General features: G+C 41.0%; 5 protein-coding genes and 3 long non-coding RNA genes across 15 annotated transcripts; 3 read left to right on the top strand and 5 right to left on the bottom strand.

Annotated features, from left to right (window-relative positions):
* Positions 1-9215: 9215 nt before the first annotated feature.
* LOC5510519 lies at positions 9216-22407 on the bottom strand. 4 transcript variants are annotated; one of them, XM_048728579.1, is made up of 20 exons: positions 22317-22407; positions 21347-21427; positions 20783-20978; positions 18023-18129; positions 17566-17724; positions 17078-17181; positions 16550-16745; positions 16266-16409; positions 15828-15998; positions 15248-15418; positions 14666-14836; positions 14084-14254; positions 13484-13657; positions 13227-13334; positions 12675-12877; positions 12258-12420; positions 10993-11555; positions 10721-10861; positions 10104-10203; positions 9216-9839 (listed from the first exon to the last, which is right to left on the bottom strand). In XM_048728579.1, exons 2-20 carry the CDS (start codon positions 21405-21407, stop codon positions 9289-9291), a joined length of 3654 nt encoding a protein of 1217 aa, XP_048584536.1. In that variant the 5' UTR covers positions 21408-21427; positions 22317-22407; the 3' UTR covers positions 9216-9288. The 4 variants fall into 4 exon arrangements, with proteins under 4 accessions (XP_048584536.1, XP_048584537.1, XP_048584538.1 ...); XM_048728580.1 differs by lacking the exon at positions 14084-14254; XM_048728581.1 differs by lacking the exons at positions 14084-14254; positions 14666-14836.
* Positions 22408-51179: 28772 nt separating this feature from the next.
* LOC125567952 lies at positions 51180-51920 on the top strand. Its single transcript, XR_007311926.1, has 2 exons — positions 51180-51358; positions 51553-51920. It is a non-coding gene; the product is annotated as an uncharacterized LOC125567952 (long non-coding RNA).
* Positions 51921-53503: 1583 nt separating this feature from the next.
* Positions 53504-61655, bottom strand: LOC125568002. Its single transcript, XR_007311991.1, has 2 exons — positions 61474-61655; positions 53504-53857 (listed from the first exon to the last, which is right to left on the bottom strand). It is a non-coding gene; the product is annotated as an uncharacterized LOC125568002 (long non-coding RNA).
* On the bottom strand, positions 54523-57106 carry LOC5510531 (melanocyte-stimulating hormone receptor). Its single transcript, XM_032379729.2, has 2 exons — positions 56635-57106; positions 54523-56574 (listed from the first exon to the last, which is right to left on the bottom strand). Exon 2 carries the CDS (start codon positions 55932-55934, stop codon positions 54846-54848), a length of 1089 nt encoding a protein of 362 aa, XP_032235620.2. The 5' UTR covers positions 55935-56574; positions 56635-57106; the 3' UTR covers positions 54523-54845.
* Positions 60342-74736, top strand: LOC5510518 (arylsulfatase B). 2 transcript variants are annotated; one of them, XM_048729230.1, is made up of 10 exons: positions 60342-60839; positions 61076-61178; positions 62437-62596; positions 69738-69850; positions 71408-71557; positions 71918-72088; positions 72289-72461; positions 72633-72911; positions 73041-73267; positions 73829-74030. In XM_048729230.1, exons 1-10 carry the CDS (start codon positions 60832-60834, stop codon positions 73834-73836), a joined length of 1392 nt encoding a protein of 463 aa, XP_048585187.1. In that variant the 5' UTR covers positions 60342-60831; the 3' UTR covers positions 73837-74030. The 2 variants fall into 2 exon arrangements, with proteins under 2 accessions (XP_048585187.1, XP_048585186.1); XM_048729229.1 differs by having other exon boundaries at positions 60345-60839; positions 73797-74736.
* LOC5510526 (proton-coupled folate transporter) lies at positions 74689-110148 on the bottom strand. Its single transcript, XM_001630929.3, has 7 exons — positions 109940-110148; positions 108793-109018; positions 107811-108123; positions 76819-77364; positions 75873-75956; positions 75593-75752; positions 74689-75217 (listed from the first exon to the last, which is right to left on the bottom strand). Exons 2-7 carry the CDS (start codon positions 109006-109008, stop codon positions 75037-75039), a joined length of 1500 nt encoding a protein of 499 aa, XP_001630979.3. The 5' UTR covers positions 109009-109018; positions 109940-110148; the 3' UTR covers positions 74689-75036.
* Positions 110149-110545: 397 nt separating this feature from the next.
* LOC5510527 (putative ammonium transporter 1) lies at positions 110546-130255 on the bottom strand. 4 transcript variants are annotated; one of them, XM_048729179.1, is made up of 10 exons: positions 130222-130255; positions 121777-121866; positions 121008-121238; positions 119980-120086; positions 117673-117804; positions 117065-117194; positions 116704-116807; positions 116355-116493; positions 112249-112470; positions 110546-111583 (listed from the first exon to the last, which is right to left on the bottom strand). In XM_048729179.1, the coding sequence occupies exons 1-10, from the start codon at positions 130238-130240 to the stop codon at positions 111366-111368; spliced, it is 1392 nt and encodes a 463-aa protein (XP_048585136.1). In that variant the 5' UTR covers positions 130241-130255; the 3' UTR covers positions 110546-111365. The 4 variants fall into 4 exon arrangements, with proteins under 4 accessions (XP_048585136.1, XP_048585133.1, XP_048585134.1 ...); XM_048729176.1 differs by lacking the exon at positions 130222-130255 and adding an exon at positions 126237-126483; XM_048729177.1 differs by lacking the exons at positions 121777-121866; positions 130222-130255 and adding an exon at positions 121719-121738.
* Positions 111454-112559, top strand: LOC116617226. The gene is made up of 2 exons (XR_004295679.2): positions 111454-111592; positions 112270-112559. It is a non-coding gene; the product is annotated as an uncharacterized LOC116617226 (long non-coding RNA).
* Positions 130256-132137: the final 1882 nt, after the last annotated feature.

The following is a 132137-nucleotide window of genomic DNA, read 5'->3' as shown; positions in this document are numbered from 1 at the left end:
TAACGGAAAGCTTGCTCTTGCTAAACGGATCGTTCGCGCTCACGTAACGGAAAGCATGCTCTTGCTAAACGGAAAGTTCGCGCTCACGTAACGGAAAGCATGCTCTTGCTGAACGGAAAATTCGCGCTCACGTAACGGAAAGCATGTTCTTGCTAAACGGAAAGTTCGCACTCGCGTAACGGAAAGCATGCTCTTGCTAAAGGGATAGTTCGCGCTCACGTAACGGAAAGCTTGCTCTTGCTAAACGGCTAGTTCGCGCTCGCGTAACGGAAAGCATGCTTTTGCTAAACGGATAGTTCGCGCTCGCGTAACGAAAAGCTTGCTCTTGCTAAACGGATCGTTCGCGAGCGCGTAACGGAAAGCATGCTCTTGCTAAACGGATAGTTCGCGCTCGCGTAACGGAAAGCATGCTCTTGCTAAACGGATAGTTCGCGCTCACGTAACGAAGAGCTTGCTCTTGCTAAAGGGATAGTTCGCGAGCGAGTAACGGAAAGCTTGCTCTTGCTTAACGGAAAGTTCGCGCTCGCGTAACGGAAAGCTTGGTCTTGCTGAACGGATAGTTCGCGAGCGCGTAACGGAGAGCTTGCTCTTGCTAAAGGGATAGTTCGCGCTCGCGTAACGGAAAGCTTGCTCTTGCTAAACGGAAAGTTCGCGCTCACGTAACGGAAACTTCGCACTCGCGAAACGGATTAAAACTGTATGCAAATGAAGCCATGTTTGGTTTTCTCGTGAACCGTCACCTATTATTACCCTGCCAACCAGGTCTACATGGAGGCGTATGCATCTATCTTAATAACAAGATCAAATATCAGGTTCTGGAAGACCTCTGTAACAAACGACAGGGACGAGATGTGGGGACGGTACCGGGTTTACTTAGTGGCTGTTACAAACGCTGTTACTGTGGCTGTTACTTTACACAAATAATTTTAAGAAGATCAAAGCAAATCAAAACAGAAATGCAATGTTATTAAGTATATTATTATTATTTAACAAGATAATTTCTCATCGGCAACAAGAAAACACAAGTTCCGCACAATAATTCAAATTCATTGTAAGATAATGTTAAATTAAATGACGTTTCCGTTATATTTCTTATACTTGTCAAGTTTTTTGCTTCAAAATAAATGTGAAAATTGTCACCAAAACAAAACGTTTTCTGACCTAAGCTTCACATTGTGAACACAACTTTTGTTTCTGCCCATTGTCATTGATTCATCACAAACTTCCACCGTGTCTCTCGCTGGAGTTTGGTCTTTGTAGGGGTTATGGATTGGGATGGGTACAAAACCCTAGTGTTAGTGGTAAATAAAGCTGGCTCCGCTTTTAGGCAGTGCCTAAATCTATATACTACAGAATCAGATTGATCTTATAGATGTGAGTTAGGAGTGAGTGAGGGGGGACTTTGAATTTTCATAGACACCGAAACACGTTTCGCGTAGATTAATAATTGCTAATTATCAATCCACGTCGGGATCACTTCGCGTAGATGAATAATTAGCAATTATTAGTAAACGTCGGACGGGGTTCGCGTAAATAAATGATTAGCAATTGCTAACCTGCTTCTGGCGTAGATGAATAATTAGCAATTAACCTACGCAAAACACACTCCGCGTAGATAAATAATTAGCAATGGTTAGCAATCATTAATCTACGGCATGTCTGGGGCCTTTCATAGAAACGAGTGGGAACCTTGCAATTAGACCCCCGTCTGTCCTCTAGTATATATATATATATATATACGTACGTAAGTGCGGAAAAGATTACTGCAGGTGGCTAAAGGTCGGCCATGCAAACACGTGTGGCCAGAGGTGCATGGACACCTACTGCAAGGTGCACCTCCAAAGGCTCCGTAAGGGCAGCCCCCTCCCCGTGCCGTGCAGGATCTGCGGCATAGGGACGCAGTCGGAGACGTGGTTGTGCCGCCCCTGCGGAGCGAATCGCTTCCCAGTGTTTGCCCGCAAACGCACATGACGCCTGCCGTTCCGGCAAGCGTCGGCGGCGACGTGCAAAGCTTCCGACTCCAAAAAATATGTGACACTCAGGTGGTTCTAGACAACGAGATAACGCATCATCGACAGGTGCGGAAAAAGTATAAGCGCGCCTTTGCCGTTACCCATGCTGTGTCTGTGGCATCCGGCATCGCTGCAGGGGCGCTTTCCAGCGCCGGGGTAGGGGTCTCTTTGAGTGGCATAGGGGTTCTGGTCGGCGGTCCGCTGGCAGGGGTCGCTGGGCTGGTCGGTGTCGTGGGCGCAGGCGTAGGGGTAGTCTCTAGGGGTCTTACGAGCAAGGTGGCTAAACACGAAGACACGATGGTTTTAGCGGAGAGTAAGAAAAACTCGATCAGCGAGCTGGTTTCTAAGGCTCTGCAAGACGGGCATATCACAGACGAAGAGTTTCGGCTAATACTTCGGGAACAAGAGAGATACTACGCGCTCAAGGCCACTATCAGAGCTCGACACGGCCTCGCATCGCGTGAGAAAAAAAGCAGGAAAGGGCCCTCCCTGGAGACACGCGAAAAGATGAAAAAGAGGCTGCGAGAAATTCGCGAGGAGTTCGGGAGCGAGGTGTTCGAGTAAAACTCTTTTGAATTTACGGCCGAAAAACGGTTATTCCGCGCTCCGTAGGTTGGCGGTCCAATCCACGTTCCACGTTTTCACCCTTAGCACAAGGTGATTAGATTACCGGCTTGTTTATGTTTTGATGAGCACGCTGTTTTTGCTCTCTTACTGTCCTTTCGGGACTCCCGAAGAATATCGCAAAGCTCTTTCACCCAAGAGGGGGTTAGGAGGTCGTATATAGTGTATGCTACGAAATGCGACAACACTATCATGTTTGAGTGGTTTTATTCTACATACAGAACGTTCTCGAAACGTTTAGATTGCGATTACGCAAGGTCACGAGATGACTTCGGCGCCGTAATGTCTACGGAATGTTTGCCCATGTGACAGACCGGTGTTTTTCTACCTAAAACGGGCCATTACGTCAGCGAATTCACTGCTGCAACCAGCGGTTTCGCCGTTCAAAGTCGAGCAATGCCTATCTTTTCACCATGGACGAGTTTGAGAACGCTATAGACGACATTGTTCGCCGAAGCAACAGTGAGTACGACGAAGAATTACTCGTCCCAGCGCCTTCACGTCATGGAATGGGCAGTCTCTACTCGAAAGAATCATCGGAGAGGCCGCGAAACGTTCAGTTTCAGTTTATTTGCTCGGTAAAGATAGGTTGCTAAATACCAAGATTATAAATATACATATATATGTATCAATTCAGTATGAATAGGAAATATTTGTTTGCAAATAGAATTTTTATGCTTTATTTCGAGCACTGTTTAGTAGCATGTATGTTATGTAATATTATTTGTGGTCGCGTGTCAGCACCATGTCTGTTGTTAGGAGGACAAAGAGGGGGTCAATTAATTGTGCATTATCTCATACACGTGACCGTTTAGCAAGGATCGCTTGGCTTCTGTAACTCGTTGAGAACAGAAGTGTTTTTTGACCCACCACCTCCCCTTTTTCTCCTCCTCACACTATCAGATTTTAGAGTTGTCAAGTTGGTTGTGTTTTGTTGCCCTCACCTTTACTGGGCTAAGATAATTGAAAAATATTGTAGATATAAAGTGAAAAAATAATGATATTAAATACGGCTTTGGGCGTGGCCCATGGCCCATTAACTCCATACAATGGTGTGGTCTACATTGATCGGGGTTGGGCCCAGTAAACTAGCTTCAGGAAAAGCAGCATTTTACCTTTTAATTGCGAGAGAGAAAAGCATAAATGATATTAAATAAATAACATGATGTGAACTGAAAAAAAAAGTACATAGGTCTAGGGAATTAATGCCTTAAAGGAAGCAACACTTTTTGCATTCACTGTGTAGCTTGGCAAAGTGTTCCACTGTGGAACAGTGCGTGGAAAAAACGAAAACTTATAAATATCGGTTCTGGGGGACAGAACATCTAGTTTTTGGTCATGATTCCTTCTAGTTATGGTTGTAGAAAATGAAGCTCCCAATGAAACATAATCTTCTGCCTTAATGGCAACTAAATTATTTACAATTTTGTACATTAATGCTAATCTAGCGATTTTCCTATCATTGGAGAGTTCCCTCCATTGCAACTTGGCCAACATCTCAGTGACACTGCTGAGTCTAGAGTAGTCTCTGAGAGTAAAACGTGCTGCACGCCTTTGGATCATTTCAAGTTTGTTTGTGTTCTTACTGGTGTGAGGGTCCCACACGCTAGCAGAATAATTTATCATAGGTTTTACGATAGCAATATACGCGCGCGCCTTGACATCGCTGGAACAATTGTGTAGGTTCCTACGTAGGATATTTAAAGTGCGGGAAGCCTTCAGGGAGACTCTGTCTACATGACAGTTCCAGCGTAGGTCGTTTGAGAGGGTTACTCCAAGATATGGGTGGGAGTCTTTTGCCTCCAGGCGGGTTCCATATAAGAAATAATCAGCAGGGGCTGGTGAATTCTTCTTCCTTGAGATATGCAAGACACAACATTTGGAGGGACTGAAGTTTAGTTTCCATGCACGAGACCAGTCTGCGAGGTGGTTTAAATCCGACTGTAGGGATGCGCAAGACTCCGAAAAGATGAGTTGGAAATAAAGCGCACAGTCATCAGCAAAAAGGCGGATGTTACCAGTTATGCCTTCAGGGAAGTCATTTATAAACAAAAGAAACAGCAGTGGCCCAACAACAGACCCTTGGGGAACACCGGATGTGACGTCACATGATGGGGATATTTCACCGTCTACTAGCACTGCCTGGGTTCTGTTCGAGAGAAGGTCCTTAAGCCAGAGATAAACTTGACCATCAATCCTGTAATGTTGGAGTTTAACCAGGAGTCTCTCGTGTGAAACGGAGTCGAAGGCCTTAGAAAAGTCTAGTAGAATGAGGTCAGTGTCAAGTTTTTTGTCGAAAGCCTGTGCCAGATCATTAATAGTTACAAGTAACTGGGTCTCACAGAATAATCTTTCACGAAAACCATGTTGAAAAGGTGAGAGCAGGTGGTGTCGGGATAGGTGGTCCATAATGTGCTTTGAAACAATGTGCTCAAGGAGTTTACAGGAGATACAAGTCAGGGATATAGGCCTATAATTTCCCGGAATCTCGCGTGAGTCCTTCTTATAGATTGGGGTTACAAAGGCATGCCTCCAGTCATCTGGGATGTCTCCCGTGTCCAGAGACTGTTGAAAAATCTCCCGTAAGACAACAGAAACCTCAGTTGGTGCTAGTTTCAGGATCCGTTCAGATACTTTGTCTGGCCCACATGCCTTATTTGGTTTCAACTTATCAATAAGCTTGATAACACCGTTAACAGTCACAGTTATATTCCCAAGGGGAGTGATGTTATCCTTGGGAGGTAGATTTGGAGAAGCATTATCTGGTGAATCCCTACAAAACACAGACTTGAAGTAGTAGTTAAGAGCTTCTGCCTTGGCCTTAGATTCTGAGACGATAACGTTGTTGACTTTCATTGCAGGGATACCAACACTATCTTGGCGTTTGGACTTGATGTAGTTCCAAAACCTTTTTGGCTTAGTATGGATGTTCTCGTCTAGCAGCCCAGATACATAGTTATTTCTTGTCTTGTTTATAGCCTGGGTTGTGACCTTCCTGTGTTTACGGTATGCTGACCAAGCCTGTGGTGTATTGACTTTCTTTGCAAGTTTGAAGAGGCGCTGCTTCTTCCGTGTAAGGCGCCTCAAGGTTCTGTCAAACCATGGATTTTTTTGCTGGGGCTTTACCAATTTTACAGGATAGTGCTTTCTGGCCAGGGCCAGAATTGTGGTCTTGAACACCTGCCAATTCTGTTGAACAGTACGATGGGAGCAATCCTGTAAAAAGGATGCAGAAAACGTTTTCATATCCCGAGTAAAATCTAGTAAGTTGCCCTTGTTAAAGTCAAAGACTTTTCTTTCCTGAGAATAACCATGGTTGACAAACCGATTTATGCAAGCAGCAACCTGTTCGTGATCACTAATACCAGTTAGAACTTTAATGTCAGATAGTAAGTCAGGCTTTGAGGAAAAAAACAGATCCAGAGTGTTAGCAGAAGTGGGGCCATATCTTGTAGGCTCATGGACCAATTGCTCAAGATGGAAATCATGAGCAATATCAAGTAAACGCCTGCAGAGGTTTGCAGCTTTTGCACCAGGGGGGACACTAGACGTGGCCCAGTCTATAGATGGTAAATTGAAGTACCCGGTGAGGATAACATGACGGTTTCCAGCTAATTTCGTGACTTTGCTCAGAGAATTATCCAGGGCATCAAGGGAAATCATGCCTAAGGACTCTTGACGATAATAAGAGCCGAGTAGGATTGTTTCTTTGTCCAGGAGCACATACGATTTCGCAGTCCGAGTCAAGATCAGGGCGTGGTATTGAGACCAAGTTGTTTTTAACCGCAATCAGGACTCCACCTTTGTGAGAAGGACGATCTTTACGATAGACAAGAAAATCCTGAGGCAGAATCTCGCAGCTGTTTACTTGCGGGTTAAGGTGTGTTTCAGTTGCAAGTAAGATGTCAATATTTTCCTCTCCTAAGATACAGGAAAGCTCTGCAGATTTTGATCTTGCTCCCTCAATGTTGGAAACGAGAATCTTCGGTAAAAAGCCTTTTTTGGTCTGACTGCCAATAGGACACATGACAGAAGACCTAGACAGGGTCTCCAGTGATGGAGGACAAGTTGGTCTTGACTCGCCTTGGAGTGGTGACGAAGTCCCAAGTGGCGTAGGGAAAGAAATCCCTGGGTAATCAAGAGACGAATCGGAGAGTGGATCAAACGAGTTACTGCTTGATAGGAACGATGATGACGTAAACAGCGAAGACGAGAAGTTTGAAATCCCACAAGTGCAACATATCCATGACGTGTAGGAGTTGTTTAGTCCATGGTTGAGCTCGACTGACCCACTGATAAGCAGCAAAAAAAAGGACTCAAGGCTTGCCAGAGATGGTAGTGTTTGCCCAGACGACACCTTCGGTTGTTTATCCAACTCTCCAGGAGGATATGGAGACCAGAGGCTCAACGACACAGCCAAGAAAAACAGAACTGTGGGAGCCATGAAATTCATGGCCGCCATCTTGGAAATCCTCTGACCGTTGACTTGGTAGCTTCAACCGAGGTAGAGATAAGTAGGCTCCCAGCCATCAATATTAGGAGTCTTAAGGAGGTATGTGGCTAGGTTTCGCAAAAACCCTTCCGTAAAACCCCATAAGACGTCCGAGAAAGCCCTACATTTGAAGCTTTTATGCGAGCTCGCGGGATTGCTAAGACGCCTCGCATATGGCCTCTCTAATCACAGGGATATACTTCGGTGCGCAGTATCTGAAAAGCTTCTGATGAAACACTTAGAGTGCATAGTCATTATCCTGCACACAGACACAGAGGAATCGGCTTTCTGGCAATCGTATTCTCGGCTTCGTGCCTCGATGACTACCTTAACCTCGGCTTCTAGCTTTGTAGGTTTTCAGTAGCTATATAGGCCCCACGGTCTGACGCTACATGGATCTCGGCTTAGGTAGCTTTGGAGGCCCCCATATTCTAAAGGTGTCGTGGCGGAGACATTCACTCGTGTTTGTCTGGTGGGTTCAATGCCCACACACCTTACATTGCCTCACACTTTGCTCGTGTTTTTTGTGCTCATTGGTTTTGTCCCAACCGTGGAACATCTTTGCGATCCCTTGAGTCATTGCGGGCTTAGCGACTTCGTGCCACGCTTGGCACGATTCTGCGATCCCTTGAGCCATTGCGGGCTTAGCGATTTCGTGCCAAGCTTGGAACGGTTCTGCGATCCCTTGAGCCATTGCGGGCTTAGCGATTTCGTGCCACGCTTGGAACGGTTCTGCGATCCCTTGAGCCATTGCGGGCTTAGCGATTTCGTGCCAAACTTGGCACGATTTTGCGATCCCTTGAGCCATTGAGGACTTAGCAATTTCGTGCCAAGCTTTAAAGGGTTCTGCGATCCCTTGAGCCATTGCGGGCTTAGCGACTTCGTGTCACGCTTGGCACGATTTTGCGATCACTTGAGTCACTGCGGGCTTAGCGATTTCGTGCCGAGCTTGGAACGATTTTGCGATCCCTTGAGCCTCTAGTGCCGTCCACATCTGTACTTTTTGTGTGCTAGGTGTGCTGATGAGCCCTGATATTTGGCGAAACGGCGTTGCTTGGGATCACTGTGTTTGTAAATAAAGGCGTTTTGCGTTTATTGTGCTTGTGTCTTGTGCCTTGGTTCCCACATGCTACCGTGCGAAGCGCTGGGGGGGGGGGGGGGAGCCACCCTGTCATCATCTTAGGCTCCCCCCTTGGCGCGCTCTTGCCCGACCTTTCTACCCGAACCACACCCGACGCAGGTTAGCAATTGCTAATCATTTATTTACGCGAACCCCGGCCTACGTAGATTAATAATTGCTAATTATTCATCTACGCGAAGTGGTCCCGACGTAGATTGATAATTAGCAATTATTTATCTACGCGAAACGCGTTTCGGTGTCTATGAAAATCCAAAGTCCCCCCCTACGTGACATATTCTCTTGATTTATTTTTTACATTATGAGTTTCAAAATCAATTCAGTAAATAAGAGTTATGTTTATCACCGGGTGAAATAACCGATAAGACGCGTGATAGAATAGATCTGGTATTTCTAATGGTTTTATGGATCCAAGCGCAACGAGCGTTTTGGTTTGATTTAATACTTTGGCAAAACAAGTACTTATAGCGAAAATGTTGAGGTTGTTTTAGTTTTAGTGCGGCTTAGCGATAAGATTGTGTTTGTTACTATAGTGCTTAGCGATAAGATTGTGTTTGTCACCAGTGCTTAGCGATAAGATTGTGTTTGTCACCAGTGCTTAGCGATAAGATTGTGTTTGTTGATTGTGTTTGTTACCAGTGCTTAGCGATTAGATTGTGTTTGTTACCAGTGTTTAGCGATAAGATTATGTTTGTTACCAGTGCTTAGCGATAAGATTGTGTTTGTTAACAGTGCTAGCGATAAGACTGTGTTTGTTACCAGTGCTTAGCGAAATGATTGAGATTATTATTAGTGCTTAACGATAAGATTGAATTGTTACCAGTGCTTTGCGATAACATTGAATTGTTACCAGTGCTTAGCGATAAGATTGATTTTGTTGACAGTGCGTAGCGATAAGTTTGTTACCGTGTAAATCTAACAGTAACCAATAAAATTATTCCACAAATCATTTTTGTCATAATTTCTTTATTGGGTCAAATCAATTTCGTTCATTTTCTATCCTTCAATACAATACACTGTGGCTAATAGACAATCAAATTGGAGACCAAGCTGGTCTGGACTCCTCTTGACCTTCCCTTAGCAGTGATGTACAGGGTTACAGGGGTTCCCACGGGCACGGAGCTATGGGCTTCGAGGTACACTGCAATATAACTATACCTATTCTTAGTAACCGTCCGTGACTTTGCAGAGAGCTTACTGATCCTCACACCAGTAGTAGGCGCCATACTGGCTGTGATCTCGAAGGTGTTTGTTGGGCCATTGTTGTGTAGCACAAAGCGATGATTGGCTTCCATTCCTTTCTTGATGGTCAGGAGATCACTCTTGATCTGTGAGCGCAGAAACGCCTCCCCAGCAGTGAAAGTTTCGCGGGAAAGTCTCTGGAATTCGTTACTGTCGTGGGTACGTCCAGTAAGGATGAACTTGAAGGGAGAGTCAGGAGGGTCGAAGGTGATCTTGTAGTCTTTCATGGCCAGGTCAGTTTCGCCACCGGAATGGACGATCTTCAACTTGAGGGAAGACTCGTCGACTCTAGATATTTGAGGAATGATAATCTTGGCGTTGGCCTTCTCTCCTGCAAATATTTTAAAGCGCGTCATTTTAGCTGCTTGTAGTCTTGAGTTTAAACCTCAAAGACTCAGTGGACAACGTAAGAAATAACTAATGTCGTTGGCATAATCAAGCCATCACCTAATTTGTTTATACAATTTATGATTTTGTTGTTGTTGTTTTCGCATCTTGTAAGGTCTTCGGGTTTGTCGCCAAGAACTGGATAGAATCCATAACCGACTATCCATTACTCACGGCGGTGCATTACGTTTCTAATGTGCTACCATACCTTTGAGGGGATGTTTTAGTGAAACAACGAACTTTGCCGGTAGGATGAGCTTAGTGAATTCAACATCGAACTGGTTGTTGGCGATAGAGCTGGACTTCACCTGAGATTACAAAAGTAATGACTATCATCAAAAGTAATCTTAATCATAATAGGTCATCATCACCATCATAAAAGGTGATCATTATCATAAAAGATAATGATTACCATAAAAGGTAATCATTATCATAAAAGGTAATATGATTATCATAAAAGGTCATCATTATCATAAAAGATAATGATTATCATAAAAGGTAATCGTTATTATTATTATTATAAAAGTGGAGATTCGCTGGACAGTGACAGAGTGAGGTAATAACTAAAAAATAATGGCATAGATGAAGAGTCCACTATCCAGTAAGCAAAAATGATAGTATTTAAGTTCCAAGCACTCCAAGTTTAAAACCCAGATACATTTAAATAATGCACCATCTTGAAACTAAGGAACGCAAGCCTCTCTAGTAAACCCAAGCCGAGCTCAGCAAGAAACTCAAAGAAGAGGGATACTATCCATGACGCGACCACTGGAACCAAATCCTTTTCAAAATGCGAGTAATTGTTATCGTATAAGCTAGCTGTACCTGGAAGGCAAAGTTCCGCACAAATCCTGGAACCACGATCTGCCACTTGCCGACCTTGGGTTTCTCGATAAACCACAGCAGACCTCCATTCATTGTCATCGTGTAACTGACCTGCTTGTTGCTTGGATCACGTAGACTCACCTAATTTATTCACATAATGCATTCATATGACTTGATAAAGCTGATAAAATTATTTTTTTAGAATTAAATTATCATGTCACCCGAACTTCTTTGCAATCAGCCATGGCTTCCTCATCTTGACCTTAACCTACCCTGTCTGCATAGAGCGTAGCTGAGATATAGACCGTCAACTTATCAACGCTTTCATCTACGTGGAACGTCTTGACAGAGTCCGCGGCACGTCGTACCATCTCCAGAAGATCACGCCGACCTTTAAACGCCGAGCTTCCACCGGCAGCGATAATCGTTGAACCGTCAAGATCAGACCTCACGATCTTATCAGCGCTGGCTATTGCCGCTGCATTGTTAAAGAAGAGACCAATCCCACCGGTATCTTCGATGATAGACTTGTAGTCCGCGTTTTTACCGGGATTACCACATCCTTTGGTACTGAAGAAGAAGTTGACGGGGATCATGTAGTCCAGGGCTAATCCGATGGAGGTGTCGCGGTTGTACTCGCCCTTGGCTTTGGGTGGAGCATCCGTGAAGACATACATAGGTGATCCCACCTCGGGCTGACCAGTCCTGATTGCGTCGACAATACCGTTGAAGGTGAGCTCGTTGCAGTCCCCACCACCATATGCCCGAAGAGCATTGATTTGGCTTTCGAACTGCGATCTCTTAGAATGATCAAACTTGCTGACCGGTCCACTTCCTATAGAATCGTCAAAATTTTGTAGCTTTGTAAAAAGTTCTTTGTTGTGTTTGTAAGCAGTGCATGTTAAAATAATTCGAGTTCATGGAATTCAAATTATCAATGTAATTCAAAGCTGAATCGTTTCTGTCCTTGACGGACAGCACTGGTAATCAAGAAAGGTGTCATTCTTCTACGTTTTTGTCAATTGACCAAAAAACTGGCTTGCACAGGCCCGTACCCAGGGCACCCCCCCAACAACGGCCAAAGGTCCACTTTCGGTCCTGAATAGACGTGCTATTTGTAGACAAAACTATAAAGCATAAGCTAGATCACTCTGGTATGTAGCCAAATCCGACAAAAATAAAAATTCGGTGGAGATTCTGTAAAGGCATAAAAAGATCCTTCTTTGTTCTTTCAGGGGTGGTCAGATTTTTATCTGAGAAATTACCCCTTCCCCCCCCCGGAAAAATAAGGTCCACTTTTTCGGATTCCCCCCCCCCCCCCCAAAAAAAAAATCCTGGGTACGGGCCTGCTTGCATGACGAATGTTTAGAGTCGGAAGGAAATTTGAGGCAAGTGAGATTCGCAGTCTTTTAATAAGGGCAGAGATTGTGACTGGGAAAATGAGGTTTGAGGAGGTTTCCGTACTACAGAAGTTGTGCGCAAGGTTGTTGTACTCAAATAATAGTGTCTAGATGTGACTTCTGCCCGATCGGCTCACCTGGATCACTATAAGGGGACAAGATGTAGTCGACCTTTCCTTTGCGATCGTAGCCAGCGATGGCCTTAACAATAGCTTTGGCTGCGTTAATCTCATCCTTCATGCTACCGGTAGTATCGATGGTGAAGATGAGAGAAACGTCGCCATTCACGGCAAGGAAATCCTGAAAAAGATGAAAGGAAAGAAGGAAGCATATAAAAGGAGAAAAATGTGAATAAAAAAATACAAAATGCAGGGAAGATAAATGGAGTTAATGGTAGGACGTGATTATGGAAGGAATGTCGAATAAAGAGTGGTAAATAGATGACAAAAGTAATGACAGATCTTACAAGTTTGGTATCACTAATACTATGTCCGCGTTTTGTGCGATCCATTGATTACTTAAACTAGCTTTGGATTCCAATCGTTTGCACCAACCTTGAAGTCGTCGTCGCCAAGGTTCTTCTTGATGTCATCGATGATCTTATCTGATTTGCCATGACAGTCGTCTTGCTTCTGAAGGATGAAGCCCAACATCATCCTCGCGTATTCGCGTCCCTTGTGCTTTGCGGCTTTTACTAAGCGCTCCATCATTTCTTCCTCTGTGACCTTCACGTTCTTGGGAATTTCATTGTCCATTGCTATGTTGTACGTAAAAAGCAGTAAGCCTACATTGTTCTTGTTGCATATCTAGTGTTTGATGCCCCTTCCTCCACATGCCCTTTTCTCTAAAAATTACTACACGATGTTCATATAATTGTAATCGTATAAAAAATGCCAAAAAAGTGGGAGCGTTCATTAATCCTTCGGATGATTTTGGGAAGGCTGTTGCGATAATTTTGAATGAACTTGATAAATGACGTGAAAATGTTTTTAGATGGTATTATCGAAATTTCTTTACTTCCATCCAAAAGTGGCCAAAACAAAAGTGTAGCAGATTTAGATGCCTAAAGCGTCAAGGTTATTGAAGGACTCCAGGCATTTGCTCACCCTTGACGACTTGAATGACGGCAGAAATCAGTCTGTTGTTGATGGTGGCGTCTCCTTTAGGGAGGGCCTCGACCACCTTGTTGACGATGTCCTCAGGGCTGCAAGGCTCTGTTATAGTAGAAAATGAAAAATGCATTTTGGCGTTAATCGGCTTTTTGCTTTGCGTTCCCGAGGGTAAAGAAATACAATTACCGTTACGTTATAAGTTAAAGTCCAAGAGTTCGCGTATAATATGCGAATGCCTGTGCTCTACTTACTAGGTGGACACTTGTCTGTGTTACAATCTTTCTCCTCTTTAGCATCCCCCACGCAGTCCTTCCCCCCGTTAGAAGGGGATGGGTTTGTACATGTGCGAGTTCGTTCTTGTTTCCCTCCGCCGCATGTCTTTGTGCACTTGGTCCATTCCGAGAATTCACTCCATCCTCCATTCACTGTAAGAAAAAAAAGGTGGAAAAAAGTTTATGCAAACTCGAAGTCGTGAGAGATTGTGAAAATGTTACTGTCGTTTGCATTAGTACTTAAAAGTATGTGCACAAGTATGCTTTACGGGCACAACATGTATTTGAAGGTTTGGCCCTTTTGTGGAGGAAAATATTATTGTGAGACAGGCTTTCGCTCTCGACAAAATTTTAAAGAAACGACTAAACAGACTAACGTAATAATATGAAAATTTAAAAAAAATGCGAAATACCATACGATATAGAATATCACATCAGCATTATAGCCCTTTAGACTAAAGTCTGTCTTTAGACTTAAGCTAAAAACTCAATTTGATGCCAACAAAAGTGTCCGCTATCTTGAAAATACCTGGGCATGGTATACAGAATTCAAAATACAGGTAAAATAAAGTCTCTCACCTGGGCATGGCGCTTTCCCGCACTCCCTTGTCTGCTTGGCAATTCCAACGCAGTCTTTACCGCCACTTGAGGGTTTGGGGTTGGTGCATGTGCGAGTTCGTGTCCGAGTTCCGCCACCGCAACTCTTGGTACACGAAGACCAGGACGAGTAGTCACTCCAGCCGCCGTTAACTAAACAAAATAGTCTGAGTCAGTTACCTCGAATGGTTACACACTTGCGGGGTGAAATTTCACAGTTTCGCATTTTTATATACCACAGTGTGAATCTGTTGTAATTAAATCATCTATTGAATTACCGACGGCAAAATTAAACAAAAACAGGAGGAGGATGGAAATAAAGGTCAACATAACTATATTAAAATCTTCTAGACAATTTCTTCGAAGTTTAAAGGTGAAATAATTGATAATAAGTGGACCGTAGCGGCAAATGAATCGCCATCCCAGCATTGCCAAAAAAAACCTGTACTTCATAGAAACCATTACTAACAATTCACCCCGTTTATCCCTTTGACTGGCGCATGAACACATCACATGAATAAACGTATACATAATTCAAAATACAGGTAAAATAAAGTCTCTCACCTGGGCATGGCGCTTTCCCACACTCCCTAGTCTGCTTGTCATCTCCCACGCAGTCTTTACCGCCACTTGAGGGTTTGGGGTTGGTGCATGTGCGAGTTCGTGTCCGAGTTCCGCCACCGCAACTCTTGGTACACGAAGACCAGGACGAGTAGTCACTCCAGCCGCCGTTAACTAAACAAAATAGTCTGAGTCAGTTACCTCGAATGGTTACACACTTGCGGGGTGAAATTTCACAGTTTCGCATTTTTATATACCACAGTGTGAATCTGTTGTAATTAAATCATCTATTGAATTACCGACGGCAAAATTAAACAAAAACAGGAGGAGGATGGAAATAAAGGTCAACATAACTATATTAAAATCTTCTAGACAATTTCTTCGAAGTTTAAAGGTCAAATAATTGATAATAAGTGGACCGTAGCGGCAAATGAATCGCCATCCCAGCATTGCCAAAAAAAACCTGTACTTCATAGAAACCATTACTAACAATTCACCCCGTTTATCCTTTTGACTGGCGCATGAACACATCACATGAATAAACGTATACATAATTCAAAATACAGGTAAAATAAAGTCTCTCACCTGGGCATGGCGCTTTCCCGCACTCCCTAGTCTGCTTGTCATCTCCCACGCAGTCTTTACCGCCACTTGAGGGTTTGGGGTTGGTGCATGTGCGAGTTCGTGTCTGAGTTCCGCCACCGCAACTCTTGGTACACGAAGACCAGGACGAGTAGTCACTCCAGCCGCCGTTAACTATACAAAATAGTCTGAGTCAGTTACCTCGAGTGGTTACACACTTGCGGGGTGAAATTTCACAGTTTCGCATTTTAATATACCACGGTGTGAATCTGTTGTAATTAAATCATGTATTGAAATACTGACGGCAAAATTAACAAAAAAAGAGGAGGCTGGAAATAAAGGTCAACATAATTATAATAAAATCTTCTAGACAATTTCTTCGTTGTTTAAAGGTCAAATAATTGATAATAAGTGGACCGTAGCGGCAAATGAATCTCCATCCCAGCATTGCCAAAAAAAACCTGTACTTCATAGAAACCATTACTAACAATTCACCCCGTATATCCCTTTGACTGGCGCATGAACACATCACATGAATAAACGTATACAGAATTCAAAATACAGGTAAAATAAAGTCTCTCACCTGGGCATGGCGCTTTCCCGCACTCCCTTGTCTGCTTGTCATCTCCCACGCAGTCTTTACCGCCACTTGAGGGTTTGGGGTTGGTGCATGTGCGAGTTCGTGTCCGAGTTCCGCCACCGCAACTCTTGGTACACAAAGACCAGGACGAGTAGTCACTCCAGCCGCCGTCAACTGATAACAAATAGTATTTGTTAGCATACGGAGAGCATTTACTCAAGAAATGTTATTCAATGGGATTAACAAAAGAAGCTCATTTTCTTTGTAAAAACAGAAATATTAAATCCGGCCGTTGACATAGAGTGAGAAGTTGCCCTAGCAGTTGTCTCTAAACGAAAAGGTATCTTTTAGAATTAGGAACGTCCTTTTGTTGAGCCATTCGACCAGATTAAAAAGCCATTGATTCGGTTTCCGTATTAATGAAGATCCAGTTAAAGTTACCTGCGCAAGGGTCGGTGTTACACGCCGCTTTCTTTAGCACAGACTTCCTCGTACCGTCGCTACATGAAGCATCACCTGTGGCCAGCTCCGACTCATACTTCTGCTTCTCGCCGCCCCCGCACGTCTTAGTACATAAGCTCCACTCTGTGGGAACGTTTTGATTTAGGTCTGGAAGTACTAATTCTCTTTTATTGTAATTGAGACTAGAGTAATTTTAAGATAGTGGCCTTTAATAGCCTAGTTTTGAATCTCACTGCGCCCATAGCTGACTAGACGTATGGTACCTTGCTTGAACATGTAAACATAGTTGGACCACGTTCTGCCCACTCCCAGTCCACTCGGATCAGTGATACAGTTGCCTTTACAGCCGTGCTTGTTGTATTTGGCATTGAGGTCTCCCGCCCAACATTCTTTATCATCCTGGACTCCAAAGTAGAACAAGCCTGCTGCCTTTGCCTTTGTCTTGCACTGGTTAAAAACCTGAACAAAGATAAAAAAGTAAGGATATCGCTATACATCAGCATATACTTAATTCTTATTCTTGGTCCCGTGGGAGGGAAGGGGAAGGTTACCTATTCAAATTCATTTATATTTTAAGTTACTACGTTACTAGAGGGAATATATCCTTAGTTAGTTTATATAGTATTGTATGGTATAGTATGGTTATATAGAAATTCTCAATGAATTTGAATATATTAACAAAATTAAAAAGGAGACACCATTGTTAAACAAAAAAGTTCATTTCCAGAAGCATCCACGAGCTAGCTCCATGAGTCTCTGCATTTTTGAGTCTGTTCACCATCGTCTCACACCTCTTCAAAGTTTTTTTTCTCTGCAACGAAGGGTCCAACGTTTCCCAGATACTTGGGAAGTCCACGGTCGAAGGAGTCCTCGTAACATCCAAGAGTTTCGTAGTCTGAAAAAATAAAAGCCAATGTAAGACCTTGATATGATAACACTACACCAAGACACATCTTCAAACAACGGTGACAGTAGTTAAAGACATGGATGCAACAATGTGTAGTTGTGAGGTTTCAACTTCTAAAATACAGATTTTTGCATTACTGCAATAATATTCTGCGAGATCTCGTTAAAAGTCTTTAACTTATAAAACGATCTTTGACCTTGATTTCTGAAGCTTTCTGACTTTAATAAATTAATATTAACGGGAATTACATCCCGTATTTTTTTATTGGTCAGCGCCTTGCGGAAAAAAAGTTGCATGATTTGTAGTCTTTCAGTGCTGGCCAATGAATCTGCTTCAAGTCTTTTGATTGACGGGTGAAGGGGCGATGATTACCTCTCTCTCCGCATGACTTAGCCGCGCTGCATTTCCTTGTCTTGTCGCTTCTTTTTACCAGAACGTTATAGAAGGGGCATTTTGGTCCCTTGTCTTGTGATAAAACAAGCTTGTACTGCACGCCATCTCCACAGACCTTCGCGCTGCAATCCGTCCAATCTGATAGAGAAGAAAGTAAACACGGGGGGAAACACCTCATCATATGCAGCACACCCCCCTTCTCCCTCCCAATATTTTCAATGACCAGTTGTTTGACTATTACGGGGTTTGGCTGTGCCCCAAGAATTCTTTTAAAATTTCGAGATCTGCTACGGCTCTGCCCCTTGGGTCTACCACTAGAACATGCATAAAGATTAACCACAATGTTTCTGTTTAGTATTCGTTTGCCTCTAAGCACTAGTCATGTTAAAGCCGTTCTTACGCATACAGAATTTTGTCTTATGAGATGGTGGCGTACCTTTCTTTACTCGGTAAATGAAGTTTGACCAATTTGTTCCAGCGCCAAACTTGCCATCGCTACGACGCTCGCAGTTATCGTTACATCCCTGAGTATTGTAAGTTTCCCTGGAATAATAAGTGTCTTTTTATAAAACACGCATCAGTTTTTGGCGGCAAAAATCATCAAAATGAAATGAAATGATTGTCCTTTGTTAACCACGCATCATAGACAGAAAATACTGAACCTACTATCTTAACAAGGTTAATTGGAATGATACACACCAGAAAATATAGGAACAGTTATTTACAAATCTTCTCGTATTAAAGCTTTTGTTATATACTACTTATTAACCGAGCTCGAGGTCCGTACTGAGAAATCTCAGCCCGCGGGCTTTTTGCAAAGACCGAGGCCGCACTCAGTACGGACCGAGCAAACGAGGTTAATAAGTTATTTATTATATGTTTTTTTAAATATGAACGAGAAGGAAAACTTATGCTGTTGAAGTGAAAGAAGGAACCCTTTCTGGATTTAAAAGCCACGAGTGCTCAACTCCAAAGTTCGAAATAACGAGTCGATTTGTAAAATGACCATCAAAAATTGCTTTTTACGCCGATTTTACCGACCTTTACATGAAAACATCATTTCTTTTATGTTATTTCATTTAGATTAGTTGTCTTTACGAAAAATCATCCCCAAACTCTCTGTCGACCTGTGTTATGAAAATTCCCGCCATAACGATTTTGCAACGCGCGCGACAATTTCAAGTTTGCTGAAATTTTATTTGCGATAAAAAAGGTAGCAAATCGTTTCTTTATACGGGGAATAAAGGCAAATCACTCGAGGAATTTACCTGCATAACATATCTTCATTCAAGAGTAGTATTTTAGTGAATATATCTTACCGTGTGTGGAGGATTCAAGTGAAAGAAAACATCTTTACGATAAATCCGAGTGGAGAGGGACGATCAATTGGGACTAAATTATTTCACAAAATTGTTGGTAAAAATTCAAAGGATTTTTTTATTTGTTCATTTCTCTTGTTTATCTCTCCAACACACCTGTCAACCTCCGAAAATCTCAAGGCTTGAGAAATTTTTATGGGGAGGGGTGGGGTAAATTCATTTTTTGGAGGGGAGGGGTGGGTTTAACCTTGCAGGCGTTTGCCGTATAGAAAGCTCTCGTGAACAAATCCACTTATAGATCTCACGAGGGTGTTATGCACTAGTCAATTGCAACCCCCACCCCCATGGTCCCGGGGAAGGGTGGGGTATTAGACTTTGACCCTGTACAAAACAGAGAAAAGCCCCCACCCCCTCGAGACAAAACTGCAGTCAAATGCCCCTACCCCTCGGGACGCAAACTATTGGCAACTAACAGACAACAAGTCATCTGAAATAAGCCTTAATCTTTCAAAGCCAGTACATTTCGGAGAGTATATTTGTACTAATAACTATGAAGATAACAGCTACCAAAACAATTGAAAAATAAATAATCTTCATCTGGCGTTAGTTATCATTCATATTCGTACGCTGATATATGGAATTGCTTGCTACAGAAGAAAAAGAGTCTCAAACCAGAAACTGACATGACTTTTGCAAAGTACATTTGAGATGTTATTCATTTGTCCCCAAGCCCCCATGGTTGGGACAAGTCTTAGAGTCAAAAACTGTTTAATCCCCCACCCCTTCGGGACAAATTCTTGTTCAAAAGTGCTCTAAACCCCCACGTCAACCCAACACTTCCCCGGGACCATGGGGGTGGGGGTTTTAAATGATTAGTGCATTAGATAAATTGCGCTACGCAAGGGTATTGCTGTTTCAAATATTTTAATATAAAATAGGCTAAATGACTATTTTCTATGGAATATTCTTTCGGAAGCGATAAAAATCGCTAAAAAGCGGGAGATTTGGCGCTCAACGCGGTAGAGCGGGAGAAGGGGTAAAAAATCTTGAGACTCCCGCCTAATGCGGGAGAGTTGACAGGTGTGCTCCAAGGAAACGTTAAAAACACTTCATATCGCTTGAGGTTTTTTTTCACTGTGTTTTTACTTTTCTGCTCCTGGACAACTTTCTCTAATTCTACCTGACTGTTGCTGAAACTTCCGTCCCTCGTACTTGCAACATGAGTGTATTGTTGTTTTGTCTTCATTGTCCTCTTCTGGATAGTAAAACTCACTATCTGAATGATTTTCTTCGGTCATAATAAATTGTATCGATATTTGGTATAATTTTTCTTTGTCAGACTTTGATTTGAGAGTTGAAAATTGTTAGAATAATTTTATTTTGGTCGCCCGAGCACTCGGTGTCACTCTCAACTCACAAAAATATTTATTCATAATGCCCGGTCATTGTCGTAGGATTTTGCCCGCTTTCCAGCCAATCAGAGCGCGCGTATGATCGTTGCCATATGATAATGCATTTTATTAACAGTTGATTTTGATTTGATACGTCAATAAATCTAATAAATTTATCGAATGTGCTACGGCGCTACTCAATTTTTTTTGCCAAAAAATCATCAGCCTCTCTTTTATAAATATATTTGCTGCCGCCGCCTCCTATGACCCTGGTTAAATCAAACCATCACCTGCAGTTATTCGAGTTCGGAAAATCCTTTCTTCCACTATGGCCCTGGTTAATTAAGTCAGACAGAGTCTGCCGTCTCCCGAGCTTAACAAGTCCTTTCTTACTCTATGGCCCTGGGTAAATCGGACATTGGGTGCCGCTTAGCCGATCTCAACAAGTCCTTTCTTACTCTATGGCCCTGGGTAAATCGGACATACCTGCCGTTAGGTGACCCCCAGCACTCCTTCATGTTCTGCAGGCCAAAGTAGGTATAGCCGAGTTTCTCAGCCTCCACGCGGCACTGTTCAAACATGTTCTGGAAGTTGGGGTTTTTCTTGTCGTACTTGATTTTCTTGAAAAAGTTTGGCATCGTGCGTGACCACGAGTCCTTGTAGCAGCCAAGCGCTTCCCATTCTATTCACAAGACGTGTCAGTTAATAGTTAAAGCTCAAGGTGATTATCGTTGAAAATACTATATAGCAATATGCTAACGTCAAGGAGCCATCCCACCATTTCACTACCCTTTAGTGTGTCTTATTGATCTGGAAGTTCATGACCTAAAAGAAACATCATTTGTGAATTGACTATTTAAAAGCAGTTGCAATAAGCTTAGAAAGCGGCCAAAAACTCCGATTAAGGGTTATCATTTGTAGACAGGCAGGAAACATGAAGACAACTCTACACAAGTAGGGTTAGGCGATGCTAATATAATAGAGGTTCCTTGCTCCACTAGGAAAACACAAGTAGAGTTAGACGAAGCTAATGGCGATATTAAAACATACCAAGTGCCCGGGTACAATGGACAGCAAGCAAGAGAGCCAGCGGTATCAATTTCATTGCCATGGTGATGAGATGAGCAGGTTCTGTGAAAAAAAAAAAAGAATAAAACAACCTCAGGTCCTCGAATTGTGTCTTGTACTTATTCAATAAGCTGTGATGCCTTTTTTGTAAGCAAAAGCTGACTGTACAGGGTATTCCAAAGGTTCTTTATATTTCTTCAAAGTCATAGAAATCTTGCTTGATTGGTTATGTAAATTTTATACTTTTACCCTTTTCTCGACTCGATTTTTGGCGACATATGGGCGTGTGGTAGAAGCATTTTGGAGCTAACGTATGTAGACCTACAATCTTTTGTAGAGGAAAAAACGAGTGAAGTCTGATTTTTTTTTGATTGGTAGATCTCTCAGTCTTTGATGGTCACTAAAATGATATGTTTTGAGTTGTTTTTATTTGCCAAACACGATTCGAATTGATTGAATATCTTTTTCACAACTTGATTTTATAATCGCAGTAGAACAAATGGTCAGGCTTTTTTTTTAGTCCCGTCGAGATCTTTACATGCTTTTGACTCAACTATTTCAAACTCTTTCTTAAAAGGTTGTCTTTACTGTTGAAAGTCCAGGTAAACATAGTGATCCTTGTAAATGGATGTAGGTATAGCGGAACCTTATCTGGCCGAGTTAGGTTAATCTAGTGTGATCCTTGTGAATGGATGTAGGTATAGCGGAACCTTATCTGGCCGAGTAAGGTAAACCTAGTGTGATCCTTGTGAATGGATGTAGGTATAGCGGAACATTATCTGGCCGAGTAAGGTAAACCTAGTGTGATCCTTGTGAATCGATGTAGGTATAGCGGAACATTATCTGACCGAGTAAGGTAAACCTAGTGTGATCCTTGTGAATCGATGTAGGTATAGCGGAACATTATCTGACCGAATAAGGTGTGCACAATCGAACAAGAGCACGTACTTACCCGTATTTGTCTTGCTTGTCCCACCTTTGACCACCAGCAAGTGACTGGCTCTCTTTTATGCACTGCCAAGACAAGTTTTGAAGCACAAACGAATGATTGGTTAAACAAAACTTAATTGCTTTATTTAAAAGCAAACAAAAGCTAAACAGCAATTTAGCCTATCTAATTAAATTGCAATATTGGGAATGTCATACATAGACAAACATAGAAATTAGACAACTGAAAGCTTCTATCCTGCTTGTATACTTCGGACCCTCGGTCTGCGTCTTCAAAACAACCGCCATTAAACAATAACAGTTTGGTGTCCAAGTCTTGATCATAAACGTGCCATAACACAAGCGAGGTGTAAGTGAAATGATGTATAAGATAGGCCATATGCATCATAAACATAACTCTATGCTTACTCCCTTTGAGAGTTTTGGATAACTTTTGGTTGCCATGGTGCAGGAGAGTAAATGTATCTTGTAGAAACTTTTAGTGTCCTTGCTTTTAATCACAACTTGCTATAACGCAAGTGGGGTGTATACGAAATAATGCCTAAAAGGAGACCTTAGGGATCATACAAATTTCTCTCCGTTGACTCACTTTTGAAAGTTTTAGATAGCGTTTGGTGCCAAGGTGCAAAAAAGGATTATACAAAATTCTCCCCGTTAATTCTCTTTGAAGGCTTTAGATAACTACTGGTCGCCATGGTACGATGGGAGCACCCACAATTTACGCGATGGACGAAAGAAATGCGATACTACTAAATTGGCAAATATGGAGTTTCTTCAATGCAAAATGTGGAACCTTAAGAGCCCACGTGTAAGAGCCTAGGTTTTTTTTAAGTAAGCCTTAATAGGTTCTTATATAAATAGTATTTAGTGCAAAATTAGTCGAACTATGTTCCTTATTAGGTTCTTAACACTTTTTCAAGAGGGGAAGTTAAGATTTTAAATGATATGGTATTTTATGTCCATTAACACTTTCTTAGAAGCATCTGCACACTACTGTCAAACCTATGCTATAACCTTAACTATAATTCTAATAAACCTTGCTAAAAATATATTAACACAGTCTTTTCACATGATAATGGTTTTATAATTATTGCTATAAATTGTACACAAAAAATTCCCATCCTTTGTTTTGTGAACATTTTTTAAGAGCAACAATGGTTTTGTCCTATCATGGAGCTCATTCATTTCGAAAAAAGCACACTAAAACCAAACCATTTTGCTTGTTACTTAGCTCATTGTTTTGCTTCTTTTTAGAAGTATGCTAAGATTGCTCAATTCACAAATAGGGTGATGATTTTTAGACAAAACAGCGATTCCAAAAAGGCTTACGCCTACACGGCATAAGGAAATGGGAAATTGTCCTTAGTCCCAACTAATTGCTCGCATGTGTCAGATTGTTATGGCATTATTTAATTCGCATTTCTGTGCAGCTAAACGTTGCCGGGTAAACGAATGTCTTATGGCATTATTTGAGTCGCATTTCTGTGCAGCTAAACGTTGCCGGGTAAACGAATGTCTTATGGCATTATTTAATTCGCATTTCTGTGCAGCTAAACGTTGCCGGGTAAACGAATGTCTTGTTGATGAGGTGGCTGAAAGAGGATCTTCAAGTATAACATGAAGCGTATTTGCAAAGTAATCTTAGTATTATCCTTTTCTGAAAAAAAAATCAAATAATTACGTCGGACCAATCTCTCTGTACTATGAATTTGCTTCTGCTTTTAGGGATTTAGTAACTGACAACAATGATTTACTACAGCTTTAGTGGCGGTGGAAAGGGAGTGGTGGCCGTGTCCCCAGATCAACCAGATCTTGCTCCCAACACATTGGTATTAGTGTCGACCTATTTGGTAGACATTTTATTACGTGCAAAAGGATTATACAAATTCCTCTCCATTTAATCTTTGTTGAAAGGGTTACATAACGTTTTTTTTGCCAAGGTACAAAAGGGATTATACAAATTCCTCTCCGATGATTCCTTTTTAAGGCTTAGATAACTTTTGTTCTACGATAGGGCATCCCAATTTACGCGATAAACGAAAGATATGTGATACTCTAAACTACTAAATTGCCAAATTGTGGAATCTGTTCAAGTCAAAATGTGGAAGAGTGTTATTAGCTTAGATCAATATCTAATAAGTCTTGATGTCTGTCATAACTAGACACGTTCAATTATAGCAATCCCAGGGGACCATAGTGCTTTTGTCATTCCATCTTCTCGGCCAAACCGGCCAAAAATGTGTCGGTAAATATTCGCTCATGTGAACAAGGATTTCGTGGTGAAAAACATGTTTGGTTGTCAAATGAATATTAATTTTTAGAGGTAATGTTTATCGGAAATGAGATTTATAGTGTCAGAGTCATGTGTCGGAACCGCAAAATGTTTAGAGTGTGACGGAAGGTTACCCTGGTACCAGAGCCTCGAACGTCTCTCTATTAACCTCGCTGGCCACTAAATAGAGAGACGTTCGAGGCTCTGGAACCAGGGTATCTGAAGGTCGAAAGTTTGGTTGATCTGAGCAAAGCTATGCTATGTTTATGCTGTTTCCCTTTCAGTAGCAATTTAAAGTTGTGTATTTGTTTTGTACTTTGTTTATGGGTTTAACGCCGGGCAATGTAATAAATAGAAGTATTGAATTGGAATTTAGTATTTTCAAGTCAAGTTAGTTGTTTAAAAATCGAGTCGCTGTTAACCCTTAATTATGCTTCAAGAATTGCAAGTATTTCTTCTGCTTTCTCTTTGTCCATTACCGCAATTCCTTGGGGTTGATTTCGGGGACTCCTCGGTAACGTTTCGGGTCCCAGGATCAGTTGGGGTACTTTTGGAGATCATTTTGGGTCCTGGGATGATTTCGGGTCCTGTACAGACCTCTCCGACGATAAGTTCGAAGTTTTGAATTCAACCAGCTCGACTCCCAAGGGAAATGCCTTCAATAATAATGTTTTTTTTCCATGCGCACAGATGATGAACTATCTTCATGAATCATGTCGTTTGTTGGAGTCTCGGCGATTTAAATAGACTAGATAGTTCTAGATTTAAGAACGCTTTCCAACTGAAATAAATCGTTAAGTTTTCTACTCGTGGAAACCGCACTTTGGACCTAATATTCACTAATGCCTAGCGCACACTAGTGACATAACGACTAAGGCGCGCGCACTCTGTTGAGCCCGATAAAACGACATGGACATAATGACATAAAACAAAAAACAAAATATTTTTTTCTCTTATGTCGTTATGTCCATGTCGTTATGTCCATGTCGTTATGTCCATGTCGTTATGTCCATGTCGTTATGTCCATGTCGTTATGTCACTAGTGTGCACCAGGCATTACATGAAAGAGTACTATAACGAACCTGTCAAGCTCCTGTCAATACATACTTCGGTTGTGTCTCTTATTTAACTTCGTATAGAAGATCTGGAATCAAGTCGAATTCTGCGGGAATTGTGTTCCGGAGTAAAAATATATGTACAATGTGGAAGTTATGCTTTACTGCGCATGCGTAGTGAGAGATCGTTTATCGAGTTATACAATAAAAAATAAATAAAACCATTAGTTACGAACTCATTTATAAAAGTGGGAAATTGATAAGGGTTGAGAATCGAAACAGTTATAACGTCGCGGTTATCCTGATTATACGAGTTTGTTCGTTTCCATCAAATAGCATCCCACATGGTTGTTTACAGCAATTATATTTCATATGAATATTCGCTCGCAAGCACGTAGCTGATAAGAAGATAGTAGGCCACGACACAGGATACCCACGCTAGCAAATAAGCACATGACGAGACATATTCTGAAAAGTGAAGGGGTGGTATGGGGTTCACAAGAAACAATTTTGACACTAGGGGTGGGGTGGAACTTGACCCGCGCGCGTTTGTGACCGAGCACATCAGTGTCCAAAAGTCATTTGGGAAGCAAATCCAGCCGGCAGCCAGCCAGCCACTATTCCTGACGACTTAGAAGCTATTTAGCGCATGCGCAAATAGCTTTAAAAATGGCTATCGGCCAGAGAAAATAGTTTCGGATGTTTTGCCACATATCGAATGTAAGTGTCTCCTGGCATAGGTCTACGAGATAAAGTATTTCGTTTGTTGTATTTTCCTCGCGAATTTCGACGGGATTTTTAGAGTGCTACCGAAAATTGCGCCTCCAACCTTGTTTCTTTTCTTAGTATGGTGCTATATATTTCGCGAAGATAACCACTACCCCCAAATCGTTATTAGACAAAAATTTGACAATAACAAGACATGTTCTTAGTTTATTTTATTGGCAAATTTCACAAAATATCGCTACTTAATTCCACTCGTTTTACCTCTAAGAACAACCGATTCCAGCTAGCTTCAAAACCGTTGCCTGGGATACCTGTGGCTATAGCGAAGGCAACAACAATCAGCTGGATATCCAAGAAAATACGCGGAATCAACATCTTCATTCGGACCAAAAGCCGCTACATCGCCTAAAAGCGATTCTGCGAGGTATATAAAGACTGTATTCTCCCCGCTCAATCTTCTTGTTCTCACCTTCATCTCTTCCAATCGATGCAGCCTTTATTCCTAAACTTTTCAGAAAGTGAATCTGATCCCTTTAAAAGCTGTTCAAAGGCGAAATGACCACGAAAATCTGGGAGGTGGAAAAACCCAAGCTCCTGTCGTTGCTTGCGAGTTTGGTAAGAACGAGCGGGAAAAAAACATGAAAAAAAACTAGTGGCTAGCGACAAAAAAATATTTGCCGACCACCGACATTATATTATTTCCGGTATTTTTACTCTTTACTTCCCTCGTCAATCTACTTTAACTGTTTAATTCGGCCATTTCAGAATCTGCACTATATATTTTCTGTTGCATCAAACTTTTCAGTCAATTATTAATCCATAATAAATTCATTACCAATAAGCCGTTAATTACTAATCAATCTTAAATAATGTTTAATCTTGTTTAAACATGAAATTTGGTATAAGAGCGAATACTAGCTTAGGTTAACCGTTTACCGACGAAGACCGATAATTCTTACCGACTACCACCAAATTAAGGAAATTTTAACTGACTACCGACATGCAGACCCCCCATCCAGACCCTGTCCATAGAGTCATTGAGGGCATATTTCCTTTCTTGGATAGTGATGCTACCATCAACGGTCTTGAAGCCGAGCTACCTGTCTATTTAGCAGCTGCTCTCAATGTACAATGAAGGGCAGAAAGTTTAATGGTGGCACAGGCAGGAGGAGCGACTTCCTTGTTGGGCTACAGCGGTAAAGAAAGTCCTACTCTTACAGCCTTCTTCTGCAGCCACAGAAAGGGTATTCCCAACCTTGAAAGCTTCATTTAATGAACAGCAAGATTGTGCTCTCGTAGACACAAGATGGCGGCGACTGTGGCGAACACGGCCATGATTGGATACGGTAACAGCACGTGGATACGGACCTGTGGAAAGTAACAATCTGGTTATGATGAATTTGCTGTTATGTTATCGTCTAAGACCATTTTCATCGGCGTACAACAAATAAAGAAAATGAATGGCAAAGGCTTATGGATATTGCTGTGACTTGGTATTCGTATAAACGAGTTAAGTCTTACCAGCCACACGACAAAAGGTGTCACCACTGCGCCGACTCGGGCAAATGCTGATGATGTTCCCATGGCAACATTCCTTTCGATAGAGCAAATGTAAAGCACCACTTGTCATTTTGCAGTCTGTATGAACAGTTAAATATGTAAGTAAACACCTGCTTGTTGCCACGTTGCAAGTGTTAATGGCGAATTTTTGAAAGATGACTGACCTGTGCTTATTGTCTTAATTATTAAAAGCGTCAGAGGGAACGTCCTAGATGCCGCACATTCTTGTCGTTCATCTCCAACCACAGGTAACCCGATTAGAAGGCATTGGACTAGACTGAACACAGGTAACCCGATAAGAAGGCCTGGGACTAGACTGAACACAGGTAACCCGATAAGAAGGCCTGAGACTAGACTGAACACAGGTAACCCGATAAAAAGGCCTGGGACTAGGCTAAACACAGGTAACCCGATAAGAAGGCCTAGAACTAGGCTAAACACAGGTAACCCGATAAGAAGGCCTGAGACTAGACTGATCACAGGTAACCCGATAAAAAGGCCTGGGACTAGGCTAAACACAGGTAACCCGATAAGAAGGCCTAGAACTAGGTTGAACACAGGCAACCCGATAAAAAGGCCTGAGACTAGACTGATCACAGGTAACCCGATAAGAAAGCCTGGGACAAGGCTAAACACAGGTAACACAATAAGAACGCCTGGAACTAGGTTGAACACAGGTAACCCGATAAGAAGGCCTGGAACTAGGTTGAACACAGGTAACCCGATAAGAAGGCCTGGGACTCACAAGTTCTTATGTTTGCTACGTACTCACAAGTTCTTAGATTTGCTACGTACTCAAAAGTTCTTAGATTTGCTACGTACTCACCGCACTACTGTAAGAACGAGTTTAGCTGAATAAACAAAAACCACGTCATATACGACATATTTATGAAAAAACTCACATATGTCATACACGACATGTTTAATATATAGATTTAGGCACTGCCTAAAAGCGGAGCCAGCATTGAACACCTTATTTGTTGACTGATTGAGGTAATTTTTGGGGATCTAGGATCCTGCTCTTTACTGAGATTTATTTATTTATTGTACCAACCAAATGGATCCAGGCCTTATTCAATAATATAAATTATGCAGTACATCAAAGTTAACAAACACAATTCCTGGTGTGAATGTGGCTGTCAAAGTTGTCAAGAGTCTAATGGTAAATTCTTATGTCCCATCATAGAAGTTCCATTATGAATATTTTTTTAAAATCAAAACAATACTCCGACAAGCTTTGCCCTTGTGCAGAATATGTCATGGATGTAACAGCATTCCAAAGATTTGAAATAATATATTTAGACTATTAAGATGCCATACTGTAATTTTTATGTATTGATTTAGTGGCGATTCTCTCCTTTATTGGACCGAATATTCAGAAAAATGTCTGGAAATTAAAATCCAAAAATATATCTCCTTTCATGCATTACATATTGGTGCACCCCACTTTACCATATAGTGGGCTTGTTGTTGGTGGCCTACTCCAAAATGAATGCAATGAAGAAAAAACAAATTGATTTTGGAAGCAAATCCTAAAAAAAACATCTAAGGCATCACTGACAGTGCTAAAATGCTAACTTCTAATTTCAAACCAAACCCTTTCATTGATCTATGTTTGGGGAAGAGAGGAAGCAAAGAATATCAATTGACTAAAAAAATAGTCGACGGGAGAGGAGATATAAAGGGAATTGACTCAACTTGAAAGGTTTGTTGAAAAAAATATAACAGTTATGAAAATAATTTGATTGAGCATTTCTTGACATTTCCCCTTTCCATTATCTTAACCCTTTCACCACCACAGGCCTCTAAAGAAGCCATGTCTATGCTATCTAAGCTATGTGAACAGAATTCTATTATTGAAAAAGAACAAGGTTGTTGCTAGTGTTATAAAGTTTAGTATCTTACCCTAAAAAACCCTTCCCCTTAATAAAAGTTTCATTAATGTACATTTGTAAAGCTACATTCTGACAAGCTTTGTCCTTGCGAAGAACAAGTAATGGATGAAACAGGATTTCAAAGATAGAATATAGTGTTAGACACAATTTTAGATAAGATGCAAAACTGAAGTTTTAATGTACTATTTTATGTGGCGATTTTCCATCCCCATGGGAATTAATATCTACAAATATACATCCAGTAATGCATTATATTTTTGTGTTTTTAGAAACCCTGGATCCAACCATTCCAATGAAATAAATCTAAACCTTTAAAATAAATGTAATGGAAAAGAGACTTGGAAAGGAAATCCTAAAAAGAAGATATAAGTGAAAATACTAAAAGAAAATTTCTAATTTAAAAATCAAATCTGTTCATTAATTTATTTTTGGTGTAGAGGGAAAATAGCAAAGAGCATCAATTGCATAAAAATAGTCAACAGGGAGAAGGAAAAGGAAGAAATATGACCTTTCTTTAAATGTTTGAAAATAAAATATAATAACAATAATGTGATAATTATATTCAGTACTTTCCTCAAATATCCTCTTTCCCATTCTCTTTAGGTTGATGGAAAACTGTTTTCGTTACAGATTTATTATTTAAAAAGCAAAAGTTTGTTTTTAGTTGAGTGTGCACCTATTGAGTGTGTACTGCTGAAACACATAGTAATGCCCTAGTCATTTGAGCCCCCTCCCTTATGGTCCTGGGGAGGTCAGGGGTTAATGTGGGGTTTTAGATTACTTTTTAACCAGAATATATAAAGAGGGGTGGTGGTATTGACTGTTTTTTACTCTTAACTTGGAAACAGGCTTTTGTTAAAGTCTAATCCCCCCACCCTTTCCTGGGACCATGTGTGTGGGGGTATCAAATGACTAGTGAATAAGAACTCCCTACTGTTATCTTTCAAGACATGGTTTTCAATTCTCATGTCTTCCAGTCTTTAGCATTCATCTTGGCCCTCATGTAGTCCCTGGTTCATAACTGCTTCATAAAAGAGTGACTTTCTTTCAAAACAATATTTTCATCAAGACATTTATAATCTGACTAATTTCCACAACTATTTGAAAAAAAATAACACATGAGATGAAAGATGCAGACAATAACAACAATACATATTAGCAATAGGGGTTGAATTTTGTCTTGTAAGTCTCTTGTAAGTTGAAAAAGTTGGTGTATCTTCTAAGGATATGTAACTTCTTAGTACTAAAAGCACAGGATATAAGTCAAGAACGGTATTCTTACCAGTATATGAAAAATGCAACACGATATTGCTTAGCCTTTATGAAATATTTCAACAGAATCAAGAATAAAGTTAGAACAAAGAATGTCAAAACAAAAGGTGTTTTGCTCGCCATTACGAGTGAGGGCTGGCTGGCTGGCTGGCTGGCTGGCTGGCTGGCTGGCTGGCTGGCTGGCTGGCGACATGTTTATGAAAAACTTTGCCATGACTATCCGACCAGTGAGAAACCCTGAGAATGTCATACCACCATCGATTGTTCTAATTCAAGGTAATTGCATGATAACGTCATCGCGTGGCTAAGCATCATAAAAGGGGCGTAGCCAGCATTTTTCTTTGAGGAGGGAGGGGGGGGGGGAAAGTGTTTTCTCAAAAACATTTATTTCCAACTTAGACGTAGCAACTAGGACCCTCTCTGGCTACGCCTTTGCGTTATAAGAAAAGGTCTTCGTTATCTACCGGACCCTGTCCACCAAAATAGCTCCAGCTCCGAGCCACACACAGTGAATGCAGTTACACCACACTAACAAAGCAATATTTTGCTGAGCCTCGACATGTTCTTAGCTTGTTCTTCAAATTTGGTGAAACACCGGGCTAATCGTTCTTATAAAAAGGTTCTAATAATTAAAATTCTTATTAAATGGTTCATATAAAAAATTCCTTATAAAATAAGATTGCCTAGAAGCTAAATATCTTGACTGATACCTCACCTGTGTCAGCGGTATCCCTAAAACTGCACATGTGGATGAAATTGAGGCGATGATCAATCCGCCAATAAGCGTTCGCCTACGGCCCAATCTAAAGCGGCACCGAAAAAGGCAATATCACCGGTACAATATTCAGGCATTGATGGGTTTGTGTAAGTGTCGCAGAATTTATCAAAATGCAAAAGACTCATCACTTTCACTAGACTTCAAGAGGTCGCCGCTGTGTCGACCGTTTCACTTCTATTTTGTAGAGAGAGAAACAAGAGAAGTGAAATGTTCACCTCCATCGCTTGGCCAATGAGAGGGCAGCTCCAAGATACTGACGAGGAAAAAGGCAAGGTAGCGATTCCCGCCAAAACTCCCCGCACTGAATGACACGCCGTAGTTCACCATAGAAACCACTGCCCTGAAATGATGATAAAAAATCAGTTCAATTGAATTTATTTCATCGTTTGCTTGAGTACCACCAGCAGCTCACTGTGAAGGGAGTGTAAAATTGGCTAGACACTCAGCTACGACATGAATATTTTTTTAAGGAATGAAATAGTGGTCGAAATCATTAGTATTGCTGAAAATAATAACATGGTTCTTATATTTGGGGTTACGTAACTGATAATTTAGGCAAAGTATAACCCCTGACTAACCCTGCTCATGGTGTATTGCAATGACAGCCATATTTGACAATGCAGTATTACTTTTTCATGTAATCGTGTATTTCTGATGTTATTTCTATAAAAGAGCCAAATGTTTGATAAATATTTTAATATTTTAAGTTTTATTACATATTTTGAAGAAGCTGGTTCTTGTATTTTGGGGTATTCAAATCCAAATTTTCGGCCAAAATAGGTCCTTACACTTTTCTTTACTGTATTTTGTTCCCAACTTGATAACCTTAATTTGTTGCTCAAGTCCTCTTGCGGTTTTGGGACGCATTAGCATAAAGGGGGATGGGGGTGGTCAATAGCAAGTCCTCAGACTTACCATAGAATCCAGCAGGCCAATGTTCGCTGGCACACAATGAGGATGCGGAATAAGTCCCGTATGTCGCCACTTGCTGTTTAGCAGTAGGTTGTGTCAATTCCTCTTGAGGCATATCTTTACCGTTTTTCTTTACCGTTGGATTTTGCTACTGCATTCAGTAACAGCGGTGGCTTCAGCACATTTCCCGCTCACAACAAGCCTCCGGGTAGACTCCGGTATCCACCTGCAGGTGTTATTATTATTATCCTTCGATGAAAGCGGTAAGAATGTTATTCTACCCAGCATAGGTAACCTGCAGTAGACTTTCCGGGACAGCTCGCTATTGTGAACATTCCATTGTTCCAGGGCCGTACCACGGGGTGGGGCACTGGAAGCAGCCCCCCCCCCCCAATATTTTCAAAAATTATAAGGAAATGACCAGTAGGGGCGTGGCTTTGCCCCCCAATATTTTCTTAATGTTTCTGTATTGTGCCCCCCCCAATATTTTCTTATTGTTTCTGTATTGTGCCCCCCCCCAATATTTTCTTAATGTTTCTGTATTGTGCCCCCCCAATATTTTCTTAATGTTTCTGTATTGTGCCCCCCCAATATTTTCTTAATGTTTCTGTATCGTGCACCCCCAATATTTTCTTAATGTTTCTGTATTGTGCCCCCCCCCCCCCCCCCCCCAATATTTTCTTAATGTTTCTGTATTGTGCCCCAATCTTACGTGGCCTGCTATGGCGCTGTGTTAGGGGAAAAAGTCTGTAGTTTACTAGTACCAATTAAAAGTCTTAAAACTCATTACGGGCTGCATACCTCATTATCCTATTGTGAAATTTAGATTCGTATAAGCATAAAGCGTTCGTGCATAGTTTGAATCTTACTACCAAAACCCAAAATTCCTGGCACCGATGACGCGATAGACAAAGTCCGCCAGTCCCTGAAGAGATATCCAAACAGCGCGAGCGTCATCAGACTGAGTGTGAAGAAACACCATAGACTCGTACTAGAATAGTGGCGCGGTGACGGACCCCTAAATACTCCGTCAGTAGGATGAACATGACGAGGGGAGAGCGTCTCTTCATGAACTACACAGTGTTGCATAAGCAGCCAGGCGTACAAAGCTTTAACTACACAGTGTTGCTTAAGCAGTCGGCGTACAAACACAGTGTTGCATAATAAGCAGTCAGGCGCACTAAACCTTTAACTACAAGAGAGTACTTTTTTTGCGTACACTCTGCCCTTGGAGATGACAAACAAAAATAAAGATATGAAAGCTACAACGGCATTGTCAGTGATATCATGTCTTTAATAACCCTAATAAGATCCGGTTTCTGATTGATGGAAGCAGGGGTTGCCTAGTGTGTTAACACGTCGGCTGACTGAGTTTCCTTCCGAGCTCATTCCTTGATTCGAATTGTGTCACAAGTGCGTTGAAGTCATTCTCTTGTGTTTCCAGTCTTCTCGGATAACTTGTCCGACAACAGGCCCCCAAATAGCACGCCAATAAGATAGCCGGCAAAGACCACACTTTTGGACAGGCTTGCGAGACTGGATCTGCCACAGACGGGATCCAAATATTGAAATAAAGAAAATGGCAAACGATGGTGCTGAAAAGGTATGCGTACCAACGACATTTGCAATGAGCTTCACGGATTTCGAACATTTGATCATGGGCGGTAGGATAATCCTAGTCTATAAACTATCTTTATTTGAAAATTTGAATTTCAATCAGAACGTTTATTTGTGTGTGTGCATCCTTTAAAATGATCCCAATTTACCCTCCGACTTCTAAAGAACCCTCACAAATCCTCTAAACAGCCACAAACCCCGTTATTCACATTTAATTCAATGCGCCGTGTAGTGACCCGCGCATGCTTCATGCTAGCGACTTAGTTTGTTGGTAGAACGCGAAGCACCAGTTTAATTAGTTAATCCAGCCGAAGTGCGTGCCTTATAAAAGTACAGGGAAGGTCAAAGCCTGTGAAATCCGTCAAATCCCTAGTTAGAAGTTGACAGCCGCTCACTATAAAATGTGAAATCACACAATTTTTCTGCGTAACATGTACCACTTTATTTAAGTGGGACACCTAGAAGGAGATATGGATGATAAAACCACCTCCTAGAAGGATATATGAATGATAAACCCACCTCCTAGAAGGAGATATGGATGATAAACCCACCTCTTAAAATGAGATATGGATAATAAACCCACCTCCTAGAATGAGATATGGATGATAAACCCAATTCCTATAAGGAGATATGGATGATAAACCCACCTCCTACAAGGAGATATGGATGATAAACCCACCTCCTAGAATGAGATATGAATAATAAACCCATCTCCTAGAAGGAGATATGGATGATAAACCCACCTCCTAGAATGAATGGTAAACCCACCTCCTAGAAGGAGATATGGATGATAAACCCACCTCCTAGAATGAATGGTAAACCCACCTCCTAGAAGGAGATATGGATGATAAACCCACCTCATAGAAGGGTAAATGGATGATAAGCACACCTCCTAAAAGGAGATATGGATGAAAAACGCACCTCCTTTAAGGAGATATGGATGATAAACCAACATCCTAAAAGGGGATATGGATGATAAACCCACCTCCTAGAATGAGATATGGATGATAAACCCACCTCCTAAAAGGGGATATGAATGATAAACCCACCTCCTAGAAGGGGATATGGATGATAAACCCACCTTCGAAACAATAGAGTTAAACTCAGTGGTATCAAACTCCCAATCATTGCGTGAAAGATGACATCGTAGCTCGTAGCTTGCGTGACCAGGGAGAATATTCCCCACGTTATACACCGTACTGTTCGTCACGCATCTCCAGGCGGGCTCAGCGGCAAGGAAGGTCATCACCATAGCCTGGAAGCCGTCACCGAAAATCTTCATGAACGCCATGATTACCATCAGACGGAGCTGGTAAAGGGCCGAAGCTACCGATACGCTCCAGGAGCTGATCGACTGTGAGAGCCATGTGACTACTGGAGAAAACAAATAGTACTACGAGCCAAGGCTCAATACTGCGGGCACTTCCGTGGACCTGTCTCAGGTCTGTACCCAGGATTTTTCTTGGGAGGTGCGAAATCCGAAAAGAGGACCTAACTTTTACCGGGAGGGGTGGTGTTGGTAGTGTGAGTTTTCTGGTAAAAATCTGACCACTCCCAAAGAGATTTTTTATCGGATTTGGCTACAAAGTGATCTAGAAAGCCTTTTTTTTTACTAATTCGCTTATGATACCAGAAGTGGACTTTCCGCTGTTGTGGGAGGGGTGCGAACGCACCCCCTGCACCCCCTGCACCCTTATCTCTCGGTTTCCTGAGGATTTTTAGTGACCTGGCGAAAGCGAAGCGAATTTAATTTAAAACTCATTATCACACAGTGACCTTATTACTCTGTTGTTAAGCTTAGATGATTTTCATGATACTCCGCGAAAGTGACTGAGAGCGCATCTTTTTACCAACACCCCATACCAATCAATGGCCCATTCAATCATTCCTTGGTACATAACATGCCATGATATCCCTTCCATGATACAGAAAGGGCATCTACGACCTCTATTCCATGTGACTAAAATATGTCAGGATTTTCAAGATATTTGCAAATTAGTAATGCTCTTGAAAACTCGGTTTAAATAAGACTCGTGGACAAATTTACGACAGTTTGTAACACACACAAAAAAAGAAAATAGGCTCACATCGTTAAATGATGTCGCCTAGCTTACATCTGTCAGCCACACAAAGTTTAGTAATTGTGCATGGTCATTGAATAACATGTATCGCTCGTTTAACATATGCCAATGTTTTTTCCACTAACATGTGCAACTGTTTTCAAAAGGATGTGGAAGACTTTCTATATTCATTATTGGAAGAGACATGTAGGAATAACCTGTTTATATGATAACCATGAAACGCTTGGGATTCTCAGTCGGGCTGGCAAGAGCACATGCTAGCCGGGTGTTTAGTCAAATTTATCCTCGATTTCAGATGACCCTCAGAGGCACTTTTTCTCTGTCACAGGGCCCTTCCCTTGCCCCAGTCACTCATAGGGCCTAAGGGGGGAGGGTGTACTATGTATGGGAGGCAAAAAGATACCAGGGGATGCCACGTTTCTAGAGATTTCCCATGGGATAGACTATAAAAATTAGCTATTTTCTACGGCAGCTATATCGTCACGTTTCTAGAGATTTCTAGCCGCCTAAAAACTTAAAATGGGTATTTATTCAGACATGTTCATTTTCAAACATGTGTTCCTTAGGCACAATGGAATCACGATTACGGGCGCTTCCTGAAATCACTTTCACCAATCAAATATTAGCACCAAATAGGGGTCCACCAATCAGATATAAGCACCAAATAGGGGTCCATCAATCAAATATAAGCACAAAATAGCGGTCCACCAATCAAATACAAACACCAAATAGATGTCGACCAATCAAATATAAGCACCAAATAGGGGTCCACCAATCAAATATAAGCACCAAATAGGGGTCCACCAATCAAATATATGCACAAAAATGGGGTCCACCAATCAATTATAAGCACCAAGTAGGGTTCCACCAATTAAATATAAACACCAAATAGGGGTCCACCAATCAAATATATCACCAAATAGGGGTCCACCAATCAAATATAAGTACCAAATAGGGGTCCACCAATCAAATATAAGCTCCAAATAAGGCTCAACCAATGAAATATAAGCAGCAAGTTGGGGTCCACCAATCACATATAAGCATCAATAGGGGTCCACCAATCAAATATAAGCATCAATAGGGGTCCACCAATCAAGTACAAACCCCAAATAGACGTCGACCAATTAAAAATAAGCACCAAATAGGGGTCCACCAATCGAATATAAGCACCAAATAGGGTCCACCAATTAAATATAAGCATCAAATAGGGGTCCACGAATCAAATATAAGCACCAAATAGGGGTCCACCATTCAAACATAAGCACCAAATAGGGGTCCACCAATCAAATATAAGCACCAAATAGGGGTCCACCAATCAAATATAAGCACCAAAAAGGGGTTCACCAATCAAATATAAGCACCAAATAGGCGTCCACCAATCAAATAAAAGCACCAAAAAGGGGTCCACCAATCAAATATAAGCACCAAATAGGGGTTCACCAATCAAATATAAGCACCAAGTAGGGTTCCACCAATTGAATATAAACACCAAATAGGGATCCACCAATCACATATATCACCAAATAAAGGTCCACCAATCAAATATAAGTACCAAATAGGGGTCCACCAATCAAATATAAGCTCCAAATAGGGCTCAACCAATGAAATATAAGCAGCAAGTAGGGGTCCACCAATCAAATATAAGCATCAATAGGGGTCCACCAATCAAGTACAAACACCAAATAGACGTCGACCAATCAAAAATAAGCACCAAATAGGGGTCCACCGCAGTCAGCGGCGCCATCATGGCTGCCTAGTGTGTTTTCGTCTCTGTGTTTCGTCGTCTATATTTGCCCACTCCTATCTTCCAACGCCTATCATGGGGTCTGAGAACTTGGTTAATGGTCGGATGGTGCTCCTTGTGTGGTTGTTGACTCGTTTTAGCACCATTTGTCTGCTTTCTGGACGTCCTGTTACTGGACCGATTGCTGGCCACACTCGGAGTCGCCATTTTGACTCGGTGAATTCAATTCACCCGAGAATTGTCTACAGCGGTTCCTATCTGAGATCGATAGGAAAGAACCAGCCAAAGCAACATTTAGACAGTGATATATGGAGTAAACTTGGTGATTTGGGAATTCGTAAACATTTTAGAGGGAAACGTGGAGGCCGAACCAAAACCAGTGTTGGTAACCCTGTGGCCCAGTCCACAGGGATCCCGTCAAATGCCAGTGAGACAACGAACAGCGACATATCCTCCATTAACCATCCAGCAGTAGTCCCCTCTCTACTGGTAAGCAACACCCGGTCACTTGCCCCGAAAATCAGTGAGCTTCAATGCGTCGCGTCCCAGAATTCTGCCGACGTCGTGTGCATAACAGAGACATGGTTGACAGATAATAACCCAAACGATGCTGTCGCATTGAGTGGATATAATTTGTTCCGAAAAGATCGTGGATCGCGAGGCGGTGGAATAGCTGTCTATGTGAGCTCCTCTATATGGGCAAGGAGACTCGAAAGTCATCAATTGAGCGAGACAATCACTGAGTCATTGTGGATAAAATTGAGGCCAACAAGACTACCTCGGCCGATATCTGCTGTGTTTATTGGTACAGTGTACCACCCTCCTCATGCCAGCGCGGAAGACAACAACAGACTGCGTGACCACATCCAGCAGGTCGTGGATGCCTGTCTCCTCCAACACCCCGATTGCTTGATCTGCGTCGTGGGAGATTTCAACCCAACATCTACTAAGTTTTCTGCGTCGTCCCTGAAACAAAGTTGCGGCCTTGTGCAAATCGTCAATATAAGAACGCGGGATACTGGAACACTCGATTGGTGTTTCACCAATAAATCCAAATGCTTATCTACCCCTATTCAACTCCCGAAACTGGGAACTAGTGATCACTACTGCTTCCTAGTTGAAAATAACCGTCCACGCATAAAACCAACTAAGACAGTAGTTACCAAACGAGATACAAGAGCCAGCTGTATCCGATCGTTTGGTCAGTGGATAACATCTTACTCCTGGGATGAACTGTATAATTTAACATCGTGTAGAGAGAAATTCGAGTGGTTCTACAGAAAAATAATGGAAGCGATTGATAAATTCCTTCCGATGCGCTCAGTGCGCATGCACGCTACTGACAAGCCTTGGCTCACTACTGCCATTAAGATCGCAATATCAAAACGCCAGCGATATTTGTCAAAATACGGGAAGGAATCTGATCTCTTTAAATCATGGAGAAATAAAGTCCGGAGGCTGGTGAAACAATGCAAGGGGTCATTCTTTGACACTAAAGTAAAATCCTTGAAGGACACAAATACCGCGCGATGGTGGAAGGAAGTTAAAAATCTATCGGGTATCTCGAGTACTGAGGGTCAATGGTTCCGTCAACTCATTAATGAGTCTGAGTCAATTACATCGTTGTGCGAAAGAATCAACACCTTCTTCTGCAGCCTGACTTCAGACTTCGTCCCTCTCACTACTGATGATATCCTTGGGATCCCTGTGGATGAGTCCGAGATCCCAACTGACCTGTACGTCTCTTCGCGGGAAGCCGGTATCGCCTTGCAGTCGATCAAGCTGAGGAAAGCAGGAGGCCCCGATGGAATCCCAAACATCATATTGAAGACCTTTTCTTTCGAACTCGCACCTGTCATTGCAGAGATCTACAATGCATCGTTGCGTGAGGGCTACCTCCCACCTTTGCTCAAGTCGGCAGCTATCACTCCCATCCCAAAGCAAAGACCACCAAGAACAATAGATAGCGATTTAAGACCTATTTCCTTAACATGTCAAATTTCTAAAGTTCTAGAAAGCTTCACGTTATCTAGAATGCTGCCGAAATTGCTTCCTAAGCTAGACACCAAACAATTTGCAGTTGCCGGGCGATCTACTGATCAAGCCCTAGTCTTCTTGCTTCATCTAGCCCTCGAAGTGTTAGACAGAGGTAATTGTTCCATTCGTTTCTTTTTTGCCGATTTCAGAAAGGGCTTCGACTTAATCGATCATAAGATATTACTATCTAAGTTATCCTGTTCTGACATGCACTCTAGCTTAGTAAGGTGGGTTGCTGCTTTCCTATTAGAAAGGTCGCAGTCTGTCCAAATAGGCACGTTTAAATCTCAACCTAGAAAGCTTAATGTGGGCATCCCACAAGGCACAAAATTAGCGCCTATATTATTTGCTGTAATGGTGAACGAGCTTGTCGACAAATGGAGCTTGAGGGCAAAGTTTGTCGACGACCTTACAGTAATGGAAGTTATTCCCAGGAATTCACCATCAATAATGAGGTATATTGTGTCGGATATTCAAGAATTTGCCAGTAATAACAACATGCAACTTAATCCAACGAAATGCAAGGAGATGCGTGTAAGCTTTCTTCACTACAATAGCTGCGAGCTTCAACCCATTGCCACCGGTGGCACCTATATTGAGGAAGTGACATCATTTAAGCTACTCGGCGTGTACATTTCCAACGATCTGACATGGGCTGCTCACTGCGAGTACGTAGTGAAGAAAGCTAACAGGCGCCTTTACGCAATAAGGCAACTCAAGAAGAGTCGTGTCCCACAAGGGGACCTTGTTAGCATTTACTGCTGTCTCGTGCGCTCTATCCTGGAGTACGCATGCGTAGTCTTTGCCAACCTTCCAAAATATTTATCGCAAGATCTGGAGCGGATCCAGAGGCGCGCTTTGGCTATCATATTCCCATTTATCCCCTATGCGGACGCGCTGGCCAAGGCTGGTATTCCCACCCTTGAGGAGCGCAGGAAAATAGCATGCAGTAAGTTTATCCGTAAGGTCACTCCTGACAATCCACTCCATCTCCTAATACACAAACGCGTAATTAACCAGTCCTCGCACTACAACTTAAGACCTAAAGACCATGTCACTCTAGCAACCAAAACCGACAGGTTCGGAAATTTTGTTAGCGTAAAGTTTGCAACCTCAGGCTTGGAGTGAATTATCAATATATCATGTGTAAATTATATGTTAATTATATATTTATATGTATGCGTAATTGACCGTCACTGTAATTCAGTCCATGGACTGCGAAAGTGAAAAATAAACTAATTATTATTATTATTAAATATAAGCTCCAAATAGGGCTCAACCAATGAAATATAAGCAGCAAGTTGGGGTCCACCAATCACATATAAGCATCAATAGGGGTCCACCAATCAAATATAAGCATCAATAGGGGTCCACCAATCAAGTACAAACACCAAATAGACGTCGACCAATCGAATATAAGCACCAAACAGGGGTCCACAAATTAAATATAAGCATCAAATAGGGGTCCACGAATCAAATATAAGCACCAAATAGGGGTCTACCATTCAAATATAAGCACCAAATAGGGGTCCACCAATCAAATATATCACCAAATAGGGGTCCACCAATCAAATATAAGTACCAAATAGGGGTCCACCAATCAAATATAAGCTCCAAATAGGGCTCAACCAATGAAATATAAGCAGCAAGTTGGGGTCCACCAATCACATATAAGCATCAATAGGGGTCCACCAATCAAATATAAGCATCAATAGGGGTCCACCAATCAAGTACAAACACCAAATAGACGTCGACCAATTAAAAATAAGCACCAAATAGACGTCGACCAATCGAATATAAGCACCAAACAGGGGTCCACAAATTAAATATAAGCATCAAATAGGGGTCCACGAATCAAATATAAGCACCAAATAGGGGTCTACCATTCAAATATAAGCACCAAATAGGGGTCCACCAATCAAATATAAGCACCAAATAGGGGTCCACCAATCAAATATAAGCACCAAAAAGGGGTCCACCAATCAAATATAACCACCAAATAGGGGTCCACCAATCAAATATAAGTACCAAATAGGGGTCCACCAATCAAATATTAGTACCAAATAGGGGTCCACCAATCAAATATAAGCTCCAAATAGGGCTCAACCAATGAAATATAAGCAGCAAGTAGGGGTCCACCAATCAAATATAAGCATCAATAGGGGTCCACCAATCAAGTACAAACACCAAATAGACGTCGACCAATCAAAAATAAGCACCAAATAGGGGTCCACCAATCGAATATAAGCACCAAACAGGGGTCCACCAACTAAATATAAGCATCAAATAGGGGTCCACGAATCAAATATAAGCACCAAATAGGGGTCCACCATTCAAATATAAGCACCAAATAGGGGACCACCAATCAAATATGAGCACCAAATAGGGGCCCACCAATCAAATATAAGCACCAAAAAGGGGTCCACCAATCCAATATAAGCACCAAATAGGGGTCCACCAATCAAATATAAGCACCAAGTAGGGGTCCACCAATTGAATATAAACACCAAATAGGGGTCCACCAATCAAATATAACCACCAAATAGGGGTCCACCAATCAAATATAACCACCAAATAGGGGTCCACCAATCAAATATAAGTACCAAATAGGGGTCCACCAATCAAATATATCACTAAATAGGGGTCCACCAATCAAATATAAGCACAAAAAGGGGTCCACCAATCAAATATAAGCATCAAAAAGGGATCCACCAATCAAGTACAAATACCAAATAGGGGTCCACCAATCAAATATAAGCACCGAATAGGGGTCCACCAATCAAATATAAGCACCAAATAGGGGTCCACCAATCAAATATAAGGACCAAATAGGGGTCCACCAATCAACTATAAGCACCAAATAGGGATCCACCAATCAACTATAAGCACCAAATAGGGGTCCACCAATCAAATTTAAGCACCAATTTGGGGTCCACCAATAAAATATAAGCACCAAATTGGGGTCCAGCAATCAAATATAAGCACCAAATTAGGATCCACAAATCAAATATAAGCACCAAATAGGGGTCCACCAATCAAATATAAGCACCAAATAGATGTCGACCAATTAAATATAAGCAGCAAATAGGGGTCCACCAATCAAATATATCACCAAATAGGGGTCCACCAATCAAATATAAGCACCAAATAGGGGTTTACCAATTAAATATAAGCACCAAATAGGAACCACCAATCAAATATAAGCACCAAATAGGAACCACCAATCAAATATAATCACCAAATAGGGGTCCACCAATCAAATATATCACCAAATAGGGGTCCACCAATCAAATATATGCACAAAAATGGGGTCCACCAATCAATTATAAGCACCAAGTAGGGGTCCACCTATTAAACATAAGCTGCAAATAGGGGTCCACCAATCAAATATATCACCAAATAGGGGTCCACCAATCAAATATAAGCACCAAATAGGGGTCCACCAATTAAATATAAGCACCAAATAGGAACCACCAATCAAATATAAGCACCAAATAGGAACCACCAATCAAATATAAGCACCAAATAGGGGTCCACCAATCAAATATATCACCAAATAGGGGTCCACCAATCAAATATTAGCACAAAAATGGGGTCCACCAATCAATTATAAGCACCAAGTAGGGGCCCACCAATTAAATATAAGCAGCAAATAGGGGTCCACCAATCAAATATATCACCAAATAGGGGCCCACCAATCAAATTTAAGCACCAAATTGGGGTCCAGCAATCAAATATAAGCACCAAATTAGGATCCACAAATCAAATATAAGCACCAAATAGGGGTCCACCAATCAAATATAAGCACCAAATAGATGTCGACCAATTAAATATAAGCAGCAAATAGGGGTCCACCAATCAAATATATCACCAAATAGGGGTCCACCAATCAAATATAAGCACCAAATAGGGGTTTACCAATTAAATATAAGCACCAAATAGGAACCACCAATCAAATATAAGCACCAAATAGGAACCACCAATCAAATATAATCACCAAATAGGGGTCCACCAATCAAATATATCACCAAATAGGGGTCCACCAATCAAATATATGCACAAAAATGGGGTCCACCAATCAATTATAAGCACCAAGTAGGGGTCCACCTATTAAACATAAGCTGCAAATAGGGGTCCACCAATCAAATATATCACCAAATAGGGGTCCACCAATCAAATATAAGCACCAAATAGGGGTCCACCAATTAAATATAAGCACCAAATAGGAACCACCAATCAAATATAAGCACCAAATAGGAACCACCAATCAAATATAAGCACCAAATAGGGGTCCACCAATCAAATATATCACCAAATAGGGGTCCACCAATCAAATATTAGCACAAAAATGGGGTCCACCAATCAATTATAAGCACCAAGTAGGGGCCCACCAATTAAATATAAGCAGCAAATAGGGGTCCACCAATCAAATATATCACCAAATAGGGGCCCACCAATCAAATTTAAGCACCAAATAGGGGTCCACCAATCACATTTAAGCACCAAATAGGGGTCCACCAATCAAATATATCACCAAATAGGGGTCCACCAATCAAATATATCACCAAATAGTGGTCAATCAATCAAATATAAGCACAAAAAAGGGGTCCACCAATCAGATATAAGCACAAAATAGGGGTCCACTAATAAAATATAAGCACCAGATAGAGGTCTACCAATCAAATTTAAGCACCAAATAGGGGTCCACCAAACAAATATAAGCACCAAATAGGGGTCCACCAATCAAGTACAAACACCAAATAGATGTCGACCAATCAAATATAAGCACCAAGTAGGGGTCCACCAATTAAAAATAAACAGCAAATAGGGGTCCACCAATCAAATATATCACTAAATAGGGGTCCACCAATCAAATATAAGCACAAAAAGGGGTCCACCAATCAAATATAAGCATCAAAAAGGGATCCACCAATCAAGTACAAATACCAAATAGGGGTCCACCAATCAAATATAAGCACCGAATAGGGGTCCACCAATCAAATATAAGCACCAAATAGGGGTCCACCAATCAAATATAAGGACCAAATAGGGGTCCACCAATCAACTATAAGCACCAAATAGGGATCCACCAATCAACTATAAGCACCAAATAGGGGTCCACCAATCAAATTTAAGCACCAATTTGGGGTCCACCAATCAAATATAAGCACCAAATTGGGGTCCAGCAATCAAATATAAGCACCAAATTAGGATCCACCAATCAAATATAAGCACCAAATAGGGGTCCACCAATCAAATATAAGCACCAAATAGATGTCGACCAATTAAATATAAGCAGCAAATAGGGGTCCACCAATCAAATATATTACCAAATAGGGGTCCACCAATCAAATATAAGCACCAAATAGAGGTTTACCAATTAAATATAAGCACCAAATAGGAACCACCAATCAAATATAAGCACCAAATAGGAACCACCAATCAAATATAATCACCAAATAGGGGTCCACCAATCAAATAAATCACCAAATAGGGGTCCACCAATCAAATATATGCACAAAAATGGGGTCCACCAATCAATTATAAGCACCAAGTAGGGGTCCACCAATTAAACATAAGCTGCAAATAGGGGTCCACCAATCAAATATATCACCAAATAGGGGTCCACCAATCAAATATAAGCACCAAATAGGGGTCCACCAATTAAATATAAGCACCAAATAGGAACCACCAATCAAATATAAGCACCAAATAGGAACCACCAATCAAATATAAGCACCAAATAGGGGTCCACCAATCAAATATTTTACCAAATAGGGGTCCACCAATCAAATATTAGCACAAAAATGGGGTACACCAATCAATTATAAGCACCAAGTAGGGGCCCACCAATTTAATATAAGCAGCAAATAGGGGTCCACCAATCAAATATATCACCAAATAGGGGTCCACCAATCAAATTTAAGCACCAAATAGGGGTCCACCAATCACATCTAAGCACCAAATAGGGGTCCACCAATCAAATATATCACCAAATTGGGGTCCACCAATCAAATATAAGCACCAAATAGGGGTCCACCAATCAAATATAAGCACCAAATAGGGGTCCACCAATTGAATATAGGCACCAAATAGGGGTCCACCAATCAAATTTTAGCACAAAATAGGGGTCCACTAATCAAATATAAGCACCAGATAGAGGTCTACCAATCAAATTTAAGCACCAAATAGGGGTCCACCAAACAAATATAAGCACCAAATAGGGGTCCACCAATCAAGTACAAACACCAAATAGATGTCGACCAATCAAATATAAGCACCAAATTGGGATCCACCAATCAAATATAAGCACCAAATAGGGGTGCATCAATCAAATATAAGCACCAAAAAGGGGTCAACCAATCAAGTACAAACACCGAATAGATGTCGACCAATCAAATATAAGAACCAAATAGGGGTCCCTCAGGTAGAAATACCCAGACCTTAATGAGAATCTGATACGGTTCCAGTCAGACCGACGCTAATACAGCTTCGTAACCTCGACAAAGGAGGTTGGACTAAACCAAGGCAGCTGTTCAATGAGAACGGGGGCGTTCGACAGGACGTTGCAAAGCTGAAAGGCTTCAGGCTGGCCATGGGATCTGTGGCAGAGATAGACGCGGTCAACCAGGAGAACACAGAACGAGTCCAGGAGCTGCAAGGGGTGGTAACCACAGACAGGGAGACCATCGACGACCCTAACACGTCGGAGAGTCGCCGCCAAGAGGCCCGTGAGCGCAACGAGGAAAGGCTATCCGAGATCGACGAACTAGAACGCGAAAACCGAGAGCTCGAGAACCGAAAGCCGCTCGCACTTGCCATGACGAGTGGGCCAGAAATTCTGTGGTCGTTGGCCCGCGGTGGTCCCTAAAGGCACAGAGAAATGCGACCATATACAGTTACCGCAGAATTTCTAAACCCACGCAGTATTCTTACCTAATTGTTAAATGATAGCTATTTTATACATTTTTTGTCGGAATGATATTCATTCAAGAGGAAATGCAGTAATTTCTATATTAAAATGACACTATAAACAGATTTTACTGAACGTGCGGTCGAATTGTTTTGTTTTTTCATAAAAACATAGACCCCTGAAGACGATATTGTGTTCCTTTTGCCTTATTCATGCAAGAAGATAAACGTTGTAGCTAGAAATAGGAAATATGATGGCAGGTAGCATGATGATTCGATACCCTTTGCTAAATTTAGTGTAAAAAGAAGTTAAAAAATAAAATTAAAAATCATGCAGTTGAAATCAATAGATTTGTTGATTGCTTGTTTTTTGTCATTCTCCAACAGAAATCAGGCTATATCTTTGTATTTATTGCACTTCGAGCTTCTTTTTAATAGTTTCAACAGGACGACTGTCTTTGGTTCCAAAAATTTCTAGATTCCGGCGGAGTCTTGAGGTTTTTTTAAAGATTAAGTCGCATATTTAGCGGAAAATGCTAAATGAGAATAATTCAAAATATTTAAGAAGCGCTCCGCTAATCCATTCAAGATGAAATGCAATACTCAAAAAAATGATTTTTCAATAATTCGTCTATAGACTTATATTTGTCTCCTGATTACAAAAATGTGTTTCTTTTTGAAATCGAACGAATATTTAATATTTTATAAATTTTCCTTATTTTTCTCGGCTTTACCCCGAAAAACACTACAAAATTTGAACCAAGTATCGCTATCTGCAGTGCGAAAAATAAACAGCGCAGAAACACAACAACACCACAGGAGGCAACCAGGATATGTGCTCTCAATATTATTTTAATCTCGGCTTAATCCAGTTAAAATAGAATATTTGACAGATTTTCTCAAATATAGCCTCGCATCCATCATTTTGCACGATCGTCAAACCGACAAATTGAGGCCTTAAAAGTCGCATCTGGTACATTGCTCTATCAAAAATGGTCATTTTTCCTGAAAAGACAGTCACTTACTTGCCTAGAATCAGAAATAAAATTTTGGGGATAATAAAATCCAAAGCGCTGAGAGCGCCAAGAAGATACAACACTTCACAGGTTATTGACCTTTCAAACTTGGGCCAACTGTGACACCAACAGCTAAATTGGCAGGGGAATTTGGCTTTTGCCGACGCTTCCACCTCGAAACAACGCTGAAAACAAATTTGAGGACCAACAAATATGTGTGTTATCACTTGCAGTGTGCGAGATGATTAAGGCAAAACACGTATTTGAATGCGTATTTGAATAGATTATAACTAGTCTTGCGTAATGTTTGTGTCCAGACAATTCGTAACATAGATCAAAACAACAAATTAAGTGGTGTTAAATTTTCCTTACCTCAGCTTGGGAAAGTGCTTGATAGGCATCGTTTTTTATCAATGCTTGTTCCCCTACAAGCGCATAAAAACGCTTTTTAGCTCGCTTCGGCTTGCGATCTCGGAATGTTTTTCATGGTGCTTCCACCGGCAGCGCACACAGGAATACCAAAGTTTCTAAAACACAACGCAAAAAAAAAAAAGAAGAGAAAACAGAAAGAGCAACTCATCAAAAAATCTGATTCCTTATTTTGGAATAAAATAAAATAAATAATGCCCAACCGTAAGGATTGTTTGAAATTGTAAGCCATCGAAGTTATCGAATGATGGATTTTATTCCTTGCGGAGCGGAAGTTACATATCTTGTGTGAAATTGACAGTTGGCAATAAACAGATAGTTTTTCATACCAGTACCAGGTACGTTCTATGAGTGTTTATACACTGGTTTCTTCTTGCTGTCCGTTTTGCACAGTTTTAGTGAGAATATAGCTTTTTGCTCATACTCTCAGTCCCTAGGCGGGGCGTGTTGCGCTAGTCAAGACAACCCTGGTATAGTGCGGTGCCTGAATATCACAAACTGCACACAAGATATCTCCGTTCCTTGGGGGTGAGAGATCACCAAAGCTGGTTCTGGCCGGTGCAGGTAAAACATTTTCAACATTGACGCATTATGAATAACCACTTTTTAAAACCTACAGTTTGATTTGCTGTTCAGGTTCAGGTCTGTGTCCAAACAATTCGTGACATTCAGCTTGGGAAAGCACTTGATAGGCATCGTTTTCTATCAATGTCCGTTCCTCTACGAAGACCTAACTCAACTACGGTTGATTATTGTTGGAACAGCGCTTATTCATGTTAGCATGTGACATGCCACAGAAAAACCATAACGGTTTTATTCACAAGGATGGATAGGACAATTAGGACACATTGATACTAACAAATTTATTTCAGGTTGGGTAGATACAATTTATGATATTGCCCTTAGTCATTGCTGTGAAATTGTATCCGAAATATATTAACAAAAACTGATAGCAAGTAATTTTCTAAAAACGGACACAAGATATCACAATAGTTTGAAAGCCCCCAAAATTAACGTATGTCACAGAGGAAATCATTCTGTACAGTACACAATCAGATCTTCATGGAAGAATCTAGCGCTCTATGGGGGTATTTGGCTCTGGCGCTGTTCACGGGGTGGGGGGAGGGGGATCTGGCTCTGTCAACAAGGAAATCTGGCTCTGGTGCTGTCCACGGGGTGATCTTGCTTTTGTCCACGGGGGGATATGGCTTTTGCGCTGTCCACGGGGGGATCTGGCTTTTGCGCTGTCCACGGGGTATCTGGCTCTGGCGCTTCCCACCATGATATCTGGCTCTGGCTCTGTCAATAAGGAAATCTGGTTCTGGCGCTGTCCACGGGGGGATCTTCTTCTGACACTGTCCACGGGGGTTTCTTGCTATGGCGCTGTCCACGGGGGGTATCTGGCTCTGGTGCTGTCCACGGGGGGATCTTGCTCTTGTCTACGGGAGGATCTGGCTTTTGCGCTGTCCACGGGGTATCTGGCTCTGGCTTTGTCCACCGTGGTATCTGGCCCTGGCAATGTCAAAAGGAAATCTGGTTCTGGCGCTGTCCACGGGGGGGGGGGGGGGGGGGTCTTGCTCTGGCGCTGTCCACGGGGGGTCTGGCTTTGGCGCTGTCCACGGGGGATCTTGCTCTTGTCCCCGGGGGGATCTGGCTCTGGCGCTGTCCACTGTGGTATCTGGCTCTGTCAACAAGGAAATCTGTAACTACTGGCGCCGTCCACGGGGGGATCTTGCTCTGGCGCTGTCCACAGGGAGGGGGGGGATCTTGCTCTAGCTTTGTCCATGGAGGAACCGGCTCTGGCGCTATCCACGGGGGGGGGGGGGGGGGGGGAAAGGTTCGGGCGCTGTCCACGGTGGGGTATTGTTCGGAGGTTCTTGCTCTGGCGCTGTCCACGGGGGGATCTGGCTCTGGCGCTGAAAACAGGAAAATCTGGATCTGGCGCTGTCCACGGGATATCTGGATCTTGCGCTGTCCACGGATATCCCACTTTCCGCAGCAGCAGTTCTTACGATTACTGCGCCATCTGATGCGCCATCTGCATCGCGATGGCTTGGGCAGATAGGGAGCTTTGTGTATTTTCCTTCACGGTCAAACAAACCTAGGCAGCAAATCAAACTGTATGTTTTAAAAAAGTGGTTAGTCATGAGCGTCAATGTTAAAATTGTTTTACCTGCACTTGCCAGAAGCAGCTTTGCTTCGCAATTTAGCGATAAAACAGAGATATTCACTAGCGAGAAACGACTACGAACTGAGGGTGTGAGCAAAAAGCCATATTCTCATTAAAACTTTGCAAAACGGACAGCAAGAAGAGACCAGTGTATAAAAACTCATAGAACGTATCTGGTACTTGTATGAAAAACTATCTGTTTATTGCCAACTGTCAATTTCACACAAGATATGTAACTTCCGCTCCGCAAGGGATAAAATCCATCATTCGATAACTTCGATGGCTAACAATTTCAAACGATCCTTACGGTTGGACATTATTTATTTAATTCTATTCCAAAATAAGAAATCAGATTTTTTGATTAGTTGCTCTTTCTCTCTTTTTTTTTTTTTTTTTGCATTGTGTTTGAGAAACTTTGGGATTCCTGTGTGCGCTGCCGGTCACGTGGAAGCACCATGAAAAACATTCCGAGATCGCAAGCCGAAGCGAGTTAAACAGCGTTTTTATGCGTTTGTAGAGGAACAAGCATTGATAAAAAACGATGCCTATCAAGCACTTTCCCAAGATGAGGTAAGGAAAATTTAACACCACTTAACTTGTTGTTTTGATCTATGTTGCGAATTCTTTGGACGCAAATATTACGCAAGACTAGTTATAATATATTCAAAAAATCACTCAAATACGTGTTTTTTCTAAATCATCTCGCACAACGAAGAATGCAAGTAATAGCACACATATTTATTGGTCCTCAAATTTGTTTTCAGCATTGTATCGAGGAGGGAGCTTCTGCAAAAGCCAAATTTCCCTGCGAATTCAGCAGTTGGTGTCATAGTTAGCCCAAGTTGGAAGGTCAATTACCTGTGAAGTGTTGTATCTTCTTGGCGCTCTCAGCGCTCCGGATTTTATTATCCCCAAAATTTTATTTCAGATTCTAGGGAAGTAAGTGACTGTCTTTTCAGGAAAAATGACCATTTTTGATAGAGCAATGTACCAGATGCGACTTTTAAGGCCTCAATTTGTCGGTTTGACGATCGTGCAAAATGATGGATGCGAGGCTATATTTGAGAAAATCTGTCAAATATTCTATTTTAACTGGATTAAGCCGAGATTAAAATAATATTGCTAGCACATATCCTGGTTGCCTCCTGTGGTGTTGTTGTGTTTCTGCGCTGTTTATTTTTCGCCTTGCAGGTAGCGATACTTGGTTCAAATTTTGTAGTGTTTTTCGCGGTCAAGCCGAGAAAAATAAGGAAAATCCATAAAATATTTAATATTCGTTCGATTTCAAAAAGAAACACATTTTTGTAATCGGGAGACAAATATAAGTCTATAGACAAATTATTGAAAAATCATTTTTTTGAGTATTGCATTTCATCTTGAATGGATTAGCGGAGCGCTTCTTAAGAATGTGTTCATCTTCAAAAAGTACGGCTTTACCGTCCACGCTATCGGGTTGGCCGTAGCGACGACGATCGCGGTCATTGTGACGTCGCTCGGCAAGTCGCTCTCCTATTCCTTGGCGAAAATGCGTGGCAGCTCATTCTAGCCGTAGCCGCGTTCTTGGCTCGTCGAATGCAAAGCAATCATCGGAACAAGTAATACGCCGCGGCCACCGCGAGTGCCGACAACCCCGCCTTGAGGGCGGTGTGGTCACTTTTTTCGCCCGGTCCGGCTTGCCGTTCCGGCGGTAGTCATGCTATGCGCAGCTTGCATACGTGAAGAGGGGGCAGGCGTCGCGCCCTCTGCGTGCACTTTCGCAGGTGCGAAAGCCTTGCTTCGCCGCCGGAACGACACGCGGTCGATCCTCGGATTAGTCATGTGTTGCACCCTAGGATGCCCACCGGCCATGTTATGAGCACCGACTGGCTTTGTCTCGGTGTTGATCGCGTTTGCGCCGAGCGTCATGGAGTCTGTGGCTTTCTGCAGTTTATTGTTGTAGCCCACGATGCTTTGCGTGTTTATCACCAGATCGCTCGGCATCAGCCACACTCCTGGTGAGACCGCAAGACTCAGTCTCACCTTGGCCTCCTGCACGGCTAACTGGTACCTTTGCACGCAAACCAGCTATATTGCACACCCCCGTGGTCGTCATTGCGTATAAAACCCACCTGCTTCCCACTATTGTACGTCCCACCTTCGTCGCTAAACAGATTGAGGTGGCTCGGGTACTCGTCCGCCGCCGTGTCGTAGCCACGGATCACGTGCACGTTGCGATACCCCTCCCCCAGGTAGAACACAAACACATCGTCTAGCCCGTGGTTCCGCCCGCCTTACCATCGGAAGTCCGGCTTACGCGGCAAACCGAACTCTATACATAGACGCTCGAAAGCTGCTTTCTTGTAGGGGTTGCCTTTTTGCGCGAACGGGCTGTCGCCAGGCAGGGGGGCGCCGAGCTCGTAGAGCACCCTCCGCGTGGTAAAGTAGACGTGAAACCTTAGAAATCCCCTGATGACAGAGGGGAGCATGGCGAAAGCTGGGTCGGTTAGGGACACCCCGCACCCGGCGGTTTTTCTGAATTGTTGTGTGACACTAAGCGACATGGCAAGTCGGGGTTTTGCTGAATTGTGGTGTGACACTAAGCGACATAGCAAGTCGGGTCTTTGCTGTATTGTTGTGTGACACAAAACGACATAGCAAGTCGGGTCTTTGCTGAATTGTTGTATGACACTGAGCGACACAGCAAGTCGGGTTTCTCATGCATCCTTCTGTTTTTCCCCAGGTCGAACAAGACAGTGCAGGAATCACAAACATCGAGCCGACTGAGGACTGGGACACCATTGCAGACTTGATAAAGAGGGGAATCAAAAGGCTGGGAAGTTTGAAGACTGAAATCTTACGTCATTCATTTCGGCTTGGACAATGGATCACGCTCTCGAGATCCCGTTTTCGCCAGAGGGGTGATACGTCGTGTACAAGGAAAGAGTGGATCGAAAAAGAGATAGGATGTAGTGAAAGGCACGCACAGAGACTCAAAGCATTTGCTACAGATCTCTTTCCCTACCAGAAGTTATTAAGGTGTGAGGAGTCGTTCTTTTTCATCTATCACAATCGAAAACGATTCTTAAATATCTGTCAAATGAATGAAACGTGGGTTAATTTCTGGAAATAAACGTGTACTATTTATGGCCTCCACTATGTATGTGAATAATGGGTTCCCACATGTTATGGCGCTGCGCGCAGGCACACACACAATGGGGGCCAGCCACCCTGTCATCGTTTTAGGCTCCCCCTTGCTTCCCCTAGCGCCAAGCGCTGCCGAAAACGGGCACGCGCCGCCACCCCCTTAAAGCAAATGCTTTAAGCAACCCCTCTCCCACGCGCGCGCGCAAGCCCCAGCGCTTCGCGCGGTACACCGCGCTTGCCGTTCCGGCGCTGGCGTCCCCGGCGTAGATTTACAATTGCTAATTATTAACCTACGCGAAGTGGTCCCGCCGTAGATTAATGATTGCTAACCATTGCTAATTATTTATCTACGCGAAGTGGTCCCGACGTAGATAAACAATTAGCAATAATTGCCAATTTTTAATCTATGCGAAGTGATCCCGACGTAGATTGATAATTGCCAATTATTGCTAATTGTTTATCTACGCGAAACGCGTTTCGGTGTCTATGAAATTCCAAAGTCTCCCCCTCACCCATTGTCTTCACTATCATCATCGTCCTCAATCGTCCTCATAATTATTATCATAAAAAACAACACCTTTTTTATCGAATTACTTGTAGGCTCTCAAACGTGTGTTTGGCTTGTTGTTTTTATATGTATTATTGGAGAATTGAATATGAATAAATCTATTTGGCAAAAACTTCATCATTATCATTATAATAACAATTGTTGTCGCTGTCACCTGTGAGGAAAGCGTGTTCGTGAAATCAACCACTTATATTATCTTTTAAGATAAGCACCACCAGTATCATATCGGACGGATTTTGAGGATTATTCTTGTCTACAGAGAACATCGACAGAGAAGAGCCAAAGTCTAAGCATCGATATCCATTATTGCCCAGGAGTTTGTGCTAAAGGTATACAGAACATCGACAGAGATAGAAGAGCCAAAGTCTAAGCATCGATATCGATTATTGCCCCGGAGTTTGTACGAAAGGTATTCGAGACCTGCGCCAGCGATACCTGTCTTCGGTTAGTGGCGGGAGATAAGATAATGGGGTTAACTGGTCTTCGCAAAATTTTACACATTGACGCTAGCACCGCTCTTCGGATCTCTTTGATCCGTAGGCAGTAGAGCACGGGGTTTACAGATGATCCCGCGAACACGATAGTCTTGGCGATATTGGCCCATGCCTTGATAGGACTCGTGTAACTGTATATAGATATCGCCACCATGAACCCGAGGAGCGGCAAGTAAGAGATATAGAAAGTCCCGGCGATCAAAAGCATCGTGATTGACGTGCGACGGACTTTGGTGGCGTTCGCATTCTCCTGGCTATCATAAGAGTTGCCATGATTACCATGGTTACCATGGAAACTGTCCCTGGCGCTATTACTAGCTGCAGCCGCGGCGTGTGATAAGTTTCGTATCTGTCTCTGGTGGCGGCGAGTCACCTTGAGAATGCGAAAATAGGACAAAAAGCAAAGCAGGAAGCAGGACACCAAGAGGAATAGCACGATGACGGAGTAGGCTTTGGCAGTGGAAAGCATGCGGACGGCTACAGGCGCGAGTGCGATGACCCAAAACAGCGCGAAGACCTTCAAAACACAATACACCGAGATGACGTCTTGGTATTTTAAATGTAGATAAACAGCAAGGAATCTATCGATGGCTATCCCGGTTAGAGTAAGCAAAGTCACCACCGAAACAACGTTCCCCGCGAGAAAACTTATGATAAACCAGAGACACGAGACCCTGGAGTTCCCCAGAATCTCGGCGATCTTATAGACGACCAAGCTAGGCTGCACAAAGAGCCCTGTCAGCAAGTCGGTGCAGGCCAAGCAGCAGATAAACACGTTCGAGGGCGTGTGCAGCACGCGGGTATTCCAGATGGAGCCGATCACGAGGAGGTTTTCGAGAGTCGCGGTGACTGATAGCACGATGTTTAAAACTACAGTCAACACGTTCACCACAGACACGTAAGTCACGTCGCGATCCTCGATGGAATAGTTGAAGTTAAGGCAGGAGTTGGTCGAGGACATGGGTATAGAGGTTTTAGTTTAAGTCGCACTTGGATCACAAGTTTTATAAGTGTTTTGGTACATCTGGTAGTAGCAGACAAGGTGATAATTCATAATAAGATTTCGCCTGCATTTTCATATAAAGCACTCCAGTTCTTCAAGGCCCCGCAGTACATCACAACTTGGACTTGATTGAAAATGTTTATTTGGGTAACATACAAGCGGGAAATGAATAGCGCCGAGACAAAGTTGACGTCTGTTAGAACTATATTTGCTTTTCCAGTCTTCAGTGAATTAAGTAAGATGTCGAGCAATTCTTCTTTGATAACTCTACAATATCAACGATACGTTCTTGTATTACATGATCATTTAAATTAATGCTTTTTTTAGCCATGTAAGATATCTGTAAGGTAGAAATGATTTATTCGGTGCCCAAGTTTTCTGTATAGGATTTCTTCAATATATTTCCAATATAGCCTGAAAAATCCCAATTACAACTTGTGAAGCATATGCTTTATGTGCGTATGGGTGAAGCCGATGATTTCACAAATCATTCACAGCCGCCTTGAAGTTTGGAGATCTTGCAGCACACCGCTCTAATTAATCGTCTTCCGCTAAACCTGTCGAAAATCTCTTTTCCTCGTCATCACAATTCAAGCTCCTAAAAGAATATCAAATTAATTTCCTGGATTTAAAAAAAGAATTTCTCTGGGATTAGTACCAGTACATCCAAGTACATCCAACCTCCGGCGATTGTGGCCTCACAGAAGCGTTGATCGAACTGACTGCGCCCAAGTGTTGTGATGGCTGTATGTCCACAGCTGTGTTCACAAAATGAACCGCGCGAATTATATTGTTCCGTCGCTGTACCGATAGGCGTCATGTGACACTCATGTTACAGTGATCGATGCCATCATATCACACTTTCTTTAATGGTCTACTAGCAGGTGCGCGATACGATCCCCTCTAGGGTGGGGTGGGGATGCCATCATATCACACTTTCCTTATTGGTCTACTAGCAGGTGCGCGGTACGATCCCCTCTAGGGTGGGGTGGGGGTGCTATCATATCTCTCGCAGGTGCGCGATACGATCCCCTCTGGGGAGGGGTGAGGGTGTCACACTCCGCATGATGATCAACTACAAGGTCAATGTCGCATTTGGGAAAATGTCCGCGAGTCTCCCACTTTTACCCCACTCCTTTCAATAAGTTTCTGGAGTAGTGCTGTTGTTGTTGTTCTGTTGTTTCTGGAGTAGTGCTGTTGTTGTTCTGTTGTTTCTGGAGTAGTGCTGTTGTTGTTCTGTTGTTTCTCGAGGAGTATTGTTGTTGAGCTGTTGCGATTATGAATATATAAAAATATTCATAATCGCCATAACCTATTTTGAATTTTGATTGCATCATTAAAAAGGTTTTTTTTTGTGGTTTACGCCTATCAAAACAGGTGTTTGTTGTTTTTGTTCTACGAGTGAAGAAGGGACTTCCTTTCTACTATAAATAAGATTTCAATACGGCTCTCAAGTAACACCGATGTTGGTGATGTTGGCACAACAGAATTTCCCGCCCAACTGTGGTCACGAGAAGATTTGTCTTCATAATAAATCTCCAATCGAAAAATACATTTTTAAACATAAAATATTTCAATCTTTTAGACACCATTTTCACATGTTCTAGAATGATTAACCAATCAACGTAATTTGTTTCTAGAGTTCTCAGAAAAATTATTTGCTCTTAGCGACAGGAAGTGTTAAGCGCCGTCGCTCCTCGTACTATTGTATATACACGAGATCCGGAACACATAATCGCAGGTTTATTACATAATAATCCTTGTGTATATATAGATATTTTCTATATCTGTATCTTATATATTATATACATCTTATATATACAAGGATATTCAAATTTCGCGCCCTATTTTTATGTAAATTTTGTATATAGATAGTATATAAGTGATGGTAGTAATATATTCTTAATAAATCTCCTGATGAGTGGGCAACCACGAAACAGGCTTGTATAGATGAAACGGTAGTTCGCGTAGTTTTTTTTCCTACAAACCAAGCTCGTTTTATATACCAGAACAATTATACCATTTCCATTTCGGCGGATGGTGGATAGAGACCCTTTGGCTCTCCGTAGATATTTCGCCACTATCCACCTTAATGGAAATGGTATAATTGTTAAATATATCTTGATGTATAGAAAAACACACAAACTACCAATCATCCCTACATTGCTGTTTGTGGTTGACCGCGTGCAAAATTCCTTTTTATAACGTACCATATTTTTTTCTTAATATAGAATGCGAACACTATGAAAATAAGAAGGGTGCGCCAAAGGATCAGTTTCGTTCAATCATTTGTTTTACCGTTCAGTTACATTATTTGATACAGTGAAAACGAGTGTGTAATTTCGCAAGCTGTAACATGACCAAGGGGTATAGAGCCTACGTCACTCCATTTAAGCAATTTAATCCTTTTTTACGGCCAAGACGAAGGATCTCGAAGAGAAAAACATGCATAGTTAATATTACAGATTGTAATGAGTTCCTCCAGGGTAAAGATATCAGTGGTCCTTGGTCGACGTGAGGAGACCGCAAAATCGGTTATTTTCTTCACACGACGCCGCACACGTCCACAAACCTTAGAGTTACTGCCTCAATTGAGTGTTAGAATACATTATGAGAACGTCTAGTTTTCAGTTGAAGCTGGGCCGTTCTTATTTTTGGAGCATTTTAAGCTGAAATGTTCTTAACTTGAATATAAAGTGTACTTATATAAAAATATAATACCCAATGAATTATTATGAAGAACATTTTACAAATGATCAATAGAAATAATATTTAAGGTTGTTTTATGAGCACAATTTGATTCTGCATTATAGAACGCACCAGGACGAAAAAAAAGCAATATTTTTCTGACACCTGAACCTCGGCATGTTCTTGTAAAAAAAAGTGTGTAGTAAACACGTAAGAACGTGAGTAGTAGGCAAACGCACCTTAATTGCCTACCTCTTATCTTTCAAAGCTCTTCAAAAATATCAAATATTTGAATGTTTTAGTACGGATTTATTCTTTCTGGCTTTAATCCTGTGCTATCGCAATGAGAGTCAGATTCGCCTATCGGATGCAGAATGGTGTCTGTTTCAAAAGGAACTTGCTTATCTCACGGAAGCGTTTAATCTGAATGATAAAAAAAGCGCAAAACTTCTTTCCCGAGTTTAGCATACAAGATTGGTCAATGTTAAAGCTCTTTCGCGAGTTTAGAATAAAATAATTGTCAATGTCAAAGCTGTTCTTTTATTTTCCAAAAAATGTGAGATATAATAGAGCGAGCAATTTCAAATGCAAAATAATTTTATAGCGCTTTGCCCTATTTCACACTATCGTGAAACATCAGAGACGATGGGATGGAGAGAAGATGTAAGATGGGATAGAAGATGCAAGAGAATCTCAATTCTTTTGTAAATCAACCTTGCCGAGCAGCATTTTAACCTCAAAACACTAAACATATAAGTAATTCATCAATACATTTTCTTAACTAGATCCGTGAAGGCCCTCTAGGTAAACATAAATGGAAACTCTCGCACGGAAGCGATCAAATTCTATGCCCGTATGGTGAATAGGGAGCCGAGTGGCTTTTCGGATGGACGCCGGAGTCGGTGAAGTGTTTGTTAGTACACACGACCATCTAGTCTCGGCGATATCTATGACTCACTAAAACTCTACTTTTGTAAAGCTAGCTATTTTGGTTTCTCTTGTTTACCTTTGCTATTATTTATAATTACTTCAGCATTCCGTACTAATGGATGGGTTAAGTTTTCCAATTTTTTTTGTACTCAAAGCTTTATTTTGATGCTTTATTTAGATCAACTACCATGGCACTTCTTTTTATGGATTTTTGTTGACATATCGTGATCTGTTTTTTTCCGTCGTTTAGTATCAGCTGATTCGGTCTTGTTATATTAATACATTAGCGTGAATATCCACCAGGGCAGATGACCTTTTTGTACACGTTTAAGTCTAAAACATACACTAGTTATGATTATTTTTACCATCATAACCAAGAACCCTGCACGTAAAGTACACTTAAGCTTTTCCGTCTGATCGAGGAAGGATGTAATCTAAACTTAAGACAACGAGATTTTATTATTTCTTCTCAAATTCTCTTTTATCCAATTTTCCTTATTACCACAAAGGTTTATACATCTGAAACCCCGAGGCGAAGAAAATTCTAATTAGGAAAAGAATAGTAACTAAGCGAATGAAGTTTACCGTTTCTATGATGTTTCTTTGATGTATTTCTATGGTAAAGTGCTAGATATTAAACCCAGTAATAACATAATTGCTTTGAAGATGATGTACACATAAGATTGCTAAAAAATAAACAAATAACATCTTTATGACGAGACAGATCTTATTAACACTGATTTTTCAAGTATAAATACTCTGTTACATTCGGTGTAAGAATTAAGTAACATGATTTTTTACTGGCAGCCATTAAATCGAAATCCGCGTCTATCCCGGAAAGCGCCCTGAAAACCTATCATCAACCTTTAAATTTATTTCGAGTATAGAGAGATGTTGACTTGAAATAGCTTATTCTAATGGGATATGTTCAAGCTATCAAAATCCAACAAAGACTGGCAAAAACTAGACACTACTTACTGTATTTCCTTTAAAATGAAATTTCTGCCATATCACTAGAAAAAAAAAAACATGTTTTGAAAAAACATATAAGGTTACAGGCTTTTGACCCACTAGGGGCTTTATTGTAAATAAAACAACCAGCATCGAAGAGAAAACAAACCTGATTTAGAGAGCTACTGGTGGGATAAACAGACGCTGCCTCATATTTCGTCGTGATTTAGGGTTTGGTGATAAATCAATCAAAGAACAGTGGTAAAAGGAACATTTATTTGACGTTATGAAATGGTAAGTTCAGGGAAAGGACAAAGACAAAGGAAAACTTGAGAGGACATTTCAAACACTTGTCGCGTGGATCATTACTCGAGTGCAAATATGATGTGACCTTCTTAGAAACACTTCATTTCTGTTAAGCATTGAAAGTTATGTTTTAAAACATACATTATAGTTTTGATTTCTCTCTACAGGAAAGAAAGGTATTGAAATACGATGTTTCATTCTATATTTTGATTTTCTGTCAACAGTTATTGGATACTTCGTGAGATTTTGCTTGGTCTTTTGGTTGGATCATTTGCGCATGTGCAAGGGAAAAAGCCGCATATCATTATCATCGTGGCAGATGACCTGGTATAGTTCTTATTTTTACCACCCATCCCCTCCTCCTCTGACAAGACGAGAATCAATTAATTAATTAATGCAAGCCTTTTCGCGTTCCCTAAAAGAACTCTGCTTATCTGCCTTCTCTAAATTTAGCCAATCAGGATGCAAAAATCTCAGTTTTGACGGAATCGCAAATTTGCCCCTCGTGTCGCTTGTAAACATCTGTAAGCAAAATATTTATCACGCCCCTAATGCTTGTCTTAAGGTACTCACCAATGTGCTTAAATTATCATGTCCCTAATGCTTGTCTTAAGGTACTCACCAATGTGCTTTAAAATAAATTTTTAACAACTCGCCTAGCGTTAGGGTAGATTTGTGGATTTCAAATGGGTCCACAAGCCAAGCATGAGTGACCTGTACCGCGGTATTTGAACTCCACGGGCCGCAAAGAGCTCAAAGGGGAAGTGCTCGAATATACCCAGGAAGAATTGATATTGATCTATTCAAATGAGCCTATCAGTTTGGTCTTATTGTCGGGCTTGTGCTTGACTAATTCCGTATTCCGTGCTACTCTCTTTCCGAATAGCGTGACATATTCCGTGCTATTAACCCTCTTCGCTGTCGTCTGTGTCGAACTACGCGGCCGTGGGCTGCCACTAAAAAAAACTTTTGCTTTTGATTTTAAAGTGAATTTTCTTTTTCGAATTCAATTTCAATTTAAAATTACAAAGTAAAATTAAATCAAAAGTAAAAGATAAACGAAAGATAAATTTAAAATTAAAAGTCAAATGAAAAATCAAAGCGAAATTAAAACTCACATTCAAAGTGAAATGGAAAATGAACGTCGAAAATAAAATAAAAGTAAAAGTAAAAGTGAAACAAAATTAAAAGTGAAAAGAGAAAGTAAAATAAAAAACAAAAGTAAAAGAGAAAGTAAATTAAAAGTAAATTAAAAAAAGTGAAATGGAAAAAAAAATTAAAAGTAAAAGTAAAATGAAATGAAACATAAAATAAAATTTATATTTATATGATTTTTTTTCAGTGGCAGCCCTCGGCCACCATACCTCTCTTTGCGACCAACGTGACGTATTTTGTGTTACTATCTTCCCGACTAGCGTGACGTATTTCGTGTTACTCTCTTTGCGACTAGCGTGACGTATTCCGTGCTCCTCTATTTCCGACTAGCGTGACGTATATCGTTTGCCGTGTCCCTGAGTACGGTTTGAATTCAGATGCATTTGAAATTTACTTGAACTTTGATCAGTGGTAACTCAACACTCTTTAGGGTTGGGATGACGTCAGCTTCCACGGCTCGCCCCAGATCCCCACGCCGTACATCGACTTCTACGCCAACAGAGGGGTGATCCTGAACAACTACTACGTATCACCCATGTGCACCCCATCACGAGCGTCCATGATGACGGGAAAATACCCCATCAACCTCGGTATGGTGTTCTGTATAGTTACCCCATCAGCCTCGGGGTGGTGTTCTATATATATATACATACCTTGTTAGCCTCGGTCTTGTTTTTTTTTTTATATACACATCAGCCTCGTTATGGTATATATATATATATATATATATATATATATATATATATATATATATATATATATATATATATATATATATATATATATATATATATATATATATATGATGATATATATATGATGAGTGGGCAACCACGAAACAGACCTGTAGGGAAACCTAGTAGTTTGTATTTTTCTCAAACCAACACTATACACCGCTCTACTTTCGAGTATTGAGCACTTTCTATGAAAGCCTTCAACCATCATTTTATATATATATATATATATATATATATATATATATATATATATATATATATATATATATATATACTTGTCAGCCTTGGTATTGTGTTCCTTATATACACCATCATCAGGCTCAGTATTGTGTTCTATATATACCTTGTCAGCCTGGGAATACCACTCTATACAAGCCCCCATATACCTCCTGAGTTTGTTTAGGACCGGAGCTTGATGTTAGGCCTACAATGTAGCCATGACTTATTGATATACTCATTCCTAGTAATGCAAGGTACACATGTGTCACCTTATTGATATACTCATTCCAAGTAATGCAAGGTACACATGTGTCACCCTATTGATATACTCATTTCAAGTAATGCAAGGTACACATGTGTCACCCTATTGATATACTCATTCCAAGTAATGCAAGGTACACATGTGTCACCTTATTGATATACTCATTTCAAGTAATGCAAGGTACACATGTGTCACCCTATTGATATACTCATTCCAAGTAATGCAAGGTACACATGTGTCACCTTATTGATATACTCATTCCAAGTAATGCAAGGTACACATGTGTCACCTTATTGATATACTCATTTCAAGTAATGCAAGGTACACATGTGTCACCCTATTGATATACTCATCCCAAGTAATGCAAGGTACACATGTGTCACCTTATTGATATACTCATTCCAAGTAATGCAAGGTACACACTTGTCACCCTATTGATATACTCATTCCAAGTAATGCAAGGTACACATGTGTCACCCTATTGATATACTCATTTCAAGTAATGCAAGGTACACATGTGTCACCTTATTGATATACTCATTCCAAGTAATGCAAGGTACACATGTGTCACCTTATTGATATACTCATTTCAAGTAATGCAAGGTACACATGTGTCACCCTATTGATATACTCATTTCAAGTAATGCAAGGTACACATGTGTCACCTTATTGATATACTCATTCCAAGTAATGCAAGGTACACATGTGTCACATTATTGATATACTCATTCCAAGTAATGCAAGGTACACATGTGTCACCTTATTGATATACTCATTTCAAGTAATGCAAGGTACACATGTGTCACCTTATTGATATACTCATTCCAAGTAATGCAAGGTACACATGTGTCACCTTATTGATAGACTCATTCCAAGTAATGCAAGGTACACATGTGTCACATTATTGATATACTCATTCCAAGTAATGCAAGGTACACATGTGTCACCTTATTGATATACTCATTTCAAGTAATGCAAGGTACACATGTGTCACCCTATTGATATACTCATTCCAAGTAATGCAAGGTACACATGTGTCACCCTATTGATATACTCATTCCAAGTAATGCAAGGTACACATGTGTCACCTTATTGATAGACTCATTCCAAGTAATGCAAGGTACACATGTGTCACATTATTGATATACTCATTCCAAGTAATGCAAGGTACACATGTGTCACCTTATTGATATACTCATTTCAAGTAATGCAAGGTACACATGTGTAACCCTATTGATATACTCATTCCAAGTAATGCAAGGTACACACGTGTCACATTATTGATATACTCATTCCAAGTAATGCAAGGTACACATGTGTCACCTTTTTGATATACTCATTTCAAGTAATGCAAGGTACACATGTGTCACCCTATTGATATACTCATTCCAAGTAATGCAAGGTACACATGTGTCACCCTATTGATATACTCATTCCAAGTAATGCAAGGTGCACATTTGTCACCTTATTGATATACTCATTTCAAGTAATGCAAGGTACACATGTGTCACCTTATTGATATACTCATTCCAAGTAATGCAAGGTACACATGTGTCACCCTATTGATATACTCATTCCAAGTAATGCAAGGTACACATGTGTCACCCTATTGATATACTCATTTCAAGTAATGCAAGGTACACATGTGTCACCCTATTGATATACTCATTCCAAGTAATGCAAGATACACATGTGTCACCCTATTGATATACTCATTTCAAGTAATGCAAGGTACACATGTGTCACCCTATTGATATACTCATTCCAAGTAATGCAAGGTACACATGTGTCACCTTATTGATATACTCATTTCAAGTAATGCAAGGTACACATGTGTCACCCTATTGATATACTCATTCCAAGTAATGTAAGGTACACATGTGTCACCCTATTGATATACTCATTCCAAGTAATGCAAGGTACACATGTGTCACCTTATTGATATACTCATTTCGAGTAATGCAAGGTACACATGTGTCACCCTATTGATATACTCATTCCAAGTAATGCAAGGTACACATGTGTCACCCTATTGATATACTCATTTCAAGTAATGCAAGGTACACATGTGTCACCCTATTGATATACTCATTCCAAGTAATGCAAGGTACACATGTGTCACCTTATTGATATACTCATTTCAAGTAATGCAAGGTACACATGTGTCACCCTATTGATATACTCATTCCAAGTAATGTAAGGTACACATGTGTCACCCTATTGATATACTCATTCCAAGTAATGCAAGGTACACATGTGTCACCTTATTGATATACTCATTTCAAGTAATGCAAGGTACACATGTGTCACCCTATTGATATACTCATTCCAAGTAATGCAAGGTACACATGTGTCACCCTATTGATATACTCATTCCAAGTAATGCAAGGTACACATGTGTCACCTTATTGATATACTCATTCCAAGTAATGCAAGGTACACATGTGTCACCCTATTGATATACTCATTCCAAGTAATGCAAGGTACACATTTGTCACCTTATTGATATCCTAATTTCAAGTAATGCAAGGTACACATGTGTCACCCTATTGATATACTCATTCCAAGTAATGCAAGGTACACATGTGTCACCCTATTGATATACTCATTCCAAGTAATACAAGGTACACGTGTGTCACCCTATTGATATACTCATTTCAAGTAATGCAAGGTACACATGTGTCACCCTATTGATATACTCATTCCAAGTAATGCAAGGTACACATTTGTCACCCTATTGATATACTCATTCCAAGTAATGCAAGGTACACATGTGTCACCCTATTGATATACTCATTCCAAGTAATGCAAGGTACACATTTGTCACCTTATTGATATCCTAATTTCAAGTAATGCAAGGTACACATGTGTCACCCTATTGATATACTCATTCCAAGTAATGCAAGGTACACATGTGTCACCCTATTGATATACTCATTCCAAGTAATGCAAGATACACATGTGTCACCCTATTGATATACTCATTTCAAGTAATGCAAGGTACACATGTGTCACCCTATTGATATACTCATTCCAAGTAATGCAAGGTACACATTTGTCACCTTATTGATATCCTAATTTCAAGTAATGCAAGGTACACATGTGTCACCCTATTGATATACTCATTCCAAGTAATGCAAGGTACACATGTGTCACCCTATTGATATACTCATTCCAAGTAATGCAAGGTACACATGTGTCACCTTATTGATATACTCATTCCAAGTAATGCAAGGTACACATGTGTCACCCTATTGATATACTCATTCCAAGTAATGCAAGGTACACATGTGTCACCCTATTGATATACTCATTCCAAGTAATGCAAGGTACACATGTGTCACCCTATTGATATACTCATTCCAAGTAATGCAAGGTACACATGTGTCACCCTATTGATATACTCATTTCAAGTAATGCAAGGTACACATGTGTCACCTTATTGATATACTCATTCCAAGTAATGCAAGGTACACATGTGTCACCCTATTGATATACTCATTTCAAGTAATGCAAGGTACACATGTGTCACCCTATTGATATACTCATTCCAAGTAATGCAAGGTACACATGTGTCACCCTATTGATATACTCATTCCAAGTAATGCAAGGTACACATGTGTCACCTTATTGATATACTCATTTCAAGTAATGCAAGGTACACATGTGTCACCCTATTGATATACTCATCCCAAGTAATGCAAGGTACACATGTGTCACCCTATTGATATACTCATTCCAAGTAATGCAAGGTACACATGTGTCACCCTATTGATATACTCATTTCAAGTAATGCAAGGTACACATGTGTCACCTTATTGATATACTCATTTCAAGTAATGCAAGGTACACATGTGTCACCCTATTGATATACTCATTCCAAGTAATGTAAGGTACACATGTGTCACCCTATTGATATACTCATTCCAAGTAATGCAAGGTACACATGTGTCACCCTATTGATATACTCATTTCAAGTAATGCAAGGTACACATGTGTCACCCTATTGATATACTCATTCCAAGTAATGCAAGGTACACATGTGTCACCCTATTGATATACTCATCCCAAGTAATGCAAGGTACACATGTGTCACCCTATTGATATACTCATTCCAAGTAATGCAAGGTACACATGTGTCACCCTATTGATATACTCATTTCAAGTAATGCAAGGTACACATGTGTCACCTTATTGATATACTCATTTCAAGTAATGCAAGGTACACATGTGTCACCCTATTGATATACTCATTCCAAGTAATGTAAGGTACACATGTGTCACCCTATTGATATACTCATTCCTAGTAATGCAAGGTACACATGTGTCACCCTATTGATATACTCATTTCAAGTAATGCAAGGTACACATGTGTCACCCTATTGATATACTCATTCCAAGTAATGCAAGGTACACATGTGTCACCCTATTGATATACTCATTTCAAGTAATGCAAGGTACACATGTGTCACCCTATTGATATACTCATTCCAAGTAATGCAAGGTACACATGTGTCACCCTATTGATATACTCATTTCAAGTAATGCAAGGTACACATGTGTCACCCTATTGATATACTCATTCCAAGTAATGTAAGGTACACATGTGTCACCCTATTGATATACTCATTCCTAGTAATGCAAGGTACACATGTGTCACCCTATTGATATACTCATTTCAAGTAATGCAAGGTACACATGTGTCACCCTATTGATATACTCATTCCAAGTAATGCAAGGTACACATGTGTCACCCTATTGATATACTCATTTCAAGTAATGCAAGGTACACATGTGTCACCCTATTGATATACTCATTCCAAGTAATGCAAGGTACACATGTGTCACCCTATTGATATACTCATTCCAAGTAATGCAAGGTACACATGTGTCACCCTATTGATATACTCATTCCAAGTAATGCAAGGTACACATGTGTCACCCTATTGATATACTCATTTCAAGTAATGCAAGGTACACATGTGTCACCTTATTGATATACTCATTCCAAGTAATGCAAGGTACACATGTGTCACCCTATTGATATACTCATTTCAAGTAATGCAAGGTACACATGTGTCACCCTATTGATATACTCATTCCAAGTAATGCAAGGTACACATGTGTCACCCTATTGATATACTCATTCCAAGTAATGCAAGGTACACATGTGTCACCTTATTGATATACTCATTTCAAGTAATGCAAGGTACACATGTGTCACCCTATTGATATACTCATCCCAAGTAATGCAAGGTACACATGTGTCACCCTATTGATATACTCATTCCAAGTAATGCAAGGTACACATGTGTCACCCTATTGATATACTCATTTCAAGTAATGCAAGGTACACATGTGTCACCTTATTGATATACTCATTTCAAGTAATGCAAGGTACACATGTGTCACCCTATTGATATACTCATTCCAAGTAATGTAAGGTACACATGTGTCACCCTATTGATATACTCATTCCAAGTAATGCAAGGTACACATGTGTCACCCTATTGATATACTCATTTCAAGTAATGCAAGGTACACATGTGTCACCCTATTGATATACTCATTCCAAGTAATGCAAGGTACACATGTGTCACCCTATTGATATACTCATCCCAAGTAATGCAAGGTACACATGTGTCACCCTATTGATATACTCATTCCAAGTAATGCAAGGTACACATGTGTCACCCTATTGATATACTCATTTCAAGTAATGCAAGGTACACATGTGTCACCTTATTGATATACTCATTTCAAGTAATGCAAGGTACACATGTGTCACCCTATTGATATACTCATTCCAAGTAATGTAAGGTACACATGTGTCACCCTATTGATATACTCATTCCTAGTAATGCAAGGTACACATGTGTCACCCTATTGATATACTCATTTCAAGTAATGCAAGGTACACATGTGTCACCCTATTGATATACTCATTCCAAGTAATGCAAGGTACACATGTGTCACCCTATTGATATACTCATTTCAAGTAATGCAAGGTACACATGTGTCACCCTATTGATATACTCATTCCAAGTAATGCAAGGTACACATGTGTCACCCTATTGATATACTCATTTCAAGTAATGCAAGGTACACATGTGTCACCCTATTGATATACTCATTCCAAGTAATGTAAGGTACACATGTGTCACCTTATTGATATACTCATTCCTAGTAATGCAAGGTACACATGTGTCACCCTATTGATATACTCATTTCAAGTAATGCAAGGTACACATGTGTCACCCTATTGATATACTCATTCCAAGTAATGCAAGGTACACATGTGTCACCCTATTGATATACTCATTCCAAGTAATGCAAGGTACACATGTGTCACCCTATTGATATACTCATTCCAAGTAATGCAAGGTACACATGTGTCACCCTATTGATATACTCATTTCAAGTAATGCAAGGTACACATTTGTCACCCTATTGATATACTCATTTCAAGTAATGCAAGGTACAAATGTGTCACCTTATCCTGGGTACCCTCAGGTATGCAGCATTTTGTCATTTGGGCTGCTCAGCCTTACGGAATACCCCTAGACGAGATTACGCTCCCGCAGTACCTCCGGATTCACGGATACAAGACTCGAGGCTTAGGCAAGGTAACCCGATAAGGGATTGTATACAGCTGAACCTCACTATAGCGGACACACTCGACATGACATGCTGCACAAACATGATGACCGTAACACTATATTGTATACAGCTGAACCTCACTATAGCGGACACACTCGACATGACATGCTGCACAAACATGATGACCGTAACACTATATTGTATACAGCTGAACCTCACTATAGCGGACACACTCGACATGACATGCTGCACAAACATGATGACCGTAACACTATATTGTATACAGCTGAACCTCACTATAGCGGACACACTCGACATGACATGCTGCACAAACATGATGACCGTAACACTATATTGTATACAGCTGAACCTCACTATAGCGGACACACTCGACATGACATGCTGCACAAACATGATGACCGTAACACTATATTGTATACAACTGAACCTCACTATAGCGGACACACTCGACATGACATGCTGCACAAACATGATGACCGTAACACTATATTGTATACAGCTGAACCTCACTATAGCGGACACACTCGACATGACATGCTGCACAAACATGATGACCGTAACACTATATTGTATACAGCTGAACCTCACTATAGCGGACACACTCGACATGACATGCTGCACAAACATGATGACCGTAACACTATATTGTATACAACTGAACCTCACTATAGCGGACACACTCGACATGACATGCTGCACAAACATGATGACCGTAACACTATATTGTATACAGCTGAACCTCACTATAGCGGACACACTCGACATGACATGCTGCACAAACATGATGACCGTAACACTATATTGTATACAACTGAACCTCACTATAGCGGACACACTCGACATGACATGCTGCACAAACATGATGACCGTAACACTATATTGTATACAGCTGAACCTCACTATAGCGGACACACTCGACCTGACATGCTGCACAAACATGATGACCATAACACTATATTGTATACAGCTGAACCTCACTATAGCGGACACACTCGACCTGACATGCTGCACAAACATGATGACCGTAACACTATATTGTATACAGCTGAACCTCACTATAGCGGACACACTCGGCCTGACATGCTGCACAAACATGATGACCATAACACTATATTGTATACAGCTGAACCTCACTATAGCGGACACACTCGACCTGACATGCTGCACAAACGTGATGACCATAACACTATATTGTATACAACTGAACCTCACTATAGCGGACACACTCGACCTGACATGCTGCACAAACATCATGACCATAACACTATATTGTATACAGCTGAACCTCACTATAGCGGACACACTCGACCTGACATGTTGCACAAACATGATGACCATAACACTATATTGTATACAGCTGAACCTCACTAAAGCGAACAATCACGTTAAGTTTAAAAAACGCGGTTTAGCGCATTTTTAGAAAGATGTACTGTTCTTTGTTCCATTTAGTCTAATCCAATCTAATCAATTTTCTGCCAAAGTAAAATATTTTTAAAACATACTTTATTTCATGTTTTGCTCTTTTCCATTTTAAATCCTCTGATACCTATCCTTTATATCAGTGGCATCTAGGGTTTTTCACCAAGGAGTACACTCCCGTATACCGGGGATTTGACTCATTCTACGGCTTCTGGAATGCAAAGACCGATTATTGGAACCACTCCTCCTACGAAAACAATTTCTGGGGCGTTGACTTACGAGACAACATGGAGGTTGGTGAAAATTTGTCCTTCATATCATGTTATGAAATACCCATAAACCAAAGAAGCCGGTCATTGTTGGACGGTTCATATTGCACCTTTATAATTCTGTAATTTCTTATCCTGCAGCCCGTGTATAGCGAGGACGGTACATAGGGTACTCGTAGGACAGTACATATGGCACCTTAATGATCATGTCATTTTTTTATCCTGCAGCCCGTGCATAGCGAGGACGGTACATAGGGTCCTTGTAGGGCGGTACATATGGTACTTTCTTATCCTGCAGCCCGTGTATAGCGAGGACGTTACATAGGGTCCTTGTAGAACGGTACATATGGTACTTTTATGATTCGGTAATTTCTTATCCTTCAGCCCGTGCAGAGCGAGGACGGTACATACGGAACTGAACTGTTCACGCGCGAAGCCGTCAAAGTCATCGAAGCCCACGACACGTCCACGCCTCTTTTCTTGTACGTTGCGCATCAAGCCGTGCACACGGCCAACCCTAACGAGCCCCTGCAAGCGCCTCAGGATAAGATAGATGTGAGTTTAAAACAAAGGCAACAGGTAAACCGTGGGATGCCTCAGTTTCTGAAGATTTCCCCTCCTCCAACACACGGATTCTTTACGCGCCATCAAATGGCTCAAATACTCCTAGAAATTGGGCCTATTCTCGGAATAAATTAAGCGATTCCCCAATGACCATCAGCCAACCTCTATATTCCTTTCTCTTTTTCTCCAAGCGATTTAAAGGCACCATCGACGATGATCAGCGACAAGTTTACGCTGCCATGGTGACCTCCCTTGATCAATCAGTGGGCGACATTTTCGCAGCACTTAGCAAGCGCCATATGCTGAGGGACAGCGTAGTCATTTTTACCACCGACAACGGTGGCGCGCCTTACGGTCTCAACTGGTGAGTAGGATACCTGTGGTGAGCGGGTTTCATGTGCGACTTGCACCAAGAAATCACGTGGGTACGACAGACAGGCAGGCATGCGGGCGGGCGACAGGATACCTTAGTGGCTATTGGAATAAAAGACATATTACCCTTCATTTTAAATAACCCCCTTTGGCCGTCGTCTAGGAATAGAGGATCCAACTTTCCCCTCCGCGGAGGGAAGGACATGCTATGGGAGGGAGGGGTCAAGGGCGTGGCATTCGTCTACAGTGACCTCATCAAGCAAAAGGGGCGTGTCTCTAAGGAACTGATTGACGTGACTGACTGGGTGCCGACCATCTATCACCTCGCGGGGGGTACCGCCGAGTTCTTGGTCCCTAACATGGACGGGAAGAACGTCTGGAGCACGATATCCGAGGGGGCCCCGTCACCAAGGGATGAGATATTGCATAATATTGACCCATGGTAAGAGACATACACGACGAATGTCTAAATGTGTATAATAAAGTGTTTACAAGTAGTCAGTATGACGCACATATACAATATAGACATTTTACAGGTATTTCTCAGTAAGTGGTTATAATGTAATTCCAGGCGCAAGTTTGCAGGCTTGCGCAAAGGCAAGTACAAGATCGTACAAGGCATGGATGACACGTACAAGGGGGTGGGCTGGTACGACCGCTACCCTGGCCACGCCTTATCCAGTATGAAGCAGCCAGAACTTTTACCTGGTGCTGTCATCGACTGCAAGAAAACTTTTGACGAGGAGAGAAAGTGCGACTCATCTGATGGAAAGTTTTGTCTTTTTGACATGGAAGAAGGTGAGAAAACGATATGGCGATAAGGCTGAAAGAATGAATGTCACGTTATATGTAATGGGATGGCGATAAGGCTGAAAGAATGAATGTCACGTTATATGTAATGGGATGGCGATAAGGCTGAAAGAATGAATGTCACGTTTTATGTAATGGGATGGCGATAAGGCTGAAAGAATGAATGTCACGTTATATGTAATGGGATGGCGTAAAGGCTGAAAGGATAAATGGGAATGACCTTGATAATATCCCTCCCTATGTAAGCCTTTGTTCTCAAATGCGCCACTAAAATGCTCGGCACGAAATGACCACTGGGTAAAATACCTTTGTGAACGCACGAAATGGTAGCTGGGTCGTCCGAGCATGAATAATGCTGCTCAAACAAACAATTTGATTTAGATTATTGGTAATAGCTTTTAATAATAATAATGGTAATATTGCTAATTATATATTTGATGTTGATGTTATGCCGTTACAACATAATTTGGTAGGATGTTTGAAACGCAGCAGTAGATGATTAGAGTATATTCTCCAGATCCCTGTGAATATCATGATCTATCCAACCAGCTGCCTGAAGTACTCGCCGAGATGAAAACTAGACTGGAATACTACAAGAACATAGCCCTTCCGCCATGGTTTCCGCCCATAAACAAAGCTGCAAACCCGGCAAATTTTGGAGGATTCTGGAGTCCGTGGAAACGCTTGAAAGACAAAAGTAGCGTTATAAATGTCAAACGAGCACTAAAAAAACTAAAACAGGCAGAGCAGTTAAAAGCAACAGCAGACTTGCTTGCGTTTAACGACACTTTAAATATGAATGTTTCCATGGAGATGCCACAGAATGACGCAACACTCGGTGACGTCAAAGCCAAGCCCTGGTGGGTTCCAAATAAGCCAGTTAGAATTCATAGCACAACGCCCTGGGAAACGCACGTGGATAAGTTACATTGGAGAAAAACACCCCGAAAAAGGAACGACGAGAGCCTTTGATTTAATTATTCAAAAAACATTGGAAAATGTTAGGATACAAACTATATTGACAAAGGAAGTTAGTAGCGGATCTAGGGGGAGTGTTTAGAGGGTTTATATTTCAGAAAGCCATATGTAATTTTAAAAATAACTACCCCTACCATCTTTGTCACTGAGCCAAACCCCCCTTTAGCAAAAGCTATATCCGTCCCTGGAAGTCGCATAAAATAAAACAAAGGAGTTTTAGAGTTTTTAGTATCCTGGATGTACATAGTCCATCTTTATATATAAGTTGTTTTTGGGAGGGTCCCTTTTAGAGTTTTTAGTATCCTGGATGTACATAGTCCATCTTTATATATAAGTTGTTTTTGGGAGGGTCCCTTTGACTAGCTTGTACAGCTGTATATAGGAAACTTTCGCAAACTGTTGTCATATTCTCTTAATACTACTGTATAATATACACTACAAGATCTATTTATTTGTAATAAAATAATACTTGAATACAACCTTTACAGTGACTATACATAAAACGCTAACAACGAGAATGAATCAACAATATGTATTATACCACACACAAGCCCTGACAGGATAAAAAATTACTTTGCATTCTCAAATCAAATCCAAAGAATTGGCATGTTCAGTAGAATCAAGTATATCAAGACGGAAATTTTGTCATTTAGGTTACCATGCAACGCGGTTACCACACCTGGATTCTCGAAGCGCAGACTTATTTGAAATAGGTGTACAACAATATTGAACGCTGTTAACGTCCTTTCAGCTGATAAAAAACAAGCTTTTCTACATGGTTAGTCAATGTCCTTCTGTGTGGCTGGGACCTCGCCGTCAATTCTGCCGTTACTATGGTTACCGTTATCCTGTACTAGAGAAGGAAGGCTTTCCTCGACCATGGTCTTGTACCCAGTCCCCCGCGCAGCTAGGTGGGCACGGTCTTGTTTAGATAATAACTCCTTGGGGTTTTTGAAGCAACTGAGTAAAAGATGGGAAATAAGAGTTCAAATCAAGAAAAATGACAGACAGCTTTATCTTTGGATAATGCGTGAAACTTCCGTTGCGTTCCATTATCCGGAACTAAATTACTAGTTGCGTAGACAACGTGTATTTACCAAGTGATCACGAGAAGTATGACGTCATATTTTATGCATTAACTTGCGTGTATTCATCGCGTGATCACGAGCAATATGACGTCAAAATTTCGTTGTGTAGACAAGCGCGACTTTACCACGTGGGAAGTATGACGCATATTTTTGTAACGTTATTTTTTGTTACGTTAGACGTGTACTTACCACGTTATCACGAGAGATATGACATCATATTTTTTGGGCTAGACGTGCATGTACTTACCACGTGACTAGCAGGGGTATGAGACTCACGATAGCCACCAGGAAAAACACCATTCCCGGCAAGTCGTGTTTAAGGAAGGCCGGGTACATCGAGCTCAAGGTTAGCGCTCCAATAAACGAACAAAGCGTCTCTAGGGAGGCCACGAACGAGAATAGGGCTCCTGTTGACATACAAATATAGATGTGAGAAAAAGGCTCACTGAGCCTAACCCCCCACTGAGCCTAACCCCCCACTGAGCCTAACCCCCCACTGAGCCTAACCCCTTCTTGTCGGATCTTACCTTGTTCATCGCGGCTGACGATTCGCGATAGCATTCCCTTGAACACAGGCGCAACGGCTCCATTCAACAGACCCACCGCACCAACTAAAAACAATAGACATGCTTACTCCATCGCGCAAACTAACAAAAACAATAGGCATGCTTACTCCATCGCGCCAACTAACAAAAACAATAGACATGCTTACTCCATCGCGCCAACCAGCAAAAATAATAGACATGCTTACTCCATCGCGCCAACTGACAAAAACAATAGACATGCTTACTCCATCGCGCCATCTAACAAAAAAAATAGACATGCTTACTCCATCGCGCCATCTAACAAAAAAATAGACATGCTTACTCCATCGCGCAAACTAGCAAAAACAATAGACATGCTTACTCCATCGCGCCATCTAACAAAAAAAATAGACATGCTTACTCCATCGCGCCATCTAACAAAAACAATAGACATGCTTACTCCATCGCGCCATCTAACAAAAACAATAGACATGCTTACTCCATCGCGCCATCTAACAAAAACAATAGACATGCTTACTCCATCGCGCCATCTAACAAAAACAATAGACATGCTTACTCCATCGCGCCAACTAACAAAAACAATACACATGCTTACTCCATCGCGCCAACTAAAAACAATAGACATGCTTACTCCATCTCGCCAACCAGCAAAAACAATAGACATGCTTACTCCATCGCGCCAACTAAAAACAATAGACATGCTTACTCCATCGCGCCAACTAGCAAAAACAATAGACATGCTATTATCCTGTTATTTTGCCGCCAAAAGGTGCGCGCGAGTTTGCCACCCAAAAAGCCAAATAACCGTTACTGTTTTCACCCGAAAACGGCTTTGATATAAAAATTTAGGGTACTAAGTTTAGACATAATACTAAACGGGGAGATGCTTATAATTTTCCTGATCCAATAAGAGATCTACTTCACTCACCTATAAATACCATCGCGCGAGTGGTGGAGAACCCGAACAGCACATAGGTCCCGATAGTGGTGAGAAGCCCTAACCTGCTGATACTCAACTCATCTATCCATTTCACGAGGAACTTGAGCCCAAAAACCGCACCGAAACCCATGACCAGAAACCGGACGGCCGAGAAATAGCCAAGGTCATCAGCCGAAAAACACAGCGGCGAGTGAAGTATGTACAAGGTCATGACGGGGCCTACACCCTGGATGGCGACCTGCGTCAGCGCGTCATTCAGGGTCAGAAGGAGCATGTTCTTTCTACCGCCATCTCGCGGAGTTGAGTACACTTTCCAGATGCGCTTGAGAGTTTTGCAGCTAAAGAACCTGGACTTCTCCGTGTTTTCATCTGGAAAACGTGTCTCAGGAACAAGAAAGATGGTGTAAAAGAAAGCGATGACAAGGCAGCCGAAGATGAACCAGTAGGGGCCAGTGAAGCCTAGCTTGTCAATCCACAAGCCACTAGTGAGCTGGCTTACCATGCCACCAGTGAAGACGAGAGCTTCCATAATAGCTAGAGAGAGAAGTATTAGTGTAAGTATTATAACCGCATGTACACAATGCAAATACTAGGTTTGGTGGGGTTAATTTCATTTTGCCTAAACATTCATTCGCGTGAGCTTGAGGGAGGGGGGGAACTTTTATGGTGACAGCGACGAAATTATGGAACAACCTTCCGGGAGAATCGAAAAAGCGGCCATCCAGTGCGGCTTTCAAAGCTGCAATGCGCTTAACTATCTCCCGATGTCAAGCCTCGGACTTGGTTTTCAATCTATTTCACTATAAATATTATATTTTTTGTTGTTGATTATTGATTATATTGTAATTTTATTATTTGTTTTTTTTTTTGCGGAGGGCCACAAGTTTGTAAGTGTATCACACTTTTAAGTGTTCCCCTCTTAAAATAAAGCTACTGCTGCTACTACTACTATATGTTAGCTTGAGAGAGAAGCATCAGCATTAGTATTATAACCATGACCACTTACATCAGCAATCAATCATCGCCACCATTACCAATCATCAATATATACATCATCATCATTATCATCACCATCATCATCATTACATCGCAGGCACCGCGGAGTGGAAGGGGCTTGGGAGGGGGGAGGGGCACGGCCCACCACTTTTTGCGACAGAAACAAGTCAAATACTATGATTTATTCCTTTATTGTTTTTCAATATGGCAACTTTTTCAACTGTCTCTGTGGTCCCTGCATAACCATCATTAATCATCTCCATCATTAATCATCTTCATCATTAATCATCTCCATCATTAATCATCTCCATCATTACAAATCATCTCCATCATTACAAATCATCTCCATCATTACAAATCATCTCCATCATTACAAATCATCAATCATCTCCATCATTACAAATCATCATTATCGTTATCAACGTCGTTATAATCGTCACCATCATTACAAATCATCATTATCGTTATCAACGCCGTTATAATCGTCACCATTGCCATTTTTAGTCGTGGAACACCAGTTTTGTGAATAACCAAGCAAGTGGCGGCGGCAGTGGTGGTGTGGACACTTCGATTGAAAAAATGATGGGTAAATATATGGCCAATCGAAAAGTGTTTACTTTGAAATCGTACAAAGAGCGAATCAAAACAGCCGTCTTATTTAACACGTTCGCTATGGATTATGGGGCTGTGACTCTTTTAGCTAATCGTGAAGTGTGTACTTTGAAACCGTACAGAGAGCGAATCAAAACAGCTGTCCTATTGTATCTCTAGTCGCCATCTTGAATTAATTGTGGCAAATCTTGCGAGTTGTTCTACTTCAAGAAATTCTTTTGGGCGTCGAATCTTATCAAAAATTATGGTTATCTACGCTGCTGATGAAGGAGAAACACACCACGTCCACATTCGTGAATGTAAAAGCGAATGCGAAATGCCTTTACACTCACACCCGGGCAGATTTGAAACTCTTCACGCTGAAATCAAATCCCTGGGGGGGGGGGGGGGGGGGGACTCTTTATACCGAGATGACGGGGATGCTCGTAGTACCTTTTAGGGGTAAAAATCACGGGTTTGGTACCTTTTAGGGGGTTCGAGTTCAAGCGCTGGCATTTTTTGAGACACGGTACATTTTTGGGGTCAGACCTAGCTGCTACTTCGATGTTAAAAAAAAGTTTAATGAAATTGATTTAAATGCTTTTCAACTACAAATGTACGTTGGTACGTTGTTCGTTGGTACCTCTTAGGGGTAAAAATGAAATTCCCTACAAGCATCCCCGTCATTATAATATGGGAGTCCCCCCCTCCCTAGGTAAGTCAATTATACTCAGTAATTGTTATAAAACTTTCGGATTCGTTGGGAGAGAATTTGTAAATGCTAGTTAATTATATATGATTTTTTACATCTAGACCTATCAAAGCAGGTCAACATATTTCTTCATATGAACTCCTAACTATTATTCTTCAGGTTATTTTATTGTTATCCTTCTCCTTCTCTTCTTTCTAGGTTCTTAGCTTCTCAAGCAGTGGAATTGCATGTTAATTGTTAGACCATGTGAATCAAATAAAACTCAACCAAGAATTCCCAGTACAACATTTAAGAATAAAATAAAATTCTAAAGAACTTGCAAAGGAGCTTACATATGGCAAATTCATGTTAAGACAACAAACATCCCTCAGTCATCACAACCTTCATCTGTTTTGTTCATGCTATACCATACGAGCTACAAACATCAAACCCTTTAGCGCCTAGATACAGAATTCTCCGTATTTTGCCTCTTTGTCATTGGACAAAAAGACGAAAGGACTGCCTTATATGAAATTCTGCACGTTTCTCTCTTACAGCTCAAGTCAGTACAACGAACCGTTCGTCATGAATTTTTTATCCAAAGTTAAAACTTTTTCGCGCGTTCGAAATCCATCCACGACCACGGACCTTGCCTTTAGATCATGGACTTGACTCATGATATTTTGGGTGATTTTGATAGCGATTTAAAAGAGTTTTACGGCCTGGGATTGAGTGACCATGGAATGATTTTCGGCATTCGCAAAATTAACTATAAAACACCATTGAATTCTAAACCTAAAATCATTGAAATTACAAACATAAAAGGTTTAATGAACAGCGATTCATTGAGGACTCAGGCAAACAACCTTGGCACATGATCGCATTGATGCCTGACACGGAATCAATGTGGTCGTGCTGGAAAACGCTTTTTCTCGAAGTCCTTGATAAATACGCTCCGCTGCAACGCAAAAAGCTAAGACGCCGAAGTATTCCATGGCTAACTGGGGAAATTAAGACTTTGATCAATACAAGAGATAGAATCAAAAGAAAAGCAATTATTACAAATAATAGTGTTCATTGGGAAAGCTATAAACATGCGAGAAACAAAGTTAACATTGCCCTAAGGGAGGCGAAGTCTAATTATTATAAAAATAAAATAGCCCAGGAACATGATAATCCAAAGGAAGCCTGGAAGATAATTAATGATCTTCTCGGACGATCCTCGGATCAGCGTACAGTGAATGAGATTAAAATAAATGGCGCTAGTGTATATGCGCCTGATGAAATAACTGAGAATTTTAATCAGTATTTTTTTAACATTGGTCAAAATCTTGCGGCATCCATTGATAGTAACGGTGTTGACTTTGAGCATTTTGTTAAAGGTGCGAGTTCACAATTTCGCAACTTTAAAACTGTTAGTGACAATGATGTTCTTAAATTAAGCTCTTACAGCTTATCAAAATCTAAAGCCACTGGCATTGAGAAAGTGTCAGGAAAAATGTTAAAAGCTGCAGCGCCAGCAATTGCTCAGTCTCTTTCTTATATCTTCAACAGTTCTATCAAAACTTGCCATTTTCCCAATGATTGAAAGATAGCTAGGGTAATACCTCTTTTCAAGAAAGGTGAACGAAGATTACCGGAAAACTATCGTCCTATTTCAATTCTACCAGTCATTAGTAAAATTATGGAGCGAATACTTTATAACCAATTATACGAATATCTGCTAAAAAATAGTTTAATTTTTAACCACCAATTTGGCTTTCGGAGGCTTCACTCAACCATGTCAGCTCTGTTGGATTGCACAAATTCATGGTTAATTAACATGGCCCGCAAAATGTTTAATCTGGTCGTTTTGCTAGATCTAAAAAAGGCTTTCGATACAGTGGATCATGAGATCTTACTTCGCAAGATGCAAATCCTTGGAATTTCTCATGATGCTCTGTCTCTAATTAAGTCCTACCTATCTGGCCGATAACAAGTTTGCCAGGTTAATGAGTCGCTATCCTCTGAAAGCCATATCACGTGTGGTGTTCCTCAGAGATCAATTCTTGGCCCCCTGTTCTTCCTCCTATATATTAATGATCTACCAGCGTGCTTGCAAAATTCTACATCTCGCATGTTTGCGGATGATACTAATTTGACAATATCTGGCGTGTCAATGGAGGAAGTTGAGGGGGCCATGAATGACGACCTGAGTAGGGTTAAATTTTGGCTAAGGGCAAATAAATTGAGCCTTAATGTTGCTAAAACCGAATTTTTGCTGATTGGATCTCGTTATAAGTTAAACAACTTAGATAAACAGCCATCTATCAGAATCGATTCTAGCAACATAAAGCAAGTATCCCATAGCAAATTATTGGGAGTGTCAGTTGATAATCACTTGTCATGGGCCAACCAAATTGATGAAATTGCAAAAAAAAGTCTCCTGTGGTATGGTGCAATAAGGAGGGTTAAGGACTATGTGGACAGAAATACTCTAATCTCTATCTACAATGCCCTTATTAAACCCCACTTTGGGTATTGCAGTGAGGTATGGGGTACTCTGGGCCAGGGCCACGTTAGAAGATTGCAAGTCCTACAAAACAGGGCTGCCCGAGTTATTCTAAACTGGAGGAATGACTCCCCCCATCTAGAGGCGCTTGCTGCCTTAGGATGGGACACTTTAGAAGGGTCAAGCCCCAGAATGTTTAACCAAATTATTTAAGTTCAAAAATGAAGTTACTAAAATTGATCTCAGGGGTTCAACTCCTCACTGCAACTACCCCTTCCTAAAACTGAAAACATGAAAAAATCTTTTTTATATAGCGGAGCAAAACTTTGGAACAGCTTATCCCCTGAAACAAGAGAATGTGATACATTTAATGCCTTTGTAACAAAATTAGCCTCTCACAAAAACCAATTTTAAGAATTTATTTTTTTTTAACAAAAAGAAATTAAATATCTCTATATATTAATATACAATTAGTAAAATTATTGTAAACATTGTATCATGTATAAAAGTAGATAGCCAACGCCCCTTGTGAAAACCAGCTATTGTTGTCAGGGTTATAGCGTTGTAAAATAAAAGCTACTACTACTAGCGGCGAATAAATTCAGCCACCATCTCGGTATTTTTGTAAGTACTCATGGCATCGGACTATTGCCAACAATTCGCAAATATTTGAGTGAAAAGACTTGTTTCTTGTCCAGTTGGACATTGCAAAACCAATAGCAGCAAATAATACTTTCTTGCAAGCCTATTTTGGCCGCATCTGAACAACAATGCAGAAAATTCTTCACAATACCATCTTGAATTTGTTCAATAGTCACCACTCGTTTCGCTCGATGATGTTCTCAAATCCTCGTGTTGTTGTGCTATACTTGATTTATTCACAGATTATGGCCAATTGTCAATCAATTAGACAATCATGAGCAAAAATGGACAGTTGAGATTTGTTCAATCCATAAAATAAAGCCGCTAAAATTTAGAAATGAAATGACCATGCAAGCCTGCTTTTATTGCCGCCATGTTGATGCTGTATTGTGTAGAAACGGTGCTGACATGACTATCACAACCAGCTCGCTTAAACCTGAAAAATAGCTATGTATAATACTTGGATATGCTTTCCTGAAGAGTTAACTCTGAATCTTTGAAGTTAATTTGATGTAGTTTATCTGAAAACATGCATAAACTGGAACTAACAAATGACGAGCACGCGGTTAAATTGCGCTAAATTAAAAAAAGTTTGTCTTTGCCTTCTTATAAAAATTGTTGCAATACAATGTTTGGAAAACCAGTACTTTATTCCGATCGATAATTATGTGGGCAATATTTGTTCTTACTATGTCAGCCCATGAAATTCTAAGGAAAAAGAGAAAATCTATAAAAACTGAAGACCTGGTGTCATTTTGTGTGCGTCAGTCAAAAAAACTTGGGCGTGAAAGGGGGAGGGCAAAAACAGTGCAGTTCAAAAAGAAAAATTATACTCAGCAACATCATGTACCAAGATCAACAGAATCAGAAATTACCAAGATATCGTCTTGCCATGTTGTGACAAGGAACTACTACAAAATCATGGCCACATCACTTATTGCACTAAAGAGCTTACTCAACCAGTGAACTAGGAATGCATGACATACAACTGCAAGCTGTTACAATTCCCACCACTGATGTATCAAAAAGCTACAGCTACTATGTGGCACTACAATATCGCAGCCACTGCCGTTATTACACAAGCTGTGCTACTGTGAGGCACTACAATATCGCAGCCTTTGCCATTATTTATTACACAAGCTGTGCTACTGTGTGGCACTACAACATCGCAGCCACTGCCATTATTACACAAGCTGTGCTACTGTAAGGCACTACAATATCGCAGCCTTTGCCATTATTTATTACACAAGCTGTGCTACTGTGAGGCACTACAATATCGCAGCCTTTGCCATTATTTATAACACAAGCTGTGCTACTGTGTGGCACTACAATATCGCAGCCTTTGCCATTATTTATTATACAAGCTGTGCTACTGTGTGGCACTACAATATCGCAGCCTTTGCCATTATTTATTATACAAGCTGTGCTACTGTGTGGCACTACAATATCGCAGCCACTGCCATTATTACACAAGCTGTGCTACTGTGTGGCACTACAATATCGCAGCCACTGCCATTATTACACAAGCTGTGCTACTGTGTGGCACTACAATATCGCAGCCTTTGCCATTATTACACAAGCTGTGCTACTATGTGGCACTACAATATCGCAGTCACTGCCATTATTACACAAGCTGTGCTACTGTGAGGCACTACAATATCGCAGCCTTTGCTATTATTACACAAGCTGTGCTACTATGTGGCACTACAATATCGCAGCCACTGCCATTATTACACAAGCTGTGCTACTATGTGGCACTACAATATCGCAGCCACTGCCATTATTACACAAGCTGTGCTACTATGTGGCACTACAATATCGCAGCCTTTGCCATTATTACACAAGCTGTGCTACTATGTGGCACTACAATATCGCAGCGACTGCCATTATTACACAAGCTGTGCTACTATGTGGCACTACAATATCGCAGCCTTTGCCATTATTACACAAGCTGTGCTACTATGTGGCACTACAATATCGCAGCGACTGCCATTATTACACAAGCTGTGCTACTGTGTGGCACTACAATATCGCAGCCACTGCCATTATTACACAAGCTGTGCTACTGTGTGGCACTACAATATCGCAGCCACTGCCATTATTACACAAGCTGTGCTACTGTGAGGCACTACAATATCGCAGCCTTTGCCATTATTTATTACACAAGCTGTGCTACTGTGTGGCACTACAATATCGCAGCATTTGCCATTATTACACAAGCTGTGCTACTGTGTGGCACTATAATATCGCAGCCACTGCCATTATTACACAAGCTGTGCTACTATGTGGCACTACAATATCGCAGCCTTTGCCATTATTACACAAGCTGTGCTACTATGTGGCACTACAATATCGCAGCCTTTGCCATTATTTATTACACAAGCTGTGCTACTGTGTGGCACTACAATATCGCAGCATTTGCCATTATTACACAAGCTGTGCTACTGTGTGGCACTATAATATCGCAGCCACTGCCATTATTACACAAGCTGTGCTACTATGTGGCACTACAATATCGCAGCCTTTGCCATTATTACACAAGCTGTGCTACTATGTGGCACTACAATATCGCAGCGACTGCCATTATTACACAAGCTGTGCTACTGTGTGGCACTACAATATCGCAGCCACTGCCATTATTACACAAGCTGTGCTACTGTGTGGCACTACAATATCGCAGCCACTGCCATTATTACACAAGCTGTGCTACTGTGAGGCACTACAATATCGCAGCCTTTGCCATTATTTATTACACAAGCTGTGCTACTGTGTGGCACTACAATATCGCAGCATTTGCCATTATTACACAAGCTGTGCTACTGTGTGGCACTATAATATCGCAGCCACTGCCATTATTACACAAGCTGTGCTACTATGTGGCACTACAATATCGCAGCCACTGCCATTATTACACAAGCTGTGCTACTGTGTGGCACTACAATATCGCAGCCACTGCCGTTATTACACAAGCTGTGCTACTATGTGGCACTACAATATCGCAGCCACTGCCATTATTACACAAGCTGTGCTACTGTGTGGCACTACAATATCGCAGCCACTGCCATTATTACACAAGCTGTGCTACTATGTGGCACTACAATATCGCAGCCACTGCCGTTATTACACAAGCTGTGCTACTATGTGGCACTACAATATCGCAGCCACTGCCATTATTACACTAGCTGTGCTACTATGTGGCACTACAATATCGCAGCCACTGCCATTATTACACAAGCTGTGCTACTATGTGGCACTACAACATCGCAGCCACTGCCATTATTACACAAGCTGTGCTACTATGTGGCACTACAATATCGCAGCCACTGCCATTATTACACAAGCTGTGCTACTATGTGGCACTACAATATCGCAGCCTTTGCCATTATTACACAAGCTGTGCTACTGTGTGGCACTACAATATCGCAGCCACTGCCATTATTACACAAGCTGTGCTACTGTGTGGCACTACAATATCGCAGCCACTGCCATTATTACACAAGCTGTGCTACTATGTGGCACTACAATATCGCAGCCTTTGCCATTATTTATTACACAAGCTGTGCTACTGTGAGGCACTACAATATCGCAGCCTTTGCCATTATTACACAAGCTGTGCTACTGTGTGGCACTACAATATCGCAGCCACTGCCATTATTACACAAGCTGTGCTACTGTGTGGCACTACAATATCGCAGCCACTGCCATTATTACACAAGCTGTGCTACTGTGTGGCACTACAATATCGCAGCCACTGCCGTTATTACACAAGCTGTGCTACTGTGTGGCACTACAATATCGCAGCCACTGCCATTATTACACAAGCTGTGCTACTATGTGGCACTACAATATCGCAGCCACTGCCATTATTACACAAGCTGTGCTACTATGTGGCACTACAATATCGCAGCCACTGCCATTATTACACAAGCTGTGCTACTATGTGGCACTACAATATCGCAGCCACTGCCATTATTACACAAGCTGTGCTACTATGTGGCACTACAATATCGCAGCCACTGCCATTATTACACAAGCTGTGCTACTATGTGGCACTACAATATCGCAGCCACTGCCATTATTACACAAGCTGTGCTACTATGTGGCACTACAATATCGCAGCCACTGCCATTATTACACAAGCTGTGCTACTATGTGGCACTACAATATCGCAGCCACTGCCATTATTACACAAGCTGTGCTACTATGTGGCACTACAATATCGCAGCCACTGCCATTATTACACAAGCTGTGCTACTGTGTGGCACTAAAATATCGCAGCCACTGCCATTATTACACAAGCTGTGCTACTGTGAGGCACTACAATATCGCAGCCACTGTCATTATTACACAAGCTGTGCTACTATGTGGCACTACAATATCGCAGCCACTTTCACTATTACACAAGCTGTGCTACTGTGTGGCACTACAATATTGCAGCCTTTGCCATTATTTATTACACAAGCTGTGCTACTGTGTGGCACTACAATATCGCAGCCACTGCCATTATTACACAAGCTGTGCTACTATGTGGCACTACAATATCGCAGCCACTGCCATTATTTACACAAGCTGTGCTACTGTGTGGCACTACAATATCGCAGCCACTGCCATTATTACACAAGCTGTGCTACTATGTGGCACTACAATATCGCAGCCTTTGCCATTATTACACAAGCTGTGCTACTGTGTGGCACTACAATATCGCAGCCACTGCCATTATTACACAAGCTGTGCTACTATGTGGCACTACAATATCGCAGCCTTTGCCATTATTTATTACACAAGCTGTGCTACTGTGTGGCACTACAATATCGCAGCCATTGCCATTATTACACAAGCTGTGCTACTATGTGGCACTACAATATCGCAGCCTTTGCCATTATTTATTACACAAGCTGTGCTACTGTGTGGCACTACAATATCGCAGCCACTTTCATTATTACACAAGCTGTGCGACTGTGTGGCACTACAATATCGCAGCCACTGCCATTATTACACAAGCTGTGCTACTGTGTGGCACTACAATATCGCAGCCACTGCCATTATTACACAAGCTGTGCTACTATGTGGCACTACAATATCGCAGCCACTGCCATTATTACACAAGCTGTGCTACTGTGTGGCACTATAATATCGCAGCCACTGCCATTATTACACAAGCTGTGCTACTATGTGGCACTACAATATCGCAGCCACTGTCAATATTACACAAGCTGTGCTACTGTGTGGCACTACAATATCGCAGCCACTGCCATTATTACACAAGCTGTGCTACTGTGTGGCACTACAATATTGCAGCCACTGCCATTATTACACAAGCTGTGCTACTGTGTGGCACTACAATATCGCAGCCACTGCCATTATTACACAAGCTGTGCTACTGTGTGGCACTACAATATCGCAGCCACTGCCATTATTACACAAGCTGTGCTACTGTGTGGCACTATAATATCGCAGCCACTGCCATTATTACACAAGCTGTGCTACTATGTGGCACTACAATATCGCAGCCACTGCCATTATTACACAAGCTGTGCTACTGTGTGGCACTACAATATCGCAGCCACTGCCGTTATTACACAAGCTGTGCTACTATGTGGCACTACAATATCGCAGCCACTGCCATTATTACACAAGCTGTGCTACTATGTGGCACTACAATATCGCAGCCACTTTCATTATTACACAAGCTGTGCTACTGTGTGGCACTACAATATCGCAGCCACTGCCATTATTACACAAGCTGTGCTACTATGTGGCACTACAATATCGCAGCCACTGCCATTATTACACAAGCTGTGCTACTATGTGGCACTACAATATCGCAGCCACTGCCATTATTACACAAGCTGTGCTACTGTGTGGCACTACAATATCGCAGCCACTGCCATTATTACACAAGCTGTGCTACTATGTGGCACTACAATATCGCAGCCACTGTCAATATTACACAAGCTGTGCTACTGTGTGGCACTACAATATCGCAGCCACTGCCATTATTACACAAGCTGTGCTACTGTGTGGCACTACAATATCGCAGCCACTGCCATTATTACACAAGCTGTGCTACTGTGTGGCACTACAATATTGCAGCCACTGCCATTATTACACAAGCTGTGCTACTGTGTGGCACTACAATATCGCAGCCACTGCCATTATTACACAAGCTGTGCTACTGTGTGGCACTACAATATCGCAGCCACTGCCATTATTACACAAGCTGTGCTACTGTGTGGCACTATAATATCGCAGCCACTGCCATTATAACACAAGCTGTGCTACTATGTGGCACTACAATATCGCAGCCACTGCCATTATTACACAAGCTGTGCTACTGTGTGGCACTACAATATCGCAGCCACTGCCGTTATTACACAAGCTGTGCTACTATGTGGCACTACAATATCGCAGCCACTGCCATTATTACACAAGCTGTGCTACTATGTGGCACTACAATATCGCAGCCACTTTCATTATTACACAAGCTGTGCTACTGTGTGGCACTACAATATCGCAGCCACTGCCATTATTACACAAGCTGTGCTACTATGTGGCACTACAATATCGCAGCCACTGCCATTATTACACAAGCTGTGCTACTATGTGGCACTACAATATCGCAGCCACTTTCATTATTACACAAGCTGTGCTACTGTGTGGCACTACAATATCGCAGCCACTGCCATTATTACACAAGCTGTGCTACTATGTGGCACTACAATATCGCAGCCACTGCCATTATTACACAAGCTGTGCTACTATGTGGCACTACAATATCGCAGCCACTGCCATTATTACACAAGCTGTGCTACTGTGTGGCACTATAATATCGCAGCCACTGCCATTATTACACAAGCTGTGCTACTATGTGGCACTACAATATCGCAGCCACTGTCAATATTACACAAGCTGTGCTACTGTGTGGCACTACAACATCGCAGCCACTGCCATTATTACACAAGCTGTGCTACTGTGTGGCACTACAATATTGCAGCCACTGCCATTATTACACAAGCTGTGCTACTGTGTGGCACTACAATATCGCAGCCACTGCCATTATTACACAAGCTGTGCTACTGTGTGGCACTACAATATCGCAGCCACTGCCATTATTACACAAGCTGTGCTACTGTGTGGCACTATAATATCGCAGCCACTGCCATTATAACACAAGCTGTGCTACTATGTGGCACTACAATATCGCAGCCACTGCCATTATTACACAAGCTGTGCTACTGTGTGGCACTACAATATCGCAGCCACTGCCGTTACTACACAAGCTGTGCTACTATGTGGCACTACAATATCGCAGCCACTGCCATTATTACACAAGCTGTGCTACTATGTGGCACTACAATATCGCAGCCACTTTCATTATTACACAAGCTGTGCTACTGTGTGGCACTACAATATCGCAGCCACTGCCATTATTACACAAGCTGTGCTACTATGTGGCACTACAATATCGCAGCCACTGCCATTATTACACAAGCTGTGCTACTATGTGGCACTACAATATCGCAGCCACTGCCATTATTACACAAGCTGTGCTACTGTGTGGCACTACAATATCGCAGCCACTGCCATTATTACACAAGCTGTGCTACTGTGTGGCACTACAATATCGCAGCCACTGCCATTATTACACAAGCTGTGCTACTATGTGGCACTACAATATCGCAGCCACTGCCGTTACTACACAAGCTGTGCTACTATGTGGCACTACAATATCGCAGCCACTGCCATTATTACACAAGCTGTGCTACTATGTGGCACTACAATATCGCAGCCACTTTCATTATTACACAAGCTGTGCTACTGTGTGGCACTACAATATCGCAGCCACTGCCATTATTACACAAGCTGTGCTACTATGTGGCACTACAATATCGCAGCCACTGCCATTATTACACAAGCTGTGCTACTATGTGGCACTACAATATCGCAGCCACTGCCATTATTACACAAGCTGTGCTACTGTGTGGCACTACAATATCGCAGCCACTGCCATTATTACACAAGCTGTGCTACTGTGTGGCACTACAATATCGCAGCCACTGCCATTATTACACAAGCTGTGCTACTATGTGGCACTACAATATCGCAGCCTTTGCCATTATTACACAAGCTGTGCTACTGTGCGGCACTACAATATCGCAGCCACTGCCATTATTACACAAGCTGTGCTACTGTGTGGCACTACAATATCGCAGCCACTGCCATTATTACACAAGCTGTGCTACTGTGTGGCACTACAATATCGCAGCCATTGCCATTATTACACAAGCTGTGCTACTATGTGGCACTACAATATCGCAGCCTTTGCCATTATTTATTACACAAGCTGTGCTACTGTGTGGCACTACAATATCGCAGCCACTTTCATTATTACACAAGCTGTGCGACTGTGTGGCACTACAATATCGCAGCCACTTTCATTATTACACAAGCTGTGCTACTGTGTGGCACTACAATATCGCAGCCACTGCCATTATTACACAAGCTGTGCTACTATGTGGCACTACAATATCGCAGCCACTGCCATTATTACACAAGCTGTGCTACTGTGTGGCACTATAATATCGCAGCCACTGCCATTATTACACAAGCTGTGCTACTATGTGGCACTACAATATCGCAGCCACTGTCAATATTACACAAGCTGTGCTACTGTGTGGCACTACAATATCGCAGCCTTTGCCATTATTACACAAGCTGTGCTACTGTGTGGCACTACAATATCGCAGCCACTGCCATTATTACACAAGCTGTGCTACTGTGTGGCACTACAATATCGCAGCCACTGCCATTATTACACAAGCTGTGCTACTGTGTGGCACTACAATATCGCAGCCACTGCCGTTATTACACAAGCTGTGCTACTGTGTGGCACTACAATATCGCAGCCACTGCCATTATTACACAAGCTGTGCTACTATGTGGCACTACAATATCGCAGCCACTGCCATTATTACACAAGCTGTGCTACTATGTGGCACTACAATATCGCAGCCACTGCCATTATTACACAAGCTGTGCTACTATGTGGCACTACAATATCGCAGCCACTGCCATTATTACACAAGCTGTGCTACTATGTGGCACTACAATATCGCAGCCACTGCCATTATTACACAAGCTGTGCTACTATGTGGCACTACAATATCGCAGCCACTGCCATTATTACACAAGCTGTGCTACTATGTGGCACTACAATATCGCAGCCACTGCCATTATTACACAAGCTGTGCTACTATGTGGCACTACAATATCGCAGCCACTGCCATTATTACACAAGCTGTGCTACTATGTGGCACTACAATATCGCAGCCACTGCCATTATTACACAAGCTGTGCTACTGTGTGGCACTAAAATATCGCAGCCACTGCCATTATTACACAAGCTGTGCTACTGTGAGGCACTACAATATCGCAGCCACTGTCATTATTACACAAGCTGTGCTACTATGTGGCACTACAATATCGCAGCCACTTTCACTATTACACAAGCTGTGCTACTGTGTGGCACTACAATATTGCAGCCTTTGCCATTATTTATTACACAAGCTGTGCTACTGTGTGGCACTACAATATCGCAGCCACTGCCATTATTACACAAGCTGTGCTACTATGTGGCACTACAATATCGCAGCCACTGCCATTATTTACACAAGCTGTGCTACTGTGTGGCACTACAATATCGCAGCCACTGCCATTATTACACAAGCTGTGCTACTATGTGGCACTACAATATCGCAGCCTTTGCCATTATTACACAAGCTGTGCTACTGTGTGGCACTACAATATCGCAGCCACTGCCATTATTACACAAGCTGTGCTACTATGTGGCACTACAATATCGCAGCCTTTGCCATTATTTATTACACAAGCTGTGCTACTGTGTGGCACTACAATATCGCAGCCATTGCCATTATTACACAAGCTGTGCTACTATGTGGCACTACAATATCGCAGCCTTTGCCATTATTTATTACACAAGCTGTGCTACTGTGTGGCACTACAATATCGCAGCCACTTTCATTATTACACAAGCTGTGCGACTGTGTGGCACTACAATATCGCAGCCACTGCCATTATTACACAAGCTGTGCTACTGTGTGGCACTACAATATCGCAGCCACTGCCATTATTACACAAGCTGTGCTACTATGTGGCACTACAATATCGCAGCCACTGCCATTATTACACAAGCTGTGCTACTGTGTGGCACTATAATATCGCAGCCACTGCCATTATTACACAAGCTGTGCTACTATGTGGCACTACAATATCGCAGCCACTGTCAATATTACACAAGCTGTGCTACTGTGTGGCACTACAATATCGCAGCCACTGCCATTATTACACAAGCTGTGCTACTGTGTGGCACTACAATATTGCAGCCACTGCCATTATTACACAAGCTGTGCTACTGTGTGGCACTACAATATCGCAGCCACTGCCATTATTACACAAGCTGTGCTACTGTGTGGCACTACAATATCGCAGCCACTGCCATTATTACACAAGCTGTGCTACTGTGTGGCACTATAATATCGCAGCCACTGCCATTATTACACAAGCTGTGCTACTATGTGGCACTACAATATCGCAGCCACTGCCATTATTACACAAGCTGTGCTACTGTGTGGCACTACAATATCGCAGCCACTGCCGTTATTACACAAGCTGTGCTACTATGTGGCACTACAATATCGCAGCCACTGCCATTATTACACAAGCTGTGCTACTATGTGGCACTACAATATCGCAGCCACTTTCATTATTACACAAGCTGTGCTACTGTGTGGCACTACAATATCGCAGCCACTGCCATTATTACACAAGCTGTGCTACTATGTGGCACTACAATATCGCAGCCACTGCCATTATTACACAAGCTGTGCTACTATGTGGCACTACAATATCGCAGCCACTGCCATTATTACACAAGCTGTGCTACTGTGTGGCACTACAATATCGCAGCCACTGCCATTATTACACAAGCTGTGCTACTGTGTGGCACTACAATATTGCAGCCACTGCCATTATTACACAAGCTGTGCTACTGTGTGGCACTACAATATCGCAGCCACTGCCATTATTACACAAGCTGTGCTACTGTGTGGCACTACAATATCGCAGCCACTGCCATTATTACACAAGCTGTGCTACTGTGTGGCACTATAATATCGCAGCCACTGCCATTATAACACAAGCTGTGCTACTATGTGGCACTACAATATCGCAGCCACTGCCATTATTACACAAGCTGTGCTACTGTGTGGCACTACAATATCGCAGCCACTGCCGTTATTACACAAGCTGTGCTACTATGTGGCACTACAATATCGCAGCCACTGCCATTATTACACAAGCTGTGCTACTATGTGGCACTACAATATCGCAGCCACTTTCATTATTACACAAGCTGTGCTACTGTGTGGCACTACAATATCGCAGCCACTGCCATTATTACACAAGCTGTGCTACTATGTGGCACTACAATATCGCAGCCACTGCCATTATTACACAAGCTGTGCTACTATGTGGCACTACAATATCGCAGCCACTTTCATTATTACACAAGCTGTGCTACTGTGTGGCACTATAATATCGCAGCCACTGCCATTATAACACAAGCTGTGCTACTATGTGGCACTACAATATCGCAGCCACTGCCATTATTACACAAGCTGTGCTACTATGTGGCACTACAATATCGCAGCCACTTTCATTATTACACAAGCTGTGCTACTGTGTGGCACTACAATATCGCAGCCACTGCCATTATTACACAAGCTGTGCTACTATGTGGCACTACAATATCGCAGCCACTGCCATTATTACACAAGCTGTGCTACTATGTGGCACTACAATATCGCAGCCACTGCCATTATTACACAAGCTGTGCTACTGTGTGGCACTACAATATCGCAGCCACTGCCATTATTACACAAGCTGTGCTACTGTGTGGCACTACAATATCGCAGCCACTGCCATTATTACACAAGCTGTGCTACTATGTGGCACTACAATATCGCAGCCACTGCCATTATTACACAAGCTGTGCTACTGTGCGGCACTACAATATCGCAGCCACTGCCATTATTACACAAGCTGTGCTACTGTGTGGCACTACAATATCGCAGCCACTGCCATTATTACACAAGCTGTGCTACTGTGTGGCACTACAATATCGCAGCCACTGCCGTTATTACACAAGCTGTGCTACTATGTGGCACTACAATATCGCAGCCACTGCCGTTATTACACAAGCTGTGCTACTGTGTGGCACTACAATATCGCAGCCACTGCCATTATTACACAAGCTGTGCTACTATGTGGCACTACAATATCGCAGCCACTTTCATTATTACACAAGCTGTGCTACTGTGTGGCACTACAATATCGCAGCCACTGCCATTATTACACAAGCTGTGCTACTGTGTGGCACTACAATATCGCAGCCACTGCCATTATTACACAAGCTGTGCTACTATGTGGCACTACAATATCGCAGCCACTGCCATTATTACACAAGCTGTGCTACTATGTGGCACTACAATATCGCAGCCTTTGCCATTATTACACAAGCTGTGCTACTGTGTGGCACTACAATATCGCAGCCACTGCCATTATTACACAAGCTGTGCTACTATGTGGCACTACAATATCGCAGCCACTGCCATTATTACACAAGCTGTGCTACTGTGTGGCACTACAATATCGCAGCCACTGCCATTATTACACAAGCTGTGCTACTATGTGGCACTACAATATCGCAGCCACTGCCATTATTACACAAGCTGTGCTACTGTGTGGCACTACAATATCGCAGCCACTGCCATTATTACACAAGCTGTGCTACTATGTGGCACTACAATATCGCAGCCACTGCCATTATTACACAAGCTGTGCTACTGTGTGGCACTACAATATCGCAGCCACTGCCATTATTACACAAGCTGTGCTACTGTGTGGCACTACAATATCGCAGCCACTGCCATTATTACACAAGCTGTGCTACTGTGTGGCACTACAATATCGCAGCCACTGCCATTATTACACAAGCTGTGCTACTGTGTGGCACTACAATATCGCAGCCACTGCCATTATTACACAAGCTGTGCTACTGTGTGGCACTGCAATATCGCAGCCTTTGCCATTATTTATTACACAAGCTGTGCTTTTATGTGGCACTAAAATATTGCAGCCACTGCCATTATTACACAAGCTGTGCTACTATGTGGCACTACAATATCGCAGCCACTGCCATTATTACACAAGCTGTGCTACTGTGTGGCACTACAATATCGCAGCCACTGCCATTATTACACAAGCTGTGCTACTGTGTGGCACTACAATATCGCAGCCTTTGCCATTATTTATTACACAAGCTGTGCTACTGTGAGGCACTACAATATCGCAGCCACTGTCATTATTACACAAGCTGTGCTACTGTGTGGCACTACAATATCGCAGCCACTGCCATTATTACACAAGCTGTGCTACTGTGTGGCACTACAATATTGCAGCCACTTTCATTATTACACAAGCTGTGCTACTGTGTGGCACTACAATATCGCAGCCACTGCCATTATTACACAAGCTGTGCTACTGTGTGGCACTACAATATCGCAGCCTTTGCCATTATTTATTACACAAGCTGTGCTTTTATGTGGCACTACAATATTGCAGCCACTGCCATTATTACACAAGCTGTGCTACTGTGTGGCACTACAATATCGCAGCCACTGCCATTATTACACAAGCTGTGCTACTATGTGGCACTACAATATCGCAGCCACTGCCATTATTACACAAGCTGTGCTACTGTGTGGCACTACAATATCGCAGCCACTGCCATTATTTATTACACAAGCTGTGCTACTATGTGGCACTACAATATCGCAGCCACTGTCAATATTACACAAGCTGTGCTACTGTGTGGCACTACAATATCGCAGCCACTGCCATTATTACACAAGCTGTGCTACTGTGTGGCACTACAATATTGCAGCCACTGCCATTATTACACAAGCTGTGCTACTGTGTGGCACTACAATATCGCAGCCACTGCCATTATTACACAAGCTGTGCTACTGTGTGGCACTACAATATCGCAGCCACTGCCATTATTACACAAGCTGTGCTACTGTGTGGCACTATAATATCGCAGCCACTGCCATTATTACACAAGCTGTGCTACTATGTGGCACTACAATATCGCAGCCACTGCCATTATTACACAAGCTGTGCTACTGTGTGGCACTACAATATCGCAGCCACTGCCGTTATTACACAAGCTGTGCTACTATGTGGCACTACAATATCGCAGCCACTGCCATTATTACACAAGCTGTGCTACTATGTGGCACTACAATATCGCAGCCACTTTCATTATTACACAAGCTGTGCTACTGTGTGGCACTACAATATCGCAGCCACTGCCATTATTACACAAGCTGTGCTACTATGTGGCACTACAATATCGCAGCCACTGCCATTATTACACAAGCTGTGCTACTATGTGGCACTACAATATCGCAGCCACTGCCATTATTACACAAGCTGTGCTACTGTGTGGCACTACAATATCGCAGCCACTGCCATTATTACACAAGCTGTGCTACTATGTGGCACTACAATATCGCAGCCACTGTCAATATTACACAAGCTGTGCTACTGTGTGGCACTACAATATCGCAGCCACTGCCATTATTACACAAGCTGTGCTACTGTGTGGCACTACAATATCGCAGCCACTGCCATTATTACACAAGCTGTGCTACTGTGTGGCACTACAATATTGCAGCCACTGCCATTATTACACAAGCTGTGCTACTGTGTGGCACTACAATATCGCAGCCACTGCCATTATTACACAAGCTGTGCTACTGTGTGGCACTACAATATCGCAGCCACTGCCATTATCACACAAGCTGTGCTACTGTGTGGCACTATAATATCGCAGCCACTGCCATTATAACACAAGCTGTGCTACTATGTGGCACTACAATATCGCAGCCACTGCCATTATTACACAAGCTGTGCTACTGTGTGGCACTACAATATCGCAGCCACTGCCGTTATTACACAAGCTGTGCTACTATGTGGCACTACAATATCGCAGCCACTGCCATTATTACACAAGCTGTGCTACTATGTGGCACTACAATATCGCAGCCACTTTCATTATTACACAAGCTGTGCTACTGTGTGGCACTACAATATCGCAGCCACTGCCATTATTACACAAGCTGTGCTACTATGTGGCACTACAATATCGCAGCCACTGCCATTATTACACAAGCTGTGCTACTATGTGGCACTACAATATCGCAGCCACTTTCATTATTACACAAGCTGTGCTACTGTGTGGCACTATAATATCGCAGCCACTGCCATTATAACACAAGCTGTGCTACTATGTGGCACTACAATATCGCAGCCACTGCCATTATTACACAAGCTGTGCTACTATGTGGCACTACAATATCGCAGCCACTTTCATTATTACACAAGCTGTGCTACTGTGTGGCACTACAATATCGCAGCCACTGCCATTATTACACAAGCTGTGCTACTATGTGGCACTACAATATCGCAGCCACTGCCATTATTACACAAGCTGTGCTACTATGTGGCACTACAATATCGCAGCCACTGCCATTATTACACAAGCTGTGCTACTGTGTGGCACTACAATATCGCAGCCACTGCCATTATTACACAAGCTGTGCTACTGTGTGGCACTACAATATCGCAGCCACTGCCATTATTACACAAGCTGTGCTACTATGTGGCACTACAATATCGCAGCCACTGCCATTATTACACAAGCTGTGCTACTGTGCGGCACTACAATATCGCAGCCACTGCCATTATTACACAAGCTGTGCTACTGTGTGGCACTACAATATCGCAGCCACTGCCATTATTACACAAGCTGTGCTACTGTGTGGCACTACAATATCGCAGCCACTGCCGTTATTACACAAGCTGTGCTACTATGTGGCACTACAATATCGCAGCCACTGCCGTTATTACACAAGCTGTGCTACTGTGTGGCACTACAATATCGCAGCCACTGCCATTATTACACAAGCTGTGCTACTATGTGGCACTACAATATCGCAGCCACTTTCATTATTACACAAGCTGTGCTACTGTGTGGCACTACAATATCGCAGCCACTGCCATTATTACACAAGCTGTGCTACTGTGTGGCACTACAATATCGCAGCCACTGCCATTATTACACAAGCTGTGCTACTATGTGGCACTACAATATCGCAGCCACTGCCATTATTACACAAGCTGTGCTACTATGTGGCACTACAATATCGCAGCCTTTGCCATTATTACACAAGCTGTGCTACTGTGTGGCACTACAATATCGCAGCCACTGCCATTATTACACAAGCTGTGCTACTATGTGGCACTACAATATCGCAGCCACTGCCATTATTACACAAGCTGTGCTACTGTGTGGCACTACAATATCGCAGCCACTGCCATTATTACACAAGCTGTGCTACTATGTGGCACTACAATATCGCAGCCACTGCCATTATTACACAAGCTGTGCTACTGTGTGGCACTACAATATCGCAGCCACTGCCATTATTACACAAGCTGTGCTACTATGTGGCACTACAATATCGCAGCCACTGCCATTATTACACAAGCTGTGCTACTGTGTGGCACTACAATATCGCAGCCACTGCCATTATTACACAAGCTGTGCTACTGTGTGGCACTACAATATCGCAGCCACTGCCATTATTACACAAGCTGTGCTACTGTGTGGCACTACAATATCGCAGCCACTGCCATTATTACACAAGCTGTGCTACTGTGTGGCACTACAATATCGCAGCCACTGCCATTATTACACAAGCTGTGCTACTGTGTGGCACTGCAATATCGCAGCCTTTGCCATTATTTATTACACAAGCTGTGCTTTTATGTGGCACTAAAATATTGCAGCCACTGCCATTATTACACAAGCTGTGCTACTATGTGGCACTACAATATCGCAGCCACTGCCATTATTACACAAGCTGTGCTACTGTGTGGCACTACAATATCGCAGCCACTGCCATTATTACACAAGCTGTGCTACTGTGTGGCACTACAATATCGCAGCCTTTGCCATTATTTATTACACAAGCTGTGCTACTGTGAGGCACTACAATATCGCAGCCACTGTCATTATTACACAAGCTGTGCTACTGTGTGGCACTACAATATCGCAGCCACTGCCATTATTACACAAGCTGTGCTACTGTGTGGCACTACAATATTGCAGCCACTTTCATTATTACACAAGCTGTGCTACTGTGTGGCACTACAATATCGCAGCCACTGCCATTATTACACAAGCTGTGCTACTGTGTGGCACTACAATATCGCAGCCTTTGCCATTATTTATTACACAAGCTGTGCTTTTATGTGGCACTACAATATTGCAGCCACTGCCATTATTACACAAGCTGTGCTACTGTGTGGCACTACAATATCGCAGCCACTGCCATTATTACACAAGCTGTGCTACTATGTGGCACTACAATATCGCAGCCACTGCCATTATTACACAAGCTGTGCTACTGTGTGGCACTACAATATCGCAGCCACTGCCATTATTTATTACACAAGCTGTGCTACTATGTGGCACTACAATATCGCAGCCACTGCCATTATTACACAAGCTGTGCTACTGTGTGGCACTACAATATCGCAGCCACTTTCATTATTACACAAGCTGTGCTACTGTGTGGCACTACAATATCGCAGCCTTTGCCATTATTACACAAGCTGTGCTACTGTGTGGCACTACAATATCGCAGCCACTGCCATTATTACACAAGCTGTGCTACTGTGTGGCACTACAATATCGCAGCCACTGCCATTATTACAGAAGCTGTGATACTGTGTGGCACTACAATATCGCAGCCACTGCCATTATTACACAAGCTGTGCTACTGTGTGGCACTATAATATCGCAGCCACTGCCATTATTACACAAGCTGTGCTACTGTGTGGCACTACAATATCGCAGCCACTGCCATTATTACACAAGCTGTGCTACTGTGTGGCACTACAATATTGCAGCCACTTTCATTATTACACAAGCTGTGCTACTGTGTGGCACTACAATATCGCAGCCACTGCCATTATTACACAAGCTGTGCTACTGTGTGGCACTACAATATCGCAGCCTTTGCCATTATTTATTACACAAGCTGTGCTTTTATGTGGCACTACAATATCGCAGCCACTGCCATTATTACACAAGCTGTGCTACTGTGTGGCACTACAATATTGCAGCCTTTGCCATTACTTATTACACAAGCTGTGCTACTGTGTGGCACTACAATATCGCAGCCACTGCCATTATTACACAAGCTGTGCTACTGTGTGGCACTACAATATCGCAGCCACTGCCATTATTACACAAGCTGTGCTACTGTGTGGCACTACAATATCGCAGCCACTGCCATTATTACACAAGCTGTGCTACTGTGTGGCACTACAATATCGCAGCCACTGCCATTATTACACAAGCTGTGCTACTGTGTGGCACTACAATATCGCAACCACTGCCATTATTTATTACACAAGCTGTGCTACTGTGTGGCACTACAATATCGCAGCCACTGCCATTATTACACAAGCTGTGCTACTGTGTGGCACTACAATATCGCAGCCACTGCCATTATTACACAAGCTGTGCTACTGTGTGGCACTACAATATCGCAGCCACTGCCATTATTACACAAGCTGTGCTACTATGTGGCACTACAATATCGCAGCCACTGCCATTATTACACAAGCTGTGCTACTGTGTGGCACTACAATATCGCAACCACTGCCATTATTTATTACACAAGCTGTGCTACTGTGTGGCACTACAATATCGCAGCCACTGCCATTATTACACAAGCTGTGCTACTGTGTGGCACTACAATATCGCAGCCACTGCCATTATTACACAAGCTGTGCTACTGTGTGGCACTACAATATCGCAGCCACTGCCATTATTACACAAGCTGTGCTACTATGTGGCACTACAATATCGCAGCCACTGCCATTATTACACAAGCTGTGCTACTGTGTGGCACTACAATATCGCAGCCACTGCCATTATTACACAAGCTGTGCTACTGTGTGGCACTACAATATCGCAGCCACTGCCATTATTACACAAGCTGTGCTACTGTGTGGCACTACAATATCGCAGCCACTGCCATTATTACACAAGCTGTGCTACTGTGTGGCACTACAATATCGCAGCCACTGCCATTATTACACAAGCTGTGCTACTGTGTGGCACTACAATATCGCAGCCTTTGCCATTATTTATTACACAAGCTGTGCTTTTATGTGGCACTAAAATATTGCAGCCACTGCCATTATTACACAAGCTGTGCTACTATGTGGCACTACAATATCGCAGCCACTGCCATTATTACACAAGCTGTGCTACTGTGTGGCACTACAATATCGCAGCCACTGCCATTATTACACAAGCTGTGCTACTGTGTGGCACTACAATATCGCAGCCTTTGCCATTATTTATTACACAAGCTGTGCTACTGTGAGGCACTACAATATCGCAGCCACTGTCATTATTACACAAGCTGTGCTACTGTGTGGCACTACAATATCGCAGCCACTGCCATTATTACACAAGCTGTGCTACTGTGTGGCACTACAATATTGCAGCCACTGCCATTATTACACAAGCTGTGCTACTGTGTGGCACTACAATATTGCAGCCACTGCCATTATTACACAAGCTGTGCTACTGTGTGGCACTACAATATTGCAGCCACTGCCATTATTACACAAGCTCTACAACAAGCAGCTCAGTTCAACTTGATACCAAAAGATTTACAATTGACACATATTAATTGTTTGAAGGCCCCAAAAACCATTTAATGACAAGGCAAATGGAAACCACACATTTAATGCTACATCAATATTTTAGCTGAGACACAAAGAGTCATGCTAATGAAGAAAAAATTAAAAAGAAAATTAAACAGTCAGAAACATGAATACAGCAAAAACAAGGGGCAGCATTCTATTATGAAGTGCTTGGAATGATATCCCTATCTCTCACAAACAATATAACCAAAATAATAGTAAGCCATATTGGTACAGTCTTGTTGTAGTCACCACAATCTTTCAATACATTTAAGTGCACCAGTCCCTTAGATTCAACTAAGGAGTTCCAAATAAGAAATTTCAAAATCGCTCAAAATTGGTTTAAAGTTAGCCCCTGGTTCCCTTATCATGGTTAAAATGTTTGAGTTACATACATTAAATATTTTTCGAGAAATTCCGAATTTACGATTTTGCCTATAAAATCGCCGATTTGGGGGCATTTTTCACCTTGCGTAAAAAATCGCAAAATATTCTTTAAATATACGCGGAATTAAAAATAGCGATACCGATCCTTAGAAAGGAGTTGATAAGGTATAAATCGAGTGGTTTCTTTACTTTTTACGGCAAAAAAAGTATATTTTATTGCTGTGTAAACATGTCAATAAAAAATGTCGACTTGAATAATAGTCTAAATTAGGGGCTTATAAAACCGATGGTACATGGATTTTCGCAGAAATTTTGCACTTTCAGCAAAGATTGGTGTTATTTCTTTCGATTCAGCAAAGAAAAAAATTGGGGAATCAAATTCCCGAATTATAATGAAGCCGAACGCAACCCCATGTCGAGCTCAAATAACACGCGATATTTTTAACAGCCGTCTTTATTAGATACACATACCTGTTTGAACAGGAGACAAATCACAGAAAATAAACTCTACCCTTGCTGTATACTAATCTCAGATGTTGTATAATTGTCTTGGTTCATTCTTGGAAGTTACTGGAAGTCAATAAAGACATTACAATGAAAAATATTTGCTATTTTGTACAGATTTCAGTTAAGAACGCCTGCCGGAATGGCAAACTTTGAAGGATTTGTTTGGGTTTTAAAGTTTCTTTACGCTCCATTAAAGTAAAATATATTCAAGTACGTCAGTTCTTACCTTCTCCCAAGATGTTTCTGGGAAAAAGGCCGATTTATGAGATTAATTTCAATGCAAAGGTCAAGTACTTGAACACGAGTCTGGTTTCAGATGACAACTGATCAGCGGTCTACCAGATGAGAATGCGTGAATTTCCAAAGGAAACCCGATATAAAGAATAGTTCAACTAGTCGGTTTGCAGTTTTTATATTTTAGATTGTTTCTTATTTTATGTTCTTCATTCTAAAAAAAACATATTAATGATGCCAAAATTATTTCAAAAATTAATATGGGATATGTATATGCGTATGCGCTACTTGACATTATTGTGTCACTCACAGCAGGCAAGAGACCATGATGTATCATGGTCTCTTGCAGCAGGACATCACCCGAAAGTATGAGATATCTCTTCTCAGCTGGCTCGCCTATGTTGTGAAAGCGTAATTCTAGATAGGAAACACCAATCGAAGAATAAAACAAATATCACAAGCAAACATGCTTCGTTGACATAAGGGCATAAGCTGGAAGAATTGTCACACTCCCACAAAGCGGCATCCTGTTACAGTAACACCTCCGTCAGCCACAAAAGGCTTTAGGGCAACACAAAGAGATCCCATTAATCTGCTTATTATAAAATCAGGCAAGCTAGAATTGTAAATCAGATGATGCTTGATATTTTTCTTGATCATGACTACCTGTGATTACACTGTTTGCGTGGGTGCTCCTTGCGGCCCTAGTGTCGATTGCTCGAGCAATTCAAAGCGCGTTCTTCTGAAAGACTGTAACAAGGATATTCATGGACAAAAGAAGCTGCTTAACATAACAGACAAGTCTCTTCAAACTGAGTTTGAACTTCTTCTTGCTAGAGCTGGTAAGTGAATCATGATTTAACGACCGGAGTATTTGTTAAGCCCGCGCGTAGGTGACACTTGAAACGCAAATGTAATCACAGGTAGCCCAGGCAATGGTTGCTTGTTCGTAGCTCGGAATTCGGCTGTTCTGAGAGGGGAACGAGTAAAGCGACGACGAGTAAAATGAGTTCTCTAATAAAAATCTGACTACCCCCGAAAGAACAAAGAGGGATTTTTTATGCCTTTGCAGTATCTTCACGGGACTTTTATCGTCGGATTTGGCTACGTACCAGGGTTATTCAGCTTATGCTTTATAGTTTTGTCTACAAATAGCACTTCCATTGGGAACCGAAAGACCTTCGGCCGTTGTGTGTGTGTGTGTGTGTGGGGAGGGGGGGGGGGGGGTGCGTTCGCACCCCCAGCTTCCCCTCCTCCCCCCCTGCATTTTGCTTGTTCTCTGAACATATTTTGGGGAGTCCCTATTTCAACTCAACTCCCGTTTGGTAGACTCGACTTCTTTATCACGCACCTCAGCTTTCCTTATATTCTGATATTAGTTTATGTGTGTGCCGATGTTGTGTGTGTGTGTGTGTGTGGGGGGGGATATGCGACGGAGATTTCTTTTTCATTACGGATTTTGCGCAAAAGTACAGACTTGCTGACAGGCTAAAACATCCCTCGCATTAAAACAATGTCAATTAGCATTATATCTTTCGTTTAGCGAAAGTATTATTTTACCCCTCAAACACGGGGAGTAGATCGTCGTCTGTAGCGGAATCATAGACATGTTTATTCAATCTGTCGCAACTGAATTTGTAACCCTTTTCCAGGCAATCTTGTTGGCATTGCACAGTTGTTGGTCTTGTTATATCAAGCAAAGTAGCCAATGACAAGTTACTGTTCTCACGGCAATCTACGATTGTGCTTGTGCAGAGCGGCTTTTGTTTTCTTCTTAATACAATGCAGGGAAGTAGCCAATAGAGGGTTACTGTTCTAACGGCAATCAACAGTTTCCATTGAGTTAACTGACAGCTCAGTGTTTGGACAGAGTGATATTTGTTTTCTCTTGCTACAAAGTAGCGAAGCAGCCCATTTAAAGTCACTATTCTCACGGTAGTTGCCGATTTTCCAGCTACCGATTTTTAAACTACTTCAGTCACCTAGAGCAAATCGGAAATTTTGCGCAAAGTCCTTAATGAAAAAGAAACTCTGTCCCACCGGCGCCCCGCAACAACGGCACACTTGCCCTAAGGACTCCCACGCAAAATGTAAGCAAGCTTTTTTTCTTTGACGACGATTTTTTTATTTTATCTAATAAATAAATAAAACCGGTACGCCGAGGTCTGTGACGGTCCGATCTGCATTTTACAGAGACCCGCTCCCATTATTGATACAATTTCAGCAGTAATCAAGCAGTGCTCATGAGCACACAACTAATATGCAGATAAACGTAAATACGTATACAATTTTTACTCTTACGCCTAAGTTCTTTACTAAATCATCAGATGTTTTCGAAAACAGACAAACAAGACATGATATCGACTTTTTATCAAATATGTTTTCTAAAAAAGAAAGACTAAGACTCTAAACTGTCTGTTCTTATGGGGATTAGGATACCTGTGGAAAGTCACGCATTCTCATCTGGCAGACCGCTGATCAGTTGTTGTCATTTGAAACCAGACTCGTGTTCAAGTACTTGACCTTTGCATTGAAATTAATCTTACAAATCGGCCTTTTCCCTAGAAACCTTTTGACAGAAGGTAAGAACTGATGTGCTTGAATATCTTTTACTTCAATGAAGCGTAAAGAAACTTTAAAACCCAAACAAATCCTTCAAAGTTTGCCATTCCGGCAGGCGTTCTGAACTGAAGTATGTACAAAATAGCAAATATTTTTCATTGTAATGTCTTTATTGACTTCCAGTAGCTTCCAAGGATGAACCAAGACTATTATACAGCATCTAAAATAAGAATACAGCAAGGATTGAGTTTATTTTCTGTGATTTGTCTTCCGTACAAACAGGTATGTGTATCTAATAAAGACGGCTGTCAAGAAAATCGCGTGTTATTTGAGCTCGACATGGGGTTGCGCTCGGCTTCATTATAATTCGGGAATTTGCTTCCCCCAATTTTTTATTTGCTGAATCGAAAGAAATAACACCAATCTTTGCTCAAAGTGCAAAATTTCTGCGAAAATCCACGTACCATTGGATTTATAAGCCCCTAATTTAGACTAATATTTTAGTCGACGTTTTTTGTTGACATGTTTAGACAGCAATAAAATATATTTTTTCTCGCCGGAAAAAGTAAAGAAACCACTCGTTTTATACCTTATCCACTCCTTTCTAAGGATCTGTAGCGCTTTTTAAAATTCCGCCTATATTTAGATAGAATTTTACGATTTTGTTTGAAAGGTGAAAAATGCCCCCAAATCGGCGATTTTATAGGCAAAATCGTAAATTCGGTTTTTCTCGAAAAATATTTATTGTTTGTAACTCAAACTTTTTTACCATTATAAGAGAACCAGGGGCTAACTTTAAACCAATTTTGGGCGATTTTGAAATTTCGCATTTGGAACTCCTCAGTTGAATCTAAGGGACTGGTGCACTTAAAAGGCAATATGACATTTGACATCAAGAAAATGTTTGTGCACTGCAATGTTCATTTTTCAGAAAAGGATTTATCTGATGTTTATAGCAATTATCCACAATTTTTGTGTAACCAGACATGGGTGGATATCACATGACTGCCATGTCAGTCAATAGCCATTGGCATCATGTGAAATCCACTCTACGATTAGGTAATTCCACTGCTTTTAATTCCCATAGATCTCATGTTTATGTTCTACTTTGTGAATAAATAGAACTAATAACAAGAATGTCAGACCATTTTTTTAAACAAAAGGTTGGAATGTTATTCCAGAAATGTCCAGAACCATCATTGGAATGCAGTTGTCATGTTACTAACAACACCTCTGCAAGGGTATAGCCTGTATCCCCTCAATATACAGGAATATATATATATGAGAGTTAGCAATGGCCCCCAACCTTTCTGACTCCCACAATCCCCTCGATTCTGGGGTGGGGGCTGTACTGGTAATTTATATCGAGGGAAATACATCACCTAGACATATTCTAGTCTTAAAGTTTTCTGTACAAAAATTCCACGAGTTTGTCATTGAGTTGCTCTGATTACTAAAAAAAATATCATCATCATTGCATGAAGCTGGAATCTCAAGATTTTGGACCCCTTTCTCCCGCTCTCCCGTGTTGAGCACCAAACTCCCGCTTTGTTAGCGATTTTTATCGCTTCCGAAAAATTATTCTATAGAAAACCATCATTTTGCCTATTTTCAAAATATTTGAAACAGTAATTCCCTTGCATAGCACAATTCATCTAACACCCTTGTGAGATCTATAAGTGGATTTGTTCATGAGAGCTTTTTAAAGGCAAACGCCTGCAAGGTTAAACCCACCCTTCCCCCAAAAAAATGAATATACACCACCACTTTCCAAAAAAATTCTCAAGCCTTGAGATTTTTGGAGGTTGACAGGTATGCATGACCATCATTCATAATTTTTTAGTGATGGTTATCATCACTATCATCATCATTCACAAAGCTCATGCAGTATTTCAGAGAGCTAAAATGTGCATGAGTTATCCAACTTTAAATTGAGTAACTTACCAAGACGCAGAGCTCTCTGTGATTCATCTGTTGAGTCAGCAATATATGCCATTATGCCCATCAGCAGAGTGGGCAAGTACCCACTGCAACCATTTAATAAAGCCCCAATAAACAGCACATAGACATCCAGGTCGCAGTACATCACAATAAGCACACACACAGCCTCCAGCGTTGAACCAATCACCGGCAGCAAGATGGCAGGCTTGCGGCCATGGCAGTCAGACCAGCTGCCGACCATCAAGGACAAGACAATGGAGGGGAGTGACTCAAACATAGTGATCCCAATCTGGACATAAGCAGCTGTGGCTTGAACCTTTAGAAAAGATGCACAAAATAAACTCACTGTAAGGTCTGATTATGTTAAAATCAATAGATTATACAATAACATAAATTGTAAAGGAAAAAGAGGGTGTGCAGACAAGCTCAAAATAGCATACCGTACATACCAACCTTGACACAAACCATGTGCTCTTACTGTAAATCCCTATATGGATACATATATACATATATATACATATATAGTGTTAGTTTGAGAAAAATACAAACTACAAACTACATAGGTTTCCCTACAGGTCTGTTTCGTGGTTCACTATACACCGCTCTACTTTCGAGTATTGAGCACTTTCTATGAAAGCCTTCAACCATCATTTTATATACATATATATATACACTTTTGGGGATAAGCACCTTTTCACACTAAAAGTAACTGGACTATTGCTGTTTTGGTGTCCCTGCGATCTTGTAAATATTTAAAAAATACATGTTCAGTGCCAAAGCTAATAAAAATAGATTTAAAAACTGATGAGCTCAATTCCTTGAGGGAAAGAGCAATATTCTGGGGGGATGATAACATATGTAATGTTCAAGATTCTTAAAACCATTAGGGGGAGGTGGTGGTAGGGGACCTACTTTTAGCATCCTTCCTCTAGGTACTGTACGACCAAAACATACAAATACTAGAAAAATTTTAATGAGTAGTTACCTCTTGCTCAAGATTATGTAGAGTTGAATTATAGCGAGTCTCATTACCACATCCGGTATGGCTAGAGGGGTCATAGAAGAAACCTTTTTGCTTTGCTATTTTACTGTACACAAACTGCTGAATGACAGGTCCATGCATGAGAATACCATAGACATAGAGGAAAATGACAGGTTCTATTGTCAGCAGGGTCCTCCATGTCAGCGGTTTAGGTGTCATTTTGATCAACCTGAAAATGTTACAAATAACATTACTGGGCCAGATAATATAAAAACTAATGGACCAGTTACATGAATTTTTTTATGCCAAAAAATAATTGCATGTCGCAAGCACATTTTCTTATGTGCAACACCCCTTTTACAACTACTATTTCTCAAAGTTGCACTTCATTAAATAGAAACAATATGGCTCTGCTTATAAAACACAACTTTTAAAAGATTTAAAAGATTTTGAAACATCTTTACTCCCTTTTATCAAGAATTGTTTTTCTTAAAGTTGCACTTCATTAAATAGAAACAATATGGCTCTGCTAATAAAAGACAACTTTTAAAAGATTTTAAACATCTTTACTGCCTTTTATCAAGAATTGTTTAGCTTATGCATGTTTTTTTTTTGTTCTGCTTTGCTTTTCATATATGGTACTTGCCACATATATGCTTTTGTTTATTATTGTACTGCATAAAAAAAAACACAACAAAGGATGACTAGCGTCTAAATGGCGACATGTAGGGTACTATCAGATCACTATACCCTATGTATCAAAAGGTTCTTGGTAATATTTCATGGCCTTTTCCCGGTTTTTCCCCACCTCTTTCAATGGCATAGAGAGCTCACATTACAGATAGATGATTAGTTAACATTGCTCAACCAAAATCGCACGGTTAAAAGAAACAAATTCTCTTGTGCTTCCTTGCATGAAGCACAAAAAACAAACACGAACTTAAGATTTGTGTGCACCCTGGAATCCGCCCTGGAATCCACCCTGCAGTCTAACCCTGCAACTTACACCGTCCGGAGACGGTACGAACAACAGGAAGCGAAAACCCAAACTTCAAAGCAAGTATAGACCTGTTAAAAGCCCTCGATCGTTATCATACAAATAGCTATAGATAAGATGGGTGTTCTGTTTTACCATAGTCTTTAGTCTCACCTCGGTAAACTTTGTTCTTTGCTCGTTAACCGACTAATAATCGTTCTGTATTTTAATGGTACAGCGGAAACTCTAGATGTCGATCAAATGGATAATTGCAATCGGAAAAGGTCTCCCGGGTCTCGATGAGCATGATAATAACAAATTATTATCAGTGATTTGTTCGAGTTTTATATTGGACCGTGTTGAAACTGACTCCCAAAAACAGCATACAACAGGGAGCCCATTTTCCACAGGGTACCGTAGGGGTTGAGGGGTTTATTTGTACGAGCAAAAAATAGATCCTCCCTTCATAAAAGTTATATTTTTTCTAGGTTCCCAATTTTTTTAACGACTGTCCTCGAGATAGACGGAAACAAAATATATGTATCAATCAAAATATTGCAATATTTAATCAAAGATGAAGATTACCGGAAATTTCTACGAGGGATGAGGGGGTGTAGTTATGGTATACCTGTGGGGGAATGGGTTCTGTACAGGCCCGCAAATGATCCCGCAGTGTGCGTTTTGGGGGGTCATTTGCGGGCCTGTACAGTACCAAGGGTTGGGTCTGGAGGCCTGGGTTAGGGCTTGTAGCGGGGTTTATGAATGCTAAAGCACAAAACATTGTGCGTCTAATATTATTTAATGACAAAACTGTTCTACAGTCATTGATAACATGAATAGGACAGTGTATTTTACGCATCCCCCTAATACGCCGTGGTGATCTAATTTTAGATCATTTTAGCGGCAAAACATAAGGTGCGTAAAAACGACGTGTCTCAACTATTATGTGAGCTGTTTGGCTATAAATGGCATGTACATTATCGTATGATCTGTTTGGCTATATATGGCGTGTACATTATCATATGATCTGTTTGGCTATATATGGCCTGTTTATCATATGAGCTGTTTGGCTATATGTGGCTTATGTTATTATCATGAGCTGTCTGGCTTATACTGTATATGGCTTGTGTTATTATCATGTGAGCTGTTTGGCTATATATGGTTTGTGTGACCATCATGTGATCTCTTTGGCTATATATGGTTTGTGTGACCATCACGTGAGCTGTCTATGGCTACATATAGCTTGTGTTACCGTCATATGAGATGGATTGCTATACACTCGATTGACAAAACGTTTTGTCGTCAACCTTCTTTGCAACTATACTACGCGACAAGCCTGCATGTAGGCAAAGGTAAAAACCAATGAAGCGAAGTGCTGCATATATTAGCCACCGAGTCTAAGCCTGAAGTTATGCGGTGGCTAATATATGCAGCTTGACGCTTCATTGGTTTTTACCCATGCTTACATGCGGGCTTGTCGTGAAGTCGCAAAGTTGGTTGACGGCAACGTTTTATCAATCCACTGTATATGGCGTGTGTCACCATCTTGTGAGCTTCATGGCTACATATAAGTAAAAATACAAAAAGATGGGGGTACTGTTTAGAATGCTTGGTTTACGTGACCAGCATGGCTTCCCTTTTCCTCTAATTTACGCATAGACACGACGTCAACGGCCTCGCCTGAGGAATTCTTGTCCATCCGTCCAAAGCTAACAAGGAATCCGTCAGGTCCGAGTGCTTGGTCTTCCTGCTTGTTCCATCCGTCGCCGTAACTTACTACGGGGTAGGCCGGCTCACCGTGCTTAGGGACATCAAGGCCTACACAAGGTCAAAAAAACAAGAACATATATATGGCTGAGTAGTTGATTGAGTAGTTGATGAATTGAGGATGATTTGACATTGTTATTGTTGATGCTATTGTAGTGATGTAGACGATGCTATATAATGTTGGCAGTGACATTTGTGCTGTTTTTATCGTTTCTGTTGGTGATTGTTTTGTCAATGGAGATGCCACAGCTGCTACTAATAATGAATGATAATAATCATGACGAAGAAAATATATGTATGCATGTATAATTTCAATTAAAGCCGCATTGTCACCAGTTTACTTCCGGTCAATTACGTAACAATCTCCGATGTTTTTTTAATGGAGAACGCGAAAAATATTTCAAAAATTGTAAAAGCAGTGAGTCTATTGAAAGTTTCTTCGAGGAAGTGACTGGTGACAATGCGGCTTAAGTCGAAAGACTGCGAGAGGTTTTGAAATAAACATGATTTTTTTTAATAATAATAATAATAATAATAATAATAATAATAATAATAATAATAATAATAATAATAATAATAATAATAATAACGATGGATATAAAATGCCGTCTGATTGTTGTTATTGTCTTTACTTCGGTGATAATCATGATAATGCCGATGATAAGGATGATGCCGATGATAATGATGATGACGCGGCGTTGCTGACAGATGCTCACCTCTTATCTCTATCTCTTCAGAGACTCGCAGTTGCCCAATCAAATGGCAGAACCCAAACATGATGCCAGCGCAGGTGGCAGACCAGGCCATGATTGACACCAGACCAAGAATGTTCCAGCCCCAAAGACGGAACGAGAGTGTGCTCCAGCGGTAGAGAACTCCAGTTTTATGATTGAAGAGTGGAGCGGCCAGCAGCCCCCATGTACCGCCTCCCATGTGCACTACAAGGAAAGCCATACCATGCTTCTTTATTATGTTGACACCACATACTACTGATGATATTGACACCAGATACTACTGATGATGTTGACACCACATAATACTCATGATGTTGACACCACATAATACTCATGATGATGACACCAGATACTACTGATGATGTTGACACCACATAATACTCATGATGTTGACACCACATAATACTCATGATGTTGACACCACATAATACTCATGATGATGACACCACATAATACTCATAATGATGACACCACATAATACTCATGACGTTGACACCACATAATACTCATGACATTGACACCACATAATACTCATGACGTTGACACCACATAATACTCATGATGTTGACACCACATAATGCTCATGATGTTGACACCACATAATGCTCATGATGTTGACATCACATAATGCTCATGATGTTGACACCACATAATGCTCATGATGTTGACACCACATAATGCTCATGATGTTGACACCACATAATACTCATGATGTTGACACCACATAATACTCATGACATTGACACCACATAATACTCATGACGTTGACACCACATAATACTCATGATGATGACACCACATAATACTCATGATGATGACACCACATAATACTCATGACGTTGACACCACATAATACTCATGATGTTGACACCACATAATACTCATGATGATGACACCACATAATACTCATGATGTTGACACCACATAATGCTCATGATGTTGACACCACATAATACTCATGATGTTGACACCACATAATACTCATGATGATGACACCACATAATACTCATGACGTTGACACCACATAATACTCATGATGTTGACACCACATAATACTCATGATGATGACACCACATAATACTCATGACGTTGACACCACATAATACTCATGATGTTGACACCACATAATACTCATGATGATGACACCACATAATACTCATGATGATGACACCACATAATACTTATGATGTTGACACCACATAATACTCATGATAATGACACCACATAATACTCATGATGTTGACACCACATAATACTCATGATGTTGACACCACATAATACTCATGACGTTGACACCACATAATACTCATGATGTTGACACCAAATAATACTCATGATGTTGACACCACATAATGCTCATGACGTTGACGCCACATAATACTCATGATGTTGACACCACATAATACTCATGACATTGACACCACATAATACTCATGACGTTGACACCACAAACTACTCATGGTGTTGACACCACATAATACTCATGATAATGACACCACATAATACTCATGATGTTGACATCACATAATACTCATGATGTTGACACCACATAATACTCATGATGTTGACACCACATAATACTCATGATGTTGACACCACATAATACTCATGATGTTGACATCACATAATACTCATGATGTTGACACCACATAATACTCATGATGTTGACACCACATAATACTCATGACGTTGACACCACAAACTACTCATGATGTTGACACCACATAATACTCATGATGTTGACACCACATAATACTCATGACGTTGACACCACATAATACTCGTGATGTTGACACCACATAATACTCATGATGTTGACACCACATAATACTCATGATGTTGACACCACATAATACTTATGATGTTGACACCACATAATACTCATGATGTTGACACCACATAATACTCATGGTGTTGACACCACATAATACTCATGACGTTGACACCACATAATACTCATGATGATGACACCTCATAATACTCATGATGTTGACACCACATAATACTTATGATGATGACACCTCATAATACTCATGATGTTGACGCCACATAATACTTATGATGATGACACCTCATAATACTCATGATGTTGACACCACATAATACTCATGATGTTGACACCACATAATGCTCATGACGTTGACACCACATAATACTCATGACGTTGACACCACATAATACTCATGATGTTGACACCACATAATACTCATGACGTTGACACCACATAATACTTATGATGTTGACACCACATTATACTCATGACGTTGACACCACATAATACTCATGATGTTGACACCACATAATACTCATGATGATGACACCACATAATACTCATGATGTTGACACCACATAATACTCATGATAATGACACCACATAATACTCATGATGTTGACATCACATAATACTCATGATGTTGACACCACATAATACTCATGATGTTGACACCACATAATACTCATGATGTTGACACCACATAATACTTATGATGTTGACACCACATAATACTCATGATGTTGACACCACATAATACTCATGGTGTTGACACCACATAATACTCATGACGTTGACACCACATAATACTCATGATGATGACACCTCATAATACTCATGATGTTGACACCACATAATACTTATGATGATGACACCTCATAATACTCATGATGTTGACGCCACATAATACTTATGATGATGACACCTCATAATACTCATGATGTTGACACCACATAATACTCATGATGTTGACACCACATAATGCTCATGACGTTGACACCACATAATACTCATGACGTTGACACCACATAATACTCATGATGTTGACACCACATAATACTCATGACGTTGACACCACATAATACTTATGATGTTGACACCACATTATACTCATGACGTTGACACCACATAATACTCATGATGTTGACACCACATAATACTCATGATGATGACACCACATAATACTCATGATGTTGACACCACATAATACTCATGATAATGACACCACATAATACTCATGATGTTGACATCACATAATACTCATGATGTTGACACCACATAATACTCATGACGTTGACACCACATAATACTTATGATGTTGACACCACATTATACTCATGACGTTGACACCACATAATACTCATGATGTTGACACCACATAATACTCATGACGTTGACACCACATAATACTTATGATGTTGACACCACATTATACTCATGACGTTGACACCACATAATACTCATGATGTTGACACCACATAATACTCATGATGTTGACACCACATAATACTCATGATGTTGACACCACATAATACTCATGACGTTGACACCACATAATACTCATGATGTTGACACCACATTATACTCATGACGTTGACACCACATAATGCTCATGATGTTGACACCACATAATACTCATGATGTTGACACCACATAATACTCATGACGTTGACACCACATAATACTCATGATGTTGACACCACATAATACTCATGATGTTGACACCACATAATACTCATGACGTTGACACCACATAATACTCATGATGTTGACACCACATAATACTCATGATGATGACACCACATAATACTCATGACGTTGACACCACATAATACTCATGATGATAACACCACATAATACTCATGATGATGACACCACATAATACTCATGATAATGACACCACATAATACTCATGACGTTGACACCACATAATACTCATGATGTTGACACCACATAATACTCATGATGTTGACACCACATAATACTCATGACGTTGACACCACATTATACTCATGACGTTGACACCACATAATACTCATGATGTTGACACCACATATTGCTCATGATGATGACACCACATAATACTACTAATTTTGACACGTTGGCGGCCAACGTTTCGGACTTTTATTTAGTGCTTCTTCAGGGTTAAGAATTCCTTCGACCACACCAAATTTGCTATCTCTTAGGGGTAAGAGTTTCTGTTGACCACTAACAAAGTGCTATCCCTTAGGGTTAAAAATGATTTTGCCGACGATCACCCTCGTCTGTTTTCATCGAAGCCCCACCTCCACCCTGGGACCTGGTACAAGTTATTCACCTGGAGCAGAGTCTAGAGGGTCGTCGATCTTCATTTTTAACAGGGCAGCGCTCCACAAGATGTACGTCACACCAGCGAGAAGACCAATTACAAAAGCTCCATAGGGATGGACAACGTCACAACCAGCACAGATGGCAACCTGCAAGGGGTTGACACAAGAGCGTTCAGATTGAAACTAAACTCTCCTTCCCCTCTCTCAGCTCTCCTCTCCATCAACCCATTAACTCTCTTTTGCTTTTCTCTCCTTCCCTTCCCTCTCCTTTCCACTTCTTCGCACAACTCCCCTGCTCATCTCTCTTCTCTAACCTCTCCTTTCCTCCCACTTCTCCCCTTTTTTTTCACGCCTTACCATTCCAGTGAGAGCACCGTTTATGGTGGTCAGCAGACTCCAGTTTTTTCCCGCGCCGGGAATAATCCTCTTGATGAGCAGTGATGTAACAGCTCCCGCAGCCCCTGCACAGAGGACCAGATCGGATATCACATTCACCCATAATAAGTATTTCTTGGAGATGAAAATAACGGTAGAGGCGTTCTACCAAATATGGAAAAAAGACAGCGACAAAAATCATTGCTTTTGTTGGTCGACAATTGTCATCCTAGAATACCGAGAGAGCTATTTGCGCAGTGTCTGACTGTTTAGGCTCATCTTCATAGCAAACCTTCAACTTTTCAAGTAGGGTAATACTCCTGGCCCAAAGGTCGATCCTTACCTGAAATGAAAGTGTTGACGACAGCTACAGAAACGGTTTCCGCGTCACCAGCGTTAGAGATAGAGCCTTGCGAGCCGCCATTGAAGGCGAGAAACCCCATGAACAGGATGAATCCCCCCAATGCGGTCATCTGGGGACAGGAAAGGTTGGCATTGCTTTACTTTTGTGCGACTTGTGTGGCATGCGACCGTAACGTAACGTCATTGTATAAATTGAGATGGTCTTACAGTTGCATTGTGTGACATGGGATTGTGTTGAAATGGGATTGTGATAACAGTAAAGGTTGATTTAGACAGCACGATTTAGTCGTATGCGACCTGTCTACGACAGGTCTTAGCCCTGAATTACACACTACGACTTTCGTAGTCGAGCATCGTAGCGGAGTCATTGGCTAATTTACGCTTTACGACTCGAGTTGTAGGGGTATCGCATACAGTTGTTTAAATCAGAATTAAAACGTAACGTCTTTTAAAAAACGGCATTTTTTGACATTGGATTGTACTACCATTGCGTGACGGGATGGTCTAGCAGCAGCATTGTGTGACATGGGATGGTCACGCAGCAGCATTGTGTGACATGAGAGGGTCACGCAGCAGCATTGTACTTACAGGTACTGTGTGACCAGGGATTGTGACTGGCTCTCCATTTACAAAGCGGCCGATCCTGGGTCCGAGTATGGCAGCGCCAACTAGTGCGCATGTCCCTCCAACAACATGAACCACACCGCTGCCGGCAAAATCCTAGAAATAGAGTGCAGAACTCAAGGAAATACAGCATGGAATGGCTGTGGTGATGCATAGGTAGGCTAGGGTTGTGCATAGGGATGCTACTAGTACAGGAAAATGGTGTAGAAAATATGCCGAATTGTTAAAATTTTTAGTACAAGTGAAATTTGGCAAGATGGTAGATTTTGATATTACAAGTAATTTGCAATAGGACGCACGCCCTATAGCGTATACTTCCAGTTTTACAGCTGCATATAATTAACCTTTAAATAAAGAAAATGTCCAATTAATGGAATGATACAGGACTAAAGACTTGCTATCTGATAACAATAAACGTGCAGAGAATATGCATTGCGCATGCTCTAGGCTCCTAGATGCAAGCTTCATTATCATACTTGGCATTGTTCGTGTTTCGAATGTTTACGATTTTAACGTAAAAATGTCCACCGTTTGGACGCTAAATATGACATCAGATGATTGAATTATTTCTCGAGAGCGTACTGCAGGCTTTATGAGTTATTGAATATTGCTTATGTTATGTTTTTGTGCGCCATTATGGTGCATAAATAAGGATTAAAATGTGACCGGAGAACAGGTTGTTTGAGGTTGTGCTATTAAAATAAAAAAATATATAAAATAAAAGACATAGAGGAGATAAATTCTAGTTAGGTGTAGTATAAAACAACTGTAAAATATCCCCGAATTCGATATTTTTGCTTTTGATAATAGCCTGTCATGATTTTTTAAATAAGGGTAACAACTTTATCAAAACAATGGCCCTGGCCTTGGCTTTATAATTCCTGTTAGTGAATTTCTTTACTTTAGGATCTATATTATTGCTATTCATATAAATGTTTACTTTTCGCCACATATGATATACTTTTTGTTATTGATAAGCACTAGAAAAATAAAAAGGCTGTAAATATTAATTGCAAATAATATATAAGGCTGTAAATATTATTGCAAATAATATATAAGGCTGTAAATATTATTGCAAATAATATATAAGGCTGTAAATATGAATTGCAAATAAGTTTATCGCAATCATTGTAGACTTTACGCGCCGGTGATTTATGACAACTTGCCAGTGCTCAAGCGCATGCTCAATACAAAATCTCTGCCTAATATAGGTCTTCTATAATATCATTTCGTTAGACACGCCTGTTTGATATTACTTACAGCCCTTCTAGACGTTTGTGATATAAAAACATCCCAGATATACACAATACTTAAGTACATATCTAAAGTCACGCGAAATGTTTATTTGCTTTTTGGTAATTCGTTCTTCTTAGGACGCCACGCCCAATTTCGTATAGTTACAGTGTTATTGGGATGTAATAAAACTAACCCTTTGAATGCAAATAGAGTACATTCCATAGAACTAACATAAAATTGGTAAGACACGCCTTTTTAACCATACTTACAGTAATTCTAGAGAAATTTCGGTTTGAAGTACAATTAAATACCAAACATACACAATACTGAAGTGCATATCTGAACTCATGCAAAACATTCATGTACTTCAAATAAATAGCTTTTCATAGGATGCCACACCCAATTATGTATACTTTACAGTCTATTTAGAGAATAAATGAATAGTAATGACGTACGCCACATACCTATTACTTTGATACATATCATACCACGTGCAAATATCTGTTCCACGCTAAATGATATCCCTCATAGGATACAATGGCCGAATGTTTCTACAAATTCTAAGTTTCATCATGATCGAAAACTGGGAAAAGCAATTTCTTGCGGCTATAGGCTGCTCAGCGTTCTACAACAGAGGAAAGAAAAAGAACACCTGGGGCGTTCATGAAGATGTCACTCCAGGTGTTGTTCTCAATCGGCAGCATCTAGGTATTTAGGGCAGAATCATTTCATTAAATTGTTTAAAGTAATAAATTGCACCTCTATAAAACTGTACGTTTAATAAATTGGGTATAATAAGTATTTAAGTATAATAAATTGGACGTGGCGTCGTATCACAAATTACTCGTAATGCCAAGATCTATCACCTTGCCAAATATCATGCTTCTACTATACAAATGAACAATTCTGCACCATTTTTCTCTACTATACGGTGACATGTGGGTAGGCTATGGTGACGCGTGGGTAGGCTTTGGTGACGCGTGGGTAGGCTGACATGACGTGTGGGTAGGCTGTGGTGATGGGTATTCCTAGTACCTGATAGAAGACGTGCTCTGTCCTGCTTCCGTCATTGTAGTAAACGCCTTTTTTAAGCCATCCGTTGGCATCCCATCCCCAGTGCGATACCACAGGGTAGATGAATCCTGAAGAATATTAATGAGGATAGATTTTCAAGGCAGATGAGAGTGATTTTAAAGAGAAACTCAAGATTAGATTAAATAAAATTATTCTTGCCGTTTGCAAATCAGTGATTTAAAAGTCTATAAATTCCAAAAAGTCAAGGTTATTTCTCACTAACCTTATTCTCATTTGTCACTCAACCCGCATTCAAACTCTTCTCTAGCCATCAAACCTCACTCACACGTCAGGTAACTCGACATTATCTCGTACTTACCCGTCGGTAACTCGTTACTAATTCTACTCGCCGTCAGGTAACTCGTTATTAATTCTACTCGCCACCTGTCACTCCAACTTGTATGAATCCTGTCAGGTAACTCGTCATTAACTCGTACTCGCCGTCATTAACTCGTACTCGTCGTCAGTTAACTCGTCATAGCACACCATGCCAGCTGTCACTCCAACTTGTATTAATCCCGCCAGGTAACTTGTCATTAACTCGTACTCGCGTCAGTTAACTCGTCATAGCACACCATCTATTAAAATCCGAGATATTAAACAGGCCATCCGCTCTAAATTATCAACCACATCCTCAAAGAAACTTCCAATAAACACATACACTGCTTTCAATATTTTGAAATATTTTTCGCGTTTTCCGTTAAAAATCATCGGATATTGTTAGGTAATCGACGGGAAGTAAACTGGTGACAATTCGGCTTTAACTCGTACTCACCCATCAGGTAACTCGTCATTAACTCTTACTCGCCGTCAGTTAACTCGTCATAACCACCTGTCACTCCAGCTTGTATTAATCCCGTCAGTTAACTCGTCATTAACTCGTACTCACCGGTCAGGTAACTCGTCATTAACTCGTACTCGCCGTCACTCGTCATAACCACCTGTCACTCCACCTTGTATTAATCCCTTAATCAATTCGTGCCGCTCACCCGTCAGGAAAATCGAGTAGATCAAATAGGTCTTGAACTCTGTTCTCTCGGCCATGGCGCCGCTGACAATAGTAGCCGCGGTTGCGGCAAAGACGAATTGGAAGAACCAAGATGAATACATGTTGGTTGGTAGATAGGACAGAGCAAAATCCCACTCCCCGATAAACGCATTACTCTTGGTTCCAAAAGCGAATGCATATCCAAAGAGCCAGTATCCTAACGCACCGATAACTGAAAAAAAGAAAAAAAAAAAGAAAAAAAAAACAAATTTAACAGCTTTCTTTCCAAGCGCTTATCACACCAAATTGAGATCCCCCTAGAGTAGGGGGGAATTTCTCCAAATGCTCATCTTGCTAAACTAAAAAAAAAAATGTATGGTAATATTGTAAAACACCGCAAAGTGAATTTTCAACATAAGTTTATATAAATATGGTCTGTTTCCCCTGATGAGTGGGCAACCACGAAACAGACCTGTAGGGAAACCTATGTAGTTTGTATTTTTCTCAAACCAACACTATACACCGCTCTACTTTCGAGTATTGAGCACTTTCTATGAAAACCTTCAACCATCATTATATATATATATATATATATATATATATATATATATATATCATTTGTGTTATTTCTGCCATTTGCCAATCGCCATTTTCCATTTGCACTGACAACCTTTATTGAAATAGGTGTATATATAAACTATATTATACTTACAAACATCGAGCACATTCTTGATTAGAGTGTTGGTGATGTTTTGATATATTATACTTACAAACATCGAGCACATTCTTGATTAGAATGTTGGTGGTGTTTTTCGAGCGGACGGACCCAGCCTCAAGAAAAGCGAAGCCACATTGCATAACTAGTGATTACAAAAGAAAGATCAGATTATCCGACAGAATACTAATACGAAATTGAAATAGCTGCTATTTGTCGAAGTCACAATTAACCAATTATCCCCCAACCGGCCTGTACCGAAAAAGGAACAGAAGTAGTTATACAGTAACGCCGTTATGACGCACATATCACAAATAAATAAATAAATAAATAAATAAATAAATAAATAAATAAATAAATAAATAAATAAATAAATAATGAATGAATGAATGAATGAATGAATGAATGAATGAATGAATGAATGAATGAATAGATGAATGAATGAATGAATGAATGAATAAATAATTAAATAAATAGGTAGGTAGGTAGGTAGGTAGGTAGGTAGGTAGGTAGGTAGGTAGGTAAATAAATATCATTTAGATAGTTTTGGATTGTTCAAAGCTACAATATTCGGGCAAAAAGACAAAAAAAATGCTGACTGATACGTAACTATATATGCTACGGAACTACATACCATACTGTACCCAATGAATTTTTAGGAAGAGTATTACACAAATAAATGATGAATGGATGCATGTTATGAACACAATGTGATTCTGCATTTTAACTAGGCTAAGTTCAAACGTCGTATTTATCCATGAGCTGTATCAATCCAAATCCATGCAAATAAATCAAGTAGATTGGTAAAACTTCATATTTGCGTGCATTTGCATCCAAACGTGTCACATCAGACCAACAAGGCAATATATTGATGCTCACTGAGCTTCCGACTGTTCTTAAAATTTGGTGAAACTTCAGGCTGTACGTCTTTACAAAAAGGCTTCTTTAATAGGTACCCTATAAGTATAAAAAAAATAGGTACCATCCTACATCATGACAGACAACAGCAAACTCTAGGCAGGTGGCACTGATGTTTTCCCCTAATATTTTCAACTGTATTTATAGATTAATTATATTCATCTTGGATTAGCCAAGTTAAAATATTCACTTTGCTGCTTCGTCCGACCTCTGATATATAAACGGGCCCGTGACATCATGTCTCAATCCGCTAATCGAGCATACTTTACGAAGTCCTCATTAGCAACCTAGCGAAAAACAACTGACGAAGGTCTCTTCATTAAGAGTCCGAAACCGGTCTTGTAAACGCTATAACCGCCCGCCGATTTTTCATCAAACGATGACATCGGAAGGCACCTTAGACGAGATGAGCGAGCCCTCTCTCAGAAAAAGCCAGATTTAGCCAAAGTGCACTTTGAATTCTACGAGTTACAAGGGCGATTCTCGGCAGCCTCAAATCTTCCTGTTTGATTTTAAGAAATCTATTAAAACAGGAGTGAGCTGTACTGCAGATATGTCCTAAATAACTCTAAGAAACTTAACATGCACAAAGAAAGCGCTTATGTCAGGTCGAGCAACGCTCCTATAGACGTGAAACATTAAAGAACGACAAATTCCACCACAAAGACATATAATATGTCACCTAAGGTTTTTGTCACCTCATAAACCACGTCTAGTGTATATCGTCCTCCGTAGATCCATTTCTGCGGCATATAACGCTTAAGCAAAAGTGTAATCTCAAAGACACTACGCACTTTATTTACTTCATCAGAAGTCTATAAAAGGGCGAAAGATTCATTGATTTAAATATCCTTGATGTCCATAGCTTACTGAAACTTTTCAGTACACGCATTCTCTCCTCTTGCCACCCTCTTAGTTATAAGAAGGGTTTGTGTCTAGGGAGATGGCCAACGTCCGTTGAGAACAAATTCCTCACTTGCCACCTTCTAAGCCGAAATTCGCAACTTATTCTAGATACGGTTACGCGATTTCACAACATACATAACGGCGAGTGTTGAATTCACGGACAGGCAAAATGCGTTTTGAGGCAATCATGGCATCTAATAAACGAATCTAAACATTTTGTCATGAGGTTCCACCCGGCTAAACAGAATCTTTTGAAGATTCTTATAAAAAACTGGCAACTTATCACAGATCTCAGCCTCATACGGCTAGAATCTTTAATGAACCTATAGTCTCTTATAGGAAGGAGAAACCGCTTATAGACTTTTAAGTCAGAGCTACAATCTCCCATAAAGGACTAGGTATCAAAGCAGATTTATTTGCAATTGTGGCGGGTGTGGCTGTTGGCAATATTACACAATCAAATTATTTGACAGTTAGCTGTCACCGTGCGCCCAAAAAATGTAAACAACTTTGCAAAGTTATTGGAAGTTTTGCTACAAAATGAGACTTTATTTTCATGTTCTTTGTCTTCTTTTCGAAAAGTGCCGATGCCACATTATTGTTTGGGGTGCCAGTTGTCTACAGACATATACACAACTTGATATTTTTTTTACTGAATTTCAATAATCATTTAGCCAATCTATTCATTAACTTTGAAAATTATAATTTGCTTATCTGGAACCCGTAAACAACCGGGTCGCTACCGCTAGCTTTGAGAAACGCTCTTCCTAGCCAGGAATAGTATTCCGAAAACTTCTGCTTTTTTCTGTTTTTCTGCTTCGATTATCTGTTTCCTTTGTCATTGCCAAAGTTTTATCTCAGTTTACAAGATGTAACCTTGTAGGACTCTCCTTCTTTCAGCTAAAACTATTATAATGTCTTCTCGAAACTCACATAAAATAGCGAAAGAATGACTTTACCGGCTGGTCACGTACGGAGGCTTAGATCACGCAATGAACACGTGTAGCCTCGATTTTAAACTTTACTCACGTCACAGCACACCACGGACATCGTGTGAACCGGAGCCCAAAAATGCGGTGTAACTCAAACACTTGAGATAATGTATGTGTGCTTGTGATTGAACAGTTAACTCTTCTAAGTAATTAATATCGTATCAATCAAACGAGTCAGCCTGGTGGGGAAGAATAGGTTCTTATTAAAAAGATCACAGAAATTTTGATTGTCAAAATTCTAGATATTTATGTGGAATAACACGTGAAGACAGTTAAAAAAACATGATTTATGCTTGATAGCAAGAAAGAAAGGATACTGTTCATAAATGTTTGGCGCGCATTTCATACTCTAGTTAAATACGACATGCTGCGTTTAGCATTGATTATTACAGGCTAGTCTCAGACTAGTCTCTGTATTGTTTGGCGAAAAAAAAACAAAACAAAACAAAAAAAACAATAAAGAACCATAACAGCCTGATTTGTCAAAAGGTACCGCAAAAATGATATTGGTGTCACTCAACATATATTCTTATTCTTCCAACAACGAAAACATTAATCCACGACAACAGAGTCCATTCCTTACTTTGTTCTCGTGGGTGAATGATTTTTGCGTTAAAAGTCTATTCCTTACTCAATCACGGGAACAGACCGATGACGCAGGAGTAAGAAATTTATGCCCTTACTTCAATGTTATTGAATGTGGTTGTGCAAACAGATAAAAAAATGATTTTGCGGAATCGCCGTAAAACTGTCTACACTTCTATATGGGACAGTATTGGGAGAATTACTCTTGATGATACCCTACTGTGCAAAGCATTCTGTGTGGGGTAAAGTAAACGAGCGACACAGAAGGTTCTGCGCAGGAGGGTATCTTGATGAACGCTTAGCCAAAAAACCCTCGTCAGTTATTGATAAAGCAAAAAAGAGAAGCAAGGTACCCACAGTGTGACACGTTAATGTATTCACATTTCACAAGCCAGGCAGTTTGATAGCAAACAGACTGCTTCGTCTACCCTCCCGCGTGTTGTTCGCACAGTTTTTTTGCGATGCGCCAGAACTATCCTTTTGGCTTGCTGCTCGCAGATGAAAAGTAGCTGCTAATTTTTGTACTGATATAGCACTTCACAAGAGAGTCCTCTAGAGTCCTCGGTATTTTCCGAATCTGAGTGGCTCGAGTATCTTAATGGTTTGGTTTAGTGTGCCAACATCCTGATAACCAAAGTACTCCCTAAAACTTTTTATACTTATAAAATGCTTCTCTTGTTTTTCGACGTTTAACCAGTCCGGCCTCGAGATGTTTCATAGAGTGCAGCTGAGCCACTCAACTGTAGCATGTATGCAATTAGCAAAATTCGTTGAGGCGTTTTCTCAACTGCTAACAGCGTGCAAGATGATGTAGTAAAACTCACACATAGACTTTTAGCATAACGTCTGCTAGCTACTCTCCAAAAGCTTTTTCTAAAGCTTGCAATAAGAGAGGGAAAATAAAGTAAATGGACCAAGCAAAAGATTAACTAACTGTGGGAATAAGATAGAGGAAGATTGCACAATAGACGAAATACTGAAATAGCAAGGTAAGTAGCTGATAAAAAATAATTTTAATAAACAAAATAATAAAAATAGGAGGAAAGAAAAATAACGATAAATCTTGATAACGATAAAGTCGTAATTTTTTTTTCAAAAGCAGTGCAATACTTACAAAACACAAGGCATCCCATGATAATCAAAAAGAATTGGTCGCCATTTGATTTGTATGTTGCCAAATCTTGTTTTAAAGCTTGGAATTCTATTAGCGGGACCTCGGCCATAGTGAAACATCTGACTGCTCCTACTAACCACCCGTGCTGCACACTTAAGACATGCAGCTTTTTATGGCTCGTCCACGCCATGTGACCGAACCAATCACAGACCGTAATCAGTAGGGGTTTGAGAGGTTCGAAGCCCCCTTACCCCCTCCCCCTTCTGTCACTCTACTTGTTTTCCCCTAATATTTTCAACTGTATAACATATTTTCTCCATATGTTCAATTTTGAAATATTAAATTGTGTAACATGCTTTTGGATTTACTTTGATTTACTTTGATAATAACTTCAAACAGAGAGGATCACCAATTTTTTTTTAGTGTAAAAGTCGACGAGTGATATCTCACACCAAAGAACTAGTTGTTATGATCAGGGGTATTTCTCTGCACTGTCTCACTGTATCACAAGTGGAAAATTTTGCTATTGGGAGATGTACTGAAACATAGAATACTGCAGTGTACTTATGTACAGAAGCTATCACGAAGCAGTATAAAATCTGTATAGTACACTTTATATGTTAACGCATGATCAGTAGCCATTTCAATAGCTTTATGGCCACCACTAAGACCCAAATAGCTTACTTGGTATGTACAGAATCTGAAAGTGACATACAATGCCTTCAATAAAATATATACATTTTAATATAATACTAGTAGCAATTTATTTATGTTCCTTTACAAACTTATAAACAGATAAACACGATGGAACAAAGGGTTTGGGCTCAGCCAAGACAAGAAAAGGGAGTTTTGTATTATTGCTTATGTGAAATGTGTCAACTGCCCCAGGCAATTCTATAGGTATATAGATTTTACCTTTGCCTAAAGGTGGAACCAGTGTTAATTCACCTCTTCTGCTATACAAACTTGAAATTAACTTCCTGGGCTGCTTTAGGGCTGTTTGGACATAAAATTGAATGACCAGCCAATCTTCAGCTCGAGCACTTATTCACTTCTCTGTGGAGTAAGAACGCAGCTGTTTTGTCTCCTATTATCTTTGTTCTACAAAGGAGTTCTTTTGTCTCTATTCTTCTCGTTCTTTGTGTCGAGGTGCGGAAATTGTTTATTTGCCCAATCAAACTGCAGCTTGTAAGAGCTGCGTACTGACCCTCTCTGTGAGAACTTCTAGTTATAGATAAATTATATTCGTCTTGGATTAGCCAAGTTGAAATATTCAATTCACTGCCTTTTTGCCGATTAAATCGCGCCATTTTCAAGTTGTGTCGAGTTGTAGCAAGTTTTCATCACAGAGAAAAACAATTCCACTGCCCGGAAAGAGGTGGGCCAATCACTGCTAACATCATCATCATCATCATCATCATCATCATCATCATCATCATCATCATCATCATCATCATCATCATCATCATCATAAACTTTATTAACGTGTCAAAATCTACTAGCGCGCCACAAGTGGCGTACTAATTGGGGACACCTAATACAATAAAATTAGCTAATATAATGTACTATATGATAAGAATGTTCTATATACAATATTGAATATGTGATTAAAATATAGATTGAATCTGATAAAAATTACATCAAAATTGTACTAACCGAGAGAATGATATATATTGGTGAATATAGGAGTGGTAAATATGGGAAATTAAAATATAATTATGAGCTACACAAGAAGCAGCCGCTGGGGCAGCTTCTATCCAACAGATCATTTATGTTTAATTTAAGAATTTTCGTTTTAAAGGAGCTGATTGTATTGCATTGTCTGAGATCTGTTGGCAGCTTTGCCCATAGATAAGGTCCAAAGTACCGTATAGAATGTTTGCCGTAGGTAGTGGTATTTATCACTTTATCACAACATTTTAGCGGATTCCATACCAGCCAATCAGGTTCCCTCTATCAAATGATTTGACAGTGAGTTGTCACCGTGCGCCCAAAAAAAGTAAACAACTTTGCAAAGTTATTGGAAGTTTTGCTACAAAATGAGCCATAATTTACTTGTCCTTTGTCTTCTTTTCGAAAAGTGCCGATGCCACAGGATTATTTGGGAAGACCTAAAACCTAATACATAAAACCTGTGACCCTATAAGCTACGACCCCCAAAATATTGCAGTTATTATTGAGTCTACCCTGTTTCCCAAATGGCTACACAACGCGAAAGTTTCATATGGAATGAGTGATCCTAATAAGGTAATTGAGCGAATTTTGTTAAGCATTTCATGAAAGAAATATTCTCATTTGCGCGCGCCAATGAACAAACCATTTTCAATCATCGCTATTGTATAAGTTATGGGTTTTTATTGGAAAGATCACAGAAATTTCGATTGTCACAATTCTAGATGTTTATGTAGAAAAACATGTGAAGACAGTTTAAAACATGATTTATGCTTGATAGCTAAAAAGAAAAGATACTCTTCGTAAATGTTTGGGGCGCATTTCATGCTGCGTTTAGCATTGATTATTACAGGCAAGTATTGACTAGTCTCTGCTATTGTCTGGCGGAAAAAAAAATCAAAACAAAAAACAATAAAGAACCATAACAGCCTGATTTGTCAAAAGGTACCGCGGTTTATAAGAATGACATCTTTCAACCACGAAAACATTCATCCACGAGGACAAAGTCCATTCCTCACTCTGTTCTCGTGGGTGAATGATTTTTTTTTTTTTTTTGCCTTAAAAGTCCATTCCTTACTCAATCACGGGAACAGACCGATGACGCGGGAGTAGCATAGCAAATGTCAGTTCTGGCTCGGTTATCCACCATTTGCATGCGAACAACGAAATGAAATTCCTTGATTGACAAACAGAAACAAATCTAATTTTAGTTTATCGTCAGAGAATGTTTGTCTTGTGACTCCCTAGGGCAAGACGTGACCTGATTATGTGGGACTAGAAATCAATGCCCGTACTTAATGTTATTGAATGTGGTTATGCAAACAGATAAAAAAAAATGATTTTGCGGAATCGCTTTAAAAATGTCTACAGTTCTATATGGGACAGTATTGGGAGAATTACTCTTGATGATACCCTCCTGTGCAAAGCTTTCTGTGTCGAGCAAAGTAAACGAGCGACACAGAAGGTTCTGCGCAGGAGGGTATCTTGATGAACGCTTAGCCAAAAAACCCTCGTCAGTTATTGATAAAGCAAAAAAGAGAAGCAAGGTACCCACAGTGTGATACGTTAATGTATTCACATTTCACAAGCCAGGCAGTTTGATAGCAAACAGACTGCTTCGTCTACCCTCCCGCGTGTTGTTCGCACAGTTTTTTTGCGATGCGCCAGAACTATCCTTTTGGCTTGCTGCTCGCAGATGAAAAGTAGCTGCTAATTTTTGTACTGATATAGCACTTCACAAGAGAGTCCTCTAGAGTCCTCGGTATTTTCCGAATCTGAGTGGCTCGAGTATCTTAATGGTTTGGTTTAGTGTGCCAACATCCTGATAACCAAAGTACTTCCTAAAACGTTTTATTTTTATAAAATGCTTCTCTTGTTTTCCGACGTTTAACCAGTCCGGCCTCGAGATGTTTCATAGAGTGCAGCTGAACCACTCAACTGTTGCATGTATGCAATTAGCAAAATTCATTTAGGCGTTTTCTCAGCTGCTAACAGCGCGCTAGGTTGATATTTTGATGTAGCAAAAATCACTCATAGACTCTTAGAATAACTTCTGCTAGCTACTTTCTAAAAGCTTTTTCTAAAGCTTGCGATAAGAGAGGGGAAATAAAGTAAATGGACCAAGCAAAAGATTAACTAACTGTGGGGATAAGATAGAGGAAGATTGCACAATAGACGAAATACTGAAATAGCAAGGTAAGTAGCTGATAAAAGAATTAAAGTTAAATAAACAAAATAAAGAAATAAAAGGAAAGAAAAATAACGATAACGATAAAGTTGTAATTTTTTTTTTCAAAAACAGTGCAATACTTACAAAACACAAGGCATCCCATGATAATCAAAAAGAATTGGTCGCCATTTGATTTGTATGTTGCCAAATCTTGTTTTAAAGCTTGGGATTCTATTAGCGGGACCTCGGCCATAGTGAAACATCTGACTGCTCCTACTAACCACCCGTGCTGCACACTTAAGACATGCAGCTTTTGTCCACGCCATGTGACCGAACCAATCACAGGCCGTAACTAGGAGGGGTTTGGGGGGTTCGAAGCCCCCACCCTCCTCCCCCCCCCCCCCCCCCAAAAAAAAAAAAAAAAAAAAAAAAACCTCTCCCACTCTACTTAAAGGTCCACTGCGATCTAGGAAAAAATGTTCCGCTAAATAGGTAAACTAACCCCCTTCCCCCGCTCAATCTCTCTCAACCACGAATGTACTGTTATTGATAACAATATTGGTATCACAGAACGTATATTTTTAGCTCTCTCAACCACGAAAACACTATAACATGGGTGACAAAGAAAGCACATTCCTTACTATCTAGACCACAAGAACAATATAATATGGGTGACACAGTGTAGCGCTTGACATTTCCGTGGAGTAAACTATCGTATAAGCGGTTAGAATTAGAATCGATGAGAACAAATTGGTGGTCAAATTGGTGGTTTCGTGATTTGGCGGTTATTAAAGGAAGTTGAGTAATAAAGTAAAAAAGATAAGAGAAAAGATAAGAAACCTTGAAGTGATTTATAAGTAATTAAAAATTAATAAGGTTATAATAAGTCTTTAGAAAAACATCATTGGTAAATGATGTGGTATTGGGAAAATACCATCGTTTTGACTATCGTTTAGTCTAAGAAATAGCCGCGCGTCGGCGGTAATGTTTTGGGTCGGAGAAAAGGTAGAAAATAGATTCATTGCGTGTTAACTACCGATGCCAAAGATAATTATTGGCGTTATAATCAAAATAAAAACTTATAACCATATTTATCTCATAAATTGATAAAAGTATATAAAGTTAACAAAACTATAAAATTGCGGCACGGACTTGGTTTTCCCTTGTGGGTCCAGTTCAAACAAAAAAAGTTTAAAATACACGCTATGAAAAGAAAAACTATTTGCGCTGTTGGACGGCAAAAGGACAAGCCGCTCCGTGAGCATATAAAAAAGGGAAACGTTTTACTTCTAGTTATTCTCATGTGCATATCAGGGGATACAGGAGGGGGAGGGGGGGGGGTAAATTGGGTTGATATCCACCCCCCTTTTTGAAAAAAAAAATTGAAAAATCACTTTGTTTGAAGAGAATAAAGAGGGACGGGAGGTACTGTCCATTTTCCTTCTCCTGCTCGACGTTGCTGACGCGACAAATCCAATTCAGTATTGTATTGTTTTGTATTGTATTGTATTGTATTCAGTATTGTAAGTATTGTAAAATCTATGTAGTGACCTACCAAAAACCACTAGATCAGTTATAAGCCGTCTATCCGGCCATTATTTAACCCCCATTTTGAAATCCTGGATGCGCCCCTGCATGTATATGCATAAATCTTATGTTGTTCGCTAGTTACGCCTTGAACAACGCAGTTGTCGAGAGAAACCGGTACCACCAACCAAGCCACCCGACAACAGAAAGCACATTTCTCACTCCCTTGACCACTCTCGACTCTCTCGACCACTGGACCACTATATGGGTGAAACAGAAAGCACATTCCTTACTCTCCCGACCACGAGAACACTGATATGGTGACACAGAACATTTTTTCAGTCTCAACCTTGAGAACTATACGATATATGGGTATAAAATGACGTCCATTTATTTATTTTGTATGTGACGTACACACCCTACTCTCAAGTACCAAAGAACTATGTTATGGGTATCACAAAACGCACATTTTTACACTTTTTTACTGTTTCTCTCTCGCCACGAAATCACTACATGTGGGTATCACAGAATAG

The sequence above is a fragment of the Nematostella vectensis genome, chromosome 6 (assembly GCF_932526225.1).
Source record: "Nematostella vectensis chromosome 6, jaNemVect1.1, whole genome shotgun sequence".
Lineage (NCBI taxonomy): Eukaryota > Metazoa > Cnidaria > Anthozoa > Actiniaria > Edwardsiidae > Nematostella > Nematostella vectensis.
The sequence above is the reverse complement of the archived record's forward strand: the minus strand, read 5'-3'. Positions and strand labels throughout refer to the sequence as shown.

Coding starts and splice junctions, on each gene's coding strand:
- LOC5510519 (XM_048728579.1), bottom strand. CDS start 21,407: ATGGCAATGAAATTGATACCGCTGGCTCTCTTGCTTGCTGTCCATTGT. Junction 20,979..21,346: donor CCATTGTACCCGGGCACTTG/GTATGTTTTAAT, acceptor TCTTGTGAATAG/AATGGGAAGCGCTTGGCTGC. Junction 16,410..16,549: donor TGTTTACATGTTCAAGCAAG/GTACCATACGTC, acceptor ACGTTCCCACAG/AGTGGAGCTTATGTACTAAG.
- LOC5510531 (XM_032379729.2), bottom strand. CDS start 55,934: ATGTCCTCGACCAACTCCTGCCTTAACTTCAACTATTCCATCGAGGAT.
- LOC5510518 (XM_048729229.1), top strand. Junction 62,597..69,737: donor AAAATACCCCATCAACCTCG/GTATGGTGTTCT, acceptor GGGTACCCTCAG/GTATGCAGCATTTTGTCATT. Junction 73,268..73,796: donor TCTTTTTGACATGGAAGAAG/GTGAGAAAACGA, acceptor TATATTCTCCAG/ATCCCTGTGAATATCATGAT.
- LOC5510526 (XM_001630929.3), bottom strand. CDS start 109,008: ATGACACCTAAACCGCTGACATGGAGGACCCTGCTGACAATAGAACCT. Junction 77,365..107,810: donor ACAGAGAGCTCTGCGTCTTG/GTAAGTTACTCA, acceptor TTCTCTCTCTAG/CTATTATGGAAGCTCTCGTC. Junction 75,753..75,872: donor CGTCAGCCGCGATGAACAAG/GTAAGATCCGAC, acceptor GTATGTCAACAG/GAGCCCTATTCTCGTTCGTG.
- LOC5510527 (XM_048729176.1), bottom strand. CDS start 126,426: ATGGCGTGGACGAGCCATAAAAAGCTGCATGTCTTAAGTGTGCAGCAC. Junction 121,867..126,236: donor CATGGGATGCCTTGTGTTTT/GTAAGTATTGCA, acceptor TGTAATCACTAG/TTATGCAATGTGGCTTCGCT. Junction 116,494..116,703: donor ACGGTGCTCTCACTGGAATG/GTAAGGCGTGAA, acceptor AACCCCTTGCAG/GTTGCCATCTGTGCTGGTTG.